The sequence below is a fragment of the Pimephales promelas genome, chromosome 12, assembly GCF_988280905.1.
Source record: "Pimephales promelas chromosome 12, fPimPro1.hap1.1, whole genome shotgun sequence".
Classification (NCBI taxonomy): domain Eukaryota; kingdom Metazoa; phylum Chordata; class Actinopteri; order Cypriniformes; family Leuciscidae; genus Pimephales; species Pimephales promelas.
Genome location: NC_142780.1, coordinates 16,016,294 through 16,154,917, shown reverse-complemented (window position 1 = coordinate 16,154,917; position 138,624 = coordinate 16,016,294). Strand labels below are relative to the sequence as shown.

The 138,624-nt window shown below is 39.3% G+C and overlaps 2 protein-coding genes, 1 long non-coding RNA gene and 1 pseudogene across 4 annotated transcripts in view; 3 read left to right on the top strand and 1 right to left on the bottom strand.

Moving 5' to 3' along the window:
• LOC148976984 (ferroportin) overlaps nucleotides 1-8,615 on the top strand; it is an 8,789-nt gene extending 174 nt beyond the window's left edge. Inside the window, exons 2-8 of the mRNA XM_089118193.1 lie at nucleotides 690-757; nucleotides 928-1,087; nucleotides 1,902-2,017; nucleotides 2,198-2,324; nucleotides 3,082-3,330; nucleotides 3,721-4,386; nucleotides 7,330-8,615. Of these exons, the coding sequence (XP_088974319.1) occupies nucleotides 690-757; nucleotides 928-1,087; nucleotides 1,902-2,017; nucleotides 2,198-2,324; nucleotides 3,082-3,330; nucleotides 3,721-4,386; nucleotides 7,330-7,589 (1,646 nt within the window). The 3' untranslated portion in view covers nucleotides 7,590-8,615. The remainder of the gene's footprint in view (nucleotides 1-689; nucleotides 758-927; nucleotides 1,088-1,901; nucleotides 2,018-2,197; nucleotides 2,325-3,081; nucleotides 3,331-3,720; nucleotides 4,387-7,329) is intronic.
• A 9,157-nt stretch (nucleotides 8,616-17,772) lies between these two features.
• On the top strand, nucleotides 17,773-19,616 carry LOC148976983 (uncharacterized). Its single transcript, XR_016145709.1, has 3 exons — nucleotides 17,773-18,338; nucleotides 18,447-19,394; nucleotides 19,502-19,616. It is a non-coding gene; the product is annotated as an uncharacterized LOC148976983 (long non-coding RNA).
• Nucleotides 19,617-21,466: 1,850 nt separating this feature from the next.
• Nucleotides 21,467-27,762, bottom strand: LOC148976982 (uncharacterized; annotated as a pseudogene).
• A 1,682-nt stretch (nucleotides 27,763-29,444) lies between these two features.
• Nucleotides 29,445-94,872, top strand: rapgef5b (Rap guanine nucleotide exchange factor (GEF) 5b). Of its 2 annotated transcripts, none has more exons than XM_039674867.2 (26): nucleotides 29,445-29,778; nucleotides 32,715-32,789; nucleotides 33,143-33,249; nucleotides 35,177-35,298; nucleotides 35,503-35,671; nucleotides 39,491-39,572; nucleotides 43,447-43,498; nucleotides 44,518-44,588; nucleotides 51,392-51,517; nucleotides 61,281-61,393; nucleotides 62,004-62,104; nucleotides 75,694-75,772; nucleotides 78,052-78,196; nucleotides 79,082-79,179; nucleotides 82,897-82,927; nucleotides 85,156-85,234; nucleotides 85,346-85,495; nucleotides 88,768-88,865; nucleotides 89,084-89,200; nucleotides 90,581-90,759; nucleotides 90,974-91,064; nucleotides 91,251-91,301; nucleotides 91,525-91,612; nucleotides 92,634-92,698; nucleotides 93,091-93,145; nucleotides 93,640-94,872. In XM_039674867.2, exons 1-26 carry the CDS (start codon nucleotides 29,650-29,652, stop codon nucleotides 93,756-93,758), a joined length of 2,592 nt encoding a protein of 863 aa, XP_039530801.2. In that variant the 5' UTR covers nucleotides 29,445-29,649; the 3' UTR covers nucleotides 93,759-94,872. The 2 variants fall into 2 exon arrangements, with proteins under 2 accessions (XP_039530801.2, XP_039530802.2); XM_039674868.2 differs by having other exon boundaries at nucleotides 29,446-29,778; nucleotides 32,715-32,780.
• Nucleotides 94,873-138,624: the final 43,752 nt, after the last annotated feature.

Below are 138,624 nucleotides of genomic sequence, written 5' to 3'. Positions count from 1 at the left end.
TCTTAAAAAACTCAACATTTGTGATATTCAATATAGCCTAACTAAAGAGTGGAATTTCTATAGAACTTAAATCAGTTTGACAGAATAAGCTCCAAGAAACAGTTTAGTCCTTGTCCTTGTCATTCCAAACAATCCTTGTCATTCCAAACCACTTGGTTTTCTTTCTTCTGTGGTACACAAAAGGAAGGTTACGCTTTTCCATGAAACCATATCAAAAAATTTTGTTTTGTGTAACAGATACGAATTTAAGCAATTATTGTGAAACTTTTTTTGCTCTTAACAGTTCCTAAGATAAGTATCATTCATTTACAAGTCATTCGAGTTCAAATTTTTTTCAAAGAACTGGTTAAAAAAAGAATGATTTGGTACTCAAGTTTACAGTTCACAAGCCTAAACTAAAATCCTCAGTCCCCATTCAACATAATTGCATGGGAAACAATGACCAGCACAAATCTTTTTAAAATGTTTACGTTTGTGCTCCACAGAAGGAAAGAGTCACGAGTTCAGAGAGTAAATCATGACATAATGACAGCTCTTTGAATTTTAAGGCAAGGCTACTGTGATTAAAATACACATTAGCATGTTTAAAATATGCATGCTTACAATAAGTCTGCAGACCCTGCTTGTTCTATTATTTACAATAAATGCACATCCAAGAAATAAATCATTTGAGACAATTTCTCTCATAGGATCAGCCCTCATCTACCTCAAGGGTCCTAAGTTCCTCATCTATGTGAGCGGAGCATTATCTATGTGGGTAAGGAGCCGTTTTCATATCTGCCATGATGACACTCAGTAAGCAGGGCATGAGCTCTGGCACAGCATTACATGTTTTTTCTTTCTCATGATGCTTTGAGAACCACACAATGTGCATTATGATATGTGAAGTATGATATCTAGAGCTGAGCGCATCTTTTCACATACCAGGGTGATCGCATGTGGCATTTTGCCATCTCTGTCTTCCTGATTGAGCTGTATGGCCATAACCTGCTGTTAACTGGGATCTTTGGACTGGTGGTGGCCGGATCGGTGCTCTTACTTGGGGCTTTGATTGGAGACTGGGTTGACCGCAACCCAAGAAACAAAGGTGAAAGATACATTATCACAGAAATATTTGTTTAAAAAAATCTTCTGTTATTTCACTGAAAAGACAGTTATACAAAACAATAATAAATATAGCTGCAAGCAGCGATGACGGGCACAAGCCCAGGAGGACTAGTGAACAATTAAAAAAAAAACATTTGAACCAAAATAGCTGACTTCCTGTTGGTTGGAGCTAATCACTGTAAATTAGAAAGTTTGCTTGATGAGAACAATACTGAGTTTGGTGACTGTAGGTAAAACTAAACTCCCACTTTTGTCAAAAGGTTTTGCTACAGAGATCTCTCTCCCTGCCCATTTCTAAGGCTTTGCCAGTGTCTAATGCCTGACAATTCTGACGTGTCGAGTTTCATGCAATTTGAAGCATGCAAGCAACACCCAAAAATATTATCAAAGTTTGATGCGTATTTTTGCAGGTCTATATCTGTTCTGTCTTGCCATTATTCTGACAACGTTTGAAGCAAATTGGGTAAAAATAGGAAGGTGATTTCTGTATAACTACATGCTGTAGAGACACCCTGCCAGGCCCATGTACCAGATTTGGCTCAGACCTAATGTCCGCGGATTCCGACCTGTGTGAGTTTTTATGCATGTTAAGGCCCCCCAAAGCCCCGGAAACCTTGACGAAAAAGAATAAGAGGGATATTCCAATGGAAAACAACAGGGCTTTCATCCTTTCAGGGTTTGGGCCTTATAAAAAAGGTCCTCAAAACAAGCTTTTTTCTTTATGGAGAATTGTTTTTTCAAGTATTTTTCTATTATTTTAAGTAACATAATTTCCTTTCTATCTCTCTCTACAGTGGCCCACGCATCCCTGTTCATTCAGAATATCTCAGTTACCGTCTGCAGCATTGTACTCATGTTGGTGTTCTCATACAAAAAATGGATTGAGGAAATCTGGGATGGATGGCTAACTGTAAGTCCTTCTTACATTGGTACCCCAAAATGTGTTATTAATATCTGCCCATTCAGAAGCAATCATGTGTTCAGCATAGCCTTGTATGCCTTATGTTTCTGGCTAGCCATTGCAGAACATAAGCATTCCTGCTGTTATGACATAGCATAGTAACTTGTTGCATCACACAACTCAAACAAGGTGGTTTGTTATACGGTGGTGATCGTCCTGGCAGATGTGGCGAACCTCGCCAGCACAGCTCTCACCATTGCCATCCAGAGGGATTGGATAGTGGTGATCACAGGCTACAACCGTGGTCACCTTGCAGGTATGACCTTTATTTCTGTTAGCATAATGCTAATCTGTGTATTGGAAATCATACAGGTGTTACTGTTTTAATATTTAATCAGTCGAACACGTCAAATAAACACAGCAAAAAGGAAACCTCTCAATTTTATCTGCCTTTTTCCTGCAAATTTCTTGACGTGTAAATTTAATGTACTTGCTGTGAGACTGCACTCAATACATTTGGTGAAACACATGATTTGGCACTGCAGAGGTTGATCAGCTTTTCCTTTATTTCTCCCTGTAACACTTAGGCGACTTACATCATGTACATTATTACTCTGGCCACATCTACAGTTCTCATGCCTCCCTGCAGCAGGCCTATTGTATGTTCAAGCAGGTGATCCTGCCATCTTTGTCCTTATGTTTTTCAGAGTCAGTAGAAAGGTCTCTTTAGTGACCGAAGTTGTAGTGACCTTAATTGTCTACCACCTGTAAACTGTTGTAAAGTCTCGAACTGTTGCACAGGTGCACATACAATAATGGTTTATAGTTTGTTAAACAAGCATGAAAACCAAGTACACAGGCAGCTAATTTCTAACTTCAAGAATGAGGGAGCAATTCCACATGCTGCACAAAAAAAACAAAAAAAAAAAAAAAAAACAGTTAGCATGTTGCTAAGATAACAGTGCAATAATCTAATAAGCATACAAATACATTGCGCACAAATATTCAAACACACACACACACACACACACACACACAAAAACATTTTAAATTTTGATTTCCTCCTGATACAGGAATGAATGCAACAATGAGGCGGATCGATCAGGTGACCAACATCCTGGCTCCTCTGGCGGTGGGTCAGGTAATGACCCTGGCCTCGAATGTAGTTGGTTGTGGCTTCATCTTAGGATGGAATCTGGTGTCCCTCATTGTGGAGTTCGTCTTCCTCTCCAGAGTCTACCGTATCGTACCGGCTCTGTCCGTCAAACCACCAGCATTGGAACAGCAAAGCTATTTAGAGAAGAAAAGGAAATGTGCACAAGGTAAGAATTTAAGAATTTAAGTTGCTCTCAGTAGTGTTGTTTATTTATTTTTTAGTTGGCATTGCAGATATTTCCTTATACTGACACCTAGTGGTGTGGTATAACATCACACAGTTTTCAGTTGCTGATGCCATTGTAGAAATGTGTTATTTGCTAGTCAGAATTGACAGACAGAACGAACAACAGACAGACAGACAGATAGAACAAAAGAATGAACGAACAACATTCAGGCAGATAGATTGAACAAACAAATGAATGACAGATATAGTACAAAGGTATGCAAAACAGACAGAGAGACAGAACAATTAAAAGATGATAGAAAGATACTGAAGAAAGATAGAAAGAAAGAACAACACTGTATTTTTACCAAATCCCTCCTCTTTTGTTCAGGCAGGACCTCAGCAAGTACCACTGGAGCCCCCTCAGAGGAGAGCACCAGCACCCTGCGTTTAGAAGAAATCAGCCGAATCCCAGTGTGCCTCCATCGGCTGCGGGGACTCCTCAGTACCTGTCAGGAAGGGTGGAGGGCATATTACAGACAGCCTGTTTTCCTCGCCGGCCTGGGCTTGGCCTTCCTCTACACCACAGTGCTGGGCTTCGACTGCATCACCACAGGCTACGCGTACACCCAGGGCGTCAGTGGCTCGCTGCTCAGCATTCTGATGGGTGTGTCGGCAGTGGCGGGGCTTCTGGGAACAGTCCTATTCACCAAGCTGCGGAAAACATGTGGCCTGGTCAACACTGGGGTCATTTCTAGCGGCCTGCATCTCGTTTGCCTGTTGCTTTGTGTGTGCTCCGTGTTTGCCCCCGGTAGCCCCATGGACCTCAGCATACTAAATTTGGGGAATGCGTCGAACGTGGGAGGAATGACCGGAGGTCACCAGAGGCACGGATACCCACTGCGTGGAGGCAGCAACCAGCCACTGCTGCCGGACCGTTCCTCTATTCACTGGACCAATAACACTGTTTTGTTTGAGAATGCCCCAGCAGGGACAGAACCTGAGTCTTACATCTCAATCATCCTGCTGTTCCTTGGAGTTATTACAGCTCGAGTCGGTGAGTAGATGCCGGCTTTATCCTATTTATTAATTTGAAAAAAATAAGACATTTGGGGTAAAAAGACAGTAAAACAGTTATACGTCACTTTGTAGGGCAACTCGGAAGCTAGCGGCGCATGGGTTCCTTCGGTCAAAAAGCAATGCATTTTCCCCATAGACTTTTGGAAAATCGCAAAAAATAAGATCTGTGTTTAAAAAAGCCCTCACACGTTTTGTCTATCAAGATAATCTTTACAAGTTAATCCAAAATGTATACATTTTGAAGCCTATATAAAGATTTTAAAAAACACAATCAGACACAATTAAGTTTAAAAAACCACAAGCAGGTTATAACTGTGTGTTCCATGTCATAGATCAAAAAAACATGAAAATATTTAGAGGCTTTGTTCACCACAGACCTTACTTCAGGCGATTTAGCAAAAACCCATTCAAAAATCCCATAGACTTTAGAGTGAGGGAAGTGCTAAAATGCTAACTCACTTCAGCGTTTTGGCCTACAGAGTGACGTCGTAACTTCGGCACTCTATAGAGAGTGACTGGAGTGATGCAAGTAGCTTTGCAACAGAGCAGTCATTTTAAGTCAAGGAATTTTCTACTCCACCTTCACCTGAAGTGGAGGAAGGTAAATTGTCTGTGGACACAGGGGCTAATCCATTCGAGCCGATGGTCAAACTGCGGTCTTAACTCCCATATCGCAATCGGCATCTGGTGAGTTTGGTCGAGTTGATGTCAATCACGCGCTCTCTGTGTAGGCCTATATTCTTTTGCCACTATGTGAAAAAATCCAGCAAAATGCACTGCTGCGTTTGTCGATCCTACTGGATTAACTTTAGCCTAGCCATAAATTGTGATTAAAATATACATGATCACTCACATCAAGACATCAAGTGGTGGAGTCCATGTAGGAGGAGCAGTGTTTGGCACTGATCGCTTTTCTGTGTGAGCTGTGTGGAGAAGCCCAGTTCCACCTCTATTCCGTAACCATCCCGACCACTGTACTAAATACAGATAAATCTATGCTAACTTGAAGCTATCCTAACTGTACTATGCTACTAACTAACTAGGCTACACAAAATAATCTAAATAACTATATAAATGCTATGCTAAATAGATGCTACAATACTGTATCCTGATGGTTTTCAAGACTCGTAATTCCAACTCTTGACTTGCAGTGGTTTTGATGATGGCTACCATCATTTTCTTTGATGGTAGCCACCATTCAAACTGAAGAGGGCAGCACTAAGACGTTTTTACACCATACATTGTAGAATTAAAAGGCTTTATACCCAAATGTCAACAAAGTTACTTGAATCAATGATCAGCACTAATAAAGCCCCATTCTTACAGATCATTAACTAAAAAAAAGTTGGTTTAGGGTTTAGTTACCCTTTAAAAATGTAGTTCCTTAAAGTTAAAGGGTAACTAAACCCCTGGTCAGAGCCTGACTCCACCCACTGGCAATATTTGAAAAATGCTGAAAAAGTGGCCTGACCCCAGCGGAGATAAAGGGGATGATAGTAGATGCTAAAACACTCTATCCTGGTCGTTTTCAATACTCGCAATTCCAACTCCTGACTGGCTTTGACGAAACAAGCTGGTTTTTATACTGCCAAGGGCCTAACTCATACCAAGAGTGTGGTGAGCTGAAACCTGCGTACGTCACGAAGTGCGGAACATCCAATGGGAAAATTCAACTGCAGTAGCCACCTTTCAACCTGAAGAGGGCAGCACTAAGATGTTTTTACACCATATATTGTAGAAATAAAACACTTTATACAAAAATGTCCAAAAAAAAAAAATTAATCGAATCAATGACTAGTATTAATAAAGATCCATTCTTACAGATCATTAACTAAAATAAGTTGGTTTAGGGTTTAGTTGCTCCTTAAAAATTACTTCATAAAAAAGTATTCAGTAACGTGTCCAAGCACCACAATATGAAAATAATGTAATCTGATTACTATTGGATTCCTTCAAGGTCACATGAAAGTAAATTAAATCAAAAAGAAATATTTAGACGAACGGTTACACATGAACCAGTAGGTGGCTCACACGAGCCATGACTCGGCAACAGAACGGTAGTTACGCATGTAACTGTGGTTCTGTGAATTCTGGATGACCGCCAGAGGCAGTGTAAACACTATGGATTATCGCAGCGCCAGCAAGATAGGTCGAGAGAATATACCAGCAAAGTCACGTGCCATGACGTATGCTGAGTCCTGGAGGGTAAATGTATAGTAGCTCAGCACTTCTACCTCGGTAGCCTGTCTCGCGCATTCCGAGTGACTGAGAACTCTGGCAGTCATCCAGAATTCATAGAACTACAGTTACATGCGTAACTAGCGTTCTGTTTCATTCTTAATGACCGCCAGAGGCAGTGTAAGCACTATGGATGACATATACCAACACAGTCATTAGGAATGCCACCCACCTGATAAAATTAAGGGTCTCCCGAAGAACGGCAGAACTAACGGCATGACGAGCAGCAACTTTGACCTTATAAAATCGGGCAAATATGCATGGAGAAGCCCAGGTAGCAGCAGTGCAGATATCCCCCAGGGAAACTCCTCTAAAAACAGCCCATGAAGATGAGATGGCCCTAGTGGAATGGCAAGTTAATCCCCCGGGCAGTGGTCTCCCTGCTGCCCTGTAAGCCAGTGTAATGGTCTCTACTATCCAGTTCGACAACCTCTGTTTCGACACAGGAGCACCCTTCTTCACACCACCATGGCAGACAAATAACTGGTCTGACTGTCTAAATTGAACAGTAGAGTTCACATTACACCTTAAGGTTTTTTTACAAGATGTAACTGTAATCTGTTTACTTTGTTTAGTACCATTGTTTGTATTACAAGGTATTTTTTATTACAAGACATAATTAATATATTATCACCTTGAAGTTCAACCCAAAGTAATATATAATGTGTCTGATGTTTTACAGGTCTCTGGTCCTTCGACCTGACAGTGACTCAGCTCTTGCAGGAGAACATAAGTGAATCAGAGCGTGGGGTGGTGAATGGAGTCCAGAGTTCTATGAACTACCTGATGGACCTGCTGCACTTCCTCATGGTCATCTCTGCACCCCAGCCACAACACTTCGGCATCCTTGTCATCATCTCCGTCCTGTTCATTTTCACGGGACACACCATGTACTTCCTGTACGCCAGGAAAGCCAAAAGGAAACCACGTACAAACACATAAGCAACACAAATTTCTCTCTTGCTCACCAGTTTTTGAATGTGTTCTATATTCCTGCGCTGTGACGTGTGTTAAGTTGCACTTACACAAAACTCACTATATCCATTGTATATTAAAAAAAGCTGTCGCCGTGACCTCCTGAAAATGGAAAGGGTTTGGCAGCAGCGCAGTACTCAGGTGAACATAATCAGGAACCAGCGCCTCCTGTTGACAGTCAAAGGAATCAGCATCATAGTTAGAGAGCCAAGGTCTCCTGAAAGTTAATAAGTGTCTTAAAATGCACATAATTACAACAAGAACATAACTGAACATAGCTGACACAACATGTTTTCATGGATTATTAGCTAAGCAAACACCTTTTTTGTAAATCTTCTCACATTTGGCAGCTAACCAGAAACAGCAAGCTGCCAATTGTTTTTAATAAAATGTAAGTAAAATGTATTTTTTTTCCCCCCAAGACTACTTGGTTTTAGAATAAAGCACACACACACACACACACACACACACACATTAGAAATCTCGTCCAACAGACAGAAGCTGCTTTTTACAGCTTATAAGGGGAATAGCTATTATTTTTTTTAATTGTTTGTGCTTTTGGCTGACTGATTAATCTTTTAGTTTTATCCCTAACTTTTCAAGTGAAGTTTTAACAAGACTATGGACTTTAATGTATTGCTTCCCTGTTTTTATTAGTATCATGTCAAGGTCTTTTAACTGACTACTTTAACTGAGTGTTTTTGAGTTCAAAATAGATGAAGACAGAATCTTATACCTCAGCACTTAACTGTTATGTTCTGAACTCTAGCTTGAACTTATTTGTTGACGGTAACAACAGAAGTAATAGTTAACATACATGTACAGTACACATACTGCATTGCATCCGTTTCATTTGTGTTAATAACCTATTATATGGATTATGAAAAGCATTTTATTTCACAGATTATTTGTATTGCTGATGTTATGTTAAATGTTGTTTGAGGACCCTTTAAGTGTCAGAAAGTTAATGACAACCAATAAAAGTGCTTTCAGATAGAATGCCTTGGACTAACTGAGCAGTGTTTTGTTTAAATATTTCATCTACGGAAAATCAATTTTTTTTAATAATTATTATGCTGTACATACAGTTTTCATAACCTTATTTTAGGAGTTATTTATCACTTTATACATTTATAAAGTGTTTAGATTATAGATTTATAAATATTTCAGTGAAGTGCAAAAACATTAAAAATTGTGATTTTTTTACAAAAGAAATAGTGATCAGTTGCATCACTTAAAATGTAGCCTGATCTATTAATGCATTTTAAAAATACATTGAAAATGCTATTTATGTGTACAATGTTTGCTCACGACTGAAGAGCTTCTCCATGGCTTCCTGTCCTTTTCTTTATACTGTATTCAGGTTTCTTTATACTGCATTCATTAAACTTTTAATGCTAATCTTTCTGATTGGCTGGTACGCCATCACGTAATCTGTCAATGTAGCCTTGGTAACAACTGCCAGTGCTCAGCTGTTCAGCTATTTAGCTGGCTAGCTCTATCATCAAAATGGATATATTTTTCAAAAGGAAAAAACCTGACGAGCCAGCTATCGAAACCTCAGATAAAAAAAAAAAAATCAGAAAACGAACTCCTGGCCGAGTAAGACTCGTATGTATGATGCAGCATTAATAAATTATGGATTTACATGCGTCAAGTTAAAAAATGGACACGAGTGCCCCAAATGCATTCTCTGCCTCGAGATCCTCTCCAAGGAATGCTTAAAACCATCGAAACTTCAACGTCATCTGAACCAGAAGCATCCAGCAGAGGCTGAAAAACCAATCGACTTTTTTAAAAGAAAGGAAGAACATTTGACCAGGCAGGCAGCAACATTCATGCAGCAAGCTACTGCCCCTGAGAGAGCCTTGAGGGCAGTGGCGTTCACACACTGTATGTTCCTTAGAGAAGAAATGGTGGCTAAACGGTTGGATGATGAGCATAATCAGGTACTACAGGACCCCGTTTTGATGGAATGCTGCTTCACTCAAACGTACGCTTTCACGGGGGGCAGTTTTGAACCGTGTGTGTGAGTTGTGGAGGGAGGTTGCATAGGTTGCTCTTGTCTGAGAAACATCAGTTGGCTGACCATTTTACAAATGCAGCCTGGATTCTCAAACTTGCATATATGTCGAGATGGTTCTCACTACAGAACATGAAATCCATGGGGAGGAGTCAGATCCAGATTCAACTCCTCCCACCTTACATACACCTAAACCTACCCAACTCCGCCCGCTGACCCCTAACACCTAGTGGTATTTGGGGGGCCTTGTCATGGAAAAGTTTGGGAATTCCTGCTTAACATCATCAGACAACTTTTTTTAAGCATATTTCCAATTCTTGTTAAAATAAATAAGTGATATTAAAATTGATTGATCTAGTATAAAAAGTGTGTGTGTGTTTGTGTGTGTGCATGTTGTATTATTGTGGCAGTACACTTACCCACAGTTTTCTTTTCATTATTCTCCAGTTGTATTATCAGAGGTGAAACAAGAGCCTCTGTGGGACTAACTAGAGTTTGGCCAACACCGATGCTCCAGTCTGACACGGTGCATAGTGCAGTCTAGGTGACATATAGGCATTCCAATCAAAAGCAGTGGGTACTGGAGTCTGGGTGACATAGGCATTCCAATCAAAAGCAGTGTATACTGGAGTCTGGGTGACATAGGCGTTCCAATCAAAAGCAGCGGCTACTGGAGTCTGGGTGACATATGCGTTCCAAACAAAAACAGTGGCTACTGGAGTCTGGGTGACATAGGCATTCCAATCAAAAGCAGCGGCTACTGGAGTCTGGGTGACATAGGCGTTCCAATCAAAAGCAGCGGCTACTGGAGTCTGGGTGACATATGCGTTCCAAACAAAAACAGTGGCTACTGGAGTCTGGGTGACATAGGCATTCCAATCAAAAGCAGCGGCTACTGGAGTCTGGGTGACATAGGCGTTCCAATCAAAAGCAGCGGCTACTGGAGTCTGGGTGACATAGGCGTTCCAAACAAAAACAGTGGCTACTGGAGTCTGGGTGACATAGGCATTCCAATCAAAAGCAGTGGCTACTGGCGTCTGGGTGACAGGCGTTCCAATCAGAAGCAGTGTATACTGGAGTCTGGGTGACATAGGCATTCCAATCAAAAGCAGTGGCTACTGGAGTCTGGGTGACATAGGCATTCCATTCAGAAGCAGTGGCTACTGGAGTCTGGGTGACATAGGCATTCCAATCAAAAGCAGTGGCTACTGGAGTCTGGGTGACAGGCGTTCCAATCAGAAGCAGTGTATACTGGAGTCTGGGTGACATGGGCGTTCCAATCAAAAGCAGTGGCTACTGGAGTCTGGGTGACATAGGCGTTCCAATCAAAAGCAGCGGCTACTGGTGTCTGGGTGACATATGCGTTCCAAACAAAAACAGTGGCTACTGGAGTCTGGGTGACATAGGCATTCCAATCAAAAGCAGCGGCTACTGGAGTCTGGGTGACATAGGCGTTCCAATCAAAAGCAGCGGCTACTGGAGTCTGGGTGACATAGGCGTTCCAAACAAAAACAGTGGCTACTGGAGTCTGGGTGACATAGGCGTTCCAATCAAAAGCAGCGGCTACTGGAGTCTGGGTGACATAGCGTTCCAAACAAAAACAGTGGCTACTGGAGTCTGGGTGACATGGGCGTTCCAAACAAAAACAGTGGCTACTGGAGTCTGGGTGACATAGGCGTTCCAATCAAAAGCAGTGGCTACTGGAGTCTGGGTGACATAGGCGTTCCAATCAAAAGCAGCGGCTACTGGAGTCTGGGTGACATAGGCGTTCCAAACAAAAACAGTGGCTACTGGAGTCTGGGTGACATAGGCATTCCAATCAAAAGCAGTGGCTACTGGCGTCTGGGTGACAGGCGTTCCAATCAGAAGCAGTGTATACTGGAGTCTGGGTGACATAGGCATTCCAATCAAAAGCAGTGGCTACTGGAGTCTGGGTGACATAGGCATTCCATTCAGAAGCAGTGGCTACTGGAGTCTGGGTGACATAGGCATTCCATTCAGAAGCAGTGGCTACTGGAGTCTGGGTGACAGGCGTTCCAATCAGAAGCAGTGTATACTGGAGTCTGGGTGACATAGGCATTCCAATCAAAAGCAGTGGCTACTGGAGTCTGGGTGACAGGCGTTCCAATCAGAAGCAGTGTATACTGCAGTCTGGGTGACATAGGCATTCCAATCAAAAGCAGTGCCTACTGGAGTCTGGGTGACATAGGCGTTCCAATCAAAAGCAGTGGCTACTGGAGTCTGGGTGACATAGGCGTTCCAATCAAAAGCAGTGGCTACTGCAGACTGACATCCAATCAAAAGCAGTGGCTTTTGCAGACATCCCAAGTCTCCCGGAAGTTCCGGGAGTCTCCCGCATATTGATAGCGTCTCCCTGATGCCCGCAAATTAGTTCAAATCTCCCGGAATCTAGAGCGAGACATACTGCGCGTATAACATACATAGCGCGCTGCGCGTGCACTGTACAGGCCTCATTATGCTTCTGCGTCAACTCTACGGCGTAGCTACGTCGTCACTACTACGGCGTCGTGGCCGTTTTATGCTTCTGCGCGAGGCTGTGGTGCTTCGTGGTGTATTTCACCGCCAGAACGCTAGGGGGGTTCGGGAATCTCTTTGGTTTCGTGCGCTGCGAGCGAAAGAGAGAGAATGTTGTTGCAGCTGCCAGCTGGAGAGCTAATCGACGTTGAATAACAAGACGACACAAACTTTATCCCCACAGAATCAACACGGATGTCCAGGGCCCGTTCCACCCATAGACAGTAAAAGAAAAGTTCCACCCGAGCTGCCATAACAATACCTGTTCGGAATGACTTGAAGGATTTTTTTCAGTCTCCACATGGAACTGCTATGGCAGGACAATGTGTCCCGTGGCAGACTTGGTTAGTACTGTATTATCAATGATGTAACCGTGAACATTGTATTGAAAATAAACAACAAACTGTGTTTCAAAATAAACGTTGATTTATTGATTAATTGAAGTTTATTGCGAGCAAAAAAGAAAGAAAAGAATATAGACATATTAACAATGAAATAAAAAAACTGTTTATTTTTAGTTTAATTCTTTATTTAACGTTACTTTCTTTATAAGAGTATTATAATTATCAGAACGAGGGTGCAAATGTTAAAAATAGCGCTATAGCGGGAGGGGGAAATCGGAAAAGCTACACTCCTGAAATTATGTATAATCTGACCAATCAAAGCCCTTGCTGTCTGCGTCGCCTCGACGCGTAGTTACAAATTTTTGGAGGTGCACGTCGAGCTACGGCGGAGGTCTGCGGGGGTACGCCGTCGATTCAACGCAGAAGCATAAAACAGGCTTACAGAGGGAGAGACTTTGCGAGTGTGCCTCGCGAACGCGAAAGTTAGCCTACCCTCCCACCCCCATAATCCTGTTACCGAAATATACCTCCCGGAAATGAATTCTTGCAGGTTGGGATAACTGCTACTGGACTCTGGGTGACATAGGCGTTCCAATCAAAAGCAGTGGCTACTGGAGTCTGGGTGACATAGGCGTTCCAATCAGAAGCAGTATATGTGACACCCCAAAGTATGTGCACATTTTGGTGTTTTGTTGTTTTACATTAAGCAAAAGTTTATTGTTACTCATGTGAATCGTTTTCGCTTTAAATCATTATGATTAGTTTAAGAGTCTGTTGTTGTGAGGGAAAAAAAACGGGACTTTTATTATGAAACCTGAAACGAGGACTCTTACATAGGAGCTGTGTGCGCTTGCGCTCTCACATCTGCTGAGAATTTGGTGCAACCAGAGCCCATCTAACGGAGACACATTTGGTGAAGGCTGTAACACGAGGTGATTTGTGCAATGCGGGTAATTCGATTCAAATTGACTCCAGTTACAAGGTTAAAGTGTTTATTTTGAGTTTAACTTTAATATTGTAATTATCAAGATATGTAAACATTTAATGATCGGACGCATTTTCTCAGTCAAATGTTTCAGACCTACATTCAGCTGATGTAATAATGTGTTTATTTCTGCTGCAGCAGAAGGAAAAATGAATGCTAAATATGTATGTTACATATGTTTATCAGGGTTTTAGCCCTTAAACACTCAATCATCTATAATGATGTTCTATGCATAAAATATTCTTTTGCCTCATGTGAGTTGATGTACAAGAGTTTTGAAAGCTAAAATGTATTAGTTTTGTGGAAAAAGTGTAAATGTGAGATTTGTGTTTCTTTTGAATAAGATGGAAAACTGACACTTGTATAAAAAGAATGACGGAGAAAAATACTTTAATGCTTTATTAGAAAAACAATGTATACAAAACATTGAATAAACACATCTGCTGAGAAGCTGGTGCAACGTTACACGGTGGCTCCTGTCTCATCAATTATTCCTGTTATTTTGCAGAACTTTCTCATCTGTATACCTGGCCTTCCGCGTGGGGCCTGTAACAGATACTGGAGTCTGGGTGACATAGGTGTTCCAATCAAAAGCAGTGGCTACTGGAGTCTGGATGACATTCCAATCAGAAGCAGGGGCTATTGGAGTCTGGGTGACATAGGCATTCCAATCAAAAGCAGTGGCTACTCGAGTCTGGGTGTTGGAGCCATTCTGTGTATTGGGATGGGTTGGTGATGTGTTCTGCCACAAGTCTACTTAAGACATTGGGTAATTAGTGCAGCTGTGGCGCACAGCGAGGTGCATGGTTTTTGACCATGAAGCACGGCGTGTAATTATGGAGACTGACTTGAGTAAAGTTAATGTTATGTTAATAAATGGATTGGCATTTCTGACGTTAAGTTCAGACTTTTGAAAGTTTATTATTTAATTTAATTTAATTATTTAAGCCAAAAGGAAACAGCACACCCGAAACACGCCTGCAAAACGACTTGAATGTGTGCCAACAATTAGTCAAAAACCACCTCTGTATGAGGAAAAGACTGATTAAGTTGAAACGACACGGTTCTTGTGCTGTTCGTGCTCTACCACGGTGATCTGCTGAATGGAAATGCTGGCGCATCGGATACAGTAGGTCCATGGGAACAGCAGGCCTCACAATGGATAGTGAGGCGGCCAGGAAGCAGTGACGGACGGCAGAGATCGAGGTCTGTGACGGACGGCAGAGATCGAGATCGGTAACGGACGGTGGAGATTGAGATCGGTGACGGACGGCGGTGATCGGTAGTCGGAATACCTGTTGCAGCTGTAAGACCCACTGAAAATATTGTACATGCAGTTGATGCAAATTCTACACGACATATTCTGAAAAAGCAAAATGAAATATCCGAGCTGCTCATACAACAACACAGAGGAAGCCAACTGCCACCAAGACAAATGCCTGTTTTTGAGGGTGATCCACTGAAGTTCAAAATGTTCATGCAAGCTTTTAAGCACTGTGGAGGAGAAAGCTGCATCTAAAGGTGATTGCATGTATTTTTTAGAAAGGTACACCAGAGGGCGCCCACACAACCTTGTCCTAAGCTGTTTACATTTGAGTGCAGAGAGAGGCTTTGAAACCGCTAAAGCCCTCCTACAGGAACACTTCGGTAATGAAACCAAGATCACAGCAGCATATGGAAAACATTCTCAACTGGCCTGTGGTGAAGGCTAAAAGTGTTTCTTTACTACAGGACTATGCATTATTTTTACGTGGATGCAATAATGCAATGTCAGATTTAAGGGACATGAAAGAACTGGACATGCCTGCCAACAAAAAAATTGTTGTTTCGAAACTTCCTTTTAAATTGAGGGAAAAATTTAGAAATTCTGCATGTGATATTCATATGAGACACAACAGAAGACCAAATTTAATGACGCTGTACACTTTGTGGAATATCAAGTCAAAATCTTGTCTGATCCTATTTTTGGTGATATTCAAACTACTGAAAGAGTACATGAAAAAAGGGATGGGTATGGCAAGGTAGGCAGAGGGACAGCAACATCAGCATCAATTGTTTATTCTGTTTACAAAATCACAGTCTGGATGAATTTCAACGATTTGCCAAAAACAAACATCGTGAAAAGATCAACTTCTTAAAGAAAAAAGGAGTGTGATTTGGGTGTCTCAACACTGGGCATTATTATGATAAGCGTAATATCTGTGCAAAGAGCAAACAAAGCCATCCAACAGCTTTACACATTCACGTCAAACAATTGGACAAATCAATGAACCTAAACTAAACCAGCTGTAAACCATACGCTTGTGTCAACTCAGACATTAGGGAGCCAGACCAGGGCCGGTCGCAATGGAATGCTCTCCATCCTGCCAGTTCAGGTAAAAGCACAAAAAGGCAACAAGGTGATTCAGACCTATGCTTTTCTGGACAATGGCTCGACATCCACATTCTGCTCTGAAGCTCTTATGTGTAGGCTTAATGTCACTGGGACAAAGCCAAAAATATTTTTGTTAATGATGAGCCCAAAGACATCAGTGTCAACAAACATTGTGAATGGACTTGAAATAGCTAGCCTTAATGGTACAAGGTACTACAGTCTTCCAAATGTTTACACACAGAAAACGATGCCAGTGAATACAGCAAACATCATCAAACAAGAGGACCTTACACAGTGGCCTTACCTTGAGCACATTGAAATCCCTGAAATTGATACTAACGTGGCATTATTAATAGGGACTAATGCTTCAAAGTTTCTGGAACCATGAGAAATTGTGAATAGTCAAGGTGAGAGGGTCCTTTTGCTGTTAAAACCCTTTTAGGGTGAGTGGTAAATGGCTTCGGAAAGGATTGCAAAGACATGAACCTCACAAGTTCCTTAATAGGAGTGCTTCCACGATTCAGACAAGAACCAGTTGCCTTTATGTCTGATATAAAGTCTATGTTCTATCAAGTAAAAGTGGCTGAGGAAGACAAAGACTTTCTAAGGTTCCTGTGGTGGCCTAATGGAGATCTGTTCAAGCAAGTTGAAGAGTACAGAATGACTGTACATCTCTCTGGAGCAGTGTCGTCGCATAGTTGTGCATGTTTTGCTTTAAGGAAGACTGCAGACAATCGGAACAGTTTTTCGGACGAAGTGATTGATTTGTCGACTGTCTGAAAAGCTCACCTTCTGTGCAGAAAGTGGTACATATTGTACATGACCTGGTTGACCTTTGCCAGAAAGGAGGCTTTCACCTTACACAATGGATCAGTAACAGTGGCAAAGTCCTTCAAACAAAACTCAATTTGGACATAGATCAACTCCCAGTGGAAAGGGCACTCGGGCTGCATTGGTGTATGAGAAATGACAACTTTAACTTTAATTTGAACTGCAAAGAACGGATATAAACACGACGAGGGATTCTATCAGTCGTTAGTTCAGTGTATGATCCCTTGGGTTACCTTGCGCCAGTTCTTCTTCGAGCCAAGCACATTTTTGTGCAGTTGGCTGGAAGAGTTGTGCAGAAGGAACTATGGCTGGGATGAAGAAATTCCACAAGCCCTAAAACAACAATGGATAAATTGGTTGACTGACCTGAAAGGGATCTCAGAGTTCAGAGTAAGTAGATGCTTGAAACCAAACGACTTTGGAACACCAGTCCATGCTCAATCGCACCACTTTGCTGATGCCAGCGAAATGGCATGGTAACATGCAGTACCTGAGGTTACAGAACAAACCTGGTCAGGTACATGTTTCCTTTCTTCTTGGAAAGGCCAGAGTAGCACCTCTTAAACCCGTAACCATTCCTTTGTTTGGAACTCACTGCTGCTGTTTTAGCTGTTCGGGTGGACAAAATAGTAAAATCAGAGTTACAGCTTTCTTTACCAGGATTCTGTTTCTGGACTGATAGTAGTACAATTTTGAAGTACATCAGCAATGAAAACAAAGGATTCTGAACATTTGTGCCCAACAGAATACGTATCATTAGGGAAGCTTCAGACCCAGCACAGTGGTGGTATGTTCACACAAAACAAAATCCTGCAGATGACGCATCTAGAGGACTGACAGTCCACAAGCTTCTGAACAGCAAAACGTGGTTATCAGGTCCAGGTTGGGCTTTATGCCCAGCTGAACTACTTCCTGAACTTCAGCCAGCTCCTTGTTTCCTGTCTGCCATTATTGGCCAAATTGATTAATTCAGGTGTACCTGACCTCAGTAGTCATGGCAACAATAATCAGACACGCCTGAATTAATCAATTTGGCCAATAATGGCAGACAGGAAACAAGGAGCTGGCTGAAGTTCAGGAAGTAGTGCAGCTGGGCATAAAGCCAATTCCCGTGGAAAGCAAGAAAAACATGGATTAGGTATGAAGTAGAATCCACACTGGAAGAGGATGATCCAGAGGTCAAACTGGAGATCTCTACAAACACAATAACTATTCAAGAGGTTAATGCAACCAATCAACTCATCACATATTTCTCTGACTGGAAAAGGTTGAAGGTTGCAGTTGCATGGTTACTCAAGGTTAAGAAAACTCATTTGGAGTTGAGTCAAAGAAGAAAGCAACTTGTGATGGTTGAAATGGCTGATCTTTTGTTATGTTGACAAGAAAATGTTGGAAGCCAGAAATTCATCAGGACGAGACAGTATAAAATGTCAAAGGAAAAGATTTGACAAAGAGATTTGTGCACTAAGGACAGGAAAACCCGTAATAAAGTGTAGCCCTATCTACAAGCTGAATCCTGTTCTAGAAGATGGACTGTTAATCAATAAGAAGACCCATGAAGTCAAGCTAATTGACTTTGGGTGTGGTGACCCCCTCAAGAAATCAGCCTACAATATATTCACTGGTATGTATTTTCCCTATATATACTTATAATATACGTATCACCAAATGCAAATGGATATGGATGCTTAAAAAACAATTTGCTGTGGTAATGCAAATCTCTTTCCTCCAGGCACTGATCAATACTGTCCCCTGGAATATGAGGAGAAGGGCGAATACCATGGGAAGCCAGCGACTGTCTGGTCCCTTGGTGTACTACTTTTTGCATTGGTGTGCGGGGACTATGCTTTTTCGCTGCTATCAGTTGGATACAGTAGTGTCTTTTGCGGCTCGCGCATACAGACTCCAGTATGCACTGTGTCAGACTGGAGCACTAACGTCTCCCAGACTCCAGTACGCACAGCGTCTGACTGGAGCATTGATGCAGGCCTGACTCCAGCACGAACAGCATCAGAATACATCATCCAGACTCCAGCATGAACAGCGTCAGACTGGAGTGCTGACATCTCCCAGACTCCAGTCTGTGGCACCTCTTCTAACTGGAGCATCGATGCCACCCAGGCTCAAATACACACCACTTCTGATTGGAACGCCAATGTCACCCAGACTTCAGTACGCACTGCGTCAGACTGGAGCACATGCGTCTCCAAGACTCCAGCACGAACAGCGTCAGAATGGAGCACTAACGTCACACAGACTCCAGTACGCACAGCGTCAGACTGGAGCATTGATGCAGGCCTGACTCCAGCACGAACAGCATCAGGCTACATCATCCAGACTCCAGCACGAACAGCGTCAGACTGGAGTGCTGACATCTCCCAGACTCCAGTCTGTGGCACCCCTTCTGACTGGAGCATCGATGCCACCCAGGCTCAAATACACACCACTTCTGATTGGAATGGCAATGTCACCCAGAATCCAGTACGCACTGCGTCAAACTGAAGCACATGCGTCTCCCAGACTCCAGCACGAAGAGCGTCAGACTTGAGCACTAACGTCTCCCAGACTCCAATACGCACACGGACTGGACTGTTAATCAATAAGAAGACCCATGAAGTCAAGCTAATTGACTTTGGGTGTGGTGACCCCCTCAAGAAATCAGCCTACAATATATTCACTGGTATGTATTTTCCCTAAATATACTTATAATATACGTATCACCAAATGCAAATGGATATGGATGCTTAAAAAAAAATTGCTGTGGTAATGCAAATCTCTTTCCTCCAGGCACTGATCAATACTGTCCCCTGGAATATGAGGAGAAGGGCGAATACCATGGGAAGCCAGCGACTGTCTGGTCCCTTGGTGTACTACTTTTTGCATTGGTGTGCGGGGACTATGCTTTTTCGCTGCTATCAGTTGGATACAGTCGTGTCTTTTGCGGCTCGCGCAGTCGCGCACCGTCTTCACAAGGAAGCGCGCTTCAAACTATCGCCGTTGCAGAGACCTCTGAATTGTGTTGCTAATAACGTGCAATGTATAACTATCAGACCGGCCCTCGCGGCCTCGAAACACCACCAGCCCACCGGGAAAAGATCCGACTCTCCTGATTGCCACTCCGCTACTGACAAGCGGCCACTGTATCACGTGTGCTCGCGCATGCAGCCGTCTCGCGCTAGTGTTTGTCTCAGGACAGCTGCAGCTTCTTTGCTGCATGCGTGAGGAGAAACACAGACGTTCATAGGGAGAGACTGGAAGCGTGCGTGGCACACACCAACATGAAATACGTCTCTTACAAATCTGGGTCGTGGTCATTCATAAAAGTATCGATACTAATAAATTTAGGTATCGTGAGGTTTTTAATTTCCGAATATCACGATACTTTTGAAGTATCGGTGCACCGTGCAACACTAGACTCCAGTCCATCGCACCCCTTCTGACTGGAGCATCGATGCCACCCAGGCTCAAATACACACCACTTCTGATTGGAACGGCAATGTCACCCAGAATCCAGTACGCACTGTGTCAAACTGGAGCACAGGCGTCTCCCAGACTCCAGCACGAAGAGCGTCAGACTGGAGCACTAACGTCACACAGACTCCAGTACGCACAACGTCAGACTGGAGCATTGCTACAGGCCTGATTACAGCACGAACAGCATCAGGCTACATCATCCAGACTCCAGCACGAACAGCGTCAGACTGGAGTGCTGACATCTCCCAGACTCCAGTCTGTGGCACCCCTTCTGACTGGAGCATCGATGCCACCCAGGCTCAAATACACACCACTTCTGATTGGAATGGCAATGTCACCCAGAATCCAGTACGCACTGCGTCAAACTGGAGCACATGCGTCTCCCAGACTCCAGCACGAAGAGCGTCAGACTTGAGCACTAACGTCTCCCAGACTCCAATACGCACAGCGTCAGACTGGAGCATTGATGCAGGCCTGACTCCAGCACAAACAGCATCAGACTACATCATCCAGACTCCAGCGTGAACAGCGTCAGACTGGAGTGCTGACATCTCCCAGATTCCAGTCTGTGGCACCCCTTCTAACTGGAGCATCGATGCCACCCAGGCTCAAATACACACCACTTCTGATTGGAACGCCAATGTCACCCAGACTCCAGTGCGCACTGCGTCAGACTGGAGCACAGGCGTCTCCCAGACTCCAGCACGAATAGCGTCAGACTACATCATCCAGACTTCAGCATGAACAGCGTCAGACTGGAGTGCTGACATCTCCCAGACTCCAGTCTGTGGCACCCCTTCTGACTGGAGCATCGATGCCACCCAGGCTCAAATACACACCACTTCTGATTGGAATGGCAATGTCACCCAGAATCCAGTACGCACTGCGTCAAACTGGAGCACATGCGTCTCCCAGACTCCAGCACGAAGAGCGTCAGACTTGAGCACTAACGTCACACAGACTCCAATACGCACAGCGTCAGACTGGAGCATTGATGCAGGCCTGACTCCAGCACAAACAGCATCAGACTACATCATCCAGACTCCAGCGTGAACAGCGTCAGACTGGAGTGCTGACATCTCCCAGATTCCAGTCTGTGGCACCCCTTCTAACTGGAGCATTGATGCCACCCAGGCTCAAATACACACCACTTCTGATTGGAACGCCAATGTCACCCAGACTCCAGTGCGCACTGCGTCAGACTGGAGCACAGGCGTCTCCCAGACTCCAGCACGAAAAGCGTCAGACTACATCATCCAGACTTCAGCATGAACAGCGTCAGACTGGAGTGCTGACATCTCCCAGACTCCAGTCCATCGCACCCCTTCTGACTAGGGCACTAACGTCTCTCAGACTCCAGTACGCATCATGTCCGACTGGAGATGGAGTTCTGACATCTCCCAGATTCCAGTCTGTCGCACCACTTCAAATACAGGCTCAAATACACACCACTTTTGATTGGAACACCAATGTCACCCAGTGTTGGCGCACATTTAAGTCGTTTTGCAGGCGTGTTTCGGGTGTGCTGTTTCCTTGTGGCTTAAATAATTAAATAAAATAAAATAATAAACTTTCAAAAGTCTGAACTTAACTTCGGATATGCCAATCCATTTATTAACATAGCGAAAAATAAAACATTTATTCAACATTAACTTAACTCAAGTCAGTCTCCATAATTACACACCGTGCCTCACGGTCAAAAACCATGCACCTCGCTGTGCGCCACACCTGCACTAATTACCCAATGTCTTAAGTAGACTTGTGGCAGAACACAGCGCCAACCCATCCCAATACACAGAATGGCTCCAACACAACCGGGCCCTAATTGTTCATGGCACTACAAGACATAACAATTATAAACATATACATGTATGGAGACATAAATACAACAAAAACATCTTACAATAAAAACAACAAACAAATAAACGAACAAATAAACCCCTATTTGGTGTGTTTGTTCACTTTTACATTGACTGTTCTACCAATAAGCCTAATTTTGTCGCTGGTCTCTCAATTATGTTTGTAATGGTTTTGATTTGCACAGATCTATCTATGCCTGATTTGTCCGGAAAGGATTTAATAATTCCAATCATCCAAGAATTTCATGGTGCTGTAGCATCCGCAACCAAAACGATATCTCCAACTGTAAGATTACATTTTGTTTTATTCCACTTTTGTCTCTCCTGTAGAGTAACAAGACTCTCGTTAAAGGTGGACTCTTTTGTCCACCTTTTCCAGAATAAATCTGAAAGATACTGAGCCTTTTTCCATCTTCGTCTTACGTACTGGTCTTTTTGATAAAACAGGCATGGAGGCAAAATCGGTTTCCATTTCAAAGTAAGAAGATGGTTAGGTGTCAGGGCTTCTAAATCATTAGCATCCTCAGAAAATCTTGTAATTGGTCGGTCATTCAAGATTGTTTTGGCTTCGCAAAAGACTGTGACTAAGGTTTCATCAGATAAAGCCTGTAGATGTAAAACAGATACTAAGACCTTTCTGACCAGTCTGATCATGCTTTCCCAAGCACCACCATGATGTGAAGCTGTAGGTAGGTTGAACGTCCACTTGATGATGTCATGTATTAAAGCTTTCTCAATTGATTTGTTGTTTAACTCTGCAATTGCTCTTTTTAGCTCCTTCTCTGCTCCTGTGAAATTTGTGCCATTCTCTGAGCGAAAGTGTGCTACAGGTCCTCTTCGGCATATGAATCGACGAATAGCACTGATGCAAGAGTCTGTGCCTAATGAGTGTGCCACTACTAAATGAACTGCCCTGCTGGCCTTGCATGTAAAGATAACTCCATAACGTTTCACATAGGAATGTCCTTGTTTTACCTCAATGGGCCCAAAATAGTCCACTCCCACATTAGTAAATGGAGGTAAGTCTGGAGTAATCCTTTCTTTGGGAAGATCAGCCATTTTTTGATCACACAATTTTCTTTGTGACGTTAGCAAAAAGTAAAACTTGACAAGATTTTTCTTGCTGCAGCATTGGCATGAGTGACCCAGAACTTTGCTCTCAATTTGGAGAGGATGTAATTTCTCCCACCATGCCTTGTCTGTTCATGAACATTTTTAAGAATTAACATGGAGATGTACTGATCTTTACACAGGATGACTGGGTGTTTGCTCACTTCGGGCATTGTAGTCCTGGACAATCTTCCACCTACTCTTAACAGATTCTCCAGTTTGATATTGCGGTGTAAAACACCACGGAGGCAACACATGTATGCAGCTTGTGTTGCCTGCTGCATGACGACTAGGGTTGGGTATCGAGAATCGAGTATCGATTGGAACCGAGACTAACTTTTAATTTTTCCCGGAATCGTTCAAAAGTTAAAATTTCGATTCCTAGTTTCGATATTTACAGTCCGCCGAGCGGAAGAAGAAACCGCTGAACAACACAAACAAAGAAGCGTCTACCGGAAGTGTTGGCATAACCACGTGAGTTGAACATGAGTACCTTACGTCGGCGATCCAAAGTGTGGCTTCACTTTTCCAAAAACTAACGAAATCTCGGCAAAATGCAAAATTTGTGACAAACGGAATATTTTTACAGGAGTATTTCCTTCAGAAAGGATTATTTCCTTCAGAAAGGTCGTTGGTTAGCAAGGTTAGCTAAACTTTTTTGACCCTGCCTCTTAAAAGAATCGGAATTGAGAATCGTTAGGAACCGGAATCGAAACAAGGAATCGCAATCGGAATCAGAATCGTTCAAATTCAAACGATACCCAACCCTAATGACGACACAAGCTAAACCTTCATCAATGCTGCCTCAGTGGCTTTCCGCAAAACCAAACAGGTCCTCGCAGGGTGTGGGGCGCTCCAGCACCATAATATAATAGTCGTTCTGCCCCTGTCAATCCAGTAGCTGGATTATTTCCGGAACACTGGGGCCTCTGTTGGCAAGGCTCTGCAGTGCAACCTCTAGTGGGAGGGGCTTGGAATGGCATGGCTAGAGGAAATACAATTTTTTTATTTTGGTTAGAAGGATGTGGTTTCCCTAATTAGTCAGGTCATTTTCATAAACTCAAACTTCTATAACTTTTTTTCTGTTTCATTTTCTTAATTTATTTCACTTCTGCAAAAATCTGCCTAATGTCTTTAAAACAAAACCAATCATAGATATATTCAAAAGCATTCTTGAATTACAACTATTTGAGTTTGGAATGTGGATTTTCATGTCTATAAAAGGGAGGGGCGGGGGGCACTTAAAGGGTTAAATTGAAAAGACAACAGAGAAAAACAGAGGGCACAGCCTACTTACAATACTGATGTATTCTACATCCTCAGTCTTTGTGACAATTTTCACTGCCACCTAATAAACAAAACAATAAATTGAGATTTGTTGAAAAATGATTTACAATTAATAAATCTTCAGGTAATATTAATCAAATCCAGATGATCAATCTGCTAGCTAGATATTGTAAGTAAAAAAGGAACCTTAAAGTCATCCAGCAGTCGACTTCCCTCATAGACAGATCCAAAGGCCCCTTCATTCAGCTTGTCACCGATCACATAGTGGCAGGAATTGATGCCTTTTAAAAAGATTAGTTTTTCATGAAATATCATACACTGGTGCAATGTCCAGCAGGGTGATGCTTTACATCATCAGACAACTATTTTAAACAGCATATTTCCAAATTTTTGTTTAAATAATTAAGTGATAATAAAATTGATTGATCTAGTATAAAATATGTGTGTGTTTGTGTGTGTGCGTATTGTATTATTGTGGCAGTAAACTTACCCACAGTTTTCTTTTCAGAATTCTACAGTTGTCTAATCAGAGGTGAAACAAGACCCTCTGTGGGACTAACTAGTGTTTGGCCAACACCGATGCTCCAGTTTGACGCAGTGCCTACGGAAGTCTGGGTGACATTGGCGTTCCAATCAGTGGTGTGTATTTGAGCCTGGGTGGCATCGATGCTCCAGTCAGAAGGGGTGCGACGGACTGGAGTCTGGGAGATGTCAGCACTCCAGTCTGACACTGTTCGTGCTGGAGTCTGGATGATGTAGTCTGACGCTGTTTGTGCTGGAGTCACAGTGCGTACTGGAGTCTGTGTGACGTTAGTGCTCCAGTCTCACGCTGTTCGTCCTGGAGTTTGGGAGACGCCTGTGCTCCAGTTTGATGCAGTGTGTACAGGAGTCTTGGTGAAGTCAATGCTACAGTCTGACGTGGTGCATGCTGGAGTCAGGTAAGCATCAAAGCTCCAGTCAGACGTGGTGCGAACTAGAGTCTGGGCGACATCATCACAGCAGTTCGATGCGGTGACGATCAGGCCGGCATCGATGCTCCAGTTAGACACGGTTTGACAGACTTGAGTCTGGGCGATATCAGCACTCCCAGTTTGATGCAGTGTCTACTGAAGTCTGAGAGACATTGTAGTGCATACTAGAGATTGGAAGACATCAGTATCAGGGTGAACAGCAAGGTGTTCTTCCGCTGCTTGAAGGATTTCAGGATCACTGGTTGAAGGTTCCTGATGATTTTGATTCTCTACACTACAGATGACTTGCTGTAGAAAACGCTGAACTAAAGAGAGGAAAGATGTTAAAATCAAATAACATGAATTATTAATTGCATAGTCAGCATATAATTAGTTAATTATTATTTTATTTTTTGGAGCCTTTTAGATTCTCAAGTGTCACAAACCCACCGGTGGGCCCAAATCCATTACATTTTTAAAACAGTAATATACTATACTAAACCTAAACCAATCTTGACAAACTATATATCATTTGAAAACTTACAATCTCTAGTTTCCAGATTTAGTTATTGATTTTCAAAGTAAATTACAGAGGAGTGGTAATATATCATATCAGTTTGCAATAAGAATATTTTCATACTCCTAAGGCATGTTTAGACCTTTATTTTTAAATAGTGATGAACATGAAAATTCATGAAATAAAGGTAGAAACCTCAGTTTGTTTTCATGCGAAAAGTTTAAAATATAGCATCCATTCAATTATTTAAGAAAAAAAGGTCTGAATGTTTTTTTTTAAGTAAAGAAAAAAAATAGATTCATAATTTGTGTGGCAGCAAGCTAACGCACATACTTGTTATTTTAATGTGTTTCTTAGAGGTTGAATTCATATCAAAATAAAGTGGGTGCAATTTTCGGTCACGTGGCGGATGGTATTTTGTGTGATATTTAGCGTAGAGGCTGGGTGTTTTTCAGATAATGTTTTACTATTTAAACTATGTCACAAAATCTTTTTTGAGAGATGGACAACATGTGCTGTTCGAGGTTGAACATAGGCCTATAACTGTACTAAACTAATTTAGTGGCAAATTTTTTATCCAACAATCTTGGGTTAAAGATTTTAAGTCTACCGTTAAGCAACATATTCAGAACATGAATGACACACAGTAAACATTTCATAGTATATATAATATAACATATAACGTTAGGCTATATATATTTCTCACGTCTCTGTGGCAAGAAAACACTGAGTTATTTACTCTTCGAAACACCAACTTTTGAATGGGTTTCGCCAGCCTGTAACATTATGTTGAGCATTGCTATGAGACTGATAAACAAACAAACCGAAATTCATAATTTCTAACAAAATAAATAACTAATTGCATAATAATAAGTTGTCATGTCTTTTTTTCATGACTTTCTAACGTTATTAGGGCAGTTAATACAATTACTTACCATCAGGAATTCTTCCAGTTGGTACTTCTGCGTCTTGAGCCTTTTCCTCACACCGAGTTGAGCTGGTCTTCCTGCTGTATTTTTGTCCAGCTCTCCAACAACAGGTCCATCTCCACAACCTGAACCTCTTTTTCTTTTTAGAGGTGTCCTCCTTAAGCCCCGTTCACACTACACGCGACCAAGCGACGCGATCGTGCGGGCGACTTTCCGGCGACAGCGACCGTTGGGCGTGTCCAGCGACGCGACAGTGTTGAGAAATGTTTAACTTTATGCAAATGAAGGGCGATTTTCGCGAGCGACAACCAATAGGAGTGAAGTCAGTGAAGCGCGTCACACTTTTCAGTGCTGAGTCTGACCGAGGCAAGTTGAACAAGAAGCTAATTTTAGCATCTCCGTGTAGCACACAGTGGTGTTCATCGTACTGACTCCGTGACTGAATGGTTTCAGGGAACCCAGATAGACTGGTATTTGCCCGTTTGCTGCAGTTAAATTGCCGCGATGGCAGTGAGCACTCACTGTTTCTCGTTCATGTTTAATATTATGCATTTTATGTACTGATTCCATTTATATTTAGACTTTTCCTTGCAAAATATTTGTTTGCAGCGGCAATAAAACGTATTTGTTGTCTAACATAGACTTCCGTGAATGTCACTCACAAACATTAACGTTACTAGGCAACCAGTAGTGGGGAACGCCCTCCAGCGCAGCCACAAGCGACCTGTGACGACAAAATCGCGTGTAGTGTGAACGGGGCTTTCGTTTTCTTCATTCCCCCATTCACGTTCTCTTCTCCAACCATCACCAACTGAATGTGGGTGGGCTTCCACCAAACTGGTGAAAGATTTCGGCGGTGAACCATGGAAATGCACATTTCCAAAGTCTTTTCCTCTTTGCAACGAGAGCTACGTTGACCCATCGCTATCGCAATTTAGCTGCAGATTTAGTCTCAAGACAAGTCTCACCTTCAAGCTTCGTGAAGTCACAATTAAGAATAACTGTCGTAGGCCCATATATGGTCGCGCTCGGAGAACGTAATGCTGCGCATGTGAGCACACAAAGTAACCATTTATTTCCAACTATGAAAGTTACCCCCAAATTTTCTCACTTTCAAGAAGATGTTAAGATTTATATCAGAACTTTATCTACCTCTTGTAACCAAAAGGCTACTAAAACTTTGAATGTATGCTCATTTTTTGATGTGTTTGTATAAAAAGAGATAGTATGTGTGTGTATATATATATATATATATATATATATATATATATATATATATATATATATATTATTTTGTGTTTAAGTTATTATTATTTTATTTATTTATATTTTTTTGTCTTTCTCGTTAAATTCCAATGTAATGTAATATGTATCAATCCTTGAACCTCTGGCTCTTGTTTGTGGTTTTCAAAACCTTTCACTGTTTTCACTGTAAGTAAATGTTTAATAAAAAAAAAAAAAAAAAAAAAAAAAAAAGATCACCCAGAAAAAAAAAGTAACCATTTATTTCCTTCTCTGATCGATTAATAAACGCATTGTCATTTATATGTCATTTATTATTTGTTTTCAAGTCGAATACAGACAGAAATACACATATTTTACGTTTCACACCGTAAATATAACAATGGAATGCACTGCAGGTGTAATGCATCTGATGATTGTTATCAAAGTACCTACTTCATGTCATGATGCTTACACTAGATAAGTTTTTGTAGTATTTATTTATTTATTTATTTATCTTTATTCATTAGTTGTTTAACAATAGTGCAAACATGCACCTATCTGGATATCATTTCCAACAATGTATATTTTGAACAGGTTCATTTTTGCACAAGCAGAATAAAAAGGGAAAGAAGAAAGAGAGAAAAAAGTAAAAATAATAATAAAACAAAACAGCAAACAGATAGGCTATTAATCATCATTGTACATGAAAGATCTCATAATATTTCTTCAGAAAAGAAAAACATTTTCTATTATCAGATACATTTTTCTAATATATTTGATTAAATATCATTAATCATAAATATCATTTTCATAAGAAATCTTTGCTTGTGAAAGTAAAATTTTGCCACAAGTATGAAGTTAACCGTAGATTCTAATTTGTTTGGACATTCAAAAAAAAAAAAAAAAATTATATCGTTGATGCAAAGACATTTTAACTTTAGAAAAAACTACAAGATCCCAAATCATTTACAGAAATGTATGAAACTACAATAAAACAATAAAAAATAAAAATAAACAAAAATGACAGACGTCTTCAATTTCAGTATTACAGAAGGAACATAAATCAGCTAAATCACAGTATCTGGATAACAGTGCATTTACAAGGGTAGGCCTATATATTATGCAGAATTTTAAAATGCATTTTATTGGGTATGCAATATTTACTGTAAATGGTAGTAACCATGTTTTCTCCATTGAATGTTATCAATTATAGAACTCCAAAAGAATTTCCCTTTTGGAGTAAATACATTTCTAGAGTGAGGGAGTTGACGAATGCATTTTATTACAATCTTTGCTTAAAATCGAAATTGTAGCTCGTGTGTGTATCAGTATCAGTGATCTCATAGGTACAGCCCACTCAAGTCACGTGACATACCTTTCTCAACCCCGCACCTATGTTGACTCACGTGTCTGCCATTGTCACGATGTATGGAGTCTGTAAACATGTAATGCGCTTTTACTGGTTATAGACGAGTATTGATTTCATTTGATTTGCGCACCCGTTGATAAACATCCGTCATTGATTTCTATGTAACGTTAGGAGTCCGAGCTTTTGTCCTCCAACCTGTGCTGACTTGTCCTGGACATGGACGTGGTGGATGAGAGTCCGCCTGTTAAGGGTCTCATAAGTAAAGTTCTTGAAGATCAGAGGAGCAGCAGAACTGATCCTCTTTTACTGAGGAATGACTCTCAGTTTAGGAAGAACCTGGAAGCTGTAAGTGTATTTTAAAACTGACTTTTATACACTGTACTAGTGCCAGAGCATTAACGTGTAAAATTTGTTTAAAGACTGTTTTGCATATTGCTTACAATAGTGACTTTGAGAGCAGCTGAAACTAATTCATTGCATTGGTCAGGCTGTAATATGAGATTGGTTGAAGGGAAACCTGTTGGGTGGGATTTTAAACCTTAAATATAAAGTGAATGATTGTAAGGTATGGTTAAAGCAAGAAAACATTAAAACTATGTATAACTATAATAATTTAATATTATAATGTTGAGTACACTGTGACTCAAAGATGACCAATACATTTTTGTTTTGTTTTTGTGTACATGTATGTATAATTGTCTATATATATATATATATATATATATATATATATATATATATATATATATATATATATATATATATATATATTTATATTAGTGTACACACTATTCATTTTGGGTTGGTAAGATTTTTTTAAGTGTTTAAATTCTTACAATGACTAATTTCTCTTTTAGTATATTTTAAAATGTAATTTATTCCTGAATTTTCAGCAGCCATTAACTGTCAAATGATCATTTAGAAATCATTCTTTTCTGATTTGCTGCACAAAACATTTCTTATTATTATCAAAGTTGAAACCTGGTGTGTGTGTGTGTGTGTGTGTGTGTGTGTGTGTGTGTGTGTGTGTGTGTGTGTGTGTGTGTGTGTGTGTGTGTGTGTGTGTGTGTGTGTGTGTGTTTGGGAAACGCACACCGAATTATTATTTTTTGATCAATTAAAGTGGGTTCTTAAAACTGAATGTTTAAAAATTATAATGAATGAGGGACTGTACAAAAAGAAGTATTGTACAGTTGTTTTTACTTGAAATATATTTTCAACTACCCGAATACTATGTAATGCAGCATTATGTAAATATTACATTTGTCTATTTTAGACAACAGGAAAATACTTTTCATCAAAATCAAATTGAGTATTTTATTCAAAGAGAACTTTCATTTCATGATGTTTTGCTGATCCCTTCATGTAATGGCACCTGTCTTTTTATGGTTTCTTCAACACAAATTCTAGACATGGGGGTTAAGAGCTGCTGTTTACACTCACTACAAAAATGACTTCACTGTGTGTTTCCCCAACATCCCTCATGAGTCTATTAGCTAAAATACACATTAAGTAATGGACAATCAGGCTGCGTCACTTTGTTTAAAGGGACACTTCACCCATTTGCATTAAGCTTTGTATCTTTAGAAACCCAGTCATATTTCTGAATGGTCATGGTTTATTCCCTTATTTTCCCCTGAGATGTGAGAAATAAGTATTTAAGTGTATTACTTCCTGCTTATTATGACGTAAAAATCGTCATTTTGCATCATAATGAGCAGGAAGTCACATTTCTTTAAAAAGTGTAAAAACTACAAGCATGAGCTCATTATTATTCAAGAGGTGTGAGACCCCACAGGCCTATTAGAGATCAGTGGGTGGGACTTCACTTGCAGATACTGAATCAATATATTAGCCATCTTGTTTGGAAGCTAAGCTAACAAGCGCTGTGGAGATAGGAAGTATGACAATGACGGAAGAAACTAAGCATGATATGGAAGAAGAGGATTTTGTAATTCTGCTGCTCAAATCTGATGTTCGTGGCTATCTTTACGAGCCACAGTATAGTAAAGAACAGCTGAGGCTGATAGAGGAACAGGAGGCGGCTGCCTGTCGGTTGAGAAGCCCGGATTGGCTAGAGCTGAGGCGGACTGCTGGTGCCCGTTCTCTCGCTGTGAACTACGGACACAGATAGAGTCCGTCTGCTACAGAGAATTTCAATGATGGCAATTTCTCCTGAACGAAATCTCTGAATCAGACGAGCACACGGACGTTTGTGTTGTGAAGTGAGCCATCCTAGTTTCGCCTGACTGAACATCCCGGTATCATGCAGTAATTCACCAAATAGAAATAAATACAAACGAGGAGTAATTCGCTAATGAGTTTGCCAATGTAATGTTAACAGGGTTTGTTGTTGTGGGAAGAAGGAGACGAGAACCGGCGAACATTTAAACATTTTAATAGTAAAATGGACAAATATAAAATGAAAGTATAGTAGCTCCTCATTGACGACTGCTGTAACGTTACACACAACAGAAAAAAAAAAACACATCATAAAATCAGGCCTGTTTCTCTCTCAATCTGCCATCGTCGCTCCTCATTTTTTGCTTTCGCTCCTCCGTGAGAGACATGAGACCGCCGCGCCTCACAGGTCTCTTTCATTATCAATCACGCCACCGGCCTTGCACCGTCCTCTTACGTCCCTCGCCCTCCATCTTCCTGCTCGCCACAGCCAACTAAAAAGAAATTTTGTGTGAAATGCATTTCAAACTCTGGTGACAGCTAACGTTAGCCTTGTAGACAGAAGAGTTTCTCCGTTTGTGCTGTTCTGGATTAGTGGGTGTGGCTTGTGGAGCTGTGCAATGTGGTGCATTGTGGGAGATGTTGTCATACAAATGCGCCTCTCGGATATTTTCTGTCTTTTCTCAGTCAAGAGGGCACCAAATTCAAAAAATTCTTTTACATTTCGACTACATATGATCCACTTTCAATGAAGATTAATGTTGAAATGGGTGAAATTCTCCTTTAATGCTGGTTTCTTTTGAGGCACAGCACCCTGTTTTGACAATGTAACAAAGCTTTTATTGCTTATACGGTTATTTTTTTTTGTAATCTGTACATGTTCTAACCTAGGGGGATGCAACCTCTCTGACCTTTTAACAAAGTGATGTTTTCTTTTGGTTTAATTGGAAAAGCTAGATATGCAGTCTGTAATGAATTAATATTTCATGCAATCGTCATAGCTGCTGTTTTAAGATAAGAAACAGCTGAAAAAGTGCATTGTCTCAGGACACAAAGCTGTATTGTTTTTTAGATGTTTAACCTCTTTCTTTCTATGCTAGATTATATCTCAGAAGCAGCCACCCGTGTCCATCCGCTGTTCAAATGCCGGACAGACTAGACACAAGGTAAATCAGGTATTTATCTCCCGTCGATACCCTCAGTCCTTCAATGACTTGAAAATCTGGTTGTTTAATAGTGTCAAGTACAATTCTCTTGATGGAGAGGTTGGGGATGTTGTCAGCACTTGTTTTAGGTTATGTAATTGTTAAGATGAGTACATCATGAGAAACATATTAGAAAGTGAACATATCACCTGGACTATGTAGTGTAGATAGATACACAAGTTTATGTTCTAAATTTTGAGGCCACGCAGGCAAATATTTTTTATATTTTGTTAAATTCTGACCATCTCATCCTGTTTATGTCCTGACAATTTTAAATCTTTCCACTTCATCTTGATTAAGATTGTTCTCTATGTGTTGTGAAGGCTTGCGTGAATAATGTGCCATGTGCCGGCCGAGCTCTGAGGAATGCTTTCTTATCCAATTGCCAGGATAACTGGAAAGCACATATTAAACTGGCAAGAATCATCAGGTAAGTTTCGTTGCAATGTTGTGTGTTTGCCAGTTAGCCTTAAGGCCCTTTCAAACCAAGCATCATGACTATAAAGTTTTAATAATCTAATTCTATAACAAAATAGGAGTCCACTCCACTCCACATCTACAGGTATAGAATAAATATATTGTTGGAATTACTTTCAATACAATTTTTTTCCAGCTGTTGATGGAAAAAAACATTGACAGCCAATCAGAATTCAGCTGACTTTAAAGAGCTTGAACATTTAAAGCAGCGGATGACATAACTGCATGCCGTTTATAATAAATATAACTTTCTCATCTTTTGGTGTGGGGGCGAGAATGTAGTTATCTTTATCTTCATAGTAACTTCAATGTAAGGAATATAGGTAAGTGTAGTATTATTATAAGCAGTTAAAATATGTAGTAAGATAGTGGGGACTGACTTAGGGCCCATTCTCACCTACCTTGTTTGGTCCGGACTTTCGGACTTTTCAGTTTGGTCCGAATCAAAATTACAGGTTTGAAACCCAACCCGGACCATGGTCCGGACCAAACAGATGAAATTTGGTCCAATGAAAAGAGGTACGGCCCGGATCAAACTGAACAAAGTTTTGGTTTGTTTCTAGTGTGAAAGCATTTCTGCATGGTTCGGAATTTTTGACCTTTTACATAAAGTTCCGGTGGTTCCCAAATAGTAATAGAATCAAAATAGAATCATTTTGGTTGTTGTTTTCTTGATATTGTAAGTAATGTTTATTTATTTTACCTGAAAATGTATCAACATTAAGTAAAACTGAAACATAATTTTACAAAAAAAGGACAGTGAGGACTTTGCCTCCTTATTTCAGAAGAACAATGGATTGTGTCACAAAAAGTTGGGTCCAAAAATCTGACGCCACACTGAAAATCTGAAATGTAAAACTAAACTTAATTTAAAGTTGCCCTCAAACCGTATTCACTTTATAGACCTTAATCCTGTAATTGTGGACAAATGTGGGCACAGAGCACTCAGGTGTAATGCTAATTTTTATTTATTATAAATGTTATATCACTGTCTTCGATAAAGTTTTGTCTATCCATTTATGGTGTGGTTTTTTATTTTTGGGGGTATTTTTGAATTTCTTTACTTCAAAAAGTACCATATATTCTATTTAAATTATGCTTATTTTAATGTTTTATTTTGTAAATTTTTTAACTACATTAAAATATCATTCCAATAAGTTCTTCGAGCTAAAACCTAAAGATGAAGTGACTCTGCTGTCACCTGGTGTGTTATTTTGGCTTATTTTAGAATATCATTTCTATGGGTGCCCATTTTTGACCCAAATACGAGATTAAGGAGTTTTTTTTTCACACACTTAACATTGTAGAATTGAGTCCAAAAAAAATGTGTGTGTTCAGGAGGCAAACTTAGGAAAAGTAGCCAAGTCTTGTACCGCTCAGATCGAGGGAAGTATTTTTTAAAAACAAGTCAAAACTATTTTGCCCACGTTTGTCCAGAATACAGTTTTAGGGTTAAATAAACAAAAGGATTGTAAACATATTATTGGATTAAGATTGGAGATTTATATCTGATTTACCACTGTTTTAAGTCACTAATTAAATTGGATTTACAGTATATCATTCATTAATGAAATATTACACGAATTCAATTTGAAACATACAATTGAGATACTGGTTGGAATTTACCAGTTTATTTACCAAGTCACATTAACAATAATTTTAACAATCCTTCTCCAATTCAAAATGAGCAAAAAGGGTGTAACTAGTTCATGAATCGTCGTCTTTCCTTTAAAAAAAAATCAGCAAAATATCACCCTATGGTATTGTTTAATGAAAGCATAAACATTTATATAATTGTTTTATTTTGGTTAATAAAATCATGGCTGTCATTTTCTGTAACACTTTCTTCTTTTTCCTGTTCTCATCTGGCATATTCTCAGGAGGACATGTACAGGTCAGGAGCTTGTGGAATGGCTGATGGATCGTTGTGAGTTTATCCAGAACAGGTCAATAGCTTCCAAAATCTGGAACATTCTTCTGGACTTGGGCATGTTGCTTTCAGGTACACAGACAAAATTAAAACAGATACTGTGAATGAACAGATTGTAGAGTTTGGATGATTTATTGATTTTATTATAAGGAATTAAATGGATTCTGAATCTGCAGCACATCCCGGCTCCCTCTGAGGTGCTTGACTAGAAAATAACGTTTACATAAGCTTTGTCTAGACTGATTCATGTCAGATGTTTGACCCTGTTGTGTCCAGTGGAGCAGAACGATGTATTTGAGGACTCCAGGTGTCTGTACCAGTTCACCTTTGAGGAATGTGAAGCCCAGAGCTGTGATTTCCGAAATCAGGTCAAGTGGCCGAGTGCAGTACACCTACTGCTAGAGCTGGTCCCATACGTGCAGCCTCGCAGTGGAACCCACAGGCGGTGAGCATACGGTTACACATTAAAGCTTAATGATAGTGTTTTTTCTTAGGTCAAAGGTCATTAAATCTTGTCCCTCATGATTGTACAGCTTAATTGTGTTTTTACTGATTACCTAAGCAGAGCTAAACGTATATAAAAGAGGCTTTTAATTACTATAGAAGTTGTGACCATTTACCCTTTGGGTTGTTTTTCTTGGCTTGGGATCCAAAAGGTTATTGTGATGGAGGCTTTCTCTCTCAGTGGATCTCAACTGAGGGTCTGGATTGAGCAAAATTCTGAATTTAAGAATTGGCTGCCTTTCAATTCATGAGTGTTTAAAGGGATTTGGAATTTGAATTGTATTGAAAGGAAGTGACATTTACTAAATTACAATGCATTCAAAGAAATTAGAGAGAAATTTCCCAGTAGCACTGGGAAATAAAGAGGCATCTTTCTGTCTGTCTGTCGGTCAATAAACTTTTAAAAACTTTTTTAGTTTGGTTGTTTTACTCTTTCAAATAAGGCTGTCAATCTAATAGAGTGCAACAGCGCCAGACCAATTTTTTAACAGTGTTTGTTTCGGAAGTATTTTTTTTTTATTCGTTTCTCCTTTAGGGATTAAACAAATACTTTTTTAAAAGCGTTTTAAGCCACGAACCAAGCCAATCAGCTAGGCGGTGAATCATAACATTAGAAACTGTGATTCTGAAGTAAAAAAAAAGTTTTGTGAAAATTGGACAAAAATACAAAGGTGTATATAAGGCTGTGTTCTTAAAGGAGTAGTTCACTTAAAAAAATAAATAAATAAAAATAAAAATAAAAACGTTTGCTGATAATATACTCACCCCCATGTCATCCAAGATGTCCATGTCATTCTTTCTTCAGTCGAAAAGAAATTAAGGTTTTTGATGAAAACATTCCAGGATTTTTCTCCATATAATGGACAAGGTCAAAAAGACGATTCCAGACGATGAATAAGGGTCTTATCAAGCGGAGTGATCGCTCATTTAAAAAAAAGAAAATAACAAAGTTTAAGTTTTATGAGCTCAAATGGTCGCCTTGCTCTGTTCTGTGATGCGCGTTCGTGACTCTCCTGTTCGAACTCGTTCATCAAAATGAACAAATAATTTTTTGAGCGAATGAAATGAACGAATTGACGTTCATTCACGAACATCATTCAACGAATGAAATGAACGAATTGACTCAGAAAAATATTTGTTCATTTTGTTCGAACAGGAGAGTCACACAGAAGAGCAAGGTGAGCATTTGAGCTTATAAAACGTAAACTTTGTTATTTATTTATTAAATGAGCGATCGTTTCGCTTGATAAGACCCTTATTCATCGTCTGGAATCGTTTAAAGCCCTTTGAACAGTTTGCACTGAAAGTGTCTTTTGGACCTTGAACCGTTTGGTTCCCATTGATGTCCATTATGTGGAGAAATTTATTTTCGACTGAAGAAAGAATGACATGGATATCTTGGATGACATGGGGGTGAGCATATTGAACATATTCAAATAAAAAAAAAGTAATGTAGGAATATAAAACTACTCAATTAAAATTGATTATATCTATAGAAACAACATTTTACGTTTATTGCAAAATACCCATATACATGCAAATATTTAGACGGAGCTAAGAGTTTCGACTCTGATTGCTAGACACTGTAAAACACGGTCATTTAAAAAGTATGTTGAAATAATGCGGACTAACAGCTTTAACATAAGCATCTACCATCGATTAACAACCTTGTAGCTCACAGTAGGGCTATCTAAAAAGGTTTCTAAGTTATCAATAAAAATACATTTTTCACTTCCGGAAGCTGACGTTTGTCTCAACAACAGACGTCGTTTAACCTTGTTAAAATGGACAGTTGTTGGGTTTATATGATTTTCTTTGAATTAATACGTCATCCCTGCTGCACTCTATGATGACACAATTTTCATTTTTGGATGAATTATCCCCATAAAAAATTACAATAGGCAATTGCGGTTTGACATAATCTGCAAACCATATTTTTAATAATAAAATCAATGACTTGTAATCTGGACAGGGCTTGTAGATGATTAAGGGCAAATGTGGCAGGGAAATGATTCAGTATCTTTCCATATCGTCAGCTGCAGTTCCAGCCTTCACCAGCAGATGTCTGTGTGACAGTGCTCATCCGAGTGCATGCCAGACAAATGATTTTGCTCCAGGCTCTGTCTCACTTTCAGATATGCAGACATACCCAACCTGTTCAGAGTGCTGCCTCAGTGCTTTTGACCTTTCACAGTCTGTCAAAGCACATCTCATCAGTTTACTGACATGTTTTGTTTGTGCATCTAAGGTTTATGATATCATATTCAGATTTTGTATATTTTATGTAGCCAATATTTTCTATAGGAAATATTGTCAGGGCAAGTTGAAGTCTGAAATACTGGTCTGACCATAAAAAGTCTTTACTTTTTAGCCTGGCTTGCATGCTTTACCTCTTATGAGCTGCAAATAATTTGTGCAGGGCCTCACTTAATCAGATCTATGACGTTTTAGCACTTTGGTACATAGTACGTAAGCAGGGGGTCAGTGGACGCAAATGGAAGTTGAGCTATAGGTCATGTATATGCATCATGTCCTGTCTGCTGGGAAAGTCAGTCAGGTTCTGCCCTAGTGGCTTTGTCGAGGCAGGATTTCCATCTTTGTTGAGATCAGACCTGTTTCGGTCCCTCTGTCTGCACCTCCATGTGACCCGAATAAAGGAGTAGTTCACTTTTATAAAAACTTTTGCTGATAATTTACTCACCCCCATGTCATCCAAGATATCCATGTCTTTCTTTCTTCAGCTGAAAATAAATTAAGGTTTTTGATGAAAACATTGAATAAGGATCTTATCAAGCGAAACTATCGCTCATTTAAAAAAAAAAAAAAAAGTTTAAGTTTTAAAAGCTCCAATGGTCGCCTTGTTGTGATGCGCGTTCGTGACTCTCCTGTTCGAACTCGTTTATCAAAATTAATGAATCTTTTTTCGTGTCATTTGGTTAATTCAACGAACGAAAAAAACGAATTGACTCGGAAAAAGATTTGTTCATTTTGATGCATCACAGAACAGAGCAAGGTGAGCATTTGAGTTTATTAAACATAAACTTTGTTATTTTTTTTTTTTAAATGAGCAATTGTTTCGCTTGATCGTTTAAAGCCCTTGGAACAGTTTGCACTGAAACTGTCTTTTGGACCTTGAACCGTTTGGTTCCCACTGAAGTCCATTATACGGAGAAAAATCCTGGAATGTTTTCATCAAAAACCTTAATTTCTTTTCGACTGAAGAAAGAATGACATGGACATCTTGGATGACATGGGGGTGAGTAAATTATCAGCAAATTTTTTTTAAAAGTGAACTACTCCTTTAAGCTTTCAAAATGCAAGATTTACCAAATGAATTGTATGCCATGTATTGTGATTTAATTGATTTTTTTAATGATTTTTTTTTGCTGAATAAAAATATACATTTCTTGAAAAAATAATCTTTTGCAAACATTCAAAAGTTTACTTTTTATGTTTTTTAACAAATCAAGTCACTCCACATAACAATTACAAACGTGAACTATCCATGCAATTTTTATATTCTGTAATAAATAATGATAAAACATTGCACAAAACTTTTTGACTATATGTCACCAAAAATGATTTTAATCAAGAAATCTTTTAAAATATGTTTATCATAAAAAAGTGTATTTGTCTCGCTTTATGTATAAATGGTACATGTATAAGTAATGCTATGTAATTGACCCATTAACATGGTATCATGTCCAAAAAAACAAACATGGTAAATTGATATTAAACTGTGTTTTATGCTATTCTGTAGCTGTAAAGAAGATGCAGCGAAACCATCTGATGCTTGTAACCCAGTTCTTCAAATGAAAGCATTGGAGCATCTCACCTCTACGGTAAGAAAATGTATTGCGTTATCTCATGAGCTTTTTTTCAAATCTTGCCTTTAGGAAATTTTAAGAGCAGTTTCTTGCCTTATCAAACATCCAGTGAACCTGTCTTTGTCTGTTTTTTTTTTAAACCACTCACTACTCAAAGGTTTAGTACAGAGCATTTTCACTTGACACCCTCTGACACCTGCGCTCTGTCTATTTGAAAGCCATAGCTCTGGTGTAATGACTGAATCAGTACATTGCTGTGTCCATGCGGCATGTGCTTAGCTTCCAGCTATCAAGGTAATGGCCTGTGCACCTGCAGTCACCTTGGCAACAGAAATATACGGCCACTTCCTGAGATCGTCGTTTGCATTTGACGCACTGTGGAACTGATGATGCTCACCTTTGTATTGCTGTGTTCAGCTGAACAGTTGAGATTCTCAGTTTGATGGCTTAATCAATTTACTGTAAAATACTGTATCATGTAGCTTGGGGTTGTGTTTAGGATTTAGTGCAAGACCTAATAATAAAACCAGCAAAAACATAATTTGCAGCAATGTTCACTGGATGCTTGCCAAGTTTAGGATGATCACTTGAGTACTTAAAGGGTTAGTTCACCCAAAAATGAAAATTAAGTCATTAATTACTCACCCCCATGCTGTACCAACCCCGTAAGACCTTCGTTCGTCTTCGGAACACAAATGAAGATATTTTTGATTAAATTTGAGAGCTGTATAACTACCACATTGGCTCCTAAGGGACTGCCTCTTGACGGCCCAAAAAGTCAATGAAGAAAATGTTTAAATATCCCAAGTGACTACCGTGGCTCAACTATATGTTTATCAAGCGACGCGAATACTTTTTGTGCGAAAAAACAAACAAAAATAACGAGTTTATTCGACTATTTCTTTTCTTCCTTGTAGGCCAGAACGAGACTTCCTTATAGATTTCCACGACGCATGCGCGAGAATTGCGATCTGAAGTAGTGAAGCTGGTGTGAGCAGATCGCAAATCTCGCCCATGCGTCGTGGAAATCTAAGGAAGTCTCGTTCTGGCCTACAAGGAAGAAAAGAAATAGTCGAATAAACTCGTTATTTTTGTTTGTTTTTTCGCACAAAAAGTATTCGCGTCGCTTGATAAACATATAGTTGAGCCACGGTAGTCACTTGGGATATTTAAACATTTTCTTCATTGACTTTTTGGGCCGTCAAGAGGCAGTCCCTTAGGAGCCAATGTGGTAGTTATACAGCTCTCAAATTTAATCAAAAATATCTTCATTTGTGTTCCGAAGACGAACGAAGGTCTTACGGGGTTGGTACAGCATGGGGGTGAGTAATTAATGACTTAATTTTCATTTTTGGGTGAACTAACCCTTTAAGTTTAAAAAAATAAAAATAAAAGAAATATATATTTATTCACCAATGTATTTGTTACCTGACCACCATGATCAATGCAATGTGCATCCCTAATTATAATGTTTTAAATCCATCCATCCATCCATCCATCCATCCATTTATGTTTATCTGTCCATCCATCTGTCTGTCCGTCCATACATCCATCCATCCATCCATCCATCCATTTATGTCTATCTATCCATCTGTCCATCCATCCATCTGTCTGTCTGTCCATCCATCCATCCATCCATCCATTTATGTCTATCTATCCATCTGTCCATCCATCCCCATCTGTCTGTCCGTCCATACATCCATCCATCCTTTTGTCTGTCTATCCATCCATCATCCATCTGTCCATCCATCTGTCTGTCCATCCATCCATCCATCCTTTTTTCTGTCTATCCATCCATCATCCATCCATCCATCCATCCTTTTGTCTGTCTATCCATCCATCATCCATCCATCCATCCATCCATCTATCCATACATCCTTTTGTTTGTCCATCCATCCATCCTTTTGTCTGTCTATCCATCCATCATCCATCCGTCTATACATCCATCCATCCATCCTTTGTCTGTCTATCCATAAATCAATCCGTCCATCCATCTATCCATCCATCGTCCATCCATCCATCCTATTGTCTGTCTATCCATCTGTCCATCCATCCATTTATGTCTATCTGTCCATCCATCCATCTGTCTGTCCGTCCATCCATCCATCCTTTTGTCTGTCTATCCATCCATCCGTCCATACATCCATCCTTTTGTCTGTCTATCCATCCATCATCCATCTGTCTATACATCCATCCATCCTTTTGTCTGTCTATCCATCCATCCATACATCTATCCATCCATCATCCATCCATCCATTTATGTCTATCTGTCAATCCATCCATCTGTCTGTCTGTCCGTCCATCCATCCATCTATCTGTCTGTCCGTCCATACATCCATCCATCTTTTTGTCTGTCTATCCATCCATCATCCATCCGTCCATTCATCCATCCATTTATGTCTATCTGTCAATCCATCCATCTGTCTGTCCGTCCATCCATCCATCCATCCATCTGTCTGTCCGTCCATCCATCCATCCATCTGTCTGTCCGTCCATACATCCATCCATCTTTTTGTCTGTCTATCCATCCATCATCCATCCGTCCATTCATCCATCCATTTATGTCTATCTGTCAATCCATCCATCTGTCTGTCCGTCCATACATCCATCCATCCTTTTGTCTGTCTATCCATCCATCATCCATCCATCCTTTTGTCTATCCATCCGTCCATACATCTATCCATCCATCATCCATCCATCCATTTATGTCTATCTGTCAATCCATCCATCTGTCTGTCTGTCCATCCATCCATCCATCCATCCATTCTTTTGTCTGTCTATCCATCTGTCCATCCATCCATTTATGTCTATCCATCCATCTGTCTGTCCGTCCATACATCCATCCTTTTGTCTGTCTATCCATCCATCATCCATCCGTCCATATATCCATCCATCCTTTTGTCTGTCTATCTATCAATCATCCATCCGTCCTTACATCTGTCCATCCATCCATCCGTCCATACATCTGTCCATCCATACATCTAACCATCCATTCCTATGTCTTCGTCTGTCTATCTGTTTGTCCATCCATCAGTTCATCAGTCAATTTATCCCTCCATCTATCCATCCATCCCTCCCTCCAAATAAATCATGGGTATAATAGCCAACTTATGAAAATTGGGGAAGACATCAATCATATTCCCACAGTAAATGACGCCAATAGTCATGTACAGAATTCATTTATTTAGGTTATTAGTGGAAACATTTACTTAGAGCAGATCATTTGTTGTTGGCCTGTATGGGGTCACAGTGGCATAGATCCCAGTCCAACCCCATTTACATTAGCCCTGAGTCTGTGCACTCAGATGGCCCCATAGGACATGTTGATTTAATGGGCCACTAAGCACAGTTAAATCTCTCCACTACACACCTGGTTTACTAATGCACAGAACTGCCATGGTCAGACAGCAGATGGGCTCCCCCCTCATAAGTGATTTTATTTCAGATGCTTTATGGATTGGATACATTTGTATTCATAGTGTGCCATGTGCCGTGGGATTTTAATGTAAAGTCCCTTCCTCAGTTTGCAGACAGATCAGAAATAGATCACTTGAAATTTGAGTCAAGTTTTTATAGATCCTCAAAGGAATAACGCAACAGTTGGGAAATCAAAGGCAGTCATGCTAAAAGAATAAGTAATGCAGTCTTCTTTTATAACCTTGCCAAAAAAAACCTTACAAGAGAGAAGTAAAACTTTTAAAGTTAAGTGCTGAACTTGTTGATTCGACGCTTCAAAGCGTTATGGATCTCTTCAAATCACAAACCCACAGAATAGCTTCTCAAGCAGCAGGTTGTGAACAATAAAATATGCTTTCATTAAATGGTTTCGAGCCCATTATGCCTGCATATTTGAAAGAACTAACTAAACCATGATCTTCTCTTTTAATAGGTGCAGAATGAACTGTGTGCAGCTTTGGCTCGCAAGGCACAGACTAAATCAAGTAAGGATTATTCTGTGTTACATGGCTTGATTGTGTTTTTTTTTCCCCAATAAACATGGACAATCAGTTTCCAGTGTTTTGCTTGTTTTTGAATATTAAGTTTAAAAAACAACAACAATGTATTGGCCTATATTCTTTGCTTCTTTAAAATAAAACTGAATAATATATAAAACACTACTTTAAATAACACTGTTCGAACTCAATACTAGTGGATAAAGTTTCAGAAAGAGACCGTTCTCATTGAGGCCTCATTTGAAAGTGGTGTTAATTGGGGAAAGGCAAAAAGAATACGGGCAAAATCTTCGTAACTGGTGTAGAAATAGACATAAATGGGTCAAACTAGTGGAAATAAACAGAGTAAACAACTCATCTATTCAGACAGCACCCCTTTTGGTCCAAATCGATGAACAGTTTTGTCAGCGAACTGGTTTTTAGTGACCACTGAGCTACAATTAAAGCTACAGTACAGTCACCTGTGCTATTTAGCAAGGATACATAAATGACTAATATTCATGAAAAAGTGGTAATGCTTCACTAGGTCCAGTTTGTTTATGAAAATGACCCATATAGGTTTTTTTATTCATATTTATTACTTCAAGTTAAACTAAACAGAAATTAGAAATGTTGCTTTGGCAGTTAGCTGAAATAAAATATGTTTAAGGGTTTTCTTAAATTGTTTAATTTTATTTAATGTTGATTTTGGATGGAAAAGTTTTTGTTTTTTTATAAATGTTTGTTTTTTTTAAAAAAATAGTTTGTTTTAAAAGATAATAACCTAACTTAACCCTAATGCACCAAACTTAACTCTAATGTTAAGTGTTATTATAGCATCTTACTATAAACATACCATAAAAAAATTTTTTCTTTCTTTTCTTTTCTTTCTTTTCTGTGTGTAAGGTTAATGATGTCTCACATGAACTGAAACATGAATCTATATTGCTAAAAAAAAGAAAGAAGCATAAACCCAGGCAGCACACGACACTGCACTGATTCTCAGCTGTAAATTTCTTGTTTTCCAGTGATGGAGGAGAGCAGTCCACAACATAATACTAACACGCAAGGACCATCTCCCAGTCCTGCTGTGCGCAAGGTAATGAGAAAACAGATTCCTTGGCAGCTGGCTTTACATTGACAGTGTGTGTATGTATTGGTGTGCATATGTTTTGCTGAGCTCACCAGCTGTCCTGCTTGCCCGGGGCTGTCCATACATCCCCTGATTGAGCACTGCCTTCCCGCAGCTCAGTCATCAGTAGAAAGCCCTTGAACTGGCAGAAAGAGAAAGAGCCTGTGATTGGTAATAGATGGATACTCTATACTGTGTGTCAGGACAGAGCCTTGTGCTTGTCTGTGAGGCTCTCATCTGTTCCAGCACGGTGTAATAGCTGATGGTTCACTGCAGCACATCTGACGAAACTGTGATCAAGACAACACAATAGCAGTGCTTCACAAGGACAAACAGTGCTGTACAGATTGTAACATATACATCATATTATCAGAGTGAACTGTTGGCTCGCAAATGATTTTGCTTCGACTGGTTTGCCTTAAGCGGCAGTCTGAACATAGAACCAAAATAGTTTATCGTACAAAAGTAAACAAAATGTCTTTAAAATCAAACACTGAGATTTATTAGTATAACCATGAACTGCTTACCAATATTATTTGAAGCCCATAAACTATATATTGGCTGATATTAGATCTAAGTTTTAAGACGAGAACAACAACAAATGCACAGTCTACAGTAGATCTCTACGTGTTTCAAAATACACCCAACATTATGTACACTGGAAAAGTTTTAGAAATTTTCATCTGGGCAGCAGTAGTACTCTGTATGTGTGTGCGTGTGTGTGTGTGTTTGTTTTATTTTATTCATTTATATAATATTCATATCCAATTGGACTCAGCTGATTATATATATATATATATATATACACTCACCGGCCACTTTATTAGGTACCCCATGCTAGTAACGGGTTGGACCCCCTTTTGCCTTCAGAACTGCCTCAATTCTTCGTGGCATAGATTCAACAAGGTGCTGGAAGCATTCCTCAGGGAGTTTGGTCCATATTGACATGATGGCATCACACAGTTGCCGCAGATTTGTCGGCTGCACATCCATGATGCGAATCTCCCGTTCCACCACATCCCAAAGATGCTCTATTGGATTGAGATCTGGTGACTGTGGAGGCCATTTGAGTACAGCGAACTCATTGTCATGTTCAAGAAACCAGTCTGAGATGATTCCAGCTTTATGACATGGTGCAATATCCTGCTGAAAGTAGCCATCAGAAGTTGGGTACATTGTGGTCATAAAGGGATGGACATGGTGAGCAACAATACTCAGGTAGGCTGTGGCGTTGCAACGATGCTCAATTGGTATCAAGGGGCCCAAAGAGTGCCAAGAAAATATTCCCCACACCATGACACCACCACCACCAGCCTGAACCGTTGATACAAGGCAGGATGGATCCATGCTTTCCTGTTGTAGACGCCAAATTCTGACCCTACCATCCGAATGTCGCAGCAGAAATCGAGACTCATCAGACCAGGCAACGTTTTTCCAATCTTCTATTGTCCAATTTCGATGAGCTTGTGCAAATTGTAGCCTCAGTTTCCTGTTCTTAGCTGAAAGGAGTGGCACCCGGTGTGGTCTTCTGCTGCTGTAGCCCATCTGCCTCAAAGTTCGACGTACTGTGCGTTCAGAGATGCTCTTCTGCCCACCTTGGTTGTAACGGGTGGTTATTTGAGTCACTGTTGCCCTTCTATCAGCTCGAACCAGTCTGGCCATTCTCCTCTGACCTCTGGCATCAACAAGGCATTTCCGCCCACAGAACTGCGGCTCACTGGATGTTTTTTCTTTTTCGGACCATTCTCTGTAAACCCTAGAGATGGTTGTGCGTGAAAATCCCAGTAGATTAGCAGTTTCTGAAATACTCAGACCAGCCCTTCTGGCACCAACAATCATGCCACGTTCAAAGTCACTCAAATCACCTTTCTTCCCCATACTGATGCTCGGTTGGAACTGCAGGAGATTGTCTCGACCATGTCTACATGCCTAAATGCACTGAGTTGCCGCCATGTGATTTGCTGCTTAGAAATTAAGTGTTAACGAGCAGTTGGACAGGTGTACCTAATAAAGTGGCCGGTGAGTGTATATATATATATATATATATATATATATAAAATGTTTTTGCCCCCATTTTTCAAGAGCTGAACTCTGTGTACGCAAAAGGCCTATTTCTCAAATATTGTCCACCAATCTGTCTAAATCTGTGTTATGCCTTTTTCAGATTACACGGTTTTAGCCCGATTTTGGCACGATCTGTTTGACGTAGGGTGTCGTGGGGATTCGTAAACGACAACGGGCGTCGAGACACGAGAATCGATCGTATCATCTCGTATAGTGTGTCATAGTAGGCGACAACCTACGTCGCGTCTGCGATGCTTCACGACAAAAAGACTAGCATGTTTAATTTTTTTAACGGTCGTCCACCACGGTTCCGTCACATGTATAAGGTTGACCAATAGGAGCACAAGCTTTTCCGTATACAACTTTCAAAAAAGACCAAACGAAAGAGAGACGGTGGTGCTAACGTTAAAACTAGAAGTAAAAATATATAAGAAAACTATATTTTACCTCAAGTTCTCTTTGGAGGATTGACAGCCCATACTGTCCTCTTCGAGCAGGGTTCTCAAGTCTCACGCAATGGGCGTGAGACACGCGCAATTCAACCAGTTCACACACTCACACGCCACACTGTGTATTTCTCACGCTGAAAAGGCAATGCCGAGCAATCCAGGAAGTCACTCGCTACGAGTTTCCCTTCTCGATGACATCATTGAGAAGGGAATATCAAACCAGACAGTTTCTGGTCTCATTGACTTCCATAGTATATATTTTTTTTCCTACTATGGAAGTCAATGAGACCAGAAACTGTCTAGTTACTGATATTCTTCTAAATATCAGAAAATCGGCTGAATACATTCGAAAATGGTAAAACCCAACTGTTTAACTCTGGGGGGTTGGTAAAATGAGCCTATTTCCAAAAACGTGGAGTATCCCTTAAACATTCTGATTAATAAGGCTAAATGCAGATGAAAAAAGGTCCTGTCAACAAACTTGTTTATTTGAATTGAAAGAGTACCTGTATGACAGATACAAATAGTATTTGCTGCATTCTTGTTTTCTGCAGTTGTTTTGGCAAAAGCATTAATCTATTTTGCTGTTCACTTTTTTGTTTTTGTTTTTACTGTTGTTAAAATAACCTCATCATCAGCATAGCGAAAGCAAAGATATTGGATTGCTCGTTATAGCTCGTTTGGCTCTAGTCTAGATAAAAATGAGAGGATATAGCGCTGAAAGATCATTACCATAAACAGCCCTGATCACTTGTGTGAACCACTCCATTGTTTTGGCGTGCTTCTCAAATGAAACTGTAGAAACTGTATAATGGTGTCAACGTTGTCCTTATGTCTCGTGGTCCAGTTAGAACCAAGCCTTGTTTATACCCTTGATTTCAAATATAAGGCCATTTCTAACTATGCACGATTATGTGATTAGGAGCGCTCAGCTTTGTTTTAGACACTATCAGACCATGCTACAATATTTTGGTTCAGTTGAGAACTGCTGGTAGTCTTGAATTGGAGTGTAAGCTTTTGTTTTCGTAATATATTATAGATATGAAGTGGTTTTCAGTCTTGTATTTATAATGAAAAAAGAAAACGGTCAATTAGCCTGATCATGTTTGAAAGCTCCCATGGACATTAGTTTTGTTATGTTTGGATTGGATATGTTATCTTAATTGCTTATCATTGGGCCTTTTTCTGGTAATTCACTCTTATCAGGTTTATGCTATTAGTATAGTTCAATCCAACTGCCCATTGTTTTCTATATTCTTCCCTGCACTGAAGTGCTGAAGAATGTCAGGGACGCAGCTTGTGTTGAATTTGTCTAGCATGAGGTTTGATTCCATATATAGCCAGCTGAGTTGATATGGAAATAGTTGAGTGTGTTCAGGACAAATTCCTCTCTCCTTCCCTTACATCAGAGAATGAGGTCACAGGTTTCTCCTCTGGACATGTGGCATTTGCCATTGTTTCTAAATGGAGAGGTAAATTTACACCGGATACATCGTCAAATACAATCTAAAAATTTAGATAATTAATTTGTAACTTTATAGATTATTCCTGATCTATTGTATTTGGTCGATCAGTGGTTTATTCTGCCATTTTGAAGGGAACTGACTTTGACCTTATGCGCCAGAGAAACAAGTGTGCAGCCGTCTTTAGAATTGTGTATTTGAACTTCCGTTGCCGTTGAAGAACTATCGCATCGCTGTTGAAGAGGTATTTGCTGGTGGAGTAGATTTACTTATTGTAGAGTTAACAAAATAAAGTTATCATGAGCGTTGTAATGTTTGAAGTGGATGTCATAACAAATGTCAGTAGACCGGGATGATTTTAAAAGCGTTTTTATATACGATTTTAAAACGATCTTAACTTCATGCTGTGGAAATACAAACTGGAAGCTAAAAGGGGGCGGGGCTACATAAGTTCTATATATCCACTAAAATCACAGTAAAATTAATTGTAAAAAAAAGTTAAATGAGATGCGAGAAATGGGACCGTTATTTGTTTGCTATTTTTTTCCCAATTTTCTTCAATGAAGTTAATTATTAAGTGTGACTAAAAGGGATAGTTCACTCAAAAAGGAAAATTGTGATCATTTACTCACCTACAAGTTGTTCCAAATCTGTATTAATTATTATTTTTTTTTAGTTTTTTGTTTTCCATACTATGGAAGTCAATGCTTGTTAATGTCATCAACTGTTTTGTTACCCACATTTTTTATATATTGTTTTGTGTTTAACACAATAAATAAATTCATACAGGTTTTGAGCAATTTGAGGTTGAGTAAATGATGACAGAATTTTAATTTTTGAGTGAACTAACCACATTATGTGGGTCAGTGACATACCATTTGTGACTGATCACAGAAAGGGACACAAGTCAGTTCTGGGTCATTTTGAGTTATTCACGGATTCTGAAAGTGTAGTCTCCAAGCTTTCCGACGATGTGTAATGAAATCTGTTAATATCTGGATACGTTGTGGCCGTTTAAAGGTAGGCACTCAAAAAAGCTCAAAGATGAGAAAACGGCCTCTAAAGATTGTGGAGTTTTCACCTCTCTCTCCTGCTGGGAGTGACATTAGGGCTCATTTACATCTCATTTAGATAAGACATACCCCCTGTAAAGCTGTAAAGCACAGGGGGGAGCAACAAGGTCAGGAAAATGTGCCATCAAAGAAAAAAAAAGTTTGCAAACAGGTAAGAGGTAATATATAAATTAATGTCTCTTAGCATCTACCGATAAAACTGTATAAGCAACTCGTATGTACACTAAATAAAAGATAAGATCTAGAGCAGGGGTCTCCAACCTTTTTTCACTTGAGAGCTACTTTTTAAAAATGAAAGTGTCCGAGAGCTACTCATGTAATACAATACTTAAATCTCTTAAATAATGTCTTATAACTCTCATATTAATAGCTATCCAAACTGTTTTAGACCTAAAAGAGTTTTTGTAGGACTATATATGTCACCCTTAAATGACAGATATAAATTTTTTTTTGAAAATTGAACTTTGCATATTATACTGTAATTACAGTCAATTATTAAATCAATTATAAAATCAACTATAGTTGATTTTATAGTGCATTTTCTATGGATCTAATATTTTTTCAAAAACATATTAAAAAGGCAATTAATAATACAAAGACTTTTTGCAAAATAAAGTAAAAAAATGACTGGGTGATACAACAGTCCTGATATCATAATGTCATTCAAATTCCTGAAAAGAAACACCTTGAAAAGATAATAATTTTTAATTACTATTTCTTAAAAATGAACAAATGACAAAACTATTGCACTGTTAATTTTTTGATAACTTGTCAAAAAACAAAATTAAAAACAATGTCATGTAGTGCAAAAAAAAAAACAAAGTCATATGGTTCAACCAACGAGGAGAAAAGGAAAAGGAAATTATGTCATAAAGAGGAGCTAGACCCTTATGATTGTGCATCAAGATCAGGAAGTTTCTACAAATATCTGACCTTTTTATGAAAAGGTCAAGATTACGGTAGTTCAAGCTCTAAAATGTCACGTTTGTTGACCCTGCCTTTATTCACGTGATGTATTCAAGGAAAATATGTTATTACTTTTTTGACATTTTTAGTCATTACATCGAAACTTTTGCTGAAAATTGTGTAAATGTTTTCATAAAATCATATGAAACCAGCAAGAATACACATTTCTAAGAACTTGTACCTGCTATTTAAACTAGATTTTGAAAAGATTTTCTTTACTGCAGACACTCTTATTTGTCATAGATGCATATAATATTTGCAAGATGCCAAGTTGCTAGCACATGACCTTATGAATCACTTGAACTTAGATGATATACAAACAGTGCACATGATCGGTAACCCATCAGTAACCTGCCCTAGACCTCATGCTGGCCTTTCTCCCATTTTCTGGAGATTGTGATACTTCCTATTCAGGATTGGAGGGACTGCCAGATGTTTCCTGGTCACCCCCACCCTGGCTATGTGCGTAAGACAGAGAGAGAGAGAGAGAGAGAGAGAGAGAGAGAGAAGTCAGGTTCACTCTCCCCCTCAGGCAACACTGTCTCAGAGTCTTCACGTTTGAGAGCTTTCCTCTTGACCGGTTGTGTGCTTCTGGAGCTCACTAAACCCTCAGGACTAGCGTGACCATCTTCAGTCTCACCTGAGTAAAGAGACAGCTGGAGGAGACAGTGGGACTGATTGTCAAACTGTGTTGCAGTCTCATGGCGTGGGACTGTGGCCTGAGGTATGTGTTTTCTGTGTCCCCTGCACTGCAGCAGGGCCCCGGGGCTGGTACACGCGATAAAGAGGATATCAGCCGATTGGAGATGGTCCAGAGACTGGCCAAAGACGGATGCCGGCTTCTACACAGCCCGCTCAGAGCCACCGAAAGGCCCGCTGAGGTGAGATGCAAACTAACGTTCATGCATCAATCAGTCCACACACTGTTATTAGTATTATTATTAGGGTCTGTTTTCAACTTTGGGCTCTTTTGGAAACTTCAGTAATACGGCTAGTATTTTAAATACAAAGTAAATGCAATTAAATTATTTTTATGCTTTTAATTTGAAAAAAATTACATCCTTGTTAAAATTACTTTATTAGTAGCGAAATTGTAGTTCCTGAAATAAAATCATGTAATATTAAAATGTTTTCTGTTTATTTCACTCTTTGTTTAGACTATTCTGTTTTTCTTTTTATGTAATGATTCCAATTTTTTAAATGGATTTTCATATTTTATCATCGAGCGTCTGGGTGACGGACGTGGGTAAAACAATTAAATCTATAAAAAAAAAAAAAAATTATAAATCTATATATATAGTAAATAATCATTGTATTTCGAATTTTTCGAAAACATTCGAATGGCATTTATAGTCAATGTCATGCATATTTAGTTTTTTGGTAGCACTTGACAATTTGTTGTTTTGTTGTGTGTGTGTATTTGTTCAGAAAAGGTATTCTTTTATATTATAACAACTATTTTGTTGTGGTTTGTGAAGCAGCACCCTTATATGTTGATTGATATCATTATTTGAAAGAAAAGTCATTGTTTGATGTCACTTTTTATCATTGAATCTGTTTTCAAATCTAAAGCTGGTTCAGGAGAGACTTTCTAAAACCAAAAAGGGCACCAATCTCATGCTAGTCTCTGATTGGTTGATCCCACAATAGTCCCAGTTGCCTCTTCCTGATGGCGGGCGGCCACTCACAATGACAGGAAGAGTTGATGTGAGCCCCATAAAGGTTGCTGGCAACCAATCACTTCTCCTGCTCTGGGTGTCATGCCGTTCTTTCTGGGAGAGATATTTATTTGACCTTTTTGAGACAAAAGTAGAATTGTCCTTAATTTGACCTATTACCATGATAAGGAACTTAAATATTGATTTAAGACAAACCACTTGTAATGTGTTGTCTTAATCAAAAGCTATTTTGATCCAAATCCTTTTTGAGAATTTGAGGCTGGGCTCAGAAGTTTTGTGTTGTTAGCAAGTAGTTAGGGTTAATAGTGGGAGTTTAACCGTTTTTGAATCCATTCAGACGATTTTCTGATATTTAGAAGAATGTCAGTAACCAGACAGTTTCTGGTCTCATTGACTTCCATAGTATTTTTCCTACTATGGAAGTCAATGAGACCAGAAACTGTCTGGTTACTGACATTCTTCTAAATATCAGAAAATCGTCTGAATGGATTTGAAAACGGTAAAACTGTTTAACTCTGGGGGAGTGGTAAAATGAGCCTATTTCCAAAAAAAAAAAAAAAAAAAAAAAGTGGAGTATTCCTTTAAGGGGATATGAAATGAAATCTGCCAATGAAATCTGCGATGGAGTCCAGACCTTCTGCCGTCAGTCTGAAGGTCTGGCTATGCAAGACTTTTTATGGTATAGGCCCCAGGTAATACAGAGAAAGAGTAAACATTGTTCATTTATTGTACTTTTACTACCGACATTGATTGTAACAATACGAAGAGGGTTGACAATTGGCAAACTTTTGAAAGAGAGTCTTACGGGGTTGGAATTACATTAAGTAAGTGAGTAATTACTGACAAAACGTTCAATTTCGGGTGAACTATCCCTTTAAATACATAGGCTATTAATTCTGATTTTTTATAATAAAGCTATCTTTTGTTGTTTTGATGACAACATTAATGACAGACACATATGGCTGCTGTCACTTTTAGAGCTAATGGACGGATTCATTACGGGTTTCATTACACTGGCTGTCACACTGTTACATGCGCAAATCTTATTTAAGACTTAAACGACTTTGTTTACGAGTATACGAACCAAGACCGTAATTTTGACCCAATTTTGCACGTTTTTTGCCATTAAAGCAATGAAAAGTAACTTTTGTATGCACACAGAAAAACCATCTCTCACAGAGCATGCGATTACTGTAGTTTAAAATTGCTTGAATGTTTAAACTCATAAGACTTAAAAAGACATGGAAATTATAGACCATTTCACAAGATGTAAACAACACTGGTCCAGAAGCACTTCCTGTTTCAGTTTTTTAACACTACATAAAAGCTGGGATAAAATAGAACCAACAGAACATTTAAAACTGAATCAAAAATTTAAACAAACATCTTTAAGATGTTTTCTTTACATGTGAAATAAAGAAAACGGTTACAAACTGAAACAGGAAGTGCTTCTGGGCCAGTGTTGTTTACATCTTTTGAAATGGTCTATAAACTATAGTTACGATGCACTGCTGACCCGATTGTGCAAGTGACATTCCGTCATGTCCCGACTACTAAATGCGAGAGTGTAATATCGCCACCTGCAGCGCTTGTGCAACCCATTTTGAGAGACGAGAGAGAGAAGACGCATGCGCCATACGTCATTGCGTCACTATATCATTGATATAGAGAGCATCACAGTCCCGCCCACAGCTCGAGAGAGCGCTGGTGCCGTAAGTAAATTTCCCATTCATTTCTCCCATTGACATTTTGTAAAATCCATATCTAAAGAGTATTAGAGCATGTCTGAGGATAATCAGCTACGGCTGAACTCATAAGCATACAACACATCATTTCGAGTGAAAAAACGAAGAGAAAATCCAAAAAAAGTCGAGGGTACAAGCCTGTGTACATATTTTCATTTCCGAGCAAAGGAACTACTCCTCCCATAAACCACCGCTCCTCACTGAAGTCGTCTGAAAACCACCGTGAAAGAGCCTTTTGAGCGACTTCCAAATCTGACGACGGGCACGTGAACTTTTTCCTCCTGTGAATTTTATATAGTGAATGTACAGGGAAACCCCTTTTCCTCGATTTACTGAAGCAAACGCATTTGCAGCTCAACATGCAAAAACATTGAGTATCTGGCTCGCTCATTAGTTAAGCTGTGGCAAATGCACATCCAATGGCGCGCGGGCGTCTCAGAAATGCGACCAATGAACTTAGCCCTACGTTATCAGGCGATCTTCAGTCTTCACGTACCTTCGCGGGGTTTCAGACACGTGACACGACTTCCAACAATCAGATGCATCACTGTTGGATTGTGGGATTGTTTAGGATTGTGGGTAATGAAGTACTTATCCAATACATCGCGAATAAAAGGCATTTATCTTAAAACAAGGTTAGTGCCCCATGAACTTTTGGCGTTTATATGAGCATATACAATCGCTTAGTACAGCCGTAGCTGGTTTTAAGTCTACCATTTATGGTTACGTTTTTATGGCTTATATCTCAAATGTCAATGTAGAAATTGTATTGAATTTTTACTTCCGGCACCGGCTGTGGGCGGGACTGTGATGCTCTATTGCGATTACACTTTTTTTTTATCATGTAAAAATGTATACCGGTGTTATCGTAGATGGTATGATATGGCACACCCCTACGCAAAATGCATCATTCTGCATAATTTTGACAGTGAAAACCACAGATTGTACTTCCGCATTTTTGTATCACCGCTCGCAGATATTCAGATCGACAACTTACTCCCGCTAAACTCTTTGAATTCTTTTTGCGGGGAACATCACAATTTGACACCATTATGACTAAAAGTTTGCTAAGAGGTATTTTCTACTAAAGCAAGGCTGAATTTGACTCGGTAAGCGTATCCATGGCAGTCTGGTGAGAGTCCCTTGTACTGCAACATGCCCAGTTCCAATTCTAATATATCATAACATTATGATCCATCTTTAATGATCGGATTCATGGTTGTTTAATTGTGTGTATATGGAACAGTTCATTCTGACATTTTCAGATTATGTTGACAATTATGCATCAGACTTGAAACCGATTACTTTTTGGTGTCGGAATGGTTTCTGAATATTTGATGCTGGTAGTTGACTTTGGACTTGGCATGAGCATGTCTTAACACAGCAGGCAGCTGTGAGACAAAGACGGTATGAGAGTAAAAAAGACAGTACCGAGGGATGACCGTGTACTGATGTTTATTTAAGAATCTCTTCTAAGTGCATACCACACATATTACTTGCTCTCTGCTTTCACTCATCATCAAAGTGTTGTCATATTTTTTTAATAGTTTGTTTAGCCTCTTTGCAGTGGAAAGGATTGGGATAGAGTAAACTAAAGTTTCAAAGTAAAAGTATATGCTTTCTGTTTTCTGAGCTGCAAGTTAGTTTGTGTTTTTGGTTTTGTAGGGAATCTAATGTGTGAATTGAAGCTAAATATTATTATTCTGTCTTTATAATAATGATGTTATGGGTCTGTTTTCTATATACTGTACATATTTAATGTTTTTTTTCCAATAGGGAATACATTTTGTTGTTTTATTTATTTTTTCATCTTTAGTTGCTTTAATCTAGTGGGTTTTGTTATAAATGTGTTCTATATCCATGTAACCCTGGAGCTGTAAATTATGCATATGGTTAAAAGTTTTTTTGTTTATTACTGCAGGAATTTTGGAAGCCTTTGTGCAAAGTAATATCAACAGACAAGGAAATGATTTAAAATATCACATTGTCTTTTTGACACTTACATAAACATAACACTGTTCCAGAGGCTTCTGCTCCGTGTTGCGGTGACAAAAGCATTTGCAATTTACATAACTGTGCTCATAAAAAAAAAACCATGTTTTTCATTGGTGTATATAGTATACCTACAGAAGAGGATTAGGGCCAAGCAATAATAAAAAATAAAACCATCTCAATATTAAAGTCATTATAATGCAAGATTAAACTTGTTAAATTTCAAGGAAAAAAGTCGGAATACAATCTTGAGGAAAAAAACTCGTTAAATTTTGAGAATAAACTCAATAAATTTCGAGATTAAAGCCCTTGTGTTTAGAGAAAAAAAGTGAAATGAAATGAAATGTAGAGAATAATTCATTTGCTCAGTGTTCATTGCATAGCAGTCTACTGATAGAGGACATAGCAGAGTTGGATCACTAGTCAAGCTATCAACTATCAACTTTGTCACTGGACAAATTGTCACTGGATTTGCCCGTGCAGGACTTTACTGATAAAAAAACGTTTGAGCCGACACTTGAACAACGAAAAGCGCTGGCCCAAATGCACTCTGGCATATGGACAACTAAGATCAATTAAATCCGTACGTACGCATTGCTGTTAATGGCTGTATACTGTATATAGTTACAGTCTTTACATTCTGTGGATGGAGGCGCACACAACCAACAATGATCCTAAAGTAATAGTCAGTTAGCTACTTCATAAAAACAGTTACTGGCATTGGAGGGTGCGACGAGTGCTCCGCGCGGACATGGGGACCGAAAATGGTAGTGTGGCATTAATCCAAAAGTTTTTACAAAGTAACCATGGATACAGTTTATTCGAAATACGAGTTTATTCGAAACATGAGTTTATTCTCAAAATTGTATTTCGACTTTTTTCTCAAAATTTAACGAGTTTTTTTCTCGAAACACAACTTTATTCTCGATATTTAATGAGTTTATTCTCAAAATTGTATTTCGACGATTTTCTTTAAACACAATGACTTTATTCTCTATATTTAATGAGTTTATTCTCAAAATTGTTTCTCGAGTTTTTTTCTCGAAACACAACGACTTTATTCTCGATATTTAATGAGTTTATTGTCAAAATTGTATTTCGACTTTTTTTCTCTAAACACAATGACTTTATTCTCGACATATTTAATGAGTTTATTCTCAAAATTGTATTTCGACTTTTTTTTTCTCAATTTAACGAGTTTTTTTCTCGAAACACAACGACTTTATTCTCGATATTTAATGAGTTTATTGTCAAGATTGTATTTCGACTTTTTTTCTCAGAATTAAACAAGTTTAATCTCGCATTATAATGATTTTAATCTCGTGATGGTTTCATTTTATTTTTATTTTAGCTTGGCTCTAATCCTCTTCCGTATATACCAGTATTTATATATAGTATAATAGTTTAGCATTTCAGTATGCAAAAATGTACTAGTATAGATGGATGGATGGATGGATGGATGCATGGATGCATGGATGCATGGATGCATGGATGCATGGATGCATGGATGCATGGATGGATGCATGCATGCCAACTAGCCATGGTCACAGAATCAGTAATAATTATGTTGTATACAGTACAAATTATCTGAGCGCATTTTGTTGTTTAATGATACAAAGCAAAAATGTGAAGTGAGAGCGTAAAATAAATATGCCACCAGGCTGATGTCACATACAATATGTTGTCTCTGAGAATGGTTGCATAAATAAATGCATTACAATCATCTAACCCTATCATTTGCAATATACTCAATACAAGGTGACTGGCTATAGCTTTCGGCTGAAGCTCAGAAAAGTGTTGCGCCAGCCCCTGTATAATCACAGAACTGGTCTTCAAGATCTAATCATGACGCATACAGTCACTTTAGTGCACTTTAGTGTGATTGTAGTGTTTCTCTCAAGTTCACAATAACTTTTTTTTCTGGAATATGACTTTATAGTACCCAGTCGAGTGAGATTATTTGGTTTTATTAATGTTCCTCAACCCAGAAATGCACCCTTAAATTTCTGAGCCAAATATATTTTATTTTCTTATTATTTTAATTTACCATTATTTAACCAGGAGAAAAGACAGGAATGTCCTAGCCAAGATAGGCAGCTGAGCTTGCTTATACAATTATACAACATACACTACTAAATCCAGCATAAAACATACAACCAGTCAAAAACATTTACACACCATCAATGTCACTCTCAAGGTTACGTGGTAAAATATGTAAATGACTACAAGTTTTGTACAGTAGCTTCATCTCTGTGTGGATAATATTCCAATCCGAGGATGCGGCATATTTGCATTTTGTGTTGTTGCAAAACTCAGAGGCAATATTGCTTGAACAATACTATAGTATGACCTCAAAACACTTTTATCATAGTGCATCATTTGTAAACTAATACATTTTGATGTTTGCATCACATAACCTGCTCCATAAGAATGGCTTTTCTCAGCTACGAGTCCCGTGTTGTGATAAAAGAGCTCAAAGACTTATGGAAGCAAGCTAAAATAGCATGGTTGCTTCAGCAAATGTGTTTTAATCGTATGTTTCATTTTATCAAGTTTGTTGAGGGTTTAGTGTTAGTGTTATGATATTTTTAAATGCGATAGAGCATTAACATATCAGCGCCACTCGCCAAACTTTTTATTTTAGAACTGTAGTGTGCAAAACGCATTGTAATATCATTTTAATACAATTTTGCCGAGATTTTTCCAATGAGCCTTGGTATCTTGCCCAAAACATCAAATACAAAGACTGCCATTAATGCCCCTCCAAAAAATGCATGCAAATAGATACTCTGTGGGTAGAAAAAGAAGATGCAAATAGATTCTTGCATCAACCAGGCGCTGCTCATTTGAGTTTGCCTCCAGCCTTCACTGACGCCATTGTGGCATTCTATCAGTCTAAATGTTTCCACTTCACTTCCCACAAAAGCGTTTGCACCTCTCAATGCCACTAAATGCCACATTTCGATCCTGTGTACTATTACTCTGTCGCTACTAAAGCGTTTAGGTCCACCCAATGGAGCCCAATGGAGCTTTTTGCCAATCCAATGCCAAGCAGAAACTTCTGCCAGGGGAGATGAGTCTGAGATTGTGGCTTTTTAAATGATGTTTGTGCTGATCGTCATGAGAGGGTTGCAGTGTGTACATGCATCCGTGTGTGTGTGTGTGTGTTTGTGTGTGCGTGTTCGTTCGTCCAAGATCATTGGAGGTCTCTCAGTGTTTCAGTGCAATAGGCAATTAGAGCAGAAAAGTGCTGGTCCTTCCAGCCTGTCTGTCTGCCTAATTACGGGCGCACACACGCGCCACATTGACTGATGTGCTGTTTGCTGTAGTCTAAGGACAGAGAGAATGAAAACCAGCTCATTAAAACATGCGCACACACATACAAACTCTGCATGATCTATCCATTAATTGCACTGCTAACTTGAAATGCACTTCTCTTGGTGTATCACTGTGATGAGGATGTTTTTCGAAGAGTGACAGTAAGATCCCGGTCTGTATGTTGTTGGCACAAGCATTATGAAAGGCATGAGATTCTCACACCCATGTTTACACACACACTAGTGAGTCAAACAGTTCACATGCTGGCTGGCTAAACTACAGCAAACAGATCTTTTACTGGAGTTCAGAGTCCAGAGCTGTTTTTAAGTATTCATATCAGAACATAATTTGATACAAACTCTCAAACTTTCTTTCCGTTTTAAAAAACACATGAGGTCTTGCATGACTGCACTAGTTTGAGCACATTGTATAGCATTGCATAGAGTTGTTGAGATGTTTGTCGTTGATAAAGTGAATCGGGTTTGCGATTATTGGTTGAATATTGGAGATTGGATGGATTGAGTGCTTTGTTCTCAGTGTGTGTGAGTGTGTTTCAACGTGTTCAGAGATCTGTGGAAGATTGATAACACACACCGGGCAAAGTGACATGGCTGTTACAGGACAATAGCAGTGGAATGTTTCCTTCATACAAATACATATATGTATATACATATATAAACGTCCACATATACATATAGAGTGGCCACAAAAGTTTTTGACATATTGGCATATTTTATTTTATACAAAATTTCAAGGGTCCTAATTATTTTTGCAACCCCTGCTAATAGCAGGTGAATTAAGTATATTTACCTGCCATCCATAAATAAAGTATTTAATAAAAGCTGAGAAACTGAATGTTCTATTATTTTCATTAATAGATAGATAGATAGACAGACAGACAGACAGACATACAGACAGATAGATAGATAGATAGATAGATAGATAGATAGATAGATAGATAGATAGATAGATAGATAGATAGATAGATACTGTAGATACTGTAGATAGATAGATACTATAGATAGATAGATACTATAGATAGATAGATAGATAGATAGATAGATAGATAGATAGATACTGTAGATACTGTAGATAGATAGATACTATAGATAGATAGATACTATAGATAGATAGATAGATAGATAGATAGATAGATAGATAGATAGATAGATAGATAGATAGATAGATAGATAGATAGATAGATAGATAGATAGATAGATAGATAGATAGATAGATGTTTGTGGTACCTTTAAAATGAATTATGCTTTGTTATATATTTTGTTCTAATTCTTCTAATATTCATATATTTTTAAGTTTGACTTAAAGGGATAGTCCACCCAAATACGAAAATTATCATGTTGTTTCAAACCTAAATGCATTTTTTTCTTCTGCTGGACACAAAATAACAGTTTATTTACCAACAATCTTCAAAATATCTTCTTTTGTGTTCCACAGAAGAAAGACATGGTTAGAGTGAGTGAGTGATGAGAGAATTTTCATTTTTGCATGGACTATCCCTGTGTTCAAATGTTTTCATAACACATTATGCATAGATGTACGTACTGTATAAATATATATTCAACCAACAAACCAGCTCAGCTCACACACACACATAATATTTCAGCATAATCTGCTCGCAATTCATGATTATGCAATATCAAATAACTAAATCAGTTGAATTAATTCACCTTTGGAAACGAGCAAATGATTACAATATAAATGCAGCCTCGTGCCGCGCAGCGTTACGGCAGCATTGTGTTGGGTCACGATAAAACGAACCCATTGAACGGCACCATTTGATGTGGGATGTTTAATTTAAAACTGTATTGTGATGGAAATCAGGGGAGCGAGACAGACAGGGACTGGAATACGGGGAATCTCCCTGGTGATAATGTTCTCCCCTCCCACAGCCCCCCGGTGACGCAGCAGTCCGTGTGTGTGAGAGAGAGAGGAGCCACGAGGTGCTTCAGAGAACGACGTCACCGAGTGCTCCCTCCTCCTCCTCCTTCCCCTGGACCGGGAGGTAAGCAGCCACACACCCTCTCTCACATGCGAGTGGAGCTCCAGAGCGCGCGCACCCTTTCTCTCTCGTCTCTCATTTCTTTCGCTTGTCATTCCGTCTTTCGTGGAATCTGTCCAGCCTTGCCTCTTTGTCACTTTATTTATATCTCTCATCTCCCTGAAGTCATTCCCTAACACACTCACATACACACTCGTATGAGGATGTGCTGCATTGGCGTGCACTCTTTCCTATGGAGCCCTTCTGAGGGATCTTAAACCAGAAGCTCCAGAGCGCACTCAGGCTTTTGACTCCTCGATTCCTCCGGGTCAATGTGGTAAGTCGGCGCTGATGTGGACATGGGCAGCAGGCGTGCAGTGGCCCCCGACCCGCGCATGGACGACAGGTTGATGCCGGCCGCTCTGGTGGAACAGGAGGAAGACGAGGATGAGGACGAGTCCTCCGATACCTGCAGCACAGACCGAGTTACTGTGCCTACGTTCGACGTGCCGTATTTCCGTTATATTGACGAAGAGGGCACGGAGGAAGAGGGCGAGGAGGAAGGCTGGTGCAGCAGTCGATCCCTGTCCTCCATCGAAGAGGAAGACTCCAGTGACTCTTCTGTCTCCCACAGGTACGCTGCCGTGCCTGCCGCCCCTGAAAGGGTTTTGGAGCATCTGCTGGGCCACCTGAGGCTGGACGAGGAGCAAAAGAGCCCCCAGAGCAGAGAGACAGGTGAGCCGTCGACTTTTATCATAGTCGTGACCCACGTGTATATGTTTTCTGCTGACTTTCTCAATTGATTTTGAGGCCTAATCTAACAGGTGTTTTTCAATTATGCGGAGATCTGCGGGTTTGACTGTATTTCATATGTCATATAACATGTGTTTTAGTATCAGTGTTTGTGGTATGAGTATGAAACAGGGCTGTTTAATTTTAAAACTATTAAAATAAACCATTAAAATAGTTTTGTTCATTGAAAAAAGCTGAAACAACAGAATATAAATATTGAACCTTTTAAACGTAAAAAAAATGAAATTTTGCATTGGCCACAATCATAAAACTAAAATGACTAAAACTAAAATTTAAAGTAAAATTTAAATAAAAAAATAATAATAGAGATGTCTAAAAACTGACACTAAATTAAATTAAACTAATTAAATTGAAAACTGAAATTTTATTCAAAATGTCCATAAATACGTAAATTGCATTGAATACTAAAATAACACTGGTCTGAAATTTGTGAACATGATCATCCTATTTCTTAAACTGATAGTTTACCCAAAAATTTTAATTCACACTCTTGTGTTGATCCAAAATTTTATGACTTCCTTTCTGATTTGGAACACAAAAGATATTTTGAAAAAAAAAAAAAAATATATATATATATATATATATATATATATATATTGTATCACAATTAAATTCAGTAGGGTCCAATGTCTTTTGTACTACACTGACTTTGATTCAATAATAAAAAACAAAAAAAATTCTTTAAAATATCTTCTTTTGTGTTCTGAAGAAAAAGGAAAGCCATACAGTTTTGGTATTTTAATTTTTGGGTGAAATATCACTTTAAGAGATGGGATGATCATATTTTAGGAATAGTAGACCTGAATCTAGTACCTGGACCATTCAAAACAAGCAGCAAGTCTGAAAAACCTTCTGAAAATAAAGAAAATACTCCACAAAAAAAATAATTTTTGTGGCACAAGCATCTATCAACATTGTCACCTGCTGTTCCAAAAATGTTGCGGCATGTGCTTCAAACAGCAGTATATTTCCTGTTTCTGTTTTCGTGCTATAAGGTAAATGATGTGATAGTAGTGATCCATTTTTAGCTGACTGCCCGACTATATCCTGCTGGTACTGAGTTATTATCTCCTGCTGGCTTTAATGTCCTACCGTCATGGATGGCATGCTGGACTCCATGTTTAGCTGGCAACAGTTAAACAAGGAGGTTGAAAGGGATAAATTGTGGGATAGTTTCACCTATTGGGATGCACAGAATAATTTAGCATTTAAATGATTGAATGACTATAGCATTGTCATATCTGGGACATATGAATTAGATGTCTAGAGCTAATGCACATACAAAGAGAGGTAAAAGATATTTTGCCTGCCAGGCTGAAGTCATTCTTGTTTTTCCAGTCCAGACAGAATGTTTTTAGTAAAAAGTATTGATTTAGATTCTCCATAGGGAACAGAACATCTCTGTAGCCCTAAAGCCATGAGGTCTGGGTCAAATCTGGAGTGAAACTGCAGGATTTGTGACTCTAGTTGCGTTTTGAAGCCGAACAAAAAAACAGATTAATTTCCATGCCATTATAAGGAGCATGAATGCACTCTGCTTTGGTACTCTTGGTTGCTGAAGTAGTGCGTGTTCGATATCAAGCTGTTCTGTCTCTCAGACTAGATTAGAGGAATGAGTTAGTGTTCTTTCCCCTTAGAAAAAGCCTGACTTTGCGGTGGCTGTTCCCCCTCCCTCTGAGCCAGTCCAGCGGAGTGAGTTCTAACCTCATTAAAGACATTGATAGCTAATCGCTATAGTTCAGCTCATTTCTCTGAGTCTTGTCTGTTTAAATCCTGCACTGCTTCAGTGCTGTTCCAGAACTCTCTTCCATTGCTGAACAGAGGAAAAGATGCCATTTGGGCATGCACACACGACACACCTCTTATACTCCTATTTATTAACAAAAAAAAAAACTACATGTGGAGTGTAAAAAGATTTTCAGCTGGTCAAAATACAATAATATGTAGGCTTTGCACATTCAAAGAGCACATTTATCCCAGCACACAGTTTTGTTTTTGGATGTTCGGTGGGTTCCGTCACGGAATATATATATGTAATATAATGAAATAAAATCAGGTTGTGAACATATTCCTACACCTTTACGTTTGGTGTCTTTCGATTCAGTGTTAAAATGCCAATGTGAACGCGCAGCGTGTTGTATGAACACGTGTTGTATGTAAAAGAGCAGCTTTGACATTTTGCTAAACTTCTCTTTTTGTGTTCCATGGAACAAAGAAAGCCATATAGATTCCTAAAGACGTTAATTATTATATAAATCAAATATGTAGTTGATCTGTTCTTTAAAAGCTTTCTATTATATATATTAACAAAATTGGAGGTGTTGTCAGGGTAAACAGTGATATAGTGGTGAGAGAAAAGGTCTCCATGATCTATGAACTGTCAGAGGAAGTGGCTTCACTCCTAACTGCCTGGTAAGCTCTATTCTACTGGGAGGGTTTTGTCCACGCTATAAATCTATTATGGTTTAAATGCTATGACAGATAATAAATGAGACTTTTTTTATGCTATTTTTGAAATCCATCCATAACTGCATTAGCTCAGACTGCCCGGTGATCCATACATACTATTTCTAAGCCGTTGCATGTGTCTGTATATGTGTATATTTTGGGGTATTGGTATAAATAGTGCGTTCTTCTAAACAGAGAGAGACAAAGAAAGAATTAGACAGACAGAAGGAGAGACAGAGAATCCCAGAGGACAGGTCTCGGGGGACATGAAGCCTGCCGGTGTATTGTCATGCTTGCACACCCCTCACATGTGTAGGGAGTTTGATAGGGCTCAATATTGATTTCATATGGCTTCTGAAGTATCCATCAGCTGATCCCATGTGAATTCTGTGTTTACATCCTGCAGGACAGGCTGCTTCTGAACACAAAAAGGATTTAAAGGTTTGTTGTTTAACGTATGAAGCCGAAGGGAAGCGTGCAGTAAAAGTATTGATTCGGTTATGGAGAGCAGAGGTTGTTTTATTGTTTTTTTTTTCTTTTCTAAATGAAAGGTATCCCGCCAACTGTATCTCCCTACAGAGCTGGAGCTTTTGACATTTCTTAATGCTTGTAAATGCATGAGCAAGATGATGTGCAATGAAAGAAAGGGGAAAAATAACTCTGTAGTGGTTTGGTACTTTTATGTGTTTGCCTGCGGTTCAATGCTTTTGTTTATTAAAAATGATTTTATGGTCAAACATGCAAGACATGTTACAATTATGGATTCTTTCTGTAATGGCGTATTTGTTCTGCATTCAGTCTGTGTGTGTTTGCATGAGGATTCCTGGAGTCTTCTGCCGATAGCAAAGAAACAAATGGGTTGAGGAAGAAATCTGAGCCATTTAATTGCCAATTAGTCTTTGATTATTTTGTCGATTATGCTTATTGATCCTCAAACCAAGAGGGTATATCGGGTTATTGTATTTTTGGAATCTAGCATGTGTTCGATGAATGTAATGTTTCCTCTGTGTTCAATACCAGGCATTTTCTCTAGTCTTTTTCAATTTTCAGAGCACTGCAGAAATCATTGATTTGGTATATACTGATAAAAGACATACAATGCTAAACAAAAGCTCATAGCATTCAGTGAGATCCAAAAGAAGAAGACCACTTTAAAAATCTAGAATAAAACCTGAATGGATAAATAAACGGAGCCATTAAGACTTTGGAATTTAAAACTAAAAATGGGACAAAATGTATTATTAAGAGTTATTAAAAGGATAGTTCTTCCAAAAATGAATATTCTCCTTGTTTATTCTCACCCTCATGTTGATCCAACCCCGAAAGGCTTTCGTTCATAATTGTAACACAAATTAAGATATTTTTGATAAAATCTGAGAGCTGGATCACTCATCCATAGGCTTCTATTGTAATTGAAACTTGCCAGCACAGAAAGTTATGAAAGACATCATTAAAATAGTCCAAGTGACTACAGTGGCTCAAACGTCTCGACGTTTATCAAACGTCGAGAATACTTTTTGTGCGCAAAAAACAACAAAAATAACGACTTTATTTGACTATTCATTTTCTTCTGTGTGGGCCTTTCGAGTGAGTTCACGTAGTGTAACAGCGCAGCGCTTCTGGGTTGTATGTCAGAACGTAGGCTCACTATTGGCCGACACTGGTCATGTGTGTGATGATTGTTATAATAGAAAAGTATTTTAAATCACAATAATATTTCACAATATTACTATGTACTGTAATTTTTAATCTAATAAATGCAGCCTTATGGGCATTTCACACAGGACGCGAAATGCACTGTACTATGAAACCCATTCATTTCACTGATTTGCACCCCGCAAAGACGTTTTGTTGCTGTGTCGACCAAAGCACAAGCGCAGCGGTGCGCACCATTTACGTCCTCGCGCGCATGCTGTATATTTATTTTATTTTCTTTTTATTCAAAAGAAAAGAAAATTAATATACGATTTGTAAAGCTAACTCCCTAACTAAAAACAGTTTACAATAAAAAAATGGCGTCAAGATCCCTACTTTCCAAAATCAATATGTACTAAATATATTTACAGACAAGCAAACTGAAAAGGGCAGTCCAAATCACTGTCGGTAAGCAGGTCAAGGGTCAAATATACTAATAGGGATATTTAGATAAAACAGTTCACAATTCAAACAAACAAACAGTGCTCACAGTTTCAAAGCTCTTAACACTCAAATCACAAAATCTCTCTCTGTTCAAACACAAAACCCAATCTGACTGTAGAGGAAATGATGATGTGTCTTTTACCAATTAGGATAGAGGATCAATCACCATGCAGAAATCCGTAGGAACCAATCAGATGATGTTCCCAGACAAACAAACAGAGAAATAACAAAATACAACCCATAGTTAACAGAACGTGATGTACTATGTAAGAATGAGCCTAGGATTAAATCTGGAAATAAAGCAAAATAACTGTCTGTAATTTATGTCTGTAATTTATGTCTGTAATTTATATGAAAACATCGATCTCAAACAATTTAATTGTGACGTCATGGTTGAACACCACTTTGCGACATATGGTTTGGGGAAAGTCGTGACTAGCTAGTTTTCTTCAACGACACATCGTACTATGGTAGTTAAGCAGCGAATCGCGTCGTTGTACGGGAAACGCACCCAGGTTGGTAACTGATCTTGAAGTAACATGTATTTCATGTGTTCTTTAACAAATCCAAACCTGAATTGATTTTTTCTCCCCTGATCCAATATCTTCTATTTCTGCTGTAAATGAAGTCAATCACCTGAACGGCGCTCTGCTCAGGCCTGCTGAGGGTAATTGGCGACCTCGGCTCAATGAGCGATAATCAAACCCTGTCCACATGGTTAACGGAGAGACTTGTGGGAATTGCTTCATTGATGATGATAACTCTGCTCACGAATCCTGAGCACAATGGGCCCGAAGCTGTCAGAGCTCATTATCCATGATTTATGGAAAACGGAAAAAATTTGAGTAAAGCCATCAAAAAACAAAACGAGGAGAGTGATTGTGTGTGTGTGTGTGCTTTTCAAGAATGCAAATGAAGTTAAATGAGATGAAGTTGTTTAAAGTCAATCATATGTCACATGCTCTCATTAACTGTAACAGTCTCATTTTCCTTTTTCTGCTTGCTCTGGTTTCTTGCATCCATCTGTCAATATCATAAGCAGCTGACCGGGTCTGTGTGTGCAGACCATGAACTGTGGGATCACTCAGCTGTCCATCAAAGCATCACACAGCAGCTCATTTGACCTCAAGGGTTTGCCGCTGTCATTGGGGGTGGTCATTAACCCTCAGCTTTTTCACATCATGTTTTCAAGTCAAGCTGACACACTCTGTCTGATCCTTCCTGCAGTGTGGGTGGAAGAGCTTGAAAGAGTTTGGAAGATGCAAGAGACGCCAAGAATATTGTTAGACCTACTTTTTCACTACGAGACGAGAGCAAAACATTGTTTCTGCTGTTGTTTAGCCAAGGTTTTCAAAAATATTTTCCTATGTAATACGAGTTTCCAATATTCCAGGATACCGATTGTAAATGGTATCTTCTCAGGAATGCATCTCCTGAAAACGCATTTTGGATGAATTTCATCAACATCAAAAATAGCAGGGGTGGGAATCTTTAGGCACCTCACTATCCCATTCCGATTCTGAGAGTCACATTCCAATCACCAAACTATTCTTGATCTACTTTTTTTTCTAATTAAGTCATTATGTAATTCAATTAAAAGATTACGAAACTATGTAATTACATATATATATATAGAGAGAGAGAGCGAGAGAGAGAGAGAGAGAGAGAGAGAGAGAGAGAGACTAGTAAATAATAGACGAACAACAAAAGAGTGAGATTTTTCTGCTACGGTAATGGGAAAGACAAATATTTTGTGCTATTGTAATAAGAATGAGATTTGAGTTACGGTGATGAAAATATATATTTTTTTATGATACAGTTATGAGAATGAGATTTCTTTTTCCACGTATGTTACGAAGAATTTGGTGTGGAAATATGCTTTATAGTCATACAAATATTGTAAAAAGGCAACAATCTTAAAGGTTATAAAAGTTCAGTTAATTGTATTTAAGCAAAATCTATTTTTGCAAATTTAAGCAAATTTTTTGTGAAATATGGCTCGAACATGTACTTCACATGCTTTTTGGGAGTTACCTGGGATTTATCCCACTCCAGTCTTTATATTTTATAGAAATCTGATTCTAAAAGCAGTCTACACTCTTAAGCCACCTTCACAATGCAAATCCTAATGCTCAATTCTGATTTTTTGGTTTGGCTGTTCACATTACCTTTTAAAATGTGGCCTATATCTGACTCCAATGTGAACTGTTTGCATGTTTCAAACAAATTCAGTACAGGGGTCTGTTTGGATACGTAGACGAAGTCAGGAGTGGTGGGAGTGGTCTCTGTCTGTGTCTAGTGCTTACTCGCCGCCGGCGCATAATTGTGTCAAATGACGATGGAGATTGACGTCAGAGTCGCATTAAATCCGCCTTGGTTGTTCACACTGCGGACGCATTGAAGAAAATCAAATCTGTGTCTGATTCAGGACCACATATGTATGTTTCAAATCTGGGCAAGATTTGAGTGTTCACACTATCTCTGAAGAAGTCTGACCTGGTCACTTGACCCCCGAAAAATCGGATTTGGGCCACTTTTGTCTGGGGCTAACGGGGCCTTAGTCATGGTCAGTTGAATAGTTTGCTACATGCACAGTTAGCATGGATTAAAAATGTAGTTTTTTTCCCCCTAGGGAAGACAAGTGTGTCTAATCTTTTGCTGGTCTCGCACTTGCAGAGTTGCAGAGGTTTTTTCCAGGAAAAGTGGCACGTTCAGCTGCAGTAAAGTCCTTCATTTTTCAGATAATGAAAAATTCATCCTGTTTTGGTTGTAGCAAAAAATCGAAGAGAAGAACTGAAAAGTGAAGAGTGAGTCAGGTTAATGCTGCTGCAGAGTATTGAGAGCTCTTGTGAATGTGTCTGCAAATTAGTGTGTGTGTGTGTGTGTGTGTGTGTGTGTGTGTGTGTGTGTGTGTGCGTGTGCAGTTGCTGATTGGATTATTAGATTTAGTTTAACTAGTTTAGCACCGTTTCAAGTGGCACAGCACATCATAAAGATGCACACTTGCAGTGTAGACAGTTTCAATGATTAGAGAGGAACTGATTAAGGTCTATGTCCCTTCACTCGTTTTCTGTGTAACTGTGAGTCTGGAGAGAATGTGTGAAGTGAGAGTTCAGCTTTCCTGTTATAGCAGTTTGGATTGCCTAAGTTTCAGGGTTTCATTTTGGGCCTGTTAAAACATCTTTGACCGTGTCTAGTATTATCTGAACTGTAGTAACTGAACTGTATACTGTATCTCACAATTGTGAGAAATAAAGTCAGAATTGTGAGATTAAACATTATTACAATTCATTAAATATATAATAATTTCATATATATAATAAATATAATACATATAATAAATAATATATAAATAATATAATAAATAATAAATATATATAATAATAAATAAATAAATATATATACTTTATTTGTCACATTTTTTTCCACAGAATTGTGAGATATAAATTCGCAATTACTATTATAAAGTCAGAATTTGGAGATTGCGAGAAAAATAGATCTGTACGCAGCCCCTAAATGGACCTTTGCCAAAATAAAAATTTACAGACTTTCACGTGCGCACAAAATACGTTTTTCGTGAGCATGTGAAAGTCTGTTTATTTTTATTTTTATTTTTATTTTTGCAAAGGTCCCTTTAGGCTCCGTTTGATCTGAGATAAAGTCGCAACCTTTGAAAAAAAAAAAAAAAAGTCGTACCTTTTTTAGTTTTTCCAATAAATACAAGCTTCTATAGAAAAGAAGCGGAAACAAGCTTCCATAGAATTTCAGCACATGCAGTACGTCATCCAGTATTATGAATACTGTGTTTTGGAAGTCGTACTCTTTTGACATACTCAGTTTTCACATTCTGTCAATTATGTTGGAAAGAGCATTGCATATTCGGACACAGTGTCTGTCTGTGTGAGTAAGCAAGCAAGCGCCACTGGCGCGGCGTGTACAGCTGAGAGCTGCAGATTACCATAATGATGCGAGCAGTTCAGCAGAGCAGAACGCTCAAAGCTCAAGGGAGTAAGTGTGAAATTAAAGAAGAATTTACAACAGTGCCAATGCAGCACACACACCGCAGCCCGCAGAAACACTGTCACTAATTAGATTTAGAGCTTATGGAGGAATCCCTCTGTCACCATACACTGCTTCAGAAAACACTCAACTCATTCATTATTCTCTCTTTCTCTCCCTTCTTCCCTCTGACCCCTCCTGCTTCTCTTTGTGATGCATACGTCTAATTTAGTGGTAATTGGAATAAACTAAACAGAGTGCTTTAGAATCTGACTCTGATGAATTGCTGTAGTCTGTTTATGCAGTTTGGCTCTATTTAATTACAGTTTCAGGGATCCTTAAGACCTAGATTTATATTTACCCTTTACTTAGCATTAGCACCTACAAGTCACTAACTTCCCGCAATTTTAATTGCAAAATCAGGTTATACTTTATTTTAAGGTGTCCATGTTACAGTTTAATTATACATTTAACTACTGGAGTAATAATAATTAACCACATGTATGGGATTAGGATTTGGCTTAGGGTTAGTTGCATGTAATTATGCATCATTTACTGAAAAATACACTGAAAAATAAAGTGTTAACCAAAATCATTTTTATATAAAATTCAACTTTGTCTTAAAGGAACACTCCGACTTTTTGGGACTTTAGCCTATTCACCTTACCCCCCAGAGTTAGATAAGTCCATACATACCTTTTTCATCTCCGTGCGTGCTATAAGTCTGTGTGACGCACCCACCGCTAGCCTAGCTTAGCACAAAGACTGGATGTGAATGGTTGCAGCTTTCATACTAATCCAAATGAGTGACAAAATAACGCAAACGTTTTCCTATTTACATGTTGTGGTTTGTATAGTCACAGAGTGTGCAAATATCAAGGCCATATGAGACACAGACATCTTTTGACCGTATAAATACTATATTTTCTGAAGGCGAAGCACTGCTACTTGGGCAGAGTGATAACAATCACCTGAGACGCACCGTGACGAGGAGCAGAGAGTTCGCTTCGCTCAGCGTTGGAATAAAGAGTCAGCAATTACTAACGTTAGATAGAAAAGCATAGTTTATCATGGGTGTTTGCTTTATTGTATGAGCTGTGACAATAAACAGGGGAGACCAGGTAATACAGTACCCTTTTTCATTGATTTCCAACCAAAAACGCACCCAGATTTATAAATATCACATGAATAAATAATTATTATTACAGGAATCAATATATTTTAAATGCAATTTAACCAAATGAACCAAATGTATTCAACAGTAGCCTATACAGTATTGCATTACTATAGGATAGAATAAGGGGAAAGTAATAGCACAAATTGTTTTTGCACAATGAACTCACAGCCTATCGTACCCTTTTGCACGCTCAAGTTCGTTATTTCCATGGTTATTTCAAATTTAGGCTACTAGGCGCGCCGCGCGCAGGGTGCAAGTTCAACGCGGTAAACGCGCTCGTTTTTTTCCCCCAAGCGCGTCCGCACCGCATCAAGATAAAAACATATTCATACCCTAATCATATAATAGTGTCACTAACGTTACATTAGATCTGGCTAATAATGGCACTGTTACAGTAGGTCATCTAAAAACATAACGGAACACTTACCTCAGCCGCAGGTGATCCACTTGTCCTGTCTGTGCTATCGATGGGATGGCCGTATCCTTCAGCACATTATGGTCCGTGTGGCAAATTCCATTTTTTCAAAATAGTCGTCCTCATTGAAATGTACCGAGCAAACATAATGTCCCTTGATAATCTTAGGTGTGTTTGGATAAATATCCAGAGTAAGTTAGCCATTTCTTCATCCAGTCAGCGTTTTTAGTTGGAATTCTGTGAAACATGGTATTACCTCCCCTGTTTACTGTCGCAGCTATTTACAATAGAGCGAAAACCCATGACTCTAAACTACGCTTTTACTATTTATAAATTGCTGACTCTATTACCCAAACACCGAGCGAACTCTCCGCTCCTCACCACGGCGTGTCTCCGGTGATGCGGTTATTACGCCGTCAAAGTAGCAGTGCTTCGCCTTCAGAGAATAGTTCCCAGGTTTTATACGGTTAAAAGATGTCTGTGTCTCATTTGACTTTGTTATTTGTACATTATGTGACTATACAAATCACAACATGTAAATAGGAAAACGTTTGCGTTATTTTGCCACTCATTTGGATCAGTATGAAAGCTGCAACCAGTCACATCAAGTCTTTGTGCTAAGCTAGGCTAGCGGTGGGTGCGTCAAACAGACTTATAGCACGCACGGAGATGAAAAAGGTATGTATGGACTTATCTAACTCTGGGGGGTAAGGTGAATAGGCTAAAGTCCCAAAAAGTCGGAGTGTTCCTTTAACAGGAATAAGTCACATTTTAAAATAGATTAAAATAGAAAGCAGCTATTTTAAATTGTTATAATATTTCACAATAGTAAAGTTGTTGTTGTTTTTTTTTTGTCAGACTGTGAACAGTTTTTACTGTATTATTGATGCAAACATTAAAAAAAATCTTACCAACCCCAAATCTTTTGAACAATAGTCTAATTGAGAGGCACAACTGCATAAGATATAACATTTTTAGAAGTATATTTTACACCAAAAGATTATTTGTGTATATTCTAAAGGCCAGTTTGTCTTTGATTTTGGCAATAATGCAATAATGTTTATTGATACTCTAGCCAAGAGACTGGATTTTTTTTTTTCTTTTTTTTTTTTTTTTTTTTTTTTGCATTCGGGCACGTGTTCAGTGAATGTAATGTTTTCTCAGTGTTTCATTATGAGCCGTTTTCTCCAGTAACGATTATAACTTCCATTTACAGTGCCAAAGTCACTTTGAAAATCATTATTTTTTTTAAGCATCTCAATGATAAAAGTTTTAATAAATTAACTCGGAATGCACAGATTAGCCACTTGTGAAAATATTTCCACATTATTTTGCATTTATTTAATTGAATAATTATAAAAATCATCAGATTAATCATTTGAGTAAAAATTCGTGATCAGTGTCACAAATGTACTTCTGTTTTTTTTTTTATATTCGTCAATGTGTATTGGTGTTCAGAATGTACGTTTAATGCATCTAAATTATATTCACAAGCCAAAAACCGAGAGATTCTGTCGATCTGTGGATCAGATGAGAAAATCGATTGATGTCTCTGTAGGAATCTAAATTTCACCATTTGCTCTCAGAGCAAATTAAAGTGGAATGAACAGTGAATGCATATCAGTCATTACTGTCTTATCCGAGTAATAGTGTGTTTCAGTGGGATCATCAGAGAGGTCAGGCGTATTAAGGGCCATTTTGGCCATTTTTTTTTCAATTGAATTAAATATAATTGAAACTTAATTATAAGTTTGCAGGTTGCACTGAGGTGAGTGCTAGTGTTCTTTATCTTTTTCCAGAATGAAATGAATGTCTTTAACAAAGGTTACCCAGATGTAGCCCGTTCCTGTACACAGAGGAAGCATTCAGTGGTTCTGCATGACAGATAAGGATTGCCGTCCTCAGTGCGCAGTGGGATTAAAAACATTAGCAGTTTGCTCAAGGTCACCACGCTTTTCCTTCGCAAGTACTTTCACAGCGAGATGATGTATGAACAGAGGCACCAACCGCTTCCAGGCAAACAAAGTCTAATTAAATTGGGGCAATAGCAAAATGTGATAATGCAGGAGAAAGGAGGTCAGGAATAAAGAGAGAGAACAGAAGAAAACAAACAAGAGCACATGTAAACTGTCTGTTGGGTTCGATTCAGCTGTGGTGAATTTTTTTACTAGCTGCAGTGTTAGGCATTGTAAAACGATCAGGTTTTAAGGAATAACCTGCTTTAACCCTCAGTAAACCTGTTCTGCCTTTATTAGACCCAAAAATTATGTTTTGGTTTTTAGAATTGTGTTCTTAATCTTAATCGTACATAACTTAGTAAAGGTTTTGGCACTTGTGAACATATGTGAACACATTCAAAACATATCAACATATGTGAACACATTCAAAAAATAAATGGACATGATTCGAAAGGGTTAAATTGTCCTGACACTTGTATTGTTTGTGGTTAGAAATGACCACATTGGAAATGAATAGGGGATGAATTTCATCTAGTGGAAACGTTTGGTACTGCGCCCAATTTTTTTTTTAAGATATCAACCGCACACAATTGTTTCATTTTATGGGTTTGGTTTTTCTTGTTAGTTTTGTGAAATTTTAATATTATTATTATTTTCACTTCAGCAGTGACCTCTTTAAAAAGACCACACTTATGGATGTGCTCTAAAGTATTCAAGATTTATGGCAATTTTATTTGGAAATGTATTTATTTATTTATTTATTTTGCCTAAAAGTGGTTAACAGGTAATACATGGATCATAAGTATTCCATAAATGTAATTTAGTACCATAAAATCCCCTAAAAATACAAAATATTAAAAAAAAAAAACATTCGCTAACCATATGACTTTCTGTTTACTATGGAACCAACACACACACACACAAAAAAAAAAAAAAAAAAAAAATAGGCCAGAATGTTCAATCTGCTTTGTTCCATACAGATGTCAACAAGTTTCCCAGTGAATTAGATTTTGGTTGGTTTCTGACAGAAAAATTTTAGCGATAGACAATATAGCACTTCAGTCATAAAAATTAATTATATGCTTTTATGGAACTTTTGTCTTTTATCTCCTTTTTGGAGCTTGTCAGTCCCTTGTCCACATCCACCATCACTGTGTGTAAAAGAGCAGTGTGAACATTCTTCTCAATGTCTTTGTTGTGTTCCATTAAAACAAATTAAATGACATTAAAGTAAACGTTGACAGAATTTTCTTTTTTTTTTTGTGAACTATTCCTTTGAAAACATTCTTTATTACGATTTTTTTTTTTTCATTATTCTCAGTTGTTTTCTCCCTAAATTGTCTAATGCGTATAACATGTTCTTGTTTATTTCCAGAGAGTGTACTGGATGATTTCCTGCTGACGTATCCTGTGTTCATGTCCACCAGTGACCTTTGTCAAGCTCTACTTGGTCAATATCCTTATAATGACATGCTCACAAGCTACTATATACGTCATTGCTGATGTTGTTTTGCTACAGTAGCTGCCTGACTACATTTTTAAAAGTGAAGTGTGTATTTTACAGTACTACTTTAACATTGACTAACAATGAACAATACTTCTACAGCATTTATTAATCGGAGTTAATCTCAACATTTACTTTTTTTTAGGTTAAATACATTTTTACGGTTAAATGTGGTATCTGTTAAAGGGACAGTGAACTTTGAAATTAATTTTTGGTATGTTTTAGCTTACCTTAAGGGCATCCATAATGTTGGTGTCTTTGTTTCCACAGTATTTTCAATTTTTATATTTTTAGGTCAAACCGTTGTTGTCTTTCAGTCATATAATGGAGGTCTATGGTCAATTAAACATGATTTAATGACTCGTAAATGTAAGTACACATTGATGGCCTAAGACACGAAACGAGCGGTTTGTGTGAGAAAACGAACAGTATTTACATCGTTTTACCTCTTGTAACCACAGCCACGTCCAAGTGATCTGAGGGCGCGGGCACTTTGTGGCTGTGGTTACAAGAGGTAAAAAGAATGCAAATATTGTTTGTTTTCTCACCCAAAATGCTTGTTTTATGTCTTAAATCGAGTCATTAAATCATGTTTCATTTTGACTTCTCTGTGGTCTTTGAGGTGGTAATCATAGACCTGCATTATGACTGAACAAGAACGGTTTGACCTAAAAAATCAAAATTGAAAATACTGTGGAAACAAAGACAACTACATTTCGGATGTCCTTGAGGTAAGCTAAAACATACCAAAAATTAATTTCAAAGTGAACTATCCCTTTAACATTAGTTAATGGACCTGAACATAATAATTTTACTATTTGATAAAAAAAAAATACAGTAAACACTGTAAAAGAAATATTATTACATTTTAAAATGTATGTATATTTATAAATGTAAGTTGAATTGTCAGCATCATACTCTAGTCTTCAGTGTCACATGATTCTTCAGAAATCATTCTGATAGGCGGATTTGCTGCTCAAGAAACATTTCTGATCAATTGAATGTCCTTACTGAATAAAAATAATTTCTTTAAAAAAACGTGCATGATATGTAACACATACTGTATATTTACAGTACATTAGAATATGCAATATATTACTAGATAATTCATTAGTTAATAGATTATTTTAATAGTATTATATAGTTCACACATTAAACATTTATTATCAATAATACATTTAAAGCTACACTGTGTGATTTTTACCCCCATCTAGCAGTGAAAAGGTATATGATCATCCAGTGAATATTAGTTTCTGTTCCTCTCAATTCCGATTTCGTTTTAACTCCTACAGTGGCCAATGTAGTCCAAGATTAACATGGCTTCCAGTTCGACCTTGTCCATGAGTGTTAACTCAAACGTACACACGAAAGGCAAAGCTTGAATTAACGGGTTGAATTAACCCTCTTTGGCTAATGTACTTTCAAGATGGAGGGGCAACATGGCGACCGACATTAGAACCCCTTACCCGTATGTATTTTCAATGGCATATGATACACTCACGAGAATACTTTATCACTTGAACGAAGTAAATATTCATTAATGAAGATATATATTTTTGAAAGAACCAAGTGTTTTAGATAAGAATAAACTAAAAGAGTTACACAGTGTAGCTTTAATGTTTGCAGCATGTGCACTTACATGTACTTACCTAAGAAAGTACTGGTAATATGAGGTAGTTATTTTCAATTACTATAACAAGTACATATTATGTACATGAGGAACACAATTAAAATAAAGTGCTACTCCCTTAATAATATATTACAATTTAAGTTTTGAAAAGAAATTTAAATATTGGCACAATTAATCTTTGTCAGCAAAACTTTAAAGATCATTCATTAAGTGTCAACATTTTGATGAGCAGTGTACATGATATTGTAGATAAACATTGAATGTATTGTAATTTTTAATTTTAAGTGATGTATTCTTCAGTTAACTAATGAAAGAAGATCTGAGACCCTATATGAAGCAATGAGCGACTCATGGAACTGTACTATGACTGTGTTATACATGATCTTAACAACACGCTCTGTCTGGTATTAAACCACTTAAGAAATCCTACGCCGTTTAGCCGAGGGCACGCAATTATTTCTCTCTTACTCTGAACCTGAATTACTGTTCATTTAATATGGAGAATTCGGCTTCAGGCATTTCCTCCTTCCTCTGAACTGATGTTTCGAGCAGTCTAGCGTGCTGGAATAGATTTGATGCCTTAACTGCTCCTGGTCCACCTATTGTTCAAAGAAAGGACAGATGAAAGAGGAGGGGAGAGACACTCTGCTTAGGAAACGAAAAGTGCTGCACCTGCTGTCCCAGTGGAGCTCGCAGTGCTCAGACCTGCCGCAGGACGACGAGCACGCCAAAATATTCCTCAAGGTGCGGATGGGGAGAGAGAGGGAGGGAATTATTTTTGGAAATTCAAAAATGCCTCCACCCCTACAGTTTTTGATTTCGTAATGCCTCATAACGAGGACGAGATTGTGAGATTTTTGTTGGCTTCAGAGGATTTTTAAATGCCCTCAGACCTTTTGATTACAGTGATTGATTACAACATTACAGTGCAATTGGTAAACACTTTTTTTGGTTACACTTTGTTTTAAGGTGTCCTTGTTACAGTGTAATTGTTCATTTAAGTACTAAGTAAAATTAGGGGCCGTTTACACGACATCGTTTTCAACTAAAAACGTGAAACCTTTTACGCGTTTTGGCCGTTCATTTAACTTTACACGACAACAGCATTTTGGGGGCTTGAAACTTTTGAAAACTGGTTCCTAAGTGCAAGTTTTTGATAACGAGACAGTTGTTTTCTGTGTAAACTACTAAATTTTGTTATTACGTGTTCAGACTATGCACATAATGTTTGTTTACAAAGTTACATCGCCAACTACTGGCCAGGCAGCAGAATACAGCGTTTTTAATCGTTCTTGTGGATCCGTGTTTTGACAATGTTGTCGTCTGTACACGAAAAACGCAAAGGAAAAACTGTTGCATTAGTACATCGCTGACGTGCAAACGTATCCTACATTAACAACATTACTATAGGGTTAGTTACATGTAATTATATAGTTATTACTACAGTAAGTACATGTGACGTGTAGCAAGGACACTCTAAAAAGGTGTTACCCTTTTTATTAAAATCAAATCAGATCTATTCGTTCATACCGTGTAATAAGTATCTGATATATATTGGTTGGAGTTGTAATAAATTATGCCACATTCACAGCCGGAAATTTCAATCTTGCATTCATTTCATGTTTGCAGACACTGTACAGACACGTTCTGGATGATCTCTGTGAGTTTCCATCCCTGGAGAAGGATCTCAAAGAACTTCAGAAACTTCTAAGAATGCAAAGGAGACAGTAAGTCACTTCATCATCGTCATAACCACACATGATTTTCACACAATGATTTGTAATAGTCTGGGAAGCTCTTTGTTTTGGCGGATATTTTAAGACTCATTCATTATATTCGCACAGTAACATCCCTTATTCATACTCCTAAAAATGCAAAATGAGAGATGGAAAAAGACAAAGCGATGCCCTATAAACTCTTGTCTTTTGAATAAAATCAGTTTTTTATCCATGCGACCACTTTGGGATTAGCCCAACAAGGCATGGATTTCCTTGACATTCTCCCTTTCACTTCTGGGAGACATGATGAGAAATAGAGTAACAGAGAGATAATAAAGGAGTGAAATGATGTTTCAAAGAAGACAGTTGAGATCCTCACCAGTTGCTCCCTAGATGACAGACATTCTGCTGTGGGTGATAACTGAGCTTTAATTAGTCTAAAAGACTGTCAACATCAGAAATTGTCTGGTACAAGCAATAACTCTGAGTGTCTTAAACAAATCATGCCAATTCAAATTGAGAGGCATGTGCCACTTCAGATTTTTTTTTTTTATTCAATGCAGCTTAAAACTTTTATTACATTTTAATTAAATCAGGTTAAACTTTATATTGTGCATTTAATTACTATGTTCTTACATCAAAACAGAAGTACAATGTACTTATTGTGTTCATGTTGTATAGCAAAAAAAAAATCTATCTGAAATGCTTGTTTCTGATTGGCCAGTCGCAACATTCCAAGATTAGTTGTTCTCTGATAATGACCATTGTCAATAGTAACGCTGTATAATGACCATCCGGGTATTTAGGCCGGTGCTTCTTTCAAACGGAGCTGGCGTTCATCCTTAAATTGTAATAAGTCGACCAACTTTACATTATCCCTTAAACGTCCATCTTGTTTGAACTTGTTCATTCACCTATACTCTAAGCTGCTTGCTAGGAACTGTTTTTCTTCGCAGAAGCATTGCATCAAATGAGCCCATAAACAATTAACTCAAACCATTATCCCTTACTCACCCTGCGTCCCAATTGGTTTACTTATACTACACCCTAAAAAGTATGTACACTTTTTGTTAAGAAAAAGTACATACTTTTGAGTGTGTAGCAAAAGAGTAGGCAAGCTTTGGGACATACTATCACGTCATCTTTAACGGACCGCTCTGTCACCAGCTATCACCGTAAACTGCCCTGTCAATCATCTTGTCACAGTTAAAATCCTCCATTCAATCTAATTAAATTTCTTACCGTTTCGGAGAGAAATGTTGTCGCACTTTCACCTGCTATTCGTGGGTCTTTAATGAGGAGACTCTCCGAATGTGTTTGCAGTTTGAATGTAATGATGCCTATAAAAGTTAATGGCTAAACGTATCTTTACAAAAGTTCACAATGCTGCCGCAGATGCAATATAATAATGTAGCCAACGTTGAATAAATACATTTTCGTCAGGTTCGATACTGATAATTAATCACTTAAACTCCTTTATCTAAACCTCTCTGCATAACCGCCTGACTCGCGCGTCCTCCATATCTGTAGTTTTTTAACACTTTTCACTCCTGTTTGTACTGTAGTTCTAACCAAATCCTCGTCCAACGCGCAATATCAGCCGTTAGAGTGTGCATCGATCTACACTTCGGATTCCGACTGGAAATAGTAGACCATCCGGGTATCTTTGAATCACTCATTTTAACATACTACGATTTGGGACGTATTAATTCTATTTTCGAATACTATTTAGGATGGATAGTATTCTTCTTTTTTTTTATTGCCACAGCCCATATACAACCACAGAAAACAATTATTTTATCGATGGGCAAAGTTTGCACTGAAATGTAAGATTTTTTCCATCCTCACTTACCTCGCCATAAAACCTGTTTAAATGATCATACGACGCCTCCTCACTTGCTGCTTTGTCGACGGCGGCCACGGTGCGACAATGGTGGCTGGTGTTGCCAGATTGGGTGTTTTTTCGCTACATATTAAGCCCTGTTTACGTGTGTTTTAGCCGGGTTTTCACCAGGAAGGCTCTAAAGAAATCTGGCACCCAATTGAACGAATGATCGTGCGTTCACAGACACCAGAATGAACAAGTTCATCAGGCAGTAATACTGTACGTTCAGTTCACGTTCGCCCAAAGCACAACACTGCCCTTACTTAATTAGTATTATTTTATGTTTATTTATATTCGATCATTATTGCTGTTCCCTTATGAAGCTTTTATTACTTATTGAATAAAAAATTTATAATAAATAGCAATTTATTGCAAAATGTCTGTAAAGTGTTTTGAATTATCACTGTACCATTCCTTCTTTTGTTCAATTATTTGAATCATAAAATACTGAGTAAAAAAAAATTGCATTGTGTTCCCTTTCTAACCAAATGCTATAGTTTGATTGTAATCATAATGCAAAACCTGATACTTATCTAAAAATGTTTGTTAAAAAAATAAATTAGTTGTCTTTTAGAATATCTAAATGTATATCTAAATAAAAAAAAACTAATAAGATAGAGAAATCATGTCTAAAACAACAACAGGAATCAAAAAGCCTTCCTATGTATTTATATAGGAAGCTATAGGCAGCCTACAGGCTGTACAGGACATTGCACACATGTAACTATTTTTTAAAGCCACAAGGTGGCACTCTTCAACTTGAACATTTTTTTTTTATAAAGCTGGCACTCTATTTTGATGTGAATTGTTGCATTTATTGAAAAAAATAAAAAATAAATATAAAATAAAAATATATATATTAATTCTAATGGAAAAAATAGCTCTTAAAAATTATATAATTAATGCAAAGTATCATAAAAAACTCTGAATATTCTAAAAAATATTTCTTAAAAATTAAAAAATATTTATTTATAAAAATATAAATAATAATTCTGAAAAATTCTAAATAATAATCAGAAAATATTATAGAACAAAAATATATTTGAACGGTTATCCTGGGAAAAAAGTAAAGTTAAATTTTAAGGCTTCGTCCGATTTTGACCAGGAGTAAGCTAAGTGTAACCCATTTACGAAGAAGCCCAGAGGGTTAATATTATAATTATTATAATGTCATCTAATGCTTTCCCTATATAAGGAACTATAAAATCTTTTTTGAAGCCTGGATTCATGATGGCCTTGTTATTCATGACGGCCAAGTACAATAAGTTCAGAGTCAGGTTTTTTTGGGGGGTTCATGAGCCTACAACTTAATTAACACTGAATTAGGAATGTGGTGTCGTAATATTCCTCTAATACATATGCAGACAGAGCAGAATTAATAAATTCCACCAGGCCAAAGAGCTTCGCACATCCGATATTTGTGTTTAGTAAGCTGCGGTCCTGCCGTTGACCTCAGCTATACATCACACTCCTGCTGGTGCTTCATGAAAGGCCAATGATTAATTAGAGAGGCATCAGATGGGGAATATGGAGACTATAAAGCTCTCGCCGATTGCCCGTTTTTATCAGGCTGTTTAATCAGAATGAGCCGTGCATGGATGAGGAAGTTGTGCGCTTTCATTTAGATGAGGCAATCAGTAAATCACGTCGTGTCAGACTTTAATGTTAGAGCTGATGATTGAGGCCTGATCTGAATGAGAAAAGGCTTTTTTACGAGCGCTCCTCGCAGCGGGTGGGAGATGCCATCCTGCTGTATTGATATAATGGCACATTTGTATTTCAAGTGATCCCTTTGGCTCATTCTTCTTTATTTCTTTCTGTCTTCCCCTCTCATCTCGCAGCACGGTAGATGAATCCTCTCCGCAGAAGAAGGTAAGAGTTAAGACCATCCGTTACATCACACAGAAGCTCAATGAAACCACCTCGGCGCACTTTCATTGAACTTTTTGTGGTTTGAAGAGGGCGTATCATCATGACTGAACCATGGCAATGCTAAGATATGTCCACCCGTATTTATATATCGATGAGAAACATCTGACCACACAAGATAACTGCGTTCACGTTAGACTTTGAAATCATTGGGTTTTTCTCAAATCTTGATGCCGAATGACACAAGACACGTGCTTGTGGATTAAGCTGACAGGATGTCAGGAAAGCCAATGACATGCAAAGTGAATTCAGAGGAGTGGGCAAACATCTAAGTGCCAGGCTTAAAATATGGACTTAAACTGCATTTGCTTTTTAAATCACTAATGGTTTCAAGACACTGTATAAACTTTACATGTTGTCAGCTCTTAAGCATAATCAATGTACTGTAAGTTTGTGCACTTAATGCTCATTCAATATTCATCAACTTGCCCTGCCCTGGTGACAAAATGCATTTGCATGTAGAGGTCTTAACGGTACAGCAACATAAACGTGTATGACTAAATTATTACTGCTTTTGAGACAAGACACTTATTACAGAGGGAATTGGTATTTCTATAGTGACTAGGGCTGGACCAGAATATTCGAATATTCGTTCGGTGGGTTGGTATTCGATTTGAAAATGTGACATTCGAATAATCGTTTTTTGTTTTTTTTTGGCACACCTGGCATCCCACTCGAAACGGATCTCATTCGTGCTTGAATATGTTTTACAGTATAAAATCTGGTGAAATAAAATACTTAACATAAAACTTCGTTATAGCTATTTAATAAATATATTTGCTTCATATATCTAAATGAATATACTGCGAAACTTTACTGAGACCACAATTTCGTTTTTTTTTTATTCTGTTTTTCTATATTTAAGTTATTCGTTTTCATTTATTTATATTTAGATTTTGTACTTTTAAATTTAGGTTTTTTTTGTTTTATTTATTAAAATTTCATTTTTATTCATTTAAATTTCGTTTTTATTCATTTAAATCTACCCTACATTGTTAGTGAGAAGACTATACCTTATAAAAAAATATAGCTTATATTGCATCCCAACTAGGGATGGGCAACGATTAATCGCGATTAATCGCATCCAAAATAAAAGTTTGTGTTTACATAATATATGTTTGTGTAGTGTGTATAATTAATTTGTATATATAAATACCCACACATGCATGTATATATTTAAGAAATATATGCATGTATATTTTATATATATTTATTCACAATTAATATTATATATAAATATAAATATTTGATATATTAATAACACATTTTTCTTAAATATATACATGCATGTGTGGGTATTTATATATACAAATTAATTATACACAGCACACACATATATAATGTAAACACAAACTTTTATTTTGGATGCGATTAATCGTTGCCCATCCCTATTTATAACACCATGTAGAGATTCCGAAGCTTCGAATATTCAATGTTCATTACTACCGAAGCTTCGAAGCTCAAAAAATGGTATTCGGACCAGCCCTAATAGTGACATATGTCGGGTTCGCAGGACAGATTTTGTTCAGTCATACATTCTTTGTTCAATTCATTCTCATTCGAAATAGCGTGAGAGCTCAAGTACTGACGTGATTCGAAAGGTCTGCGCGTGATATACTGACGACGCGCAAATTAAACAACACAGACGCAATCAGATCATTTCCATAATGACCAACACAATCTTCCTCAAATTAGCATCTGGGTTAATATGTGCTTTTTGGATGGTAAATAATGGCAATAGATACTAGCAAACTGACGAGCGCAAACCTTAGTAAATCACCTTGCATGATTCATTTAAATACTCTCTTCCTATGAATGTTGTGTCTGAAAGAAAAAAAAAATTCCTGCAAAATGCATATTATAAGGTCAGCCACAAAAAGAACTGTTTTCAAGCCTTTTCAGCTCAAATTTTTCACTGCGTGTCTTCAGTAGGTTTTTAACGCCAAAAGAGGGTTTGCGCTAACGCAAGCTGCTATTAAACCTGGCTCTTAATCCTTAATTTAAGTATAATTTATATTTTATTGTAGTTTGTGAACAATAACAAAATGGTGCTTCCAAGCTCAGAGTGAAGACTGTATGCTTAAATGATACAGCTTGTGTGTGTGTGTGTGTGTGTGTGTTATTCTCATAAGAAATAATATTCTCAAGGCCACATGTTTACTATCTTGCAGAATAAAGCGCTCTTCCACCAGCTGAGTCTGAAGGAGAACTGGCACCCTGTGAGAGGAGCTCAGAAGGAGAGGAAGGAAGGTAAGCTCATCAAATATTCCCTCATATTTCTTTATGTAGAACAGCATGTGAAAATCTCGTCGGATGGCGTTTTGATGTGAACTGGTGTCTGGGTGATTGTGTTGTCTTCAGTGCTGTGTCGCGTGGACGTGAGCATAGATTCATACGTGAGCGTGAGGACACACAGCGAGGTGTCCGTGCAGGAACTGCTGAGGACTGTGGCCGAAAGGCTCGACTGTGCCGAGGACGACATGGTGTTGATGGCCGTCACGTATCCTGGAGGTCTGATCGAGTTCATACATTCATTTTGACTGACATTGCTGCAGCTTTTGTGTTTGAGACATCACTGTCCACAGGTCTGCAGAGGTGCTATTATGCTTTTGAACTGGTCATTAGGGCACAACAAGCCCCCTCTTCTGATCCTGATGTATCTGGTGATTGAAACAGTAGATTTATGGTTATTTAAAATGGTCAAATAATGTCATTTGTGTATAAAGAAAGGGTTAAAAAAGAAAGAAAGGAAACTCGTGCAATAGGGCAGGGGTGTCCAAACCTGCACCTGCAACCCTGATCAAACACAACCAACCCTGCGATAAGGTGAAAATGTGTCACCATATGCAAATACTTTTGATATAGCAACAGATTATTGGAGTAATAGTTTGTTTTAGAAATAACCACTTTGGCAAATTATGCATTCATTTTGAATGGTGCACTGTACTGTAGTGTGACGTTCATCTGGGAGCTTTCATGAATTGTGAGTGAAACGGTCAGGGCCGGTCGACTTTCATTCATCGACCCAAACAAATCTGTTCCGTCCTGTTTATTCAAATTAATTTTTTAAGTTTCAATTATTCTGCATATTTTAGTATTTTGGTTCCAACGTTCTTAAAGGGATACTTCCACTTAAATTTGACAAATCTATCATCATTTACTCACGTTCCAAAACTTTCTTCTGTGTAAAATAAGAGGTTTCCGTCACACTTTATGCTAAGCTGTCCGTTTGACAGTGTAATTTAAGTACTGAGTAATAATGATGTACTTACTATAACGTTAGGATTGGGGTTTGGTTTAGGGTTAGTTATAGTTATTACTACTGTAAATTAACTACAAAAAAACAGTGTTTAAAGGTTGTTTAAAAAGGTGTTTTTTTGTCTATAAAATGTAAAGTTAATGGGCTCCAGTGTTGTTGGGTTCCTAGTATTCTTCAAAATATCTTTTTGAACTCGTACAGATTTTTATGGTGACACTTTACAATTTAAGGTCTAATTTGTCAACATTAGTTAATGTATTAACTAACATGTACTGACAATGAGCAATACATTTGTTAAAGTATTCATTAGCCTTTGTTAATGGTAGTTAATTTATTGTTTGTTAGTGTTAGCTCACAGCGTCAGCCATTGTTAACAAAAACAACTTTTGATTTTAATAATATAGTAAATGTTTAAATTAATATTAACTACGATTAATAAATGCTATAGGATTACTGTCCAGTGTAGTTAATGTTAACTAATGAAACCTTGTTGTAAAGTGTTATCATTTTTACTCTAATTCTAATTTTCATTTCAAATGCTGAAACACTGTTGATTTAATTACCTTTAACACAACTGAATACCATAAGGTCATAAGTGTCATACAAATATATCAATCTAAATACAAACCCAATTCCATAAAAGTTGGGACACTGTACAAATTGTGAATAAAAACAGAATGCAATGATGTGGAAGTTTCAAATTTCAATATTATATTTAGAATACAACATAGATGACATATCAAATGTTTAAACTGAGAAAATGCATAATTTTAAGGGAAAAATAAGTTGATTTTAAATTTCATGGCATCAACACATCTCAAAAAAGTTGGGACAAGGCCATTTTTACCACTGTGTGGCATCCCCTCTTCTTTTAATAACAGTCTGCAAATGTCTGGGGACTGAGGAGACAAGTTGCTCAAGTTTAGGAATAGGAATGTTGTCCCATTCTTGTCTAATAAAGGCTTCTAGCTGCTCAACTGTCTTAGGTCTTCTTTGTTGCATCTTCCTCTTTATGATGCGCCAAATGTTTTCTATGGGTGAAAGATCTGGACTGCAGGCTGGCCATTTCAGTACCCGGATCCTTCTTCTACGCAGCCATGATGTTGTAATTGATGCAGTATGTGGTTTGGCATTGTCTTCCCTGAAAGAGACGATGTCTGGATGGGAGCATATGTTGTTCTAGAACTTGGATATACCTTTCAGCATTGATGGTGCCTTTCCAGATGTGTAAGCTGCCCATGCCACACGCACTCATGCAACCCCATACCATCAGAGATGCAGGCTTCTGAACTGAGCGCTGATAACAACTTGGGTTGTCCTTGTCCTCTTTAGTCCGGATGACATGGCGTCCCAGTTTTCCAAAAAGAACTTCAAATTTTGATTCGTCTGACCACAGAACAGTTTTCCACTTTGCTAGAGTCCACTTTAAATGAGCCTTGGCCCAGAGAAAACGCCTGCGCTTCTGGTTCCCGTTTAGATATGGCTTCTTTTTTGACCTATAGAGCTTTAGCCGGCAACGGTGAATGGCACGGTGGATTGTGTTCACTGACAATGTTTTCTGGAAGTATTCTTGAGCCCATGTTGTGATTTCCATTACAGTAGCATTCCTGTGTGTGATGCAGTGCCGTCTAAGGGCCCGAAGATCACGGGCATTCAGTATGGTTTTCCGGCCTTGACCCTTATGCACAGAGATTGTTCCAGATTCTCTGAATCTTTGGATGATATTATGCACTGTTGATGATGATAACTTCAAACTCTTTGCAATTTTTCTCTGAGAAACTCCTTTCTGATATTGCTCCACTATTTTTTGCCTCAGCATTGGGGGAATTGGTGATCCTCTGCCCATCTTGACTTCTGAGAGACACTGCCACTCTGAGAGGCTCTTTTTATACCCAATCATGTTGCCAATTGACCTAATAAGTTGCAAATTGGTCCTCCAGCGGTTCCTTTTAACTTTTAACTTTTAAAAAAAAAAAAATTTAACTTTTCTGGCCTCTTATTGCTACCTGTCCCAACTTTTTGGGAATTTGTAGCTCTCATGAAATCCAAAAGGAGCCAATATTTGGCATGGCAATTCAAAATGTCTCACTTTCAACATTTGATATGTCATCTATGTTGTATTCTAAATATAATATTGAAATTTGAAACTTCCACATCATTGCATTCTGTTTTTATTCACAATTTGTACAGTGTCCCAACTTTTATGGAATTGGGTTTGTACTAAGCTCGTAATATAATATTTGAGATCATTAGCTGCAACATTATACAACATTTTAAATGTTATTACATGAAAACTAATCTGAAAATCAACCTTTGGACACTTCCCGCAATGACCTCATGAATCAGGAACATTTTTTTAGTGTATGCAGTGACAACAGGTTAAGAAGGCCATCAAGACCATTGTATCCTAATTACCAAATTGGGTCCAAATAAATGATTTTTAAAAAACATTTTCTGCTGTATTTCACTGTTTACCCCATTGATGCTTTCTCACCAGTCTTCCTCTCTCTTTCTCTTTCTCCAGAGAAGGTTCTGCTTCAGTCGGATCAGTGTGTGTTCTCGTCTTCACTCGGTGCCGCGGAGAGGCTGCTGGTCTGCAGAAGAGACCTGACTGACATCATGGTGAGAGTCAGAGTGATGCTTTCTGAACCGCTCTTAAAACAAACCTGCTTTCCACACCATTAGTTCAGGGTCACACACGACTCTACACTTGCCTTTCTTTTCTGCCTGTATTCTTTTGTTTTGTTTTTTTCAAATGTAATGCGAGACTTTGTGAATGACCCACTTTAACTTTAAAGTATAACATTGAACAGATGAATGTCTGTGTTGTATTCTCCCAGAGTCCCTTCACTGATAATGGGCACCAGCGCTCAGTAAAGATGCTGAGCATGAACACATGGGATGTCGCCGTGTCGCTCACCAACTGTGACTGGAGTCTCTTTAGTAACGTCCATGAGGTAAAGTCTTCACATTTCACACAGTGATCCTTGCAGATCCTTGACACGCACACTAAAATGAAGTTTAAATTTAAAATAGGCAATGAGTTTGTTCTCGAAAAGTTGCTTTATATAATATCAGTCTGGAATGAAAGAAAATATTTCCTACAAAAGACCAACATTAAAGGGATATTCTACCCAAAAGAAGAAAATGGCGTGATCAATTGCTCACCGTCCATTTACCCCAAATTTTGAGGTTTACTAATACCTCACAGTGGTTGAGCTTGTTTATCATATTTGATGTGTTTGAGCAATTTTATATCAGAAAACAATTAAATTAATTAAAATTGAAAATTAAATCTGATCATCATATAAAGTGATTATGTTTGTTGGATCAAGGGGCCAGTTGTTCAAAATTTAATCTGGATCAAAATGATCCGGATTTAGAAATCCCATTTTTTCCTATCCAGGATCAGGTAATCCGTCTTACTTTTATGCCGGTTTTTCAAAGAAACAATGGACTGGATCACCCTGATCCAGATACACAGTTTTCAAGATTACCAGTGCTCTAAATGGGACAACATATCACAATGTGGGCTACCAGCTATGTAAAGAACAGGTAGAAGAGCCAACATGGGGTCACTGTAAGTGTGTCTTATTTTGAGACTAAACACAAATGGGGACAAGATAATTTTTATTTTATTTTTACTTTACTATACTGAATAGCTTAATTGTTAGCCTATGTCTACTTTATCACTGTTACAACGGTTACACAAGTCAAGTACAAAATAGTATATACACTAAATGATACAAATGTATTATTTGACCAATTTTAAACTTACTACATTTTCTTCCTGAAATCCACCTTGAAATCCTACCCCCTGTTGGGATCAGGATAATCCTGTTTTTTTTTTGTTATCAAAGTTATCCAAATCCCACTGACAAGTTTTGAACAACACAAACTGAAGGTTTGATCCAGATTAAAACTAGGATTGGATTCCCTGACCTAATCTGATTTCAGATTCCTTCTTTCCCTTTTGAACAACCCATTTTCAAGATTTGATCCAATCCGATAACCAAAATCCTTTGAACAACTGGCCCAAGAAGATTCATACGTATTAATAAGGATTACATTTCCCGCTTTGTGAAATTTGGGTGGAATTTCAGTTGAATACACAAAGTCCCAAGCTGAAATTTAGAAATGGTAATGTGCATTTTGAACATTCACAACAGACCGGACCATCTGACCTATCAGAGCCTATCTGACCTATAAAACCGGAAACAGTGCTAGCTTGTAAATCGAACATTACTCAATAGTCTTGATTCAATACTGAGACTCTCTGCAATGTTCAACAAGGCCCAGCAACCATAGCCATGTGATTTTTCCTTTCTACTGTACAGCAAGAACTGGTGCACTTCACGTTGAGCCGCGATGCGAGCGCTGGCCACACGGTGGCGCTGGAGCATCTGTTGCAGCGCTGTAACGAGACTCAACAGTGGGTGATGACCGAAGTCCTTCTGTGCACAACCCTCTGCAAACGTGTGCAGCTCTTCAAGAAATTCATCAAGATCGCAGCACAGTAAGTACACGCGCACAAACACACACTCGCTGACGGAAATAATCCCATAAACTCTGAAGGACCTGAGCCATATCGTAAACTTTACAAGCCAAACACCTTTGCAATCACATAGTAACATGCTAAAATCACTCCTGGTTGTATTTCTTTCTACTCAAATAAATCAGATGGTGTACATGCTCATGTTCTCCTCCTTGTCTGTCTCACTCTTTCGTAGCTGTAAAGCACAGAGGAACCTGAACTCGTTCTTTGCGATTATCATGGGACTCAACAGTCCTGCTGTCAGTCGACTCACTCAGACATTGGAGGTAGGAAGACACCATCTCCAATGCATAGAAATACACTTCTATATATGTGGAGTGGTAGTGTTGCAGTCAGATTTTCAACATCAATCTTTGAAATTATTTTTAGAAGCAAGAAACTAGAGTGTATTGCAAACTGTGCTAAACAGGAATTCAATTCTTCCATTTTTTTTTTAACTGTCCTATTTTCAGAAAGTCCCTGGGAAGTTCAGGAAGTTGTTCTCCGAGCTGGAGAGCCTGACGGTAAGTGACTGTCTCATCACAATCTTAGATTTCCTCCTGCTAGAGCATTTTGTGCTGTTTACGGCTCATTAGGATGTAATATATGAAGCCGTAATCATATCAGAGACTCCAGGGAGGAAACGGCAGGTGGCATTACAGAGGAGGAGATTTGAGACTAACCAGATGCTTTCACGGGTAAAATAAAACAAATATGTGCACATTAATGCTTGTGCATGACCCACAGGACCCTTCTTTAAACCATAAAGCCTACAGAGATGCCTTCAGGAAGATGAAGTCTCCCAAGATCCCTTTCCTACCTCTGCTACTGAAAGGTGCTACAACCAAAAACATACACAATATCATCAGATTATTAGTAATCTGCACATGACATCGTGTTCTAAGCAGCCACAAGCTATTTGTGTGTCCACACTAAACACAAAACCGCTCTACGATGTGAAACAAGGTCTAACAATAAGAGAAATATTATGCATGGATGGATGAATAAATCACAATATGATCAATAACATACATTCAGGTTTAAAACAGGCGAATTCCTATTTCGTCAACTTTAAATGTTAGACTCAGGCAACCCAACACAACAGATATTATTCATTTCTGGGCCTAAACACCATCAAATGCAAAAAAGCAAATGGCTTAAATAAACATTCAATGTATGTTTTAATACTACTGACAAAAAATTATGATCCTATGGCCAGACAGCGATTTAATTTTTTATGAATCTTTAAGTATTGGGTTCTGTAATGTAGTGCACAAAGTGAGTTTTTAAAAGCTTTGCTTTATGAATAAGTATATGAGTATGTGATATAAGTATGAACTGATATGAATAAGTAGTTCTCATAAATGGCTGTTGAGGCTTGGACCCCCAAAACAGTATTCTTAAAATCATGACTTAGAGGAATAGTTCACCTTTAAAAATGAAAGTTCTGTCATCATTTACTCACCCTCAACCTGTGTGAATTTCTTTCTTCTGTTGAACACAAAAGAAGATATTTTGAAGAATATAGGTAACCAGACAGTTGATGGTCCCCATTGACTTCCATAGTAGGAAAAAAATACTATGGAAGTCAATGGGGACCATCAACTGTGTGGTTACCAACATTCTTCAAAATATCTTAATAAATTCTACAATTCATACAGGTTTAGAACAACTTGAGGCTGAATAAATGATGACATAACTTTCATTTTCAAGGGAACTATTCGGTTTGAAAGAAATAATTAGCATTTATCACTAGTTTCTTTATCACAATGTATCTGGTTAGGACATATTGAGTGTCTCTCTTTTGCAACAGCAATGTGTGTAGCGAAATTTGAACAAGCATTCTATCTGAACAGATATTACCTTCATTCACGAGGGCAACAAAACCTTTCTCGACAACCTCGTCAACTTCGATAAACTAGTAAGTCAATAATTGGTCCTTTTATTATTGTTTATGTTTTAATTAAAGGTATAGTTCACCAAAAAATGAACATTCTGTCAATTTATTCATCCTCATGTCATTCAAAACATATATGACTTCATGTTTTGTTTTGTTTTTGGAACAAAAAAATATTTTTTTTTTTTTTTTTTTTTTTTTTGAAGAATGTTGGTCACCAAATTGTTTTGGTTACCATTGACTTCCATTGTATGAGGGGACATTTCTCAAAATTCACAGAAGAATGTCAAACAGGTTTGAAATGATATGAGGGCGAGTAAATGCTAAAAGTATATTCATTTTTGGGTGAACTGTCCCTTTAATGCATCACGTGAGCAAAACAAGCTTACTGTATGTGGGATGTATTTTGTTTGCAGCACATGATAGCAGACACAGTGCGGATTATCAGGCAGTGTCGGACTGATCACATGGGTAAGTGCTCTGCTCTGTAATCTCTGCACCGCAACCACATCCAAAAGGAATTGCACAAAAAAAGACTCTTTCAAACATGTTTCCCAAACACCTAGCTCACAATCTCTTATTGGCCAGGTAAGCGGATAATAACGCCCCAGTCTCATGCCATTGGTTGATTTAAAGTTGCTGTTGCTGGTCGGACTGCTCAAACAACCAAAATGTTTTGATAGTGCCAGTGTTGCACTTCTCAGTAAAATCAGCTTAAAATTGCTTTATTTGGTTGTCTTTTCATATATTAAGCCTGGATAGCAGAACATATTTTAGTATTTAAAACAATGACACACTTCAACTTGTATTTGAACACACGGTTCCGTATTACTGCATAACCCAAATCTGTCTCTACACTCTAAAAAAATTGTCATCACAGTTAAGTACACTGAATAGTCAGCCTTATTCCTGTTGTGTTGATTCTCTGTAGGTTATACTTATGATTTTTGTCTTTTGTCCATTAGGAAACATGTTGTCCCAGAAGGACAGCGTGGAAGTGAGAACGTACATCAATTACCTGCACGTCATCGACAATCAACAGACTCTGTTTGAGCTCTCACATAGACTTGAGCCCAGGACATAGGACAACATCCTAAATCAACTACCGAACGCTACAGGACAGAAGACTGTGATGAGTAAATCCTTCACTAGGGGGAGACACACTCACACCAACCACACCGAGCGGACACAGTGAATCGCACAGCCAAAGAAATCTTGACAAGATTAATAATGTGAAAGGAAGAAAGATGCTGAATCATGCAAGACAGCAAAATATAAAATTGGCTTCTGAAATCTGCAGAACAGTTAACAAATAAAACATTACAGTGATGTTACAGTATAGAAACATGTTGAGAATCAGATGTTTTTTGTAGTGTAGGACAGTTTTAGTTGTTATGAGCCAGTTTGCCACTTCAAAATAGTTTCACAACAATAGCCAGTGGATGGTTTTAGCATATGTGTATATATGAGAAAATAATCTTAATTTCTATGTCGTCCAATTAGTGTGGAATTTGAGCTACATGCACAAATCTAAAGCAATTTGATGCCTTTTTAGATCATGTCCAACAAACTATTTGTAGACAATCAGAAACATATCTTAAGGTAGCACACTGTATTTTAGGTACAGTATTGCCTCCAGAAACAAAAAGTAGACCTGTAGATTAAAGGAAATTAGTTGAACTTGCACACACTAAATGGACATCTTTAAATAATGCATATCTTTAAGAAAATAAATGCTATTTATTTTGCAGACTTTTACAACAATTGGATACAAATTATGGACTAACTTCCTGTTTGAGCAATGGTTCTGTCACTAGATAGTGCTTGAAGAAAGCAAGTTGTACTTTGATTTATGAGACATTAAGATATTTATCAAACAAAAGTTGTCCCTGATTCAGAAGGGAAGAAAACGTCTAGGTTTTAAATGCAAAGAAATTATGTAATGTAAATGTGATCAGATGGTCTGAAGGATTTGGCGACGCCATTGATTGACCAGTCTGATAATGCCCGAGGTTCATCCGTGAACTCTGTAAATACAAAGACTTTTTAAAAAAAGAAAGAAATACAAAAAAAGGCCATAAAGCAATAGAAAGGTGTGCTTCTCACCTTCAGAAAACAATTGTTAGCAGTGACTGACTGTAGCTGCTGTTTGCACTAGGTTTTCTAAGAGCCTGACATTAAAGGGGAAAAAAATCCTTTGCCACTGTCCGTTTCTTTTTTTAGTGCCTATGCTGTATAATCCAATCTTTTGCCTAATATTTAGTTTGCCTTACATTGAATGCAAACGTTAACTAGACATGTACCGCCACCTAGTGGTAGGAATGTGAATTGACAGACATTCCTGTTAAAATGCTGCATGTATATTTTTTAGGGAGCAGTTCACTTTTATAAAAAACTTTTGCTGATAATTTACTCACCCCCATGTCATCCAAGATGTCCATGTCTTTCTTTCTTTAGTCGAAAAGAAATTAAGGTTTTTGATGAAAATATTCCAGCATTTTTCTCCATATAATGGACTTCAGTGGGAACCAAACGGTTCAAGGTCCAAAAGACAGTTTCAGTGCAAACTACAAACTGTTCAAAGGGCTTTAAACGATTCCAGACGATGCTTAAGGGTCTTTTCAAGCAAAACAATCGCTCATTTAAAAAAATAATAATAATAAGGTTTACGTTTTAAGCTCAAATGGTTGCCTTGCTCTGTTCTGTGATGCACGTTCGTGACTCCCCTTTTCGAATTCGTTCATCAAAATGAACGAATCTTTTTCCAAGTCAATACGTTCATTTTGTTCGTTGAATGAACCAATTGACTCGGAAAAAGATTTGTTCATTTTGATGAACGAGTTCAAACAGGAGTCACGAACCATTTGAGCTTTTAAAACTTAAACTTTTGTATTTATTTTTGAAATGAGTGACCGTTTCGCTTGATAAGACCCTTAAGCATCGTCTGGAATTGTTTAAAGCCCTTTTGAACAGTACTGAAAGTGTCTTTTGGACCTTGAACTGTTTGGTTCCCTGGACCCACTGAAGTGCATTATATGGCGAAAGATTTGTGATTTCATGGGGTCTGTAAATCGTGACTACTTAATAAAGCAGAGATCTCATTATCCATCACTTAGGGTGTGAATCTTCTCTGTGACACTAAATTGGCATCTCAGCTGTCTCAGTGAGAACCGAGGATGAATTGTCTAAACAGTTACTGATCCATCCTGTTCTGGGCCATTATTACCTGCTGTGAGGCCGCCGCTGGACTCGCTGAGAGGGGAGGGACCGCGCCACAGCTTGTGCTAACCTCTCATTTCCCTCTCTGGGACAGATGTATCATTTTCTTGTCTCCTGACAAGGTCTGCATCATAGCAAGGGAACTATACAGGCAAACAGAGCAGCAGATGTGATTGTGTACTCCACAGATTCTGGTTTAATATCTTCTAAAATAGCTACTGTTGAACATAGTCACATTTGTACAGTTCAGCAGTGCACTGTAGAAGTTATTAAATCACATCGAGGGACACGTGAGGGAAGAGATGGATAAGACCAAGCATGTCATTCAAAGATGATAAATTGGTTTCTGTACTGACGTGAGATGAATCATACTGATCTATCTGTATTCATCAGGAGAGGAAGGTCAAACACACCTCAATTGAAAATCAGTATCAGCCTGGTTCATAATCTACTGGGACTCTTATTGTGTGGCGCTCGAGGAGATAGTGTCATTCATTGAGCTGCTTTAAATTGGATTAAGTTAATAACATCATCAATATAGAGCGTTAATTATTATTACAATATTATGACAATACAATCATTTTCTATTGTATGTTGTATTTTTAACAGTTAAGCTTTTATAGGTATCGGGCAGAGCTGCGCGATTTGGGGAAAGTCGAATTGTGATTTTTCAGGGGGAAAATCATAATTAGATTGCAATTTCAAATTGCAAATCCAAATTTGTAATTTGAAAATTCAAATTTGTATGACATTATAATTTGGTTAAACGTTTTGTCATCTCAATATAACTTTAAAATAATAACAATACTAATATCAAAATCGATTTATTATGTTGTAAGGTTCTAAACAAAACATACAAATAGGAAGTAAAATTACTAATATTTAGGCTATGGCTGTCTTAAGTTTGGCAGAAAACCACAAGGATTTCTTAATGAGAAGCGATATAAACCGGTCAAAAAAAAAAAAAGAAAAGAAAGAAAAAAGAATTATGGGAAGATGGTTGTGCATGTTGCGTTATCAAGTACACGTTTATAAGCGATCCAATCTCACAGTGGACGATCTTAGCGGCTCCAAGATACTGAATAAAAAGAGACATGTAAGAGACGCACTTCGCAAATGCATCTTTAAAACGATATAAAGATGTGCTATCACACTAAACCATGCCACGATTTCCGTTTTATTTCGGTTAAATGTGCACTTTATCAGACAAAATTAAGATACATACATAGAAACATGATTCAAATGTAAAATTAAATGCACATAGGATTTTATATTAGCAGTTTGCATCCACCTATTTTTATGTGAATTTTAGGATATTGTATTTTAAAACGCACAGAATTTAACTAATGTGCATAAACTCAAAAAAAAAAAATGTGAATAAAAAAGGTGCAATTAATTGAGGCGGATACGCATAGACTATGATGGAAATAGGACTGCACGATTAATTGCAATTAACATATTTGTTATGCGCAGCTTGTCAGTGACAAACGGCTCTGTGATCTGTAGGAAATGCTGCTACATTTGAAAGCACTGCGGGTTTGAGTCAACACACGCCAAACATGAGAAGCATTTATGAACCTCTAGTCCATCAAAAGACAACTTTTAATACATCCAAGCCTTTAATAAAACTACAGTGATAGCAAAGCCAGTTCTCTGGTGATAGTATGATGCTCAACGGGATTTCCTGGAATGATGTGCATTGTCTACTTCTGCGGGACATATTTGGTGTGTCTACGCGAGAGCGCCCTCTGGCTTTCAGATGGAGCGACATTTGCAACACATTCTCACCCCAAGGCGTCACCTTTGACCATGCTTCAATATTTGACGTTTTAGGCACCCTTTAGCGTCACTTACATGACGCGATCCTACGGCGTCATCTAACTGACGCTAAAGGAAAGCGTCAGTTAGAGGACGCGGTTAGGTTTAGGTATAGGGTGGGGGTAGGGTACACGCGATCCTAGGGCGTCATCTAACTGACGCTAAAGGGCGCCTAAAGCGTCAGATATTGAAGAATGGTCAAATGCTTCCCAAGGCCTCAGTTAGGTGACGCCTTGAATGGGCTGGCATTTACTACTGATCACAACAGAGCCGTGCTGCGTATGAAATAATCGCAGCCTTTGCCAAATCGTGTGCGGTTTCATTTTGATTAATCGTACAGCCCTTAAATGGAAATATTAAACATAAATTCTGCAATGCGCAAAAAAAAAAAAAACAACATGCAACTTTGCCTCAACAGATCATGCGAGACTGCATAGTTGGACCAACCAATGATATTTTGCATTAATTTCCCAAGAAGTGACGATTTTGTTCTCTTGAACAACAAATGTTTTATGCGATACTCCAATTTTGCCGGTAAGTTAAATTCGCAATTTTGGATGAAAACAAAACTAATTGCTAGGGCTGGGTAATAAATATCGATTTCTCGATATTAATCGATTCTCATTTTTACGAACCGATATCGATTCTTAAATCTCAAGAATCGATTAGTCATCCTGTTTCATGTGAGTTAATGGAACATTGTATCACGCCTGCTGCTCTTCCAAAAAAAAATCGCAATAATCTTTGTCCTTTGTTACTATTGATATGAAACAAAGTCTCAATTTTCAAATTACGTCCATTTTCTCTATAAATTCAAAAACATAATGTTTTGTCGCTGTGGCGTGAGATCGCTCTGGCGCAGCTCAGCAGCGCTGATCTCTCTTCCGGCTTAATAATACCAGTTGCAGCGCGAAATAAACATGAAAGAGCATCTGAAAGTGTGTTAAAAGATACAACTTATCGAAATCTGCATCACGTCACATTGATTCGCTCAATCAGCGTTTTAACCGTGGAAACACGTCAGTTAAACAGCTTGTAATCAATGTATGCAGGCGCGTCGTTAGACATGGGCATTCGGGGCTTCAGCCCCGGATGTTTTTTTTTATATAGCCCCGGATCTCAAAAAATAAATAAATATATATATATATATTGATCATTATTATTACATTTGAATAATTTTGTATTTATTTTAAAAATGTACCCCGTATTTTAATCTATCTTTAGGAATAATATATTAAAGACGATTAAAATGTTCAAGGCTATACTATGGTTACACAGCACGCTTGAGTTTAGATTGCGCACCAGAGGAAAGAGAGAGAGAGAGAGTGCCTGAAAGAGCAATCGGTTAACTTACAGCTTTAGGGCTTGACTGTCATTGTTGTTTGTGGCTTCAAGACACTTTTTAAAAAGGAAAATAAGGAGTCATGAACGATGAGAGGCAAGAAGAGTTATCTAGGCTAATTTACTGGCGCCGTTCCCTCATCAAAGCTCAGGTCGGTGAAGGCTCTTCAGCAAAGCCTGGTCGTCTAATTTAACGTTACTTAAGTTAGCCCTGTAACTTAAGTTACTCATTGTGGTTTTAATGCAGAACATGTAAAGTATGCGGTGGGACCTAATTACTATTTCGCCTAAACAAGCTAATCCATTTTGTGAGTCATCATAATCCGTTTCGCGTGAAGAATGTAGATGAAGTACTGTAGCCTAATTTATTAATCTGATTTGGCTAAGATAAGATTGGATAAGATAGGATTTTTCCCAATTGGTATTATCGAAGAAAATACTAATTATCTTTAGGAATCCTATCTTGCTTCCTCCTATCCAGAGCCAGCCCAAGCCTTTTGGGGGCCCTAAGCAGAATTTGATTTGGGGGCCCCTCCAAGGACGCGGAGTCACCTGTGTTTGACGATTATTGACACAAATGTCACGCAATAATGATACATTATAAATGAATTCACTTAGGTTAGCTATGCATTAGGCTACAACAAAATTAATACTTAATAAAAATAAAATAGATGCCTATTTAAATAAAAAAAGTTTTAACAGTCTTAAAACTGTCTCAAAACATAGAAAAAAAATTATTTGCTAAAATTATGACAAAACTGAGAAACATAGTAACAACAAGCCTATTGTTGAAAACTAGAAATATTTGGCCTACTATTTCTCAACTGTCTCAATACAGTGTAACTGTCCTCAAAAGCTGTATTATTATTATTATTATCGTAAGAGACTTTGTTAGATATTACATGACATAATCCAACAAAGTCTGTTAATACCGGTAATGATGTTCTGGCGCTCGTAGATGGGTAGTGCGCAGGCTGCGCACTTGGTAGCCTGATAGGCTACTGGAGAGTGTTGCGGGTTTTTGGAGGTCTGATCTGATGTGTGGTATAATAAAGTGGAGAAGAGTTCAAACTGCTATGTTTATTATTTATTGAAACTGCTACCCTTACACATTGAAGGTTAAGTTCCCCTGCGGGCTGTTTTCTCAAATACCGATACCGTGAAGTGCAGTTGCGCACAAATTGTCTATGCACGCGCGAGGTGGATCTAGAGGATTATGCGCATGACTTAAACGCAGGCAGACACAGCAACAGTTGTAACTTGTAGGCAGGAATATTGATCATTAAATCAGAGTTTTGTTGTCTTGAATGATTCATTTAGTCATTTTCTTTCAGTCATTTTCATTTAGCTATTCATTGATTTATGTCAATTAAGTAATCTAAAAAAAATAAAAATAAAAAATAACCCCGAAAGCCGCCGCATAGTTGAGAAGTTCCCTTATGCCTCGGGCCGGCTTAGAGCCCAACAGATTCAGTGGCTCAGTTGATAAAGCGTTGGGCTTTAATCAAGAAGTCCTGAGTTCAATTCCCATACTTGCGTTAATTTGTTGTGATTATATCAAACAAAAGTGGCCCAAACAATATTTATTCAACCCGGTATCGTGACAAGACGTGAAATAATCACTTTGGTGCACTTTTGAAAACGCATAGATGTCACGGTTTAAACCCCCTCACACGTGAAACTGACACTTAAACTGAAACTTACCTATTGGTTTTCATTAAACTGAGAAAAATGGAATTTTGTTTTATTGACGATCACTGAGAAATGGTCTAATATTTAAAATGCAAAAAAAACATTTATTATTTTCAAGGTGAACAGGATTCATTTGCCTCGATCCACGCTGAAAAAAAAACGTCTAAATGTCACATTTTTAATGAAGCAGCCTAAATAGTTCACTTTGGAAAATGTGTAGATGTCACGGTTTAACCTCCTCAAAAGGATTCATTGGCCTGGATCCACCCCGAAGAAAACGTCTCAATGTCACTTTTTTAATAAAGCAGCCTAATGAGTAAAATGTCTATTTTTCCGGCGTCCCCCAGCTCCCCGTTTAAGCAAAAGGTACGCTAAAACAACTTATTACATCGACGTTAAACCACGTTAACCATGTTAACCATAACCTTTTAACCCCCTCAGACCTGAATTATGTTTCAAGTTTCTGAAAAATATAAACGTACATTTTACCAGCTCATGAGGTTTCTATAAATTAAAACAAATGAATTTTTTTTTTATATAATTGCTTTCATTGTGATTTTTTTGTCTATTCCAATGGACATCAGGTCAAAACAGGTGTACTTCCCAAAAATGTACCAACATGAAATAAATTAATAAACATAAAATTTGTTGGTCTTCTATACTTTAAGGTTTTTCTCAAGGTCAAAAACATCCCAGCAGTATACCATTTCAACTATAATTTTGAGGTTTTTGTTTTACAGATTGCACATTGTTTGTAACAAACTAAATATCTTCGAATCAATCTAGAGTAATTTTTTAGAACAAAAACTTGAACATTATAACTTTATAACACGCCCCGACCCCCCCGGGGGGCCGACGGGAGGAGCCCGAAGTTTCGGGACCCCCGAGGCAGTTCCGCAAAAGTCCCCTCGGTGGAGCCACCCTCGAAACGTCCCCACTGACCGGTCCCCGGACACGCCCCCATCCCACGAACCCACTATTTGTCCAATAACCCACTATATTTTTTAAAGTTTTTCCGCTGTTAATTCAATATGCTGCAATTGGACGCGGTCCCATCGGCAATCTATTGAATGGGGATTCGGGTAGTGTTTTTGATAGACATTTTAATTAAAGTTCCTGTCATGATAAAAACAATTTTACTGCACTCAGGGGGGTCCCCTGAGTCTGTTGTACCAAGCGCCATCCCATAATTTCACCGTCCACAAACCCACTATTTTTATAATGGCATAAATGCTACGTGGGATGTCCATATCTCAGCTCTGGAAGGGTCTAGAGCCTCCATTTTTGCACTCAGGTCTAAGTCTCATGGCCGTCTATCAGAATCCAGAGTTTTGAGAAGATTGGAGAAACTTAATTTTTCGCCCGAAAAAAAAAAAACGAAAGGGGTACCACTGTCGTTTTTTTTTTTCGGGTCAAATTTTTGAGTTTCGATATCTCAACTCTGGAAGGGTCTAGAGCCTCCATTTTTGCACTCAGGTCTAAGTCTCATGGCCCTCTATCAGAATCCAGAGTTTTGGGAAGATTGGAGAAACTTAATTTTTAGCCCGAAAAAAAAAAATAAAAACGTAAGGGGTACCACTGTCATTTTTTTTTTCGGGCCGAATTTTTGAGTATCGATATCTCAGCTCTGGAAGGGGCTAGAGCCTCCATTTTTGCACTCAGGTCTAAGTCTCATGCCCCTCTATCAGAATCCAGAGTTTTGAGGAGATTGGAGAAACTTAATTTTTAGCCCAAAAAAAAAAAAACGAAAGGGGTACCACTGTCGGGTTTTTTTTTTTCGGGTCAAATTTTTGAGTTTCGATATCTCAGCTCTGGAAGGGTCTAGAGCCTCCATTTTTGCACTCAGGTCTAAGTCTCATGGCCCTCTATCAGAATCCAGAGTTTTGGGAAGATTGGAGAAACTTAATTTTTTTTGCCCGAAAAAAAAAAACGTAAGGGGTACCACTGTTGTTGTTTTTTCCGGCCGAATTTTTGAGTTTCGATATCTCAGCTCTGGAAGGGGCTAGAGCCTCCAATTTTGCACTCAGGTCTAAGTCTCGCGGCCCTCTATCAGAATCCAGAGTTTTGAGGAGATTGGAGAAACTTAATTTTTAGCCCGAAAAAAAAAAACCGAAAGGGGTACCACTGTCGTTTTTTTTTTTCGGGCCGAATTTTTGAGTTCCGATATCTCAGCTCTGGAAGGGGCTAGAGCCTCCATTTTTGCACTCAGGTCTAAGTCTCATGGCCCTCTATCAGAATCCAGAGTTTTGAGGAGATTGGAGAAACTTAATTTTTAGCCCGAAAAAAAAAAACCGAAAGGGGTACCACTGTCGTTTTTTTTTTGGGCCGCATTTTTGAGTTTCGATATCTCAGCTCTGGAAGGGGCTAGAGCCTCCATTTTTGCACTCAGGTGTAAGTTTCATGGCCCTCTATCAGAATCCGGAGTTTTGGGAAGATTGGAGAAACTTAATTTTTCGCCCAAAAAAAAAACCGTAAGGGGTACCACTGTCGTTTTTTTTTCGGGCCGAATTTTTGAGTTTCGATATCTCAGCTCCGAAAGGGGCTAGAGCCTCCATTTTTGCACTCAGGTGTAAGTCTCATGGCCCTCTATCAGAATCCAGAGTTTTGGGAAGATTGGAGAAACTTAATTTTTCGCCCCAAAAAGAAAAACGTAAGGGGTACCACTGTCGTTTTTTTTTTTCGGGCCGAATTTTTGAGTTTCGATATCTCAGCTCTGGAAGGGGCTAGAGCCTCCATTTTTGCACTCAGGTCTAAGTCTCATGGCCCTCTATCAGAATCCAGAGTTTTGGGAAGATTGGAGAAACTTAATTTTTCGCCCAAAAAAAAAAAACGTAAGGGGTACCACTGTCGTTTTTTTTTCGGGCCGAATTTTTGAGTTTCGATATCTCAGCTCTGGAAGGGGCTAGAGCCTCCATTTTTGCACTCAGGTCTAAGTCTCATGGCCCTCTATCAGAATCCAGAGTTTTGAGGAGATTGGAGAAACTTAATTTTCAGCCCGAAAAAAAAACAACGAAAGGGGTACCACTGTCGTTTTTTTTTTTTCGGATCAAATTTTTAAGTTTCGATATCTCAGCTCTGGAAGGGGCTAGAGCCTCCATTTTTGCACTCAGGTCTAAGTCTCTGTGGCCCTCTATCGGAATCCAGAGTTTTGGGAAGATTGGAGAAACTTAATTTTTCGCCCAAACAAAAACGTAAGGGGTACCACTGTCGTTTTTTTTTTTTCGGGCCGAATTTTTGAGTTTCGATATCTCAGCTCTGGAAGGGGCTAGAGCCTCCATTTTTGCACTCAGGTGTAAGTCTCATGGCCCTCTATCAGAATCCAGAGTTTTGGGAAGATTGGAGAAACTTAATTTTTCGCCTGAAAAAAAAAAAACGTAAGGGGTACCACTGTCGTTTTTTTTTTTTCGGGCCGAATTTTTGAGTTTCGATATCTCAGCTCTGGAAGGGGCTAGAGCCTCCATTTTTGCACTCAGGTCTAAGTCTCATGGCCCTCTCTCAGAATCCAGAGTTTTGAGGAGATTGGAGAAACTTAATTTTTAGCCCGAAAAAAAAAACCCGAAAGGGGTACCACTGTCGTTTTTTTTTTCGGGCCGAATTTTTGAGTTTCGATATCTCAGCTCTGGAAGGGGCTAGAGCCTCCATTTTTGCACTCAGGTCTAAGTCTCATGGCCCTCTCTCAGAATCCAGAGTTTTGAGGAGATTGGAGAAACTTAATTTTTAGCCCGAAAAAAAACCCCGAAAGGGGTACCACTGTCGTTTTTTTTTTTCGGGCCGAATTTTTGAGTTTCGATATCTCAGCTCTGGAAGGGCTAGAGCCTCCATTTTTGCACTCAGGTCTAAGTCTCATGGCCCTCTATCAGAATCCAGAGTTTTGAGAAGATCGGAGAAACTTAATTTTTCGCCCGAAAAAAAAAAACGAAAGGGGTACTACTGTCGTTTTTTTTTTTCGGGTCAAATTTTTGAGTTCCGATATCTCAGCTCTGGAAGGGGCTAGAGCCTCCATTTTTGCACTCAGGTCTAAGTCTCATGGCCCTCTATCAGAATCCAGAGTTTTAAGGAGATTGGAGAAACATAATTTTCAGCCCGAAAAAAAAAAAACGAAAGGGGTACCACTGTCGTTTTTTTTTTTCGGGTCAAATTTTTGAGTTTCGATATCTCAGCTCTGGAAGGGGCTAGAGCCTCCATTTTTGCACTCAGGTCTAAGTCTCATGGCCCTCTCTCAGAATCCAGAGTTTTGAGGAGATTTGAGAAACTTAATTTTTAGCCCGAAAAAAAAAACCCGAAAGGGGTACCACTGTCGTTTTTTTTTTCGGGCCGAATTTTTGAGTTTCGATATCTCAGCTCTGGAAGGGGCTAGAGCCTCCATTTTTGCACTCAGGTCTAAGTCTCATGGCCCTCTCCCAGAATCAAGAGTTTTGAGGAGATTGGAGAAACTTAATTTTTAGCCCGAAAAAAAAACCCCGAAAGGGGTACCACTGTCGTTTTTTTTTTTCGGGCCGAATTTTTGAGTTTCGATATCTCAGCTCTGGAAGGGCTAGAGCCTCCATTTTTGCACTCAGGTCTAAGTCTCATGGCCCTCTATCAGAATCCAGAGTTTTGAGAAGATTGGAGAAACTTAATTTTTCGCCCGAAAAAAAAAAACGAAAGGGGTACTACTGTCGTTTTTTTTTTCGGGTCAAATTTTTGAGTTCCGATATCTCAGCTCTGGAAGGGGCTAGAGCCTCCAATTTTGCACTCAGGTCTAAGTCTCGCGGCCCTCTATCAGAATCCAGAGTTTTGAGGAGATTGGAGAAACTTAATTTTTAGCCCGAAAAAAAAAACCGAAAGGGGTACCACTGTCGTTTTTTTTTTTCGGGCCGAATTTTTGAGTTCCGATATCTCAGCTCTGGAAGGGGCTAGAGCCTCCATTTTTGCACTCAGGTCTAAGTCTCATGGCCCTCTATCAGAATCCAGAGTTTTGAGGAGATTGGAGAAACTTAATTTTTAGCCCGAAAAAAAAAACCGAAAGGGGTACCACTGTCGTTTTTTTTTTGGGCCGCATTTTTGAGTTTCGATATCTCAGCTCTGGAAGGGGCTAGAGCCTCCATTTTTGCACTCAGGTGTAAGTTTCATGGTCCTCTATCAGAATCCGGAGTTTTGGGAAGATTGGAGAAACTTAATTTTTCGCCCAAAAAAAAAAACGTAAGGGGTACCACTGTCGTTTTTTTTTCGGGCCGAATTTTTGAGTTTCGATATCTCAGCTCCGAAAGGGGCTAGAGCCTCCATTTTTGCACTCAGGTGTAAGTCTCATGGCCCTCTATCAGAATCCAGAGTTTTGGGAAGATTGGAGAAACTTAATTTTTCGCCCCAAAAAGAAAAACGTAAGGGGTACCACTGTCGTTTTTTTTTTCGGGCCGAATTTTTTGAGTTTCGATATCTCAGCTCTGGAAGGGGCTAGAGCCTCCATTTTTGCACTCAGGTCTAAGTCTCATGGCCCTCTATCAGAATCCAGAGTTTTGGGAAGATTGGAGAAACTTAATTTTTCGCCCAAAAAAAAAAAACGTAAGGGGTACCACTGTCGTTTTTTTTTCGGGCCGAATTTTTGAGTTTCGATATCTCAGCTCTGGAAGGGGCTAGAGCCTCCATTTTTGCACTCAGGTCTAAGTCTCATGGCCCTCTCTCAGAATCCAGAGTTTTGAGGAGATTGGAGAAACTTAATTTTTAGCCCGAAAAAAAAAACCCGAAAGGGGTACCACTGTCGTTTTTTTTTTCGGGCCGAATTTTTGAGTTTCGATATCTCAGCTCTGGAAGGGGCTAGAGCCTCCATTTTTGCACTCAGGTCTAAGTCTCATGGCCCTCTCCCAGAATCCAGAGTTTTGAGGAGATTGGAGAAACTTAATTTTTAGCCCGAAAAAAAACCCCGAAAGGGGTACCACTGTCGTTTTTTTTTTTCGGGCCGAATTTTTGAGTTTCGATATCTCAGCTCTGGAAGGGCTAGAGCCTCCATTTTTGCACTCAGGTCTAAGTCTCATGGCCCTCTATCAGAATCCAGAGTTTTGAGAAGATTGGAGAAACTTAATTTTTCGCCCGAAAAAAAAAACGAAAGGGGTACTACTGTCGTTTTTTTTTTCGGGTCAAATTTTTGAGTTCCGATATCTCAGCTCTGGAAGGGGCTAGAGCCTCCATTTTTGCACTCAGGTCTAAGTCTCATGGCCCTCTATCAGAATCCAGAGTTTTAAGGAGATTGGAGAAACATAATTTTCAGCCCGAAAAAAAAAAACGAAAGGGGTACCACTGTCGTTTTTTTTTTTCGGGTCAAATTTTTGAGTTTCGATATCTCAGCTCTGGAAGGGGCTAGAGCCTCCATTTTTGCTCTCAGGTCTAAGTCTCTGTGGCCCTCTATCAGAATCCAGAGTTTTGAGAAGATTGGAGAAACTTAATTTTTCGCCTGAAAAAAAAAACGAAAGGGGTACCACTGTCGTTTTTTTTTCGGGTCAAATTTTTGAGTTCCGTTATCTCAGCTCTGGAAGGGGCTAGAGCCTCCATTTTTGCACTCAGGTCTAAGTCTCATGGCCCTCTCTCAGAATCCAGAGTTTTGAGGAGATTGGAGAAACTTAATTTTTAGCCCGAAAAAAAACCCCGAAAGGGGTACCACTGTCGTTTTTTTTTTTTCGGGCCGGATTTTTGAGTTTCGATATCTCAGCTCTGGAAGGGCTAGAGCCTCCATTTTTGCACTCAGGTCTAAGTCTCATGGCCCTCTATCAGAATCCAGAGTTTTGAGAAGATTGGAGAAACTTAATTTTTAGCCCGAAAAAAAAAACGTAAGGGGTACCACTGTCGTTTTTTTTTTCGGGCCGAATTTTTGAGTTTTGATATCTCAGCTCTGGAAGGGGCTAGAGCCTCCATTTTTCCACTCAGGTCTAAGTCTCATGGCCCTCTATCAGAATCCAGAGTTTTGAGGAGATTGGAGAAACTTAATTTTTAGCCCGAAAAAAAAAAACGAAAGGGGTACCACTGTCGTTTTTTTTTTTCGGGTCAAATTTTTGAGTTTCGATATTTCAGCTCTGGAAGGGTCTAGAGCCTCCATTTTTGCACTCAGGTTTAAGTCTCATGGCCCTCTATCAGAATCCAGAGTTTTGGGAAGATTGGAGAAACGTAATTTTTCGCCAGAAAAAAAAAACGCAAGGGGTACCACTGTCGTTTTTTTTTTCGGGCCGAATTTTTGAGTTTCGATATCTCAGCTCTGGAAGGCGCTAGAGCCTCCATTTTTGCACTCAGGTCTAAGTCTCATGGCCCTCTATCAGAATCCAGGGTTTTGAGAAGATTGGAGAAAATTAATTTTTCGCCCGAAAAAAAAAATGAGAGGGGTACCACTGTCGTTTTTTTTTCGGGTCAAATTTTTGAGTCCCGATATCTCAGCTCTGGAAGGGGCTAGAGTCTCCATTTTTGCACTCAGGTCTAAGTCTCATGGCCCTCTATCAGAATCCAGAGTTTTGGGAAGATTGGAGAAACTTAATTTTTCGCCCGAAAAAAAAAACGTAAGTGGTACCACTGTCGTTTTTTTTTTTCGGGTCAAATTTTTGAGTTCCGATATCTCAGCTCTGGAAGGGTCTAGAGCCTCCATTTTTGCACTCAGGTCTAAGTCTCATGGCCCTCTATCAGAATCCAGAGTTTTGAGAAGATTGGAGAAACTTAATTTTTCGCCCGAAAAAAAAAAACGTAAGGGGTACCACTGTCGTTTTTTTTTCGGGCCGAATTTTTGAGTTTCGATATCTCAGCTCTGGAAGGGTCTAGAGCCTCCATTTTTGCACTCAGGTCTAAGTCTCATGGCCTTCTATCAGAATCCAGAGTTTTGGGAAGATTGGAGAAACTTAATTTTTCGCCCGAAAAAAAAAAACGTAAGGGGTACCATTGTCGTTTTTTTTCGGGCCGAATTTTTGAGTTTCGATATCTCAGCTCTGGAAGGGGCTAGAGCCTCCATTTTTGCACTCAGGTCTAAGTCTCATGGCCCTCTATCAGAATCCAGAGTTTTGAGAAGATTGCAGAAACTTATTTTTTCGCCCGGAAAAAAAAAACGAAAGGGGTACCACTGTCGTTTTTTTTTCCGGTCAAATTTTTGAGTTTCGATATCTCAGCTCTGGAAGGGTCTAGAGCCTCCATTTTTGCACTCAGGTCTAAGTCTCATGGCCCTCTATCAGAATCCAGAGTTTTGGGAAGATTGGAGAAACTTAATTTTTCGCCCGAAAAAAAAAAACGTAAGTGGTACCACTGTCGTTTTTTTTTCGGGTCAAATTTTTGAGTTCCGATATCTCAGCTCTGGAAGGGTCTAGAGCCTCAATTTTTGCACTCAGGTCTAAGTCTCATGGCCCTCTATCAGAATCCAGAGTTTTGGGAAGATTGGAGAAACTTAATTTTTAGCCCGAAAAAAAAAAACGTAAGGGGTACCACTGTCGTTTTTTTTCGGGCCGAATTTTTGAGTTTCGATATCTCAGCTCTGGAAGGGGCTAGAGCCTCCATTTTTGCACTCAGGTCTAAGTCTCATGGCCCTCTATCAGAATCCAGAGTTTTGAGAAGATTGGAGAAACTTAATTTTTCGCCCGAAAAAAAAAAACGAACGGGGTACCACTGTCGTTTTTTTTTTCGGGTCAAATTTTTGAGTTCTGTTATCTCAGCTCTGGAAGGGTCTAGAGCCTCCATTTTTGCACTCAGGTCTAAGTCTCATGGCCCTCTATCAGAATCCAGAGTTTTGAGGAGATTGGAGAAACTTAATTTTTCGCCCGAAAAAAAAAAACGTAAGGGGTACCACTGTCGTTTTTTTTTTCGGGCCGAATTTTTGAGTTTCGATATCTCAGCTCCGGAAGGGGCTAGAGCCTCCATTTTTGCACTCAGGTGTAAGTCTCATGGCCCTCTATCAGAATCAAGAGTTTGGGGAAGATTGGAGAAACTTAAATTTTCGCCCAAAAAAAAAAAAACGTAAGGGGTACCACTGTCGTTTTTTTTTTCGGGCCGAATTTTTGAGTTTCGATATCTCAGCTCTGGAAGGGGCTAGAGCCTCCATTTTTGCACTCAGGTCTAAGTCTCATGGCCATCTATCAGAATCCAGAGTTTTGGGAAGATTGGAGAAACTTAATTTTTCGCCCGAAAAAAAAAAAACGTAAGGGGTACCACTGTCATTTTTTTTTTTTTTGGGCCGAATTTTTGAGTTTCGATATCTCAGCTCTGGAAGGGGCTAGAGCCTCCATTTTTGCACTCAGGTCTAAGTCTCATGGCCCTCTATCAGAATCCAGAGTTTTGAGAAGATTGGAGAAACTTAATTTTTCGCCCAAAAAAAAAAACGTAAGGGGTACCACTGTCGTTTTTTTTTCGGGCCGATTTTTTGAGTTTCGATATCTCAGCTCTGGAAGGGGCTAGAGCCTCCATTTTTGCACTCAGGTCTAAGTCTCATGGCCCTCTATCAGAATCCAGAGTTTTGGGAAGATTGGAGAAACTTAATTTTTCGCCCAAAAAAAAAAAAACGTAAGGGGTACCACTGTCGTTTTTTTTTCGGGCCGAATTTTTGAGTTTCGATATCTCAGATCTGGAAGGGGCTAGAGCCTCCATTTTTGCACTCAGGTCTCAGTCTCATGGCCCTCTATCAGAATCCAGAGTTTTGGGAAGATTGGAGAAACTTAATTTTTCGCCCAAAAAAAAAAAAACGTAAGGGGTACCACTGTCGTTTTTTTTTCGGGCCGAATTTTTGAGTTTCGATATCTCAGATCTGGAAGGGGCTAGAGCCTCCATTTTTGCACTCAGGTCTAAGTCTCATGGCCCTCTATCAGAATCCAGAGTTTTGGGAAGATTGGAGAAACTTAATTTTTCGCCCAAAAAAAAAAACGTAAGGGGTACCACTGTCGTTTTTTTTTCGGGCCGATTTTTTGAGTTTCGATATCTCAGCTCTGGAAGGGGCTAGAGCCTCCATTTTTGCACTCAGGTCTAAGTCTCATGGCCCTCTATCAGAATCCAGAGTTTTGGGAAGATTGGAGAAACTTAATTTTTCGCCCAAAAAAAAAAAAACGTAAGGGGTACCACTGTCGTTTTTTTTTTCGGGCCGAATTTTTGAGTTTCGATATCTCAGATCTGGAAGGGGCTAGAGCCTCCATTTTTGCACTCAGGTCTCAGTCTCATGGCCCTCTATCAGAATCCAGAGTTTTGGGAAGATTGGAGAAACTTAATTTTTCGCCCAAAAAAAAAAAAACATAAGGGGTACCACTGTCGTTTTTTTTTCGGGCCGAATTTTTGAGTTTCGATATCTCAGATCTGGAAGGGGCTAGAGCCTCCATTTTTGCACTCAGGTCTAAGTCTCATGGCCCTCTATCAGAATCCAGAGTTTTGGGAAGATTGGAGAAACTTAATTTTTCGCCCAAAAAAAAAAAACGTAAGGGGTACCACTGTCGTTTTTTTTTCGGGCCGATTTTTTGAGTTTCGATATCTCAGCTCTGGAAGGGGCTAGAGCCTCCATTTTTGCACTCAGGTCTAAGTCTCATGGCCCTCTATCAGAATCCAGAGTTTTGGGAAGATTGGAGAAACTTAATTTTTCGCCCCAAAAAAAAAAAACATAAGGGGTACCACTGTCTTTTTTTTTTTCGGGCCGAATTTTTGAGTTTCGATATCTCAGCTCTGGAAGGGGCTAGAGCCTCCATTTTTGCACTCAGGTCTAAGTCTCATGGCCCTCTATCAGAATCCAGAGTTTTGGGAAGATTGGAGAAACTTAATTTTTCGCCCAAAAAAAAAAAAACGTAAGGGGTACCACTGTTGTTTTTTTTTCGGGCCGAATTTTTGAGTTTCCATATCTCAGCTCTAGAAGGGGCTAGAGCCTCCATTTTTGCACTCAGGTGTAAGTCTCATGGCCCTCTATCAGAATCCAGAGTTTTGGGGCGATTGGAGAAACTTAATTTTTCGCCCAAAAAAAAAAAAACGTAAGGGGTACCACTGTCGTTTTTTTTTCGGGCCGAATTTTTGAGTTTCGATATCTCAGATCTGGAAGGGGCTAGAGCCTCCATTTTTGCACTCAGGTGTAAGTTTCATGGCCCTCTATCAGAATCCAGAGTTTTTGGAAGATTGGAGAAACTTAATTTTTCGCCCAAAAAAAAAACGTAAGGGGTACCACTGTCGTTTTTTTTTCGGGCCGAATTTTTGAGTTTCGATATCTCAGCTCTGGAAGGGGCTAGAGCCTCCATTTTTGCACTCAGGTGTAAGTCTCATGGCCCTCTATCAGAATCCAGAGTTTTGGGAAGATTGAAGAAACTTATTTTTTCGCCCAAAAAAAAAAAAAACGTAAGGGGTACCACTGTCGTTTTTTTTTCGGGCCGAATTTTTGAGTTTCGATATCTCAGCTCCGGAAGAGGCTACAGCCTCCATTTTTGCACTCAGGTGTAAGTCTCATGGCCCTCTATCAGAATCCAGAGTTTTGGGAAGATTGGAGAAACTTAATTTTTCACCCAAAAAAAAAAATACGTAAGGGGTACCACTGTCGTTTTTTTTTTCGGGCCGAATTTTTGAGTTTCGATATCTCAGCTCCGGAAGGGGCTAGAGCCTCCATTTTTGCACTCAGGTCTAAGTCTCATTGCCCTCTATCAGAATCCAGAGTTTTGGGAAGATTGGAGAAACTTAATTTTTCGCCCAAAAAAAAAAACGTAAGGGGTACCACTGTCGTTTTTTTTCGGGCCGAATTTTTAAGATTCGATATCTCAGCTCTGGAAGGGGCTAGAGCCTCCATTTTTGCACTCAGGTGTAAGTCTCATGGCCCTCTATCAGAATCCAGAGTTTTGGGAAGATTGGAGAAACTTAATTTTTCGCCCCAAAAAAAAAAACGTAAGGGGTACCACTGTCGTTTTTTTTTTTTCGGGCCGAATTTTTGAGTTTCGATATCTCAGCTCCGGAAGGGGCTAGAGCCTCCATTTTTGCACTCAGGTGTAAGTCTCATGGCCCTCTATCAGAATCCAGAGTTTTGGGAAGATTGAAGAAACTTAATTTTTCGCCCAAAAAAAAAAAACGTAAGGGGTACCACTGTCGTTTTTTTTTTCGGGCCGAATTTTTGAGTTTCGATATCTCAGCTCCGGAAGGGGCTAGAGCCTCCATTTTTGCACTCAGGTCTAAGTCTCATGGCCCTCTATCAGAATCCAGAGTTTTGGGAAGATTGGAGAAACTTAATTTTTCGCCCAAAAAAAAAAAACGTAAGGGGTACCACTGTCGTTTTTTTTTTCGGGCCGAATTTTTGAGTTTCGATATCTCAGCTCCGGAAAGGGCTAGAGCCTCCATTTTTGCACTCAGGTCTAAGTCTCATGGCCCTCTATCAGAATCCAGAGTTTTGGGAAGATTGGAGAAACTTAATTTTTCGCCCAAAAAAAAAAAAACGTAAGGGGTACCACTGTCGTTTTTTTTTTTCGGGCCGAATTTTTGAGTTTCGATATCTCAGCTTTGGAAGGGGCTAGAGCCTCCATTTTTGCACTCAGGTCTAAGTCTCATGGCCCTCTATCAGAATCCAGAGTTTTGGGAAGATTGGAGAAACTTAATTTTTCGCCCCAAAAAAAAAACGTAAGGGGTACCACTGTCGGTTTTTTTTCGGGCCGAATTTTTGAGTTTCGATATCTCAACTCCGGAAGGGGCTAGAGCCTCCATTTTTGCACTCAAGTGTAAGTCTCATGGCCCTCTATCAGAATGCAGAGTTTTGGGAAGATTGGAGAAACTTAATTTTTCGCCCAAAAAAAAAAAACGTAAGGGGTACCACTGTCTTTTTTTTTTCGGGCCGAATTTTTGAGTTTCGATATCTCAGCTCTGGAAGGGGCTAGAGCCTCCATTTTTGCACTCAGGTCTAAGTCTCATGGCCCTCTATCAGAATCCAGAGTTTTGGGAAGATTGGAGAAACTTAATTTTTCGCCCCAAAAAAAAAACGTAAGGGGTACCACTGTCGTTTTTTTTTCGGGCCGAATTTTTGAGTTTCGATATCTCAACTCCGGAAGGGGCTAGAGCCTCCATTTTTGCACTCAAGTGTAAGTCTCATGGCCCTCTATCAGAATGCAGAGTTTTGGGAAGATTGGAGAAACTTAATTTTTCGCCCAAAAAAAAAAAAACGTAAGGGGTACCACTGTCTTTTTTTTTTTCGGGCCGAATTTTTGAGTTTCGATATCTCAGCTCTGGAAGGGGCTAGAGCCTCCATTTTTGCACTCAGGTCTAAGTCTCATGGCCCTCTATCAGAATCCAGAGTTTTGGGAAGATTGGAGAAACTTAATTTTTCGCCCAAAAAAAAAAAAAACGTAAGGGGTACCACTGTCGTTTTTTTTTTCGGGACGAATTTTTGAGTTTCGATATCTCAGCTCTGGAAGGGGCTAGAGCCTCCATTTTTGCACTCAGGTGTAAGTCTCATGGCCCTCTATCAGAATCCAGAGTTTTGGGAAGATTGGAGAAACTTAATTTTTCGCCCAAAAAAAAAAAAAAAAAGTAAGGGGTACCACTGTCGTTTTTTTTTTTCGGGCCGAATTTTTGAGTTTCGATATCTCAGATCTGGAAGGGGCTAGAGCCTCCATTTTTGCACTCAGGTGTAAGTCTCATGGCCCTCTATCAGAATCCAGAGTTTTGGGAAGATTGGAGAAACTTAATTTTTCGCCCAAAAAAAAAAAAAAAACGTAAGGGGTACCACTGTCGTTTTTTTTTTCGGGCCGAATTTTTGAGTTTCGATATCTCAGCTCCGGAAGGGGCTAGAGCCTCCTTTTTTGCACTCAGGTCTAAGTCTCATGGCCCTCTATCAGAATCCAGAGTTTTGGGAAGATTGGAGAAACTTAATTTTTCGCCCAAAAAAAAAAAACGTAAGGGGTACCACTGTCGTTTTTTTTTTTCGGGCCGAATTTTTGAGTTTCGATATCTCAGCTCTGGAAGGGGCTAGAGCCTCCATTTTTGCACTCAGGTGTAAGTCTCATGGCCCTCTATCAGAATCCAGAGTTTTGTGAAGATTGAAGAAACTTAATTTTTCGCCCAAAAAAAAACGTAAGGGGTACCACTGTCGTTTTTTTTTTTTCGGGCCGAATTTTTGAGTTTCGATATCTCAGCTCCGGAAGGGGCTAGAGCCTCCATTTTTGCACTCAGGTCTAAGTCTCATGGCCCTCTATCAGAATCCAGAGTTTTGGGAAGATTGGAGAAACTTAATTTTTCACCCCAAAAAAAAAACGTAAGGGGTACCACTGTCGTTTTTTTTTTTCGGGCCGAATTTTTGAGTTTCGATATCTCAGCTCCGGAAGGGGCTAGAGCCTCCATTTTTGCACTCAGGTCTAAGTCTCATGGCCCTCTATCAGAATCCAGAGTTTTGGGAAGATTGGAGAAACGTAATTTTTCGCCCAAAAAAAAAAAACATAAGGGGTACCACTGTCGTTTTTTTTTCGGGCCGAATTTTTGAGTTTCGATATCTCAGCTTTGGAAGGGGCTAGAGCCTCCATTTTTGCACTCAGGTGTAAGTCTCATGGCCCTCAATCAGAATCCAGAGTTTTGGGAAGATTGGAGAAACTTAATTTTTCGCCCAAAAAAAAAAAACATAAGGGGTACCACTGTCGTTTTTTTTTCGGGCCGAATTTTTGAGTTTCGATATCTCAGATCTGGAAGGGGCTAGAGCCTCCATTTTTGCACTCAGGTGTAAGTCTCATGGCCCTCTATCAGAATCCAGAGTTTTGGGAAGATTGGAGAAACTTAATTTTTCGCCCAAAAAAAAAACCGTAAGGGGTACCACTGTCGTTTTTTTTTCGGGCCGAATTTTTGAGTTTTGATATCTCAGCTCTGAAAGGGGCTAGAGCCTCCATTTTTGCACTCAGGTCTAAGTCTCACGGCCCTCTATCAGAATCCAGAGTTTTGGGAAGATTGGAGAAACTTAATTTTTCGCCCAAAAAAAAAACGTAAGGGGTACCACTGTCGTTTTTTTTTCGGGCCGAATTTTTGAGTTTCGATATCTCAGCTCTGGAAGGGGCTAGAGCCTCCATTTTTGCACTCAGGTCTAAGTCTCATGGCCCTCTATCAGAATCCAGAGTTTTGGGAAGATTGGAGAAACTTAATTTTTCACCCAAAAAAAATAAAACGTAAGGGGTACCACTGTCGTTTTTTTTTCGGGCCGAATTTTTGAGTTTCGATATCTCAGCTCCGGAAGGGGCTAGAGCCTCCATTTTTGCACTCAGGTGTAAGTCTCATGGCCCTCTATCAGAATCCAGAGTTTTGGGAAGATTGGAGAAACTTAATTTTTCGCCCAAAAAAAAAAACGTAAGGGGTACCACTGTCGTTTTTTTTTCGGGCCGAATTTTTGAGTTTCGATATCTCAGCTCCGGAAGGGGCTAGAGCCTCCATTTTTGCACTCAGGTCTAAGTCTCATGGCCCTCTATCAGAATCCAGAGTTTTGGGAAGATTGGAGAAACTTAATTTTTCGCCCAAAAAAAAAAACGTAAGGGGTACCACTGTCGTTTTTTTTTCGGGCCGAATTTTTGAGTTTCGATATCTCAACTCTGGAAGGGGCTAGAGCCTCCATTTTTGCACTCAGGTGTAAGTCTCATGGCCCTCTATCAGAATCCAGAGTTTTGGGAAGATTGGAGAAACTTAATTTTTCGCCCAAAAAAAACAAAAAACGTAAGGGGTACCACTGTCATTTTTTTTTTTTCGGGCCAAATTTTTGAGTTACAATATCTCAGCTCTGGAAGGGGCTAGAGCCTCCATTTTTGCACTCAGGTGTAAGTCTCATGGCCCTCTATCAGAATCCAGAGTTTTGGGAAGATTGGAGAAACTTAATTTTTCGCCCAAAAAAAAAAACGTAAGGGGTACCACTGTCGTTTTTTTTTCGGGCCGAATTTTTGAGTTTCGATATCTCAGATCTGGAAGGGGCTAGAGCCTCCATTTTTGCACTCAGGTGTAAGTCTCATGGCCCTCTATCAGAATCCAGAGTTTTGGGAAGATTGGAGAAACTTAATTTTTCGCCCAAAAAAAAAACCGTAAGGGGTACCACTGTCGTTTTTTTTTCGGGCCGAATTTTTGAGTTTCGATATCTCAGATCTGGAAGGGGCTAGAGCCTCCATTTTTGCACTCAGGTGTAAGTCTCATGGCCCTCTATCAGAATCCAGAGTTTTGGGAAGATTGGAGAAACTTAATTTTTCACCCAAAAAAAAAAAACGTAAGGGGTACCACTGTCGTTTTTTTTTTTTTTCGGGCCGAATTTTTGAGTTTCGATATCTCAGATCTGGAAGGGGCTAGAGCCTCCATTTTTGCACTCAGGTGTAAGTCTCATGGCCCTCTATCAGAATCCAGAGTTTTGGGAAGATTGGAGAAACTTAATTTTTCACCCAAAAAAAAAAAACGTAAGGGGTACCACTGTCGTTTTTTTTTTTTCGGGCCGAATTTTTGAGTTTCGTTATCTCAGCTCCGGAAGGGGCTAGAGCCTCCTTTTTTGCACTCAGGTCTAAGTCTCATTGCCCTCTATCAGAATCCAGAGTTTTGGGAAGATTGGAGAAACTTAATTTTTCGCCCAAAAAAAAAATGTAAGGGGTTTCACTGTCGTTTTTTTTTTCGGGCCGAATTTTTGAGTTTCGATATCTCAGCTCTGGAAGGGGCTAGAGCCTCCATTTTTGCACTCAGGTGTAAGTCTCATGGCCCTCTATCAGAATCCAGAGTTTTGGGAAGATTGGAGAAACTTAATTTTTCGCCCAAAAAAAAAAAAACGTAAGGGGTACCACTGTCGTTTTTTTTTTTCGGGCCGAATTTTTGAGTTTCGATATCTCAGCTCTGGAAGGGGCTAGAGCCTCCATTTTTGCACTCAGGTCTAAGTCTCATGGCCCTCTATCAGAATCCAGAGTTTTGGGAAGATTGGAGAAACTTAATTTTTCGCCCAAAAAAAAAAAACGTAAGGGGTACCACTGTCGTTTTTTTTTCGGGACGAATTTTTGAGTTTCGATATCTCAACTCCGGAAGGGGCTAGAGCCTCCATTTTTGCACTCAGGTGTAAGTCTCATGGCCCTCTATCAGAATCCAGCGTTTTGGGAAGATTGGAGAAACTTAATTTTTCGCCCAAAAAAAAAAAAAAAAACGTAAGGGGTACCACTGTCGTTTTTTTTTCGGGCCGAATTTTTGAGTTTCGATATCTCAGCTCCGGAAGGGGCTAGAGCCTCCATTTTTGCACTCAGGTGTAAGTCTCATGGCCCTCTATCAGAATCCAGAGTTTTGGGAACATTGGAGAAACTTAATTTTTCGCCCAAAAAAAAAAAAAAACGTAAGGGGTACCACTGTCGTTTTTTTTTCGGGCCGAATTTTTGAGTTTCGATATCTCAGCTCCGGAAGGGGCTAGAGCCTCCTTTTTTGCACTCAGGTCTAAGTCTCATGGCCCTCTATCAGAATCCAGAGTTTTGGGAAGATTGGAGAAACTTAATTTTTCGCCCAAAAAAAAAAAACGTAAGGGGTACCACTGTCGTTTTTTTTTTCGGGCCGAATTTTTGAGTTTCGATATCTCAGCTCTGGAAGGGGCTAGAGCCTCCATTTTTGCACTCAGGTGTAAGTCTCATGGCCCTCTATCAGAATCCAGAGTTTTGGGAAGATTGAAGAAACTTAATTTTTCGCCCCAAAAAAAAAAACGTAAGGGGTACCACTGTCGTTTTTTTTTTTCGGGCCGAATTTTTGAGTTTCGATATCTCAGCTCCGGAAGGGGCTAGAGCCTCCATTTTTGCACTCAGGTCTAAGTCTCATGGCCCTCTATCAGAATCCAGAGTTTTGGGAAGATTGGAGAAACTTAATTTTTCACCCAAAAAAAAAAAAACGTAAGGGGTACCACTGTCGTTTTTTTTTTTCGGGCCGAATTTTTGAGTTTCGATATCTCAGCTCCGGAAGGGGCTAGAGCCTCCATTTTTGCACTCAGGTCTAAGTCTCATGGCCCTCTATCAGAATCCAGAGTTTTGGGAAGATTGGAGAAACTTAATTTTTCGCCCCAAAAAAAAAACGTAAGGGGTACCACTGTCGTTTTTTTTTTTCGGGACGAATTTTTGAGTTTCGATATCTCAGCTCTGGAAGGGGCTAGAGCCTCCATTTTTTGCACTCAGGTGTAAGTCTCATGGCCCTCTATCAGAATCCAGAGTTTTGGGAAGATTGGAGAAACTTAATTTTTCGCCCAAAAAAAAAAAAAAAAAACGTAAGGGGTACCACTGTCGTTTTTTTTTTTCGGGCCGAATTTTTGAGTTTCGATATCTCCGCTCTGGAAGGGGCTAGAGCCTCCATTTTTGCACTCAGGTGTAAGTCTCATGGCCCTCTATCAGAATCCAGAGTTTTGGGAACATTGGAGAAACTTAATTTTTCGCCCAAAAAAAAAAAACGTAAGGGGTACCACTGTCGTTTTTTTTTCGGGCCGAATTTTTGAGTTTCGATATCTCAGCTCCGGAAGGGGCTAGAGCCTCCATTTTTGCACTCAGGTCTAAGTCTCATGGCCCTCTATCAGAATCCAGAGTTTTGGGAAGATTGGAGAAACTTAATTTTTCGCCCAAAAAAAAAAAACGTAAGGGGTACCACTGTCGTTTTTTTTTCGGGCCGAATTTTTGAGTTTCGATATCTCAGATCTGGAAGGGGCTAGAGCCTCCATTTTTGCACTCAGGTGTAAGTCTCATGGCCCTCTATCAGAATCCAGAGTTTTGGGAAGATTGGAGAAACTTAATTTTTCGCCCAAAAAAAAAACCGTAAGGGGTACCACTGTCGTTTTTTTTTTCGGGCCGAATTTTTGAGTTTCGATATCTCAGATCTGGAAGGGGCTAGAGCCTCCATTTTTGCACTCAGGTGTAAGTCTCATGGCCCTCTATCAGAATCCAGAGTTTTGGGAAGATTGGAGAAACTTAATTTTTCACCCAAAAAAAAAAAAACGTAAGGGGTACCACTGTCGTTTTTTTTTTTTCGGGCCGAATTTTTGAGTTTCGATATCTCAGATCTGGAAGGGGCTAGAGCCTCCATTTTTGCACTCAGGTGTAAGTCTCATGGCCCTCTATCAGAATCCAGAGTTTTGGGAAGATTGGAGAAACTTAATTTTTCACCCAAAAAAAAAAAAACGTAAGGGGTACCACTGTCGTTTTTTTTTTTTCGGGCCGAATTTTTGAGTTTCGATATCTCAGCTCCGGAAGGGGCTAGAGCCTCCTTTTTTGCACTCAGGTCTAAGTCTCATTGCCCTCTATCAGAATCCAGAGTTTTGGGAAGATTGGAGAAACTTAATTTTTCGCCCAAAAAAAAAATGTAAGGGGTTTCACTGTCGTTTTTTTTTTCGGGCCGAATTTTTGAGTTTCGATATCTCAGCTCTGGAAGGGGCTAGAGCCTCCATTTTTGCACTCAGGTGTAAGTCTCATGGCCCTCTATCAGAATCCAGAGTTTTGGGAAGATTGGAGAAACTTAATTTTTCGCCCAAAAAAAAAAAAACGTAAGGGGTACCACTGTCGTTTTTTTTTTCGGGCCGAATTTTTGAGTTTCGATATCTCAGCTCTGGAAGGGGCTAGAGCCTCCATTTTTGCACTCAGGTCTAAGTCTCATGGCCCTCTATCAGAATCCAGAGTTTTGGGAAGATTGGAGAAACTTAATTTTTCGCCCAAAAAAAAAAAACGTAAGGGGTACCACTGTCGTTTTTTTTTCGGGACGAATTTTTGAGTTTCGATATCTCAACTCCGGAAGGGGCTAGAGCCTCCATTTTTGCACTCAGGTGTAAGTCTCATGGCCCTCTATCAGAATCCAGCATTTTGGGAAGATTGGAGAAACTTAATTTTTCGCCCAAAAAAAAAAAAAAAAACGTAAGGGGTACCACTGTCGTTTTTTTTTCGGGCCGAATTTTTGAGTTTCGATATCTCAGCTCCGGAAGGGGCTAGAGCCTCCATTTTTGCACTCAGGTGTAAGTCTCATGGCCCTCTATCAGAATCCAGAGTTTTGGGAACATTGGAGAAACTTAATTTTTCGCCCCAAAAAAAAAAAAACGTAAGGGGTACCACTGTCGTTTTTTTTTCGGGCCGAATTTTTGAGTTTCGATATCTCAGCTCCGGAAGGGGCTAGAGCCTCCTTTTTTGCACTCAGGTCTAAGTCTCATGGCCCTCTATCAGAATCCAGAGTTTTGGGAAGATTGGAGAAACTTAATTTTTCGCCCAAAAAAAAAAAACGTAAGGGGTACCACTGTCGTTTTTTTTTTCGGGCCGAATTTTTGAGTTTCGATATCTCAGCTCTGGAAGGGGCTAGAGCCTCCATTTTTGCACTCAGGTGTAAGTCTCATGGCCCTCTATCAGAATCCAGAGTTTTGGGAAGATTGAAGAAACTTAATTTTTCGCCCCAAAAAAAAAAACGTAAGGGGTACCACTGTCGTTTTTTTTTTTCGGGCCGAATTTTTGAGTTTCGATATCTCAGCTCCGGAAGGGGCTAGAGCCTCCATTTTTGCACTCAGGTCTAAGTCTCATGGCCCTCTATCAGAATCCAGAGTTTTGGGAAGATTGGAGAAACTTAATTTTTCACCCAAAAAAAAAAAAACGTAAGGGGTACCACTGTCGTTTTTTTTTTTCGGGCCGAATTTTTGAGTTTCAATATCTCAGCTCCGGAAGGGGCTAGAGCCTCCATTTTTGCACTCAGGTCTAAGTCTCATGGCCCTCTATCAGAATCCAGAGTTTTGGGAAGATTGGAGAAACTTAATTTTTCGCCCCAAAAAAAAAAACGTAAGGGGTACCACTGTCGTTTTTTTTTTTCGGGACGAATTTTTGAGTTTCGATATCTCAGCTCTGGAAGGGGCTAGAGCCTCCATTTTTTGCACTCAGGTGTAAGTCTCATGGCCCTCTATCAGAATCCAGAGTTTTGGGAAGATTGGAGAAACTTAATTTTTCGCCCAAAAAAAAAAAAAAAACGTAAGGGGTACCACTGTCGTTTTTTTTTTTCGGGCCGAATTTTTGAGTTTCGATATCTCCGCTCTGGAAGGGGCTAGAGCCTCCATTTTTGCACTCAGGTGTAAGTCTCATGGCCCTCTATCAGAATCCAGAGTTTTGGGAACATTGGAGAAACTTAATTTTTCGCCCAAAAAAAAAAAAACGTAAGGGGTACCACTGTCGTTTTTTTTTCGGGCCGAATTTTTGAGTTTCGATATCTCAGCTCCGGAAGGGGCTAGAGCCTCCATTTTTGCACTCAGGTCTAAGTCTCATGGCCCTCTATCAGAATCCAGAGTTTTGGGAAGATTGGAGAAACTTAATTTTTCGCCCAAAAAAAAAAAACGTAAGGGGTACCACTGTCGTTTTTTTTTTCGGGCCGAATTTTTGAGTTTCGATATCTCAACTCTGGAAGGGGCTAGAGCCTCCATTTTTGCACTCAGGTGCAAGTCTCATGGCCCTCTATCAGAATCCAGAGTTTTGGGAAGATTGGAGAAACTTAATTTTTCGCCCAAAAAAAAAAAAAACGTAAGGGGTACCACTGTCATTTTTTTTTTTTCGGGCCAAATTTTTGAGTTACAATATCTCAGCTCTGGAAGGGGCTAGAGCCTCCATTTTTGCACTCAGGTGTAAGTCTCATGGCCCTCTATCAGAATCCAGAGTTTTGGGAAGATTGGAGAAACTTAATTTTTCGCCCAAAAAAAAAAAACGTAAGGGGTACCACTGTCGTTTTTTTTTTCGGGCCGAATTTTTGAGTTTCGATATCTCAGATCTGGAAGGGGCTAGAGCCTCCATTTTTGCACTCAGGTGTAAGTCTCATGGCCCTCTATCAGAATCCAGAGTTTTGGTAAGATTGGAGAAACTTAATTTTTCGCCCAAAAAAAAAACCGTAAGGGGTACCACTGTCGTTTTTTTTTCGGGCCGAATTTTTGAGTTTCGATATCTCAGCTCTGGAAGGGGCTAGAGCCTCCATTTTTGCACTCAGGTCTAAGTCTCATGGCCCTCTATCAGAATCCAGAGTTTTGGGAAGATTGGAAAAACTTAATTTTTCGCCCCAAAAAAAAAAAACGTAAGGGGTACCACTGTCGTTTTTTTTTCGGGCCGAATTTTTGAGTTTCTAAATCTCAGCTCTGGAAGGGGCTAGAGCCTCCATTTTTGCACTCAGGTGTAAGTCTCATGGCCCTCTATCAGAATCCAGAGTTTTGGGAAGATTGGAGAAACTTAATTTTTCACCCCAAAAAAAAAAAACGTAAGGGGTACCACTGTCGTTTTTTTTTCGGGCCGAATTTTTGAGTTTCGATATCTCAGCTCCGGAAGGGGCTAGAGCCTCCATTTTTGCACTCAGGTCTAAGTCTCATTGCCCTCTATCAGAATCCAGAGTTTTGGGAAGATTGGAGAAACTTAATTTTTCGCCCAAAAAAAAATAAAACGTAAGGGGTACCACTGTCGTTTTTTTTTTTCGGGCCGAATTTTTGAGTTTCGATATCTCAGCTCCGGAAGGGGCTAGAGCCTCCATTTTTGCACTCAGGTCTAAGTCTCATGGCCCTCTATCAGAATCCAGAGTTTTGGGAAGATTGGAGAAACTTAATTTTTCGCCCAAAAAAAAAAAAACGTAAGGGGTACCACTGTCGTTTTTTTTTTTCGGGCCGAATTTTTGAGTTTCGATATCTCAGCTTTGGAAGGGGCTAGAGCCTCCATTTTTGCACTCAGGTCTAAGTCTCATGGCCCTCTATCAGAATCCAGAGTTTTGGGAAGATTGGAGAAACTTAATTTTTCGCCCAAAAAAAAAAAACGTAAGGGGTACCACTGTCGTTTTTTTTTCGGGCCGAATTTTTGAGTTTCGATATCTCAACTCTGGAAGGGGCTAGAGCCTCCATTTTTGCACTCAAGTGTAAGTCTCATGGCCCTCTATCAGAATGCAGAGTTTTGGGAAGATTGGAGAAACTTAATTTTTCGCCCAAAAAAAAAAAAACGTAAGGGGTACCACTGTCTTTTTTTTTTTCGGGCCGAATTTTTGAGTTTCGATATCTCAGCTCTGGAAGGGGCTAGAGCCTCCATTTTTGCACTCAGGTCTAAGTCTCATGGCCCTCTATCAGAATCCAGAGTTTTGGGAAGATTGGAGAAACTTAATTTTTCGCCCAAAAAAAAAAAACGTAAGGGGTACCACTGTCGTTTTTTTTTTTCGGGACGAATTTTTGAGTTTCGATATCTCAGCTCTGGAAGGGGCTAGAGCCTCCATTTTTGCACTCAGGTGTAAGTCTCATGGCCCTCTATCAGAATCCAGAGTTTTGGGAAGATTGGAGAAACTTAATTTTTCGCCCAAAAAAAAAAAAAGTAAGGGGTACCACTGTCGTTTTTTTTTTCGGGCCGAATTTTTGAGTTTCGATATCTCAGATCTGGAAGGGGCTAGAGCCTCCATTTTTGCACTCAGGTGTAAGTCTCATGGCCCTCTATCAGAATCCAGAGTTTTGGGAAGATTGGAGAAACTTAATTTTTCGCCCAAAAAAAAAAAAAAAAAAACGTAAGGGGTACCACTGTCGTTTTTTTTTTTCGGGCCGAATTTTTGAGTTTCGATATCTCAGCTCCGGAAGGGGCTAGAGCCTCCATTTTTGCACTCAGGTCTAAGTCTCATGGCCCTCTATCAGAATCCAGAGTTTTGGGAAGATTGGAGAAACTTAATTTTTCACCCAAAAAAAAAAAACGTAAGGGGTACCACTGTCGTTTTTTTTTTTCGGGCCGAATTTTTGAGTTTCGATATCTCAGCTCCGGAAGAGGCTAGAGCCTCCATTTTTGCACTCAGGTCTAAGTCTCATGGCCCTCTATCAGAATCCAGAGTTTTGGGAAGATTGGAGAAACTTAATTTTTCGCCCAAAAAAAAAAAACGTAAGGGGTACCACTGTTGTTGTTTTTTTCGGGCCGAATTTTTGAGTTTCGATATCTCAGCTTTGGAAGGGGCTAGAGCCTCCATTTTTGCACTCAGGTCTAAGTCTCATGGCCCTCTATCAGAATCCAGAGTTTTGGGAAGATTGGAGAAACTTAATTTTTCGCCCAAAAAAAAAAAACGTAAGGGGTACCACTGTCGTTTTTTTTTCGGGCCGAATTTTTGAGTTTCGATATCTCAGCTCCGGAAGGGGCTAGAGCCTCCATTTTTGCACTCAAGTGTAAGTCTCATGGCCCTCTATCAGAATCCAGAGTTTTGGGAAGATTGGAGAAACTTAATTTTTCGCCCAAAAAAAAAAACGTAAGGGGTACCACTGTCGTTTTTTTTCGGGACGAATTTTTGAGTTTCGATATCTCAGCTCTGGAAGGGGCTAGAGCCTCCATTTTTGCACTCAGGTGTAAGTCTCATGGCCCTCTATCAGAATCCAGAATTTTGGGAAGATTGGAGAAACTTAATTTTTCACCCCCAAAAAAAAAAAACGTAAGGGGTACCACTGTCGTTTTTTTTTCGGGCCGAATTTTTGAGTTTCGATATCTCAGCTCCGGAAGGGGCTAGAGCCTCCATTTTTGCACTCAGGTCTAAGTCTCATGGCCCTCTATCAGAATCCAGAGTTTTGGGAAGATCGGAGAAACTTAATTTTTCACCCAAAAAAAAAAAAACCGTAAGGGGTACCACTGTCGTTTTTTTTTCGGGCCGAATTTTTGAGTTTCGATATCTCAGCTCCGGAAGGGGCTAGAGCCTCCATTTTTGCACTCAGGTCTAAGTCTCATGGCCCTCTATCAGAATCCAGAGTTTTGGGAAGATTGGAGAAACGTAATTTTTCGCCCAAAAAAAAAAAACGTAAGGGGTACCACTGTCGTTTTTTTTTTCGGGCCGAATTTTTGAGTTTCGATATCTCAGCTCCGGAAGGGGCTAGAGCCTCCATTTTTGCACTCAGGTGTAAGTCTCATGGCCCTCTATCAGAATCCAGAGTTTTGGGAAGATTGGAGAAACTTAATTTTTCGCCCAAAAAAAAAAAACATAAGGGGTACCACTGTCGTTTTTTTTTCGGGCCGAATTTTTGAGTTTCGATATCTCAGATCTGGAAGGGGCTAGAGCCTCCATTTTTGCACTCAGGTGTAAGTCTCATGGCCCTCTATCAGAATCCAGAGTTTTGGGAAGATTGAAGAAAGTAAATTTTTCGCCCAAAAAAAAAACCGTAAGGGGTACCACTGTCGTTTTTTTTTCGGGCCGAATTTTTGAGTTTCGATATCTCAGCTCTGGAAGGGGCTAGAGCCTCCATTTTTGCACTCAGGTCTAAGTCTCATGGCCCTCTATCAGAATCCAGAGTTTTGGGAAGATTGGAGAAACTTAATTTTTCGCCCAAAAAAAAAAACGTAAGGGGTACCACTGTCGTTTTTTTTTCGGGCCGAATTTTTGAGTTTCGATATCTCAGCTCTGGAAGGGGCTAGAGCCTCCATTTTTGCACTCAGGTCTAAGTCTCATGGCCCTCTATCAGAATCCAGAGTTTTGGGAAGATTGGAGAAACTTAATTTTTCACCCAAAAAAAAAAAAAACGTAAGGGGTACCACTGTCGTTTTTTTTTTCGGGCCGAATTTTTGAGTTTCGATATCTCAGCTCCGGAAGGGGCTAGAGCCTCCATTTTTGCACTCAGGTGTAAGTCTCATGGCCCTCTATCAGAATCCAGAGTTTTGGGAAGATTGGAGAAACTTAATTTTTCGCCCAAAAAAAAAAAAAAACGTAAGGGGTACCACTGTCGTTTTTTTTTCGGGCCGAATTTTTGAGTTTCGATATCTCAGCTCCGGAAGGGGCTAGAGCCTCCATTTTTGCACTCAGGTCTAAGTCTCATGGCCCTCTATCAGAATCCAGAATTTTGGGAAGATTGGAGAAACTTAATTTTTCACCCCAAAAAAAAAAAACGTAAGGGGTACCACTGTCGTTTTTTTTTCGGGCCGAATTTTTGAGTTTCGATATCTCAGCTCCGGAAGGGGCTAGAGCCTCCATTTTTGCACTCAGGTCTAAGTCTCATGGCCCTCTATCAGAATCCAGAGTTTTGGGACGATTGGAGAAACTTAATTTTTCACCCAAAAAAAAACAAAAACGTAAAGGGGTACCACTGTCGTTTTTTTTTCGGGCCGAATTTTTGAGTTTCGATATCTCAGCTCCGGAAGGGGCTAGAGCCTCCATTTTTGCACTCAGGTCTAAGTCTCATGGCCCTCTATCAGAATCCAGAGTTTTGGGAAGATTGGAGAAACGTAATTTTTCGCCCAAAAAAAAAAACGTAAGGGGTACCACTGTCGTTTTTTTTTCGGGCCGAATTTTTGAGTTTCGATATCTCAGCTCCGGAAGGGGCTAGAGCCTCCATTTTTGCACTCAGGTGTAAGTCTCATGGCCCTCTATCAGAATCCAGAGTTTTGGGAAGATTGGAGAAACTTAATTTATCGCCCAAAAAAAAAAAACGTAAGGGGTACCACTGTCGTTTTTTTTTCGGGCCGAATTTTTGAGTTTCGATATCTCAGCTCCGGAAGGGGCTAGAGCCTCCATTTTTGCACTCAGGTGTAAGTCTCATGGCCCTCTATCAGAATCCAGAGTTTTGGGAAGATTGAAGAAACTTAATTTTTCGCCCAAAAAAAAACCGTAAGGGGTACCACTGTCGTTTGTTTTTCGGGCCGAATTTTTGAGTTTCGATATCTCAGCTCTGGAAGGGGCTAGAGCCTCCATTTTTGCACTCAGGTCTAAGTCTCATGGCCCTCTATCAGAATCCAGAGTTTTGGGAAGATTGGAGAAACTTAATTTTTCGCCCAAAAAAAAAAACGTAAGGGGTACCACTGTCGTTTTTTTTTCGGGCCGAATTTTTGAGTTTCGATATCTCAGCTCTGGAAGGGGCTAGAGCCTCCATTTTTGCACTCAGGTCTAAGTCTCATGGCCCTCTATCAGAATCCAGAGTTTTGGGAAGATTGGAGAAACTTAATTTTTCACCCAAAAAAAAAAAACGTAAGGGGTACCACTGTCGGTTTTTTTTTCGGGCCGAATTTTTGAGTTTCGATATCTCAGCTCCGGAAGGGGCTAGAGCCTCCATTTTTGCACTCAGGTGTAAGTCTCATGGCCCTCTATCAGAATCCAGAGTTTTGGGAAGATTGGAGAAACTTAATTTTTCGCCCAAAAAAAAAAAAAAAACGTAAGGGGTACCACTGTCGTTTTTTTTTCGGGCCGAATTTTTGAGTTTCGATATCTCAGCTCCGGAAGGGGCTAGAGCCTCCATTTTTGCACTCAGGTCTAAGTCTCATGGCCCTCTATCAGAATCCAGAATTTTGGGAAGATTGGAGAAACTTAATTTTTCACCCCAAAAAAAAAAAAACGTAAGGGGTACCACTGTCGTTTTTTTTTTCGGGCCGAATTTTTGAGTTTCGATATCTCAGCTCCGGAAGGGGGCTAGAGCCTCCATTTTTGCACTCAGGTCTAAGTCTCATGGCCCTCTATCAGAATCCAGAGTTTTGGGACGATTGGAGAAACTTAATTTTTCACCCAAAAAAAACCAAAAACGTAAGGGGTACCACTGTCGTTTTTTTTTCGGGCCGAATTTTTGAGTTTCGATATCTCAGCTCCGGAAGGGGCTAGAGCCTCCATTTTTGCACTCAGGTCTAAGTCTCATGGCCCTCTATCAGAATCCAGAGTTTTGGAAAGATTGGAGAAACGTAATTTTTCGCCCAAAAAAAAAAACGTAAGGGGTACCACTGTCGTTTTTTTTTCGGGCCGAATTTTTGAGTTTCGATATCTCAGCTCCGGAAGGGGCTAGAGCCTCCATTTTTGCACTCAGGTGTAAGTCTCATGGCCCTCTATCAGAATCCAGAGTTTTGGGAAGATTGGAGAAACTTAATTTATCGCCCAAAAAAAAAAAACATAAGGGGTACCACTGTCGTTTTTTTTTCGGGCCGAATTTTTGAGTTTCGATATCTCAGATCTGGAAGGGGCTAGAGCCTCCATTTTTGCACTCAGGTGTAAGTCTCATGGCCCTCTATCAGAATCCAGAGTTTTGGGAAGATTGGAGAAACTTAATTTTTCGCCCAAAAAAAAAAACCGTAAGGGGTACCACTGTCGTTTTTTTTTCGGGCCGAATTTTTGAGTTTCGATATCTCAGCTCCGGAAGGGGCTAGAGCCTCCATTTTTGCACTCAGGTCTAAGTCTCATGGCCCTCTATCAGAATCCAGAGTTTTGGGAAGATTGGAGAAACTTAATTTTTCACCCAAAAAAAAAAAACGTAAGGGGTACCACTGTCGTTTTTTTTTTTCGGGCCGAATTTTTGAGTTTCGATATCTCAGCTCCGGAAGGGGCTAGAGCCTCCATTTTTGCACTCAGGTCTAAGTCTCATGGCCCTCTATCAGAATCCAGAGTTTTGGGAAGATTGGAGAAACTTAATTTTTCGCCCAAAAAAAAAAAAACGTAAGGGGTACCACTGTCGTTTTTTTTTTCGGGACGAATTTTTGAGTTTCGATATCTCAGCTCTGGAAGGGGCTAGAGCCTCCATTTTTTGCACTCAGGTGTAAGTCTCATGGCCCTCTATCAGAATCCAGAGTTTTGGGAAGATTGGAGAAACTTAATTTTTCGCCCAAAAAAAAAAAAAAAACGTAAGGGGTACCACTGTCGTTTTTTTTTTTCGGGCCGAATTTTTGAGTTTCGATATCTCCGCTCTGAAAGGGGCTAGAGCCTCCATTTTTGCACTCAGGTGTAAGTCTCATGGCCCTCTATCAGAATCCAGAGTTTTGGGAACATTGGAGAAACTTAATTTTTCGCCCAAAAAAAAAAAAACGTAAGGGGTACCACTGTCGTTTTTTTTTTCGGGCCGAATTTTTGAGTTTCGATATCTCAGCTCCGGAAGGGGCTAGAGCCTCCATTTTTGCACTCAGGTGTAAGTCTCATGGCCCTCTATCAGAATCCAGAGTTTTGGGAAGATTGGAGAAACTTAATTTTTCACCCAAAAAAAACCAAAAACGTAAGGGGTACCACTGTCGTTTTTTTTTCGGGCCGAATTTTTGAGTTTCGATATCTCAGCTCCGGAAGGGGCTAGAGCCTCCATTTTTGCACTCAGGTCTAAGTCTCATGGCCCTCTATCAGAATCCAGAGTTTTGGGAAGATTGGAGAAACGTAATTTTTCGCCCAAAAAAAAAAACGTAAGGGGTACCACTGTCGTTTTTTTTTCGGGCCGAATTTTTGAGTTTCGATATCTCAGCTCCGGAAGGGGCTAGAGCCTCCATTTTTGCACTCAGGTGTAAGTCTCATGGCCCTCTATCAGAATCCAGAGTTTTGGGAAGATTGGAGAAACTTAATTTATCGCCCAAAAAAAAAAAAACATAAGGGGTACCACTGTCGTTTTTTTTTCGGGCCGAATTTTTGAGTTTCGATATCTCAGATCTGGAAGGGGCTAGAGCCTCCATTTTTGCACTCAGGTGTAAGTCTCATGGCCCTCTATCAGAATCCAGAGTTTTGGGAAGATTGGAGAAACTTAATTTTTCGCCCAAAAAAAAAAACCGTAAGGGGTACCACTGTCGTTTTTTTTTTCGGGCCGAATTTTTGAGTTTCGATATCTCAGCTCCGGAAGGGGCTAGAGCCTCCTTTTTCGCACTCAGGTCTAAGTCTCATGGCCCTCTATCAGAATCCAGAGTTTTGGGAAGATTGGAGAAACTTAATTTTTCGCCCAAAAAAAAAAACGTAAGGGGTACCACTGTCGTTTTTTTTTTCGGGCCGAATTTTTGAGTTTCGATATCTCAGCTCTGGAAGGGGCTAGAGCCTCCATTTTTGCACTCAGGTGTAAGTCTCATGGCCCTCTATCAGAATCCAGAGTTTTGGGAAGATTGAAGAAACTTAATTTTTCGCCCCAAAAAAAAAAACGTAAGGGGTACCACTGTCGTTTTTTTTTTTTCGGGCCGAATTTTTGAGTTTCGATATCTCAGCTCCGGAAGGGGCTAGAGCCTCCATTTTTGCACTCAGGTCTAAGTCTCATGGCCCTCTATCAGAATCCAGAGTTTTGGGAAGATTGGAGAAACTTAATTTTTCACCCAAAAAAAAAAACGTAAGGGGTACCACTGTCGTTTTTTTTTTTCGGGCCGAATTTTTGAGTTTCGATATCTCAGCTCCGGAAGGGGCTAGAGCCTCCATTTTTGCACTCAGGTCTAAGTCTCATGGCCCTCTATCAGAATCCAGAGTTTTGGGAAGATTGGAGAAACTTAATTTTTCGCCCAAAAAAAAAAAAACGTAAGGGGTACCACTGTCGTTTTTTTTTTTCGGGACGAATTTTTGAGTTTCGATATCTCAGCTCTGGAAGGGGCTAGAGCCTCCATTTTTTGCACTCAGGTGTAAGTCTCATGGCCCTCTATCAGAATCCAGAGTTTTGGGAAGATTGGAGAAACTTAATTTTTCGCCCAAAAAAAAAAAAAAAAAAACGTAAGGGGTACCACTGTCGTTTTTTTTTTTCGGGCCGAATTTTTGAGTTTCGATATCTCCGCTCTGGAAGGGGCTAGAGCCTCCATTTTTGCACTCAGGTGTAAGTCTCATGGCCCTCTATCAGAATCCAGAGTTTTGGGAACATTGGAGAAACTTAATTTTTCGCCCAAAAAAAAAAAAACGTAAGGGGTACCACTGTCGTTTTTTTTTTCGGGCCGAATTTTTGAGTTTCGATATCTCAGCTCCGGAAGGGGCTAGAGCCTCCATTTTTGCACTCAGGTGTAAGTCTCATGGCCCTCTATCAGAATCCAGAGTTTTGGGAAGATTGGAGAAACTTAATTTTTCGCCCAAAAAAAAAAAAAAAACGTAAGGGGTACCACTGTCATTTTTTTTTTTTCGGGCCAAATTTTTGAGTTACAATATCTCAGCTCTGGAAGGGGCTAGAGCCTCCATTTTTGCACTCAGGTGTAAGTCTCATGGCCCTCTATCAGAATCCAGAGTTTTGGGACGATTGGAGAAACTTAATTTTTCGCCCAAAAAAAAAACGTAAGGGGTACCACTGTCGTTTTTTTTTTCGGGCCGAATTTTTGAGTTTCGATATCTCAGATCTGGAAGGGGCTAGAGCCTCCATTTTTGCACTCAGGTGTAAGTCTCATGGCCCTCTATCAGAATCCAGAGTTTTGGTAAGATTGGAGAAACTTAATTTTTCGCCCAAAAAAAAAACCGTAAGGGGTACCACTGTCGTTTTTTTTTTCGGGCCGAATTTTTGAGTTTCGATATCTCAGCTCTGGAAGGGGCTAGAGCCTCCATTTTTGCACTCAGGTCTAAGTCTCATGGCCCTCTATCAGAATCCAGAGTTTTGGGAAGATTGGAAAAACTTAATTTTTCGCCCCAAAAAAAAAAAACGTAAGGGGTACCACTGTCGTTTTTTTTTTCGGGCCGAATTTTTGAGTTTCTAAATCTCAGCTCTGGAAGGGGCTAGAGCCTCCATTTTTGCACTCAGGTGTAAGTCTCATGGCCCTCTATCAGAATCCAGAGTTTTGGGAAGATTGGAGAAACTTAATTTTTCACCCCAAAAAAAAAAAACGTAAGGGGTACCACTGTCGTTTTTTTTTCGGGCCGAATTTTTGAGTTTCGATATCTCAGCTCCGGAAGGGGCTAGAGCCTCCATTTTTGCACTCAGGTCTAAGTCTCATTGCCCTCTATCAGAATCCAGAGTTTTGGGAAGATTGGAGAAACTTAATTTTTCGCCCAAAAAAAAAACGTAAGGGGTACCACTGTCGTTTTTTTTTCGGGCCGAATTTTTAAGATTCGATATCTCAGCTCTGGAAGGGGCTAGAGCCTCCATTTTTGCACTCAGGTGTAAGTCTCATGGCCCTCTATCAGAATCCAGAGTTTTGGGAAGATTGGAGAAACTTAATTTTTCGCCCAAAAAAAAAAAATGTAAGGGGTACCACTGTCGTTTTTTTTTTTTTCGGGCCGAATTTTTGAGTTTCGATATCTCAGCTCCGGAAGGGGCTAGAGCCTCCATTTTTGCACTCAGGTCTAAGTCTCATTGCCCTCTATCAGAATCCAGAGTTTTGGGAAGATTGGAGAAACTTAATTTTTCGCCCAAAAAAAAAACGTAAGGGGTACCACTGTCGTTTTTTTTTCGGGCCGAATTTTTGAGTTTCGATATCTCAGCTCTGGAAGGGGCTAGAGCCTCCATTTTTGCACTCAGGTGTAAGTCTCATGGCCCTCTATCAGAATCCAAAGTTTTGGGAAGATTGGAGAAACTTAATTTTTCGCCCAAAAAAAAAAAACGTAAGGGGTACCACTGTCGTTTTTTTTTTCGGGCCGAATTTTTGAGTTTCGATATCTCAGCTCCGGAAGGGGCTAGAGCCTCCATTTTTGCACTCAGGTCTAAGTCTCATGGCCCTCTATCAGAATCCAGAGTTTTGGGAAGATTGGAGAAACTTAATTTTTCGCCCAAAAAAAAAAAAACCGTAAGGGGTACCACTGTCGTTTTTTTTTCCGGGCCGAATTTTTGAGTTTCGATATCTCAGCTCCGGAAAGGGCTAGAGCCTCCATTTTTGCACTCAGGTCTAAGTCTCATGGCCCTCTATCAGAATCCAGAGTTTTGGGAAGATTGGAGAAACTTAATTTTTCGCCCAAAAAAAAAAAAACGTAAGGGGTACCACTGTCGTTTTTTTTTTTTCGGGCCGAATTTTTGAGTTTCGATATCTCAGCTTTGGAAGGGGCTAGAGCCTCCATTTTTGCACTCAGGTCTAAGTCTCATGGCCCTCTATCAGAATCCAGAGTTTTGGGAAGATTGGAGAAACTTAATTTTTCGCCCCCAAAAAAAAAACGTAAGGGGTACCACTGTCGTTTTTTTTTCGGGCCGAATTTTTGAGTTTCGATATCTCAACTCCGGAAGGGGCTAGAGCCTCCATTTTTGCACTCAAGTGTAAGTCTCATGGCCCTCTATCAGAATGCAGAGTTTTGGGAAGATTGGAGAAACTTAATTTTTCGCCCAAAAAAAAAAAAACGTAAGGGGTACCACTGTCTTTTTTTTTTTCGGGCCGAATTTTTGAGTTTCGATATCTCAGCTCTGGAAGGGGCTAGAGCCTCCATTTTTGCACTCAGGTCTAAGTCTCATGGCCCTCTATCAGAATCCAGAGTTTTGGGAAGATTGGAGAAACTTAATTTTTCGCCCAAAAAAAAAAAACGTAAGGGGTACCACTGTCGTTTTTTTTTTCGGGACGAATTTTTGAGTTTCGATATCTCAGCTCTGGAAGGGGCTAGAGCCTCCATTTTTGCACTCAGGTGTAAGTCTCATGGCCCTCTATCAGAATCCAGAGTTTTGGGAAGATTGGAGAAACTTAATTTTTCGCCCAAAAAAAAAAAAAAAAGTAAGGGGTACCACTGTCGTTTTTTTTTTCGGGCCGAATTTTTGAGTTTCGATATCTCAGCTCCGGAAAGGGCTAGAGCCTCCATTTTTGCACTCAGGTCTAAGTCTCATGGCCCTCTATCAGAATCCAGAGTTTTGGGAAGATTGGAGAAACTTAATTTTTCGCCCCAAAAAAAAAAAAAAAACGTAAGGGGTACCACTGTCGTTTTTTTTTTTTTCGGGCCGAATTTTTGAGTTTCGATATCTCAGCTTTGGAAGGGGCTAGAGCCTCCATTTTTGCACTCAGGTCTAAGTCTCATTGCCCTCTATCAGAATCCAGAGTTTTGGGAAGATTGGAGAAACTTAATTTTTCGCCCCAAAAAAAAAAACGTAAGGGGTACCACTGTCGTTTTTTTTTCGGGCCGAATTTTTGAGTTTCGATATCTCAACTCCGGAAGGGGCTAGAGCCTCCATTTTTGCACTCAAGTGTAAGTCTCATGGCCCTCTATCAGAATGCAGAGTTTTGGGAAGATTGGAGAAACTTAATTTTTCGCCCAAAAAAAAAAAACGTAAGGGGTACCACTGTCTTTTTTTTTTTCGGGCCGAATTTTTGAGTTTCGATATCTCAGCTCTGGAAGGGGCTAGAGCCTCCATTTTTGCACTCAGGTCTAAGTCTCATGGCCCTCTATCAGAATCCAGAGTTTTGGGAAGATTGGAGAAACTTAATTTTTCGCCCAAAAAAAACAAAACGTAAGGGGTACCACTGTCGTTTTTTTTTTTCGGGACGAATTTTTGAGTTTCGATATCTCAGCTCTGGAAGGGGCTAGAGCCTCCATTTTTGCACTCAGGTGTAAGTCTCATGGCCCTCTATCAGAATCCAGAGTTTTGGGAAGATTGGAGAAACTTAATTTTTCGCCCAAAAAAAAAAAAAAAAGTAAGGGGTACCACTGTCGTTTTTTTTTTTCGGGCCGAATTTTTGAGTTTCGATATCTCAGATCTGGAAGGGGCTAGAGCCTCCATTTTTGCACTCAGGTGTAAGTCTCATGGCCCTCTATCAGAATCCAGAGTTTTGGGAAGATTGAAGAAACTTAATTTTTCGCCCAAAAAAAAAACGTAAGGGGTACCACTGTCGTTTTTTTTTTTTCGGGCCGAATTTTTGAGTTTCGATATCTCAGCTCCGGAAGGGGCTAGAGCCTCCATTTTTGCACTCAGGTCTAAGTCTCATGGCCCTCTATCAGAATCCAGAGTTTTGGGAAGATTGGAGAAACTTAATTTTTCACCCAAAAAAAAAAACGTAAGGGGTACCACTGTCGTTTTTTTTTTTCGGGCCGAATTTTTGAGTTTCGATATCTCAGCTCCGGAAGGGGCTAGAGCCTCCATTTTTGCACTCAGGTCTAAGTCTCATGGCCCTCTATCAGAATCCAGAGTTTTGGGAAGATTGGAGAAACGTAATTTTTCGCCCAAAAAAAAAAAACGTAAGGGGTACCACTGTCGTTTTTTTTTCGGGCCGAATTTTTGAGTTTCGATATCTCAGCTTTGGAAGGGGCTAGAGCCTCAATTTTTGCACTCAGGTGTAAGTCTCATGGCCCTCAATCAGAATCCAGAGTTTTGGGAAGATTGGAGAAACTTAATTTTTCGCCCAAAAAAAAAAACATAAGGGGTACCACTGTCGTTTTTTTTTCGGGCCGAATTTTTGAGTTTCGATATCTCAGATCTGGAAGGGGCTAGAGCCTCCATTTTTGCACTCAGGTGTAAGTCTCATGGCCCTCTATCAGAATCCAGAGTTTTGGGAAGATTGGAGAAACTTAATTTTTCGCCCAAAAAAAAAACCGTAAGGGGTACCACTGTCGTTTTTTTTTTCGGGCCGAATTTTTGAGTTTTGATATCTCAGCTCTGAAAGGGGCTAGAGCCTCCATTTTTGCACTCAGGTCTAAGTCTCACGGCCCTCTATCAGAATCCAGAGTTTTGGGAAGATTGGAGAAACTTAATTTTTCGCCCAAAAAAAAAACGTAACGGGTACCACTGTCGTTTTTTTTTCGGGCCGAATTTTTGAGTTTCGATATCTCAGCTCTGGAAGGGGCTAGAGCCTCCATTTTTGCACTCAGGTGTAAGTCTCATGGCCCTCTATCAGAATCCAGAGTTTTGGGAAGATTGGAGAAACTTAATTTTTCACCCAAAAAAAATAAAACGTAAGGGGTACCACTGTCGTTTTTTTTTCGGGCCGAATTTTTGAGTTTCGATGTCTCAGCTCCGGAAGGGGCTAGAGCCTCCATTTTTGCACTCAGGTGTAAGTCTCATGGCCCTCTATCAGAATCCAGAGTTTTGGGAAGATTGGAGAAACTTAATTTTTCGCCCAAAAAAAAAAACGTAAGGGGTACCACTGTCGTTTTTTTTTCGGGCCGAATTTTTGAGTTTCGATATCTCAGCTCCGGAAGGGGCTAGAGCCTCCATTTTTGCACTCAGGTCTAAGTCTCATGGCCCTCTATCAGAATCCAGAGTTTTGGGAAGATTGGAGAAACTTAATTTTTCGCCCAAAAAAAAAAACGTAAGGGGTACCACTGTCGTTTTTTTTTCGGGCCGAATTTTTGAGTTTCGATATCTCAACTCTGGAAGGGGCTAGAGCCTCCATTTTTGCACTCAGGTGTAAGTCTCATGGCCCTCTATCAGAATCCAGAGTTTTGGGAAGATTGGAGAAACTTAATTTTTCGCCCAAAAAAAGCAAAAAACGTAAGGGGTACCACTGTCATTTTTTTTTTTTCCGGCCAAATTTTTGAGTTACAATATCTCAGCTCTGGAAGGGGCTAGAGCCTCCATTTTTGCACTCAGGTGTAAGTCTCATGGCCCTCTATCAGAATCCAGAGTTTTGGGAAGATTGGAGAAACTTAATTTTTCGCCCAAAAAAAAAAACGTAAGGGGTACCACTGTCGTTTTTTTTTTCGGGCCGAATTTTTGAGTTTCGATATCTCAGATCTGGAAGGGGCTAGAGCCTCCATTTTTGCACTCAGGTGTAAGTCTCATGGCCCTCTATCAGAATCCAGAGTTTTGGGAAGATTGGAGAAACTTAATTTTTCGCCCAAAAAAAAAACCGTAAGGGGTACCACTGTCGTTTTTTTTTTCGGGCCGAATTTTTGAGTTTCGATATCTCAGATCTGGAAGGGGCTAGAGCCTCCATTTTTGCACTCAGGTGTAAGTCTCATGGCCCTCTATCAGAATCCAGAGTTTTGGGAAGATTGGAGAAACTTAATTTTTCACCCAAAAAAAAAAAAACGTAAGGGGTACCACTGTCGTTTTTTTTTTCGGGCCGAATTTTTGAGTTTCGATATCTCAACTCTGGAAGGGACTAGAGCCTCCATTTTTGCACTCAGGTGTAAGTCTCATGGCCCTCTATCAGAATCCAGAGTTTTGGGAAGATTGGAGAAACTTAATTTTTCGCCCAAAAAAAAAAAAAACGTAAGGGGTACCACTGTCATTTTTTTTTTTTCGGGCCAAATTTTTGAGTTACAATATCTCAGCTCTGGAAGGGGCTAGAGCCTCCATTTTTGCACTCAGGTGTAAGTCTCATGGCCCTCTATCAGAATCCAGAGTTTTGGGAAGATTGGAGAAACTTAATTTTTCGCCCAAAAAAAAAAACGTAAGGGGTACCACTGTCGTTTTTTTTTTTTCGGGCCGAATTTTTGAGTTTCGATATCTCAGATCTGGAAGGGGCTAGAGCCTCCATTTTTGCACTCAGGTGTAAGTCTCATGGCCCTCTATCAGAATCCAGAGTTTTGGTAAGATTGGAGAAACTTAATTTTTCGCCCCAAAAAAAAAAAACGTAAGGGGTACCACTGTCGTTTTTTTTTCGGGCCGAATTTTTGAGTTTCTAAATCTCAGCTCTGGAAGGGGCTAGAGCCTCCATTTTTGCACTCAGGTGTAAGTCTCATGGCCCTCTATCAGAATCCAGAGTTTTGGGAAGATTGGAGAAACTTAATTTTTCACCCCAAAAAAAAAAAAACGTAAGGGGTACCACTGTCGTTTTTTTTTCGGGCCGAATTTTTGAGTTTCGATATCTCAGCTCCGGAAGGGGCTAGAGCCTCCATTTTTGCACTCAGGTCTAAGTCTCATTGCCCTCTATCAGAATCCAGAGTTTTGGGAAGATTGGAGAAACTTAATTTTTCGCCCAAAAAAAAAACGTAAGGGGTACCACTGTCGTTTTTTTTTTTTCGGGCCGAATTTTTGAGTTTCGATATCTCAGATCTGGAAGGGGCTAGAGCCTCCATTTTTGCACTCAGGTGTAAGTCTCATGGCCCTCTATCAGAATCCAGAGTTTTGGTAAGATTGGAGAAACTTAATTTTTCGCCCAAAAAAAAAACCGTAAGGGGTACCACTGTCGTTTTTTTTTTCGGGCCGAATTTTTGAGTTTCGATATCTCAGCTCTGGAAGGGGCTAGAGCCTCCATTTTTGCACTCAGGTCTAAGTCTCATGGCCCTCTATCAGAATCCAGAGTTTTGGGAAGATTGGAAAAACTTAATTTTTCGCCCCAAAAAAAAAAAACGTAAGGGGTACCACTGTCGTTTTTTTTTCGGGCCGAATTTTTGAGTTTCTAAATCTCAGCTCTGGAAGGGGCTAGAGCCTCCATTTTTGCACTCAGGTGTAAGTCTCATGGCCCTCTATCAGAATCCAGAGTTTTGGGAAGATTGGAGAAACTTAATTTTTCACCCCAAAAAAAAAAAACGTAAGGGGTACCACTGTCGTTTTTTTTTCGGGCCGA

What these genes read in the sequence shown, in the direction of transcription:
- rapgef5b (XM_039674867.2), top strand. Translation starts at nt 29,650, where the DNA reads ATGGACGTGGTGGATGAGAGTCCGCCTGTTAAGGGTCTCATAAGTAAA. An exon ending in TTAGGAAGAACCTGGAAGCT is followed by an intron (nt 29,779 to 32,714) that starts GTAAGTGTATTT and finishes TTTCTATGCTAG; the next exon opens with ATTATATCTCAGAAGCAGCC. An exon ending in CTAAGAATGCAAAGGAGACA is followed by an intron (nt 79,180 to 82,896) that starts GTAAGTCACTTC and finishes CTCATCTCGCAG; the next exon opens with CACGGTAGATGAATCCTCTC.